Source organism: Sorex fumeus, unplaced genomic scaffold (assembly GCF_029834395.1).
Source record: "Sorex fumeus unplaced genomic scaffold, SorFum_2.1 ptg000002l, whole genome shotgun sequence".
NCBI lineage: Eukaryota > Metazoa > Chordata > Mammalia > Eulipotyphla > Soricidae > Sorex > Sorex fumeus.
The window spans coordinates 21,337,968-21,482,146 of NW_026606059.1; the positions used below are offsets into that span (position 1 = coordinate 21,337,968).

Sequence of the window (144,179 nt, forward strand, 5' to 3'; positions counted from 1 at the left end):
ATTACATTTCTCTTAGATAGTTCTGGTGCAGATGAAAGTTATGGGGATTTTTATCAGAAAAGTAAAAACATGCTTCAGTTCTGACTTTGCAGTGCTGGAAACTATATAGTCAAAGGGAAAGAAAATGATCTCCTTGAGCCTTAGGTGGGTCATTTATAAAACTGTAAGCACACTCATTTCAGAGTCATTGTGAGCAATAGAAACCATATAATTAACCATCCCGTACACATTCAGAACTTAATAGTTATTATTGCCATGAGTGGGCTGGAGCGATAGCACAGCGGGTAGGGCTTGCAAGCGGCCAACATGGTGGACCAGAGTTCAATTCCTCCGCCCCTCTCGGAGAGCCCAGCAAGCTACCGAGAGTATCTTGCCCGCGTGGCAAAGCCTGGCAAGCTACCTGTGACGTATTCAATATGCCAAACACAGTAACGATTGTCACAATGGAGATGTTACTGGGCCCGCTCTAGCAAATCGATGAACAACGGGAGGACAGCGACAGTGATTGCCATGAGAAAAAGGAACTGGAATCTTCTGCCTCCTTTGCCTGGTGCAGTATAAAAAGACCTTTTTTTCTATTGTCCTTGTACTGCACATTGTCAGGGAAGCAGACTGGCACCTTTGAGCACGAAGAAGTGCAGCACGGCATGAGTGGAAACGAGATAAAGGGCAGCAGCAGCGACTTGGCCAAGTCAGGTCCTGTCTGGGCGGCTTAGTGCGCATCTCTGCAGCGTCTCACTTCCCTGGACCATCTGACTCGCTCAACTGCTGGCTGCTTAACCTTGGAAAAAGTCTTCGGGTCTGCTTTCTGTTGAAAGCTCTCAGTCTACTTTCAAAACGCTAGCTATCACTTTCAAAATTCTCTTATTCAGTGAGACTTCCTGGCCTGGCCCTTCTCCCGAGGCCTTTATGTCTTTGTGTCTGGAATGTGTTTGATGCTCCTGCGTCCGCTTCCCTCTGTTCCTCTCCTGGGCGCAGTGGAGCCCGCAGCGGCCGTCGTCACCTTCTGCGGCTCCCAGATCCTTCTTCAAGGGGCTTTGATTTCTATTCCTTGACTGGCCCAGTGTCTCTCCTCAGATTTAACACATTCATGCTGTCTCCTAATTAACTTAAGAGTCTTCACAAAAAATGCTTGAATTCACATACCTCAAGTTTAAATCATTTTTCTATTTATAATCTTTCTTTGATGAAATAAGTATTCCGCCCCCCAAAAAAAAACCCCTCCAGTACACCATATCTCCAAGATATCTCCTTTCAATTGACATTCTTCCACCGTTTCTGCCCTCTGATTTACATAGAATACAGATTAGGGGATGTATTGCTTGTCATATCACGATCACGATCATCCTGTTGTTCATAGATTTCCTCGAGCAGGCACCAGTAAGGTCTCCTTCCTAGCCCTGAGATTTTAAAAGAGCCATTTAAATGTTCTTTTAGGATTAGGAGAATGAGACCCATCATTGTTTCTGGTATTTGGCATATTGAATACGACACGGGAAGTTTGCCGGACTCTGCCATGTGGGCAGGAAACTTTTGGTAGCCTGCCAGGTTCTCCAAAGGAAAAATAATAAGATGCACTTCCGGGAGCTGGGTTTTATAGTCTCTGCGTCTTGGCTGTTGATGGGACCAACCTGGCGCTGTTGGCAGCTCTTGAATGTGACGCCTATCTACTGGAAGATGGGGGGGGCGGGTCTTGGTGGAGAAGGCCCAGTCCTAATCCGAGATTTGGCTTGGAGACATCAGCCCCGGAACCCGTATGCCTGGGTTCCTCTGCCAGTTCTTTCATGCATGAGGCCTGTCCGGACGTATGGAGAGTGGTCCCAGCATGGCCGTGGCTGGCTTCGGAGGTCCTCAGCTGCTGGGGCTCTGTTCGTCATATATTGTAATATATATGTTTATATATATGTGTGTGTGTGTATAAGTAAACTTAAGGGTCTCATATGGCTCTGTATAGTGAAATTTTTTAAAAATCTTCACTGAAAGTCAGTGATAATTGAAAAACATTTCCTATGTCAATAAGAATATTAAGTTCAGGGGTTAGAGAGATAGGGCAGTACACAGAGTGCTTGCCTTGCACACGCGTGACCTGGGTTCATTATCCCTGGCACCATATATGATCCCTTTAGCATTCCAGGAGTAATCCCTGAGCACAGAGCCAGAATTTAGCTCTGAGCACAGGCAAGAGTGGTCAAAAAAAAAAATACAGACACACGTTAAAAAAAAGAATATATACTTCAAACTTAATCAAAACCCTAAAGGTTGACCTTATGTAAACTTGCTACCAAAACTACTATTAAAAAATAAAAATAGAAAAGAGCATTTAGTTTACAAAGTGTAAGCTTCTTCTGTTTATACAAATTCTAATTATTGACACCTCTTGTCAAAATCAGAATTTTTCTTTTAGAAAGTCCTTTCTTACTCATCCAACTCTCTTTCTAATGCTCCTGATTTTAAAAAAATGAACCTAAATATCATGATCATGATCATCCTGTTGATCATTGATTGCCTCGAGCAGGCACCAATAACGTCTCCTTCGTCCTAGCCATGAGATTTTAAAAAGTGCCTATTCAAGGCTCTCTCAGGGTTAGGAGAATGAGACCCATCATTGTTACTGGTATTTGGCATATTGGGTACACCACGGGGAGTTTGCCAGACTTTGCCATGTGGGCAAGTTATATTCGGTAGCCTGCCAGGTTGTCCAAAGTAAGAATGAGATAAGATGTCACGCGGCCGTGAATGTGGTCACATGCTTCCGGGAGCTGGGTTTTATATAATATATTAATTCTTAAAACTATTTTTTAAATTTCAACTAAGACCAGGTTTATTTCCAACAAAGAAATAACAGTGATATTGCTTCTCTGTGTAAAAAAATATTACTCTTGTTACTTTAACTTGTATCTAGATCTGTTTTCCTAACTCTTTGTTAGAAAAGCCTGAAATCAGCTGAGCATAAAGTGAATTCTAAGCAGATAGTGGAACTGAAGAGGAATTCCTTATTGAAAGGACCTTAGAAATGAGGGGAAAGGATAGTGATTATGATCAAAACAAACAAAAACCACTTTGGTCCCTATATTGTTTTTCAGCTTTCTCTCTTTTTGGTTCCTATTGATAAGAGTTTTGTGGGGATTTGTTTATTTGTTTGTGTTAGACTACACTTGTGGGCTCAGGGATTACTCATAGTTCTGTGCTTGGGGATTTCTCCCGGCAGTGCTCAGTGGACCATTTGGTACTGGAGATAGAACCAGATCTCCTGTCAGCAAAACATGTGTTGGACTATTTCCCTGATCCCCATAAATAAATTTGATGATTACTAAATTTTATTTAGGATCAACGGAGAAGTCAGTTTCCATTTCTTACTAGCTCTAGCTACTTACAATGGATATTTTCCCCCACAAAGTTCACAGTATTACATTATTTTAAAGATTCCAAATAACACCTGTGGTATAAAAGAGTACTTTTAAATTCAAAAGAACAATAATAACAGTTTCACTAACTTACTCCAATGGATGTGTAAAATGAATCTTGGCAGTCAGAATGCAAGCATGCGTTCTGTTTGGAGTTACCTATATTATTACTTTGACTAATCTTAGTTTTTAGTTTCCTGTCACATTGCCACTGATCATTTTATTGGCATGATTTTTTTCTTGGTTTTTCAAAATTTTTAAAATAAGATCAATTTTTTTTAAAAAACATGATCCTTAGCCTCAATATTATTTTTTCCATTTGAAAAAATTAGTTCTTGCCACTTAAGTTCCTCACATTCTTTTCTGGATTCCTATTTCTTTAGGCAATTTGTATACTATAGTGAATATTTCTGGGCTGGAGCGATAGCACAGTGGGTAGGGTATTTGCCTTGCACTCACTCCACGCAGCCACAGTCTACAGGAGTTCGATTCCTTTGCCTCTTTCGAAGAGCTCGGCAAGCTACTGAGAGTATCTGGCCCGCACGGCAAAGGCTGGCAACTCCCCGTGATGTATTCAATATCCCAAACACAGCAACAACAAGTCTCACAATGGAGACATTAATGGGGCCCACTTGAGCAAATTAATGAACAACAGGAGGACAGTGCTACAGTGCTACAGTGAATATTTCTGACAGGCACATTTGCACAAATTCCGTTGTCCAAGACTTTAACAGTCTTCCAGAGCTCTTCCTTTCAGAGTTGTTACTGAGAACAAGATACTAAGCTCCTTCTTTTGGCTAATTTCATTTACAGCAATCTGCAGATACTATAGAATGCCAAAAAAGTACCTTTCTTAGAACTGCAATGTTATGAACAGCTAACCCCGATAACCTTTTTTTCCCCTTCTGATTTGCATTATTATGCAGCTTTTACGACTATACATAAATTGCTACAGGTTTTACACACATATATGTATATTATATACTGGATTTTTAGTACCTGGAAGTTGAATTTTAACATGCATTTGGGAAATCTACATTGCATTACCAATAGGTACAGAATGCATGATGGACTGGAGATGAGATTCATCAGGGCCCTTTTGGCGAGGTGACCGACAATGTTGAAGTGGGAGACGTCATGTGAAAAGTGGGATTCGGAAAAAAAGGAATAAGGATGAAATTCGAGGCAACTGCAGAGGTATTCTTTAGGTTATTCTCTACCTAACGAAGAGGTAGAGAAAGATGAGTTAGTCAAGGTAAGCGTTTGGCAGAGAGAGAAGAAGAGAGGTGAGAGAGGGGAGAGAGAGAGAGAGAGAGAGAGAGAGAGAGAGAGAGAGAGAGAGAGAGAGAGAGAAGAAGAGAAGAGAAGAGAAGAGAAGAGAAGAGAAGAGAAGAGAAGAGAAGAGAAGAGAAGAGAAGAAAGAATAAAGCCAATAAGCCAATTAGTCTTTCCCCACCGGGCTGTTGTGTGCTAGCTGAAAACAAGCTACATCCTTGCTTGTGACTGCAGCCTGTTTGTTGGATAAGCTGCTCGAAGGGACAGAGGAGACAAGTCCTTTGTGGCATATACTCATACCTTCTCTCATGCTGCCCCAGACTTAGGCTCCAAAAGGGAAGGGGAATACTTCAAAAGCTTTAGGTCACTGGCCACCAGTTATCATGCTCATCTGCATCAAAGTCTATATTGAAGCTAATGTGGTTAAGTCTCTAGGCCAGACCAAGTTCAAGTTCCCTGACTGCCTGAAATTCCACATCTTCAAGACTTTTAGGGTGAACGTGTCTGTGATAACACAGTGGTAGGGCGTTTGCCTTGCATGCAGCCAGCCCAGCCAAGCCAGGTTCGATTCTTCCACCTCTCTCGGAGAGCCCGGCAAGCTATCGAGAGTATCTCGCTCACTTGGAAAAGCTTTCAATATGCCAAACACAGTAACAACAAGTCACAAAATGGAGACATTACTGGGCCTGCTCAAGCAAATCAATGAACAATGGGAGGAATACAACAGTGTCTGAAGACATGGTGACTTAAAGGGGCTCACCCCCAATGGTCATAGGGTCAAATATTAACCAAATTCCGGATCTCTGGACAAATGGTAGTCACTGCATTCCTGAGAAATTTGGCTACCCCTTTCCACCTGACCTTAGTAAATCCTGCTTTATAGATTCACCCATCTCCTGCACCCTCACCTTCACCGCCACCACAACCCCCCCCCCAAAAAAGAACATGAAAAGAAAAAAGAAATCGGGTGGTAAAAAGGAACTCAAATGAAATTTATCAAAAAAGTTTCTGTGCTGAACGTAATTCAGCACACAGAGCAGAATAATAAAACATACCTAAACTATCTGTACCTTCAGTAATGAAGAATGATGTATTTGTTATAAGGCCTAATTCAGCGAATTGCTGTAGTCTTTGGCAGAGATAAGCCTATAGTTTTTGCTTCTATGTAAGTGCAGTTGGGAATAACTATTAATATCATTGGCAGTAATACTGGAGCATAATGGAACACAGAGCTCAAAAATATCACGCAAGGTAATCTTGCCCATCTCTGGGTGTCTGGACTTCAGGTTAGTGTCGATGTATATGTGGCAACAATTCCCTGTGAAAAAATGAGTGGTATGTGATCAAGGATGCAGCAAACAAAATTATGGGGAGATTGTGATCAAATATACATGATGAGAGGTGTGGAATTGGAGGAAAGAAATATTTTTGAGGAGATGAATTTTTATATATTCCATAAGGAGGCTTTGTTATGCAGTCATACCCTGTCAGAACAGTCCTCCCATTATTCATCGATTTGCTAGAGTGGGCCCAGTAATGTCTCCATTTTGAGACTTATTGTTACTGTGTTTGGCATATTGAATACGTTCTCCGTAGCTTGCTGGGCTCTCCAAAAGGGGCGGAGGAATCGAACCCGGTCGACCAGGCTGGCTGTGTACAAGGCAAACGCCCTACCGCTGTGCTATCCAATTTGACGTTTGAGTCCTTTGCAGCTTCATTTTAAATTTCCACAGCCTTTTGTAATAGTTACTAAGAGTCAAAGAGCAATTAAAGATCTCGTTGCTAAAAAATTGAACTGCTAGTCAAATTTCAAAATAAACTGAAACACAGAAAGGGAAGCAACTGAACAGGGACAATGGATTACTATTTGGGAAATATACAGAGTGCAGAAAGAGGGGAACTTGGGAACCTGAACAGATTTATAGGAAAGACAGTTCACAAGGAGAAAAGGTAACAGAAGTGCTGATAATGTCAGAAGAGAAAATCGTTTGAAATGTCAGAGGCAAGAATAGATTGTAGAGAGGAAGTGGGAAACTGTCTTCAGGGACATGAAAAAAGCAGGGCAATACATTTAAGCTGAGGCTGCAAACAATCATAAGCATTGTCACAAACTTTTTACAGTTATTCAGAAGCCAGTAGTGAGAAAGGAGATGGATTGATTTTGAATGGGCAGAGGTAGCATAAAGACAAACAAGGAAATGATGAACACAGAGGGGAGAAATTAACATTGGTTTCCAGACCAGTAGGAGAGTTTCTGAGGAAATATACATCTTTATATGGTTTCTTAGTTTTGAATCTACAAGGAAAGACAGACATCACCAGTCCTCACATCCTTAACTAAACAGATGCAAATATATATATATATACATATTATATGTATATATATATTTATATTTGAGACACTGGTCTATAACACAAACTTGTTTTACTGCCGTGTGCCTTATGCCAAATGCCCTGTGAACTGGATAATGATGAGTATCCTCTTTTGGATCTTTGGCTTAAATCTTCTGGGCTCTGGTCAAGTAATTGATGCCTACTTGATGCCTACTTTCTCCTGAATTCCATTTGGTTCTTAGCTTGCCTGTATGTGAAGAAAAATATGACATAAAGAGAGAGACACTAATAGGAACGAAGTTCAACTCTGCAAGATGTTATTCCTTATATAGTAAAATCTTGAGTGTGTCTGTGAGCCTTCTTTTTTGCTGTCGGTTCACTCTGAAGCATTTTTGATGAAGTGAACAAGGCGAGTACATTAGGGAATTGTGCACCACTTCTCCATCACTGGCTCTCAAGTTATAGAGGTGACACAGAGGAGAAAAAATGTACCAGGAGCTGCAGGAAAGTTTTCAAGGGGAAGAAATCATGTGAAAATGAATCTTCATTTGTGCAGAAAGCTGGGGGTGGGTTGGGGAGGGGTATGTGGTGTAAAAAGCCATTCAAATAAAACAAAATCGTAAAAAAAATAAAACAGCCTTTTTTCCTGATTGAAATCCACTACCCAGAGGCTGGAGCAATAGCACAGGGGGTAAGGCATTTGCCTTGCACACGACCAACCTGGGTTCGATTCCCAGCATCCCATATGGTCCTCTGAGCACTGCTAGGAGGAATTCCTGAGTGCAGAGCCAGAAGGAACCCTTGTGCATCGCCGAGTGTGACCCAAAAAGAAAACAAAAAGTAAACCACTACCCTGGGGTTTGGGTAGGTAAGAACCACAGGAATAATACAGGACTTTATAATTTCAGTTGGCTCAGTAGACGATAAGGCCAGGAAGCGAGACTTAGGTGGAATGGAGGTGAAAATTACTAAGCAAAGGTCAGAAAAAAATGAGGTTGGAACTCTGAATGTAGCTACCATAAGATGGAGGAGGCATTAGATTTCCTTTTTGCCACCACGGCACTTTCATCAGCAAAAAATTCATAGTGCGTATTCAATAAATACTCTTAGTAGACTGTGTATATTTCCGAAAAATGTATTACTTTTAATATCAATTATGTGAGCATGCAACACCGCTAAGTACAAAAATCATACAAGCTCACAAATGACTTCAGAGACTGCCACTCTCAAAGAACATTGGAGGGCCTAGGAGGACAACATTAATCACAGACCCCTTTCATGTTTTCATTTGATTTCTATACATTTCCTCTCTATTACTATAGTCTTCTTTCAGAAGCTATGCTGCCTGAAAATTACAATTTCAACCCCTTGTTTCTGCTCTGAAGAGAAAGAGTATTATTCATCTTCTAACATTGTGCATCTTCACTGTATCTGAGCAAGACTCAAGGACAGGACATTTACAGCACTGGAGCAACTGTCTAAAAACTGAAGACATCTATTAAAAAACAGTACCATGATTTTTTTTTTTTAAATCGCAGTACATTGGCAAACTACGTTTAGTTGATGAAAGGTAAAGTGAACAAGCTCATGCTTGTTGAAAACCCGAAACTGTTACATTGCTAATTATCAAATGAGTAGCATAGAAACTGAAAAATCTGAACCATGCTACGTTTACTGACTGCATGCTAGAAAAATTCTTTTGGAAAGTAAAACACAAAGAATAAGTTCAGATTGAATTTCTTTCTTTCTTTCTTTCTTTCTTTCTTTCTTTCTCTCTCTCTCTCTTTCTCTTTCTTTCTTTCTTTCTTTCTTTCTTTCTTTCTTTCTTTCTTTCTTTCTTTCTGTCTGTCTCTCTGTCTTTCTTTCTCTCTCTCTCTTTCTTTCTTTCTTTCTTTCTTTCTTTCCTTTCTTATATGAAGTACTCTTTCCAAGACCTATTCACATCTATGTCATTATCCAGATAGGAGACCTTGTGAAATAAAATCCCCTTCCTTCTATAACATAAGGAGGTCAACTCATCCATTTCTGAAAGTTTCCTTCACAGAGAAACATTATTTAGTTATATGACAGGTGCCATGGAACACTCCTTAGAGACAGACATAATTCAAATCTTAATTTCATTATTTATTGGGTTTTAACACATGGAGAAATTATATTTTATTGAGCTTTAATTTTCTATTCTGTGAAATAGGCTAGCATACGTGTGTATGTGTGTGTGTGTGTGTGTGTGTACAAGTGGGAGGGGCAGGAAAATTCCCAAACAAAATTCCAGAATCTTCACAAAAATGTGTAAGTCTACAACTGTACCTCAGGGTGTCTCACTAATAAAAATTAAAAAAAAAATTCCAGAATCTTGAGATCCAGTCTATACTCAGCCAATTGGGCCATGTGGTTCAGTGTTACAGTCCAATGAGGCAGCGCTGCTTGATCCCTGCCAAGCTACCTCTGTAAGCAAATTATTTGAGGACTAAATGAGAGACTATGCTGCAAAGAGGAGATTAGCATAAATTTGATTGTTTAATAAGCACTGAATGCATATTAAACCAATAGTTTGTGTTAGTGTTCTACCCTTTCTATCTTTATAAAGCCTTACAATTCCATTTATTTTATTGATTAGCAAGTAAAATCTGATTTTAAAGAAATTGTGAACTTTTGCTAAGCAACATTTGTGAGATGTGGGCATTTTTTAAAGATTTTTAATCTTCTAGTTAAGGAATGCCTCTGGGTTTAAATACAGCAGACGAAGTAGCAGTAAGAGGTCAAAAGAATTCAAAAGCTCCATATGACTTCACAGTTTTGTATTATTAAATATTCAGAGACAAGCATGACAGCACATGCATTAATAATAATATATCACAGAAGAATATACACCCTCCATATTTACTGTGCACTAATCCTACACTTCACAACACCATATTAAATTAGTTTTGAATTTCATAACTTTAAGGTTAAAGAGAACTTCAGATTTACAAGAAAAATTTTCAGAATTGTAAATGAGTGTATTGAAAACATAATTTTATATATTGGGTATTTTACTTTTAAATTTTTTAATTTTTTGGTTTGGGGGCCACAGCCAGCAATGCTCAGGGATTACTCGTGGCTCTGCACTTAGGAATCACTCCTGGTGGGCTTGGGGGACCATATGGGATGTCAGGGATTGAACTTGGGTCAGCCACATGTCTTTGTGCCCTACCCGCTGTACTACTTCTCCAGTCCCCTGGCTTCGATATATATAAAAAAAACTATTAGAGACTGTCTAAAATACCTCTGGGAACATATTTTTGCCCCACCAGTACGAAAAAAATTTCCCCTATTCATGGGTAGATTTGTTTGAATATTAACTTGGCATTTCAAATCTAAGAGTTAAATGAATGATGTGGCCAAATTTTAATCTTTTCTTTTTCTATGATCTGAAAGTCTCTGTTAGACTCTGAAAGACTCACTCCGAACATTTTCTTCAGTAATATTTGATGAAAGACTAAATAATGCCCATGTCCTTATTCTAGTCATTAGAAAAAATACTGTACAGAGAGTCAGGGCAGACTTACCTTTTTTCCTACATGAATCTACAAAAAGGCTAAGCTTTGGAGTGTCCATGTGGGTAGAATAATCCAGATATGTTTTGAGCTACTTAACATTGGACTGTATCTAAGACTCAAGGACAGTTTAGTAGAATCTTTATTGTAAAAGGTCTTCCTGTTGCCTCCTATTTTTCCAGTAATTAATGAGCCACTGGCATATTACTGGATGTTTATTTATTACCACTGATAAATGATTTCATAATACTGACCAGGGAGATTACACAACTCACAGAAACTTTCCATATAGGAACCATGATGTGAAAACACAGCAGAGGTGATCAACAGTATTAATAAGGATTTTGTTAGCTTCTAATTATGATTGTTGTATCAGAATGCAATTCACAACGATTAGTAAAAGTTTACAAACATTAAAAAGTATGTAATAACATTTGGATCTGATAGGACTGAAAAAGATATGAAAAACATAACACAAGGGCTTAGCTTTTGTGATTGGTGTCCACACGATTGCAGAAAGAACATTTTGTCCATATCTTGCAGTTTTGTGGAGATAATTATCTCCTAATTTATGTAGTGATATACAACTTTGTGAAAAATGTGATTCCATAAGAGCATATTTCTAGTCATTGGTATTATTTTAATAATAATAAAATAATTATTAAATTATTTCATTTAGCATCTTCCCTAGCGCCTAATAAAAACATTAGTTGTGAAAGTTGTCCAGTTGGGGAGAAGTTGTTTGCAGACTGAATTCTCTGATCTGTGCAGAGACCCCAGGTGAAACATGTGAATTCAGATTATATTCACATTAATGAATATTTAAACTAATGCAAGAGGATTGGTGAACCCGCTGGACTTAATTCATCAAGATACAGCGATCAGGGGAAAGATCAAATTTTTATCAAATTGTTTTTAAAAAGTGCATTCTATCCTGTGTACACCACCACACTATGAAGAAGGAAAAAATCCAGCCCTTTTAAAAATGAGTGGTATAAAAATTCACAGTAATGTACATATTTTTTGTTTCTCATAAGCAGTCGAAGGGGGCAGTGCTGAGTGTCTATATTGTACAATACAAAAACAGTGTAAAGAACACAGCAAGAACACACGGATACGTAATGCTGAAAACAGTGCTTTCTGGATGTTCTTTTACTGGGTGAATACTTAGGCCAGAGAGTTAAACTCTGCGGTTCAACCAACCCTTTGCAAGTAGACACAATTAAATCCTCTGACATTATGAGGGGCCAGACACTACAGGAAGAATCATCATCTAGGTCGATGCTACTCTCTATAAGCTTCTCATCATATGGTCAAGTGAAAGGAACCAGGCAAAAATGGCATCCAAACACAAACCACATGATTTCAACCATTGCTAATGACAGAGGTAGAGAAAAATCTGTCTGCAGCCATCGCCTCTGCCCCCATTTTTAACACGGTCATGAGCAGGTTCCTGCGATGCAGTACAGCCATTCTCTTTCTCCTCTTTTCCCTCTTGGAAACAAATGCCTTCCAGCCAGGTGTGGAGACTTCAGACATTGTCAGGTGCTGCTACAGGGCAAAGTGAAGTGTTAGCTTTCGGATTTTGCTGCTTCTCCCTGGGTTTCCCCACTTTGTTCTTTTGAATTTCGCTGTGCATCTTCTTCACCTTCTGTAAGAGATAAAGGGTAAAGGTTAAATAAGAATGTCGCTTACCGGTACCAGGTATTTTAGACAGACTTCAGAAGTGTTAAGTTCTCAAGGAGACAGGTGTGTTTGTTTACTTGGTACTCGCTTACGAGCTCAAATATTTCAGGGTCTGGTTAATTCTGATCCTGTGAACTTGGGTCATATGCTCCAAACAAGAATCATTAAAATTTCAGAGTAATTTGTGCTCATCTATGCTTCTGACAAATAGCAGGAAATCTCATAGTAATATAATGGCTCTCAAATACCATTAAGACAGATTTTAGAAACAGAAGAATCATTAGACTGAAATCAAAACTGGGAAGAATTTGTAACTGTTTTTCTCATGACTGCTAAGTATTGGATACTTAAAATTTTTATTTTATACTAACGGTACCGAGAGTATCCCGCCTGCAGAGCAGAGCCTGGCAAGCTCCCCCGTGGCGTATTCCATAAGCCAAAATCAGTAACAAGAAATCTCACAATGGAGATGTTAATGGTACCCGCTTGAGCAAATCGATGAAGAACGAGAGGACAGTGCTACAGTGCTACAGTTTCCTGATATGCAAAGTGATCAATGGAAAGTAAATGATCTAGCGTTTGTCCCTGAAAAACAGGCTTGAATGGTGGTGGGAAAATCTGAGCAAAATATAATGCCCAACCGAAATGCATCTGGACTGTGCATTTAGTTATGGTGCTATGCCACCCTAGGAGATGAAGGGTGTCTGTCCCTCCTTCTGCCCCCCCCCACCCCTTGCGGTGACGGCATGGTGGCCTGCATCTTTTAGAGCCTAATGAACAGCCAGGTATGAGACTGTATTGATGAGGCACGTGGGGCCTCGTGGGATGGGGGGGTGGAATTGGTCGTGCTCCCCACCATAACAATGCTCCGGGTTGCCACCCTCAAATGCCTCCTCCAGCTTCTGAACGACCATGATCCCAGAGGCACACAAACCAATCTCGAACGCAGGGGCTTTGGGCAGTAATCCCTCTAGGTTTATTACTAAAGTATCAGAAATCCAAATTTGCGTGGCTGCTATTGTGGCCACAGGACATCATATGCTCTTCAAAATCAGCAATAGAAAACAAATGATCTAATAATGTCTTTTTGGCAGGTCTGAATGTTGGGGAAAATTCCAAATAATAATGTTGGGTCTTTTGTCATAATATTTGATGTGATCAACGTAGAGAGATAGAGAGAGTAAACTGTAAATCTGCCACACAGGTGGGGTGGGTGGGAGGGGGGTATACCGGGGTTCTTGGTTCTTGGTGGTGGAAAATGTGCATTGGTGAAGGGACAGGTGTTTGATCATTGTATGACTGACCAAGATTTGAACTGAAAGGCTTTGTGACTATTCTCACCGTGATTCAATAAATTAAAAAAAAAATCCAACGACCTGATCAATTTTTTTTTCATTTTGAATCACACCTGGCGATCCTCAGGGGGTACTGCTGGCTTTGCATTCAGGAACTACTCCTGGGGGTGCTCAGGGAACCATATGGGATGGTGGAGATCAAACCAGGGATGGCTGTGTGCACGGCAAGTACCCAATCTGCTATACCATCGCTCTGGCCCCAAGAATTGTTTATCATTTCTATGCACTGCTTTCATTCTTAGTGCAGATGGTCCAAATATGACAAGAACAGTTGAGCATTCACTGAGAATTCAAGAGAACTAGTTTCAGTAATGAATGCAATGAAGTTAAATTAGGACAATCTAAGACAGTAGAATATTTGAGGATAAAAGTGGTTGCATAAATATGAGAAGAGAAAATGATTTCTAAGAGGTTAGAACTATCTAGGTACCTGAGGACAATTCTCAGTGCCGAGCATAATGCTGTGAATACAGAGTGTGACTCGGTTAGATAAATTCTTAGTAAGTCAAGAGTTAATATGGGCCACCAATATTGTTGAGTAGCACTGTAGCACTTTTGTCCCGTTGTTCATCCATTTGCGCAAGTGGGCACCAGTAACGTCTCCATTGTGAGATTTGTTGTTACTGTTTTTGGCATATAGAATATACCATGGGGAGCTTGCCAGGTTCTACTGTGGGCAGCAAGCAAAAATAATGAAAATATTCAGGCACACAAAGGAAATCTTGCAGAATTATCAGTGATATTTCATTCTATTTGTTAGTTTTTGTATTTTAGACTTTTATATTACACTGTTATTATTGGTTTCTTATACTTATAATGAGAAATTAATGCTGTATTTTGCCTAGATCTAGAATTTATGATTAAAAAAACCCAAATTTAAGGGTCTAGAACATTGCAACTAACATGTATAAATGTTTTTTTTAAAAAAAATTTAGATAGGGGCTGGAGAGATAGCACAGCAGGTAGGGCGTTTGCCTTGCATGCGGCCGACCCGGGTTCGATTCCCAGCATCCCATATGGTCCCCTGAGCACGGCCAGGAGTAACTCCTGAGTGCAGAGTCAGGAGTAACCCTTGTGCATTGCCAGGTATGACTTAATGCAGAACCCGGCAGCTTGGAGCAGAAAAGTGAAAGGACTATGCGTTAATCCAGGCCATCAGGTCTGTCCGGAGGGGAAAGGGTGTTGCCCCAGTCGCCTTCTCCTCTCTGGAAAGAAAGATGGTGGCCGCATGGGAGCCTTGTGGACAGCAGGTATGAGCCGGGGGTGTGGGGGCGACTAAAACCTCATGGGAAGGGGGGCGTTCCGGTCCGTCCTTCACGCCCTACCGAGGTCACCAGTTGCCCCCCGCGAGCGGCTCTCCAGCACGGCCACGGCCCCAGAAGCACAAGGACTTAATGCAGAACCCGGCAGCTTGGAGCAGAAAAGTGAATGGACTATGCGTTAATCCAGGCCATCAGGTCTGTCCGGAGGGGAAAGGGTGTTGCCCCAGTCGTCTTCTCCTCTCTGGAAAGAAAGATGGTGGCCGCATGGGAGCCTTGTGGACAGCAGGTATGAGCCGGGGGACTGGGGGAGACTAAAACCTCATGGGAAGGGGGGCGTTTCGGTCCGCCCTTCACGCCCTACCGAGGCCACCAGTTGCCCCCCACTAGCGGCTCTCTAGCACGGCCACGACTCCAGAGCACAGAAACCGATTTCTTAACTATCTGACTTTCAGTAGAAATACTTCCAGGGTCAATAAGTAAAATAGCAGAAATCCAAAACCAACATATAATTCTTGAACCCAGCTGTAGAAAGCAAATCACTTCACAATGCTTTGTCAGCATGTCTGATTTGGGGGGGGGGGTAAACTCTAAATAATAGTGGTGAATCTTTTATTGAAACAATGAATCTAATCAAAGCAGATAGAGTGTTAACTAGAATTCATCTGCCCCACAGGGACTGGGAGGGGCGGGAGGTGGGGTTTTATTGGGGTTCTTCATGGTAAAAAATAAGTTTTGGTAAAGGGAAATGTGTTTGATATTTGCATGACTGAGGCCTAAACCTGAAAGCTTTGTAACCTTTCCCATGGTGATTCAATAAATAAATAAATAAATAAATAATTGGGTAAACAGATATTTGAATTATTTTAATTATTTAATGACTAATTAACATAAATACAATTGCGTCATTATATTTTACTATAAAGTGCCTATTCATTATTTAAATCTATATAATAATTTAACATATTATCTTATAATAAGCAATATCTAGGGGCTAATAAGTCTTAATTTAAGTGTACATATGAAAATAAATAACAGTATAAAATGCACTAATATTAAGAGTTCCTAAAATCAATGCATATTATTTTGAATGGAATATTAATATACATTTTTTGGGGGTTTTGGGGACACACCCAGATGTACTCAGGGCTTTCTCTTGACTCTGCACTCGGGGATCACTCCTGGGGTGACACTTGGTGGCTCATATGGGCTGTTAGCAGCATGCAAGGCAACTAAGGCAACTACCTTAACCTATTTACTACCCCTCTGGCCCCTAAAATAAAAATTTTAGTAAACAAATTAGCAAATTTTTAATTCTTAAAAAAAGTATTTGCGAATCTGGGAACACTGGTGGAAGGGAAACATTGGTGGTGGGATTGGTGTTGAAAAAACTCTATTAGAAACAACTTTGTAAATCACAGAGTCTTAATAAAAATATAAATTAAAAAATGATTTGCTTGCCACAGATGCTCTGCCAAATTAGATTCATTCCCTAAAATCTTTATCAAAGCTGCTTTGTAAGTAACTCTTGGTAGTAATGATAGAGAATCAAGGATATCTAAAAGATGCAAAAGTCTCTCTATATAGACACACACACACACACACACACACACACACACACACACACACACACACATCTCCTCTAGCTCTATTTTCTACAACGGCAAGGCTATGCCATAAAAAAATCTCTTAGAGAAGTAATATTGAGGGCCCAAATGTCACTCACTATTAAGGGTGCCTGAGACCACAAATTTCATCATCGATACCATCAAACATGGCCAAACAAAATTCTGGAGCCACAGGTGTTCAACCTCCGGAGCACTGCAATTTACTGTCAACGTTAGCATTGCAAAGACAACAAAGGGTAGGGTGACTGAAGTTAATATTTAGTGGTCACCATGAGTCAAAGTCTCAAAGAATTTTTCCACGTATACAAAATGTGGTTTCTTAAGTTTGAATTCCTTTTACTTTAAAGGTTTTTACTTTCAGTCAAGTTTTCAACTGTGATACTTGGAACAGATACAAATAAAGAAACTAACAGAGGACTTAACTCAAATACTCAGAAATACTAACATATACTGAAATGTAAACCTCGTTTTCTCTTTACAATGGTTAATTAGACCCCAAAATATGACAAGGTCTAGAGTACAAAGATTTTTTTACAAACTTATTTAAACATAGAGGAAAACTTGAAGATCTCTTTACCTAAGAGTTTATTACACAAAGTTACTTTATTTCCATTCTTAATTTGTTCTATTTATTTTGAAATGGACCCATTTATTTTTAAATGGTCTTGGAATTGAGGTCTATCCGCTTACTTATGAAGCATGTTCAATACCTAAGTCAGTGATATGTTACAAACAGCCAATACTATCAGCAATATTAGTTCCAGCATTATTAAGTATCATACATAAGAAACTTAAGGGAATCCCACTTGTGCGACCTCATCTCATACCATGGAAGGCTTCGTGCCCTTTCCCTTCTTATATAAAATCTTTTTTCTGATTTGGTGTGTGTGTGGGGGGATCTCATATTGACAATAAAATTGAAAATAAAAGTTTTGATTACATTAATAAAATTAAAGTTAGAACTCTGTATTTGAATAGGAACCTCTGCAAAGAAAATCACTGAAAATAAATGGCAATGAGTAAGAAATTCATCCCTAACTTTTCATCTGTTTTAGACTATTTATAATATTTAACTGGGGAATTTTTAGATATTAATCTTAATGACGTGCAACAATCATTTCAATTTCATAGATTTATTCCCCCAACTGGGCTAGAGCGATAGCACAGCGATAGGGCGTTTGCCTTGCATGCAGCTGGCCCAACTGAGTCGGGCTTGATTCCTCTGCCCTTCTTGGAGAGCCCGGCAAGCTACCAAGAGTATCTCGACCCCATGACAAGCTTGGCAAGCTGCCTATGACGTATTCAATATGCCAAACACAGTAACACCAAGTCTTACGATGGAGACGTTACTGGGCCTGCTCGAGCAAATCGATCAACAACGGGAGGACAGTGCTATTCCCCCAACTCACCTGTCTTGTTGATATCAAGACCTGCTAATTTCAATGCTAATTCATTGCTGTTGCCACTTGCCGAGGAAACCAGGATATCATGTATTGCATTTCTTCTACCTGTTCTTCCTGAAGCAATAAAATCTGCATATGTAGTTTCCACATCAGTCATTGCTAACAAATATCCACATAGCAGGGGCTACAGAGGGAGAGAAAAGAGAGAAACATAATATCCATTAATGGTAAGCAAATTAAATATTTAATAAACACTTGTTACTGGCATACAATATGAATATGAAATGGTGATTTTGCTTACAGATTCACAAAGCAAGTGATGCGTGATATCTTTTTTAAATCAGTGATCTAAAAATTTAGATTAAGAATCAGGGGGAGCAAAAGGAGAGAGAGAACACAGGGGATTGCCCTGCCACAGAGACAGGGGGGATGGGGGGATGGGGGTGGGAGGGATATTATCCATGGTGGTGGAAAATGGGCACTGGTGGAGGGATGGGTATCTGATCATTGTATAATTGAAACCAAAGCACAAAAAACTGTAAATCTACAACTTTAAAAAAATAAAATAAAATAAAGGGGGAAAAAAAAAGAATCAGGGGGAGTTAGTTTTCTGTTAAGGTCCTGGCATACTGAAATATTTTAGGATATGCAGATTGTATGCTACTTATCCCAACTTCAAATCTGTCATTGTAGTTCAAAAGCAGTCAAAGACAATATGTAAAAAATTACAATAAACATATTTTATTTATGTAAGTAACCATAGGGGAACAGATCTAGCATGCATTTCATGGTTTGTGGACTGGTTTAGAGATGAGATTCTCTGTTTTAACATTATTTTAGTTAATATTCATCTCCAGAGAGAAGAATTGGGATTGGTAGCAACCCAAGGTGGAGAGTAACACAGAAGTGGTTCAGCCTACGTGTCAGCAGTGTATTACTTGTAAAATCTAAGAACGGTGACGCTGTCAAGTGGTCTGCTTTGAATCAGCTCTATCAATGTTAAATGGTGAAAGTGATCAACTATGTCTCCCAGTCTAGGGATAAAGGTATTCTGTGAGCCCCTTGTAAGTTACGGATTGACATCAATAACAATGATTCTTCCTGAATCTTAAAATTAATCATTTCAATTCACAAAGGAGTCACTGGAAGTAAGGTTTCCCAAACAAAGTTGGTGATATAAATACCTACAAAAAATGAAGAAATTTCCAAGGCAAAATATGAGATCTAAATATTAGCCGGATATCACTAAATGGAAATACTTAATTTCTTGGGAAGAGAGATAGTACAGAAGTTAAGGCAATTGCCTTGCAAGTGCCCAATCCTGTCTCATTTTCTTGTACATATGAGTCAAACCCCAGCACCACTGGGAGCACCCACTGAGCACAGAGGCAGGAATAACTCCCAAGTACTGCCAGGAATGGCCCAAACTCTCACCAAAAATGAAATAAACATTTATTTTTTTCTTTACTTAAATTTATGTCCTAACTTGTTATTTAAATTTATGTCCAAAGAGATATGAATACTAAGACGTAAAATAATGATTAATGTTTTTAATTTACTGACTTGAACAGAACATTAGAATAACATACATTACATTTGTTATAGTCAAGTAGACAGGGAAAGACTCCTGGTGTTAAATTTTTAGGGAATAAATAATGCCCAGGTGTGATGTAAAGTTTTTCACCAACTCTGAAATTGCCCAAAGGTATGAAGGCTCCACTCAGAATGAAAAACTAAAGTACCACCGAAAGGGGTGGATCTGCTCAGTAAAAGGACTAAATGGTCCCAAGAAAAGCTAAAGGCATCCTCAAAGATGAAGCATCACTGACCAAGCAAGTAGAAGCAAAGATAAACAAATGGGACTACATTAAGCTTAATAAGCTTCTGCACATCAAAAGAAACAGTGATCAAAATGCAGAGACAGTCCATGTAATAGAATAAAATATTTACCCAATACCTATCTGATAAGTGATTAATGTGAAAGATATATAAGGCACAGGTAGAACTTGACAAGGAAAAAACATCCGATTCCATCAAAAAGTGTGGAAAAGAAACGAACACAAATTTCCTCAAAGAAGAAACGTACATGGCCAAAAGGCATGTGAAAAAAAATTGCTCTACAATACTAATCATCAGGGTGATGCAAATAAAGACAATAATGAGATATCATCTTAAGCCACAGAGACTGGCACACATCAAAAAGAACAAGAATAACAAGTGCTGGTATGGCTGCGGGGAGGAAGGAACTCTTCATTGTTGGTGGGAATGCTGACTGGTCCAGCCCTTTTGGAAAACAATATGGGCATTCCTCAAAAAACTAGAAATCGAGCTTCCATATGACCCAGCAATATGACTTCTGGGAATATACCCCAAGGACCCGAAAAAACACACAACAGATAAGCCATCTGCACATCTATGTTCATTGCAGCATTATTCACAATAGCCAGAATGTGGAAACTGTATGAGTGCCCGAGAACAAGTGACTGGATAAAGAAGCTACGGTACATCTACACAATAGAATGCAATGCAGTTACCAGAAAAAATAAAATCATGAAATGTGCTTATCAATGGATGGGCATAGAGAGTATCATGCTGAATGAAATGAGTCAGAAGGAGAGGGAACAGACAAAGAATGATTGTACTCAGTTGTAGGGTATAAATAATCATAGTAGGAGACTAAAAGCCAAGGGCAGTAGAAACAGAGGCCAATAGGATGGGACCAGAGTTGGAAACTTGCTACATGCAGTGGAGAGGGAAGGGCAGTTAGGATAGAGAAGTCCATTATGACAGTAATAGCTGGAAGTGATCACTCTGGACAAGAACTGAGTGCTGAAAGGTGATAAAGGGATAAACCTCATAACCTTTCAGTACTTATATTGCAAACCATAATGCCCAAAAGGTAAGAGAGAGAAAGAGAGTGGGAGTGAGAGAGAAGAAAAGTGCCTACCAGAGAGATAGGCTGGCTGGGGGTGGGGTGAGTGGGTGTTGAGGGTGGCAGGAGGGAAACTGGGGACATTCATGGTCCTCCAGTTATTCATCAATTTGCTAGAGTGGGCCCAGTAACGTCTTCATTGTGAGACTTGTTACTGTGTTTGGCATATTAAAAATGCCATGGGTAGCTGGCCAGGCTTTGCCGTGAGATACTCTTTGCGGGTGAGATACTCTCAGCAGCTTGCCGGGCTCTCCGAGAGGGGTGGAGAAATCGAACCTGGCTCGGCCAGGCCAGCTGCGCGCAAGGCAAATACCCTACCGCTGTGCTATCGCTCAAGCCCACTGGGGACATTGGTGGTGGGAAATGTGTAATAACATTGGTGGTGTAGGGAAGGGTGTTGGAACATTGCAAATATTATGGGAAAGACCATTAAGAATGCAACACTCTTTCCACAGGCCACATCCTGGCAAGCAACAAAGCACCAGTCTGGGCAGTTTGAAGAAATTTCTACTACAAAATCACTTTTGTAAAGCAAGTGGTGCATTCTCTCTTGGAAATTTGTCTCCTTTGGAATCTGAGATGTGCACGACTCTCTGGCCTTGTCCCTCTGCTGAAGTCAGGGTTTGTAACCACCCCCCCTCAACACACACACACGTGGTCCACACTCCCCCCCCCCAACACCCATATTTCTCTAGAGAAACCAACTTGTCTTCATTATTCATAATCTACAGAAAGTCTTTTCTATTAGGGAAGACTCTGAAAATCCCAGTAAAAGGATCAAACTGACTTTCCTTTCCTGCAAAGAGCAATTTCCTCATTTCAGCCTGAGTCTATGCTTCCCTGAGAACTTGAGGACCAGTTTCTGTGCAGTTGAGGTTAAGGGGGACTTCAGGTACAACCAAGAATCAGGTGACCTGCAACATAATTGCGAATCTGCCCAAAGGAAGAACTACAGCTTGATTTGTGAGGCACCTCTGAGACCCTCTTCTTTGGGAGAGTCACTTCCCCCACTGCCGCATCTTCAGGACCTAAACATTAAGATAACATTTTACCAAAATGTGTCAATATCAATAGAACAGTCTATTCAAGACCTAATAATGATGCTGATTTATCTGGAGATAATATAGTAGGCAAGGCACGTGCCTTGCATGCATACTACCTCTGTGAACATTGCCAGGAGTGATCCCTTAGACAGATTCCAGGAGTAAACTCTGAGTACCACCAGGAATGCCACCTCCCAACACAGAACAAAAGAATTCCCCCAAATAAACTTGAGTTTTAAAACTTTCTTTTGGATTAGAGTGCATACAGCATTTGCTTTGCACACAGCCAACTTGGGTTCCATCTGTGCCAACTCATCCATCCTCAAAGCTCCACCAGGAGTAATTCCTGCGTATAAAGCCAGGAGTAACCCCTGAGCATCACAGGAGTGGCCCCATAAAAACCCATGGAAAAAATTCTCTTCTTTATCTCCACTGGACTTTTCTTTTTCTTTCTCTCTTATTATTAATGAGTCTGTTCATCAGACCAAATGCATCTGAATTTTCCAAACACTTTTTATCTTATCTTAGTTTTCTTCATTTTTTCTTAGTCTTTTATCTTAGTTTTTTCAGTACCATCCTCGATTAATCACACCATTTCATGTATGGTGTAAAATCCCCTTGAGAGGCCTGAGAGAACGCTCACCAGGCTAAATAAAATGCATGCTTTGCACACTGGTTCAATATATCACCCTTGGACTCCTGAGCACTCTCAGGAATGACCTGAGCAAAGAGCAGAGAACGGGTAGGGGACTTTAACCACAGCCAAATGTGCCTGAAAAACGAAATGAAAATTGAACTATTTGTCACCTTGGCTTTCCTAAGCCTTACGCCAAAAAATAACACGTGGGGCCTTTCTCTCTGATTGCATCACATGGTGGCCTGAGTGTTAGCAGTAAAACTCATAAAATTGTGTCAATTGGCTCCACTAGAAATTTTTAATCCATTATTGGAATAGACTGAGTGGTTCATGCCAACTAATGTCCACTTCTAGTTGATTCTTTCTTATACGCCCCTCTCACTGCCCCCCCCCCAAACACTCTGGGAAGTGTTACAAACCCTTTCTATTCCACTCAATCATACACCATCGTTTAAGAGATGACTCCATCTTCATTTTCTGAGAAAATAAAGCACATCTGCTTCAAATTGTCTGAGATTTCTTTCTGAAGTCTATTTACAGTAAACAACTTTTTTCTAGATTAACTAGCTTTTTCCGATCATTTTCTAGGAAATCTTGTTTTATCCATTTGTTTTCTCCTCAGTAATTTGAGTCTTCTCCTTTGAACTTATCCTTCAAGTTTGGTGAACACATTCAAATCTTCTATTACTAAAATAAATGAATCAACTCCATTTAACTATCCTTTCCTCATACTTTAGATATTTTTTGCATTGACATATTCCTTCCATTATAGTTCTCAAAAATGTTCAGAAATTAATTTTCTTAATTTCTTTGAACAAACTTCAGAATTTTTGTGTTTCATTGATTTTTATATTTCATGGGGATTACTCTCATATATATATTATTAAAATGATATATACCATGAACTTTATGCTGAAGCCTTTTGGCAGTATGCCCTATCTTACTTTTGTACAATTTATGTTACTGTCAGCTATATGTACTGAAACTCCTCTAGTACCAATAGTAAATTATAGAACGAGGATTATTGGCAAAAGAATCAGACACAACTGTATTTTTCTAGATCTTCCCCATTTACTTTCTATATTCAGTCTAATCTCTCCATACTCAATCCTTCATCATTAAATTGTAATAAAGATATATAGATTTCAAGGTGTCCATAAAATAATTTGAATTATGTTTGTTTAATTTTGGGGAACATACAGCAGTGCTTAGGACTTACTCCTGGCTCTGTGCTCAAGAATCATTCCTGGAAACCATATGCAAAGGAATCCTTAATCACCGTACCATTTCTCTGACTCCTATTTGAATTTTGTAGTTAAAGTGTCTAACATAATGTCCTGCATATGGAGGTTGGTGCTGATTAAAAACACAAAACAGGGGCTGGAGCGATAGCTAGCACAGCAGCGGGTAGGGAGTTTGCCTTGCACACAGCCAACCTGGGTTTGATTCCCAGCATCCGGATGGTCCCCCCGAGCACCATCTGGAGTAGTTTCTGAGTACATAAGCCAGGAGTAACCCCTGTGGGGTGTGACCCAAAAAGAAAAGAAAAAAAACCAAACTGGTGCTGGATCGATAGTACAGTGGGCAGGGCTCTTGCTTTGAGCTTGGTTCCCCCAGTTTAATACCAGGCACCCCTCATGATCCTCTGAGCCTGCCAGGAGTGATCCTTGGGGGCAGAGGCAGGAGTAAGTCCTGAGCACCACTAAGGACTCAAAACAAAAACAAAATAAAGGGGCTGGAGAGATAGCACTGCGGGTAGGGCGTCTGCCTTGCATGCGGCCGACCCGGGTTCGATTCTCAGCATCCCATATGGTCCCCTGAGCACCGCCAGGAGTAACTCCTGAGTGCAGAGCCAGGAGTAACCCTGTGCATCGCCGGGTGTGACCCAAAATGCAAAATAACATAAAATAAAAAACAAAAACAAAAGTAGAACCAATAAGAACCCTCTCCCCAGTAAAAAGTATACTACTTTCTTAGCATCCATTAAATATTTTGATTTCATCCCATATCTCATTTGTATTAACAGATTTCATTTCCTAAGAAGAAACTGTTGAGGGGCTGGAGTGATAGCACAGTGGGTAGGATATTTGCCTTGCACGCAGCTAACCAGGGTTCGATTCCTAGCATCCCATATGGTCCCCCGAGCACCACCAGGAGTAATTCCTGAGTGCAAAGCCAGGAGTAAGCCCTGTGCATCGCTGGGTGTGACCCAAAAAGGAAAGAAAAAAAATTGTTGAAACAAGGGCAAGGTTTCTAGGAATTTAGAATCATCCCTCAACCTTTTTTTACTTTCTGACTTGAATAACACGTCTAATTTCACAACTTCTAATTCCTTAGCATAAACAGTATGAAAGTACACATGTCTTGTCTAGACTGTTCTTCCAAGCACCCACATATAAGGATACATATAAATATCTTCCTACTGAAAGGATATTTTTACTTTTTTCATAATAAGTTCAAATTTATAACAGAAGACAGCAAGAAAACACGCAGATAAAAGTAGATTCATCATAGTACTAGAGAGACATAACAGAAGTGAAGGTAACTTGTCTGAACATACATGAGCATTGCAGTGTGACCAAAATACCGAAAATCAAACCCAAACCACCACCAACAACGACAACAAAACTTCCCACTACCACCAAAAAACAAGTTTCAACAAAATGCCATGATATATTCCTAATTATTTCTTCCCTTAATATCCATGTCTAATCTTGACTAGTCATGTCGATTTTTATTTGCTATAACCAGTCTTTACAGGGGTAAAACAAAGGAATAGTTTTAACCAGATTTATTCCTAAATTTTTCTACTGCCAGGAAGAAAATGACTTTTGTTGCTTTAACTTCAGTCACTCACTTTCATACCTGATCATTTGCAGAAGAAGCCACAGGATGTTTCTAAAATTTTCCTGCGCCCACATTTGCTTGAGTCTCCTATTACACCCAGAATACCCTCCCCTTAAAAGTTCGCTTGTTGACCAAAGTTCGGCCTTCACAGTTCAGCCAAATTTCATCTTCTCTTTGACTTCTTTCCACCCTCTCTTCAGTTAGTAGTCCACCAGGCCTGATTTGTAACTGTTCAGGACACTACATACTATCTAGCATTATTAAAGAGGTTAGAACTCTTATTATGACATCTTATTATCTCATTCCTACTTTGGACAAACTGGCAGGTTACCGAATGTAGCCTGCCCACAGGGCAGAGTCTGGCAAACTCCCCTTGGCGTACCCAATATGCCAAATACCAGTAACAATGATGGGTCTCATTCTCCTAAAGAGCCTTGAATATAATCTCAGGGCTAGGATGAAGGAGACGTTACTGGGGCCTGCTCCAGGCAATCGACGAATAACAGGATGATTTGTGATTGTGATTGTGAGAACTCCTGCAGACACATCATAATGCTGGCAAGACAGAAACTGCCATTTATTAATGCTTTCATTGCATACTACTCTAATCAACTCCCTTGCATAAATTCAGTGCTAAATAAAAGTATGTTATGTAAGGCTGGAGTGATAGTAAAGCAGAAAAGGAATATGCCGTGCACTGGGACAATCCCTCTTTGATCCCTGGCAACCCATATGGTTCTCTGAGCACTGCCAGGAGTGATCCCTGAGTGCAGAGTCAGGAGTAAGCCCCGATTATTGCCAGGTGTGACCCCCAAACAAAACAAATATATTAATTATAACTGAACAAAGGAGAAAAAATATACTAATGACCTTTCATCGGTACCCACAGAGAATTTCCTTATTCCCTGATTATATTAACACCTAATCTTAAAAAAAAATCTCAAGTTTCCTGAGTTAGAGTGATAGTTCAAAGGCTAGGTACTGAGGAGCGATCCCTGAGTACAGAGCTGAAAGTAAGCCTTGAGCACTGCCAGGCGTGGCCCCAAGAAACAAAAGCAAGAAAAATCTTGAGGTTTCTACAGAAGAAGTGTCTGAGCTTTAGTGATTTGTGTTTCTTCGACATTGTTAACTATATTATGTGCTTGGATGGAATTTAGGACTTGCAAAACCCCAATCCATTATTTTTTTTCCTACTTAACTTGGCTGCTTAATTATGTTATAATTATGAATAAAGTTCATAATTGACCTTGAAGTAATTTGGTGCTGTGAGTTATATTTTCATTATCTGCTCTATACTATTAGAGAACAAGGTACATAGTTTCTCTGTTACTTTAAAGTCTTAGAGCTGAACATACATCTACCTAAGGGAAAGCTTGCAAAAAGAAAAAGACTGCAAAGAAATTGTAGTTAGAGAAATAATTTAGTGGTCTCAAAATCATGGCTACTGTCTTTTACTTTTAGTATATATCACTTTATTTAAAATACTGTGTATTTTTGTTTTCTTTTTTGTTTTCGGGTCATACCCAGCAGTGTACAGCACGTACGTACTTCTGGCTCTGCACTCAGGATCACTCCTGGCTGGACTAAAGGTTTTATTTTAAAAACACAACTGTTGTTACTCCTCATCTGATACCACTGATATGAGGCAAAAATATACTTATTTTCAGATGAAAAAACTCTTAATTATTACCACATTTCTAAATAATACAAAAAACTGTGACTTAAATTCATGCCTTTGCATTTTACATCTAGAGCATTATTTTTGGAATAAAAGTCCTTTTTTAAAAAAAACCATCATTTTTTATGTAGTGGGCCATAATAACAGACACCATAGGGGTATTCATCTATGCCACTTCACTGATAATTTTTTAAAAGATCTGAAGTACTAAGAATGAGACAAAAAGATAGTGACAATTTCCATTAGAATTAGGAAATTAAACGGCATAGTATTATGACTTGACTAACTAATCCCAGTGTCAATTCTAATTGGGAGGGGAGCCAACAGTTTAATTTGAATTTTTTTGTGTGTACTCCTAACTATTAGGCACATGAAATAGAATCACAAGAGATAAAATTGTGTTATGAAAGATGCAAATGTACGTAATTTTATCTGAAAATGCTTAAGTCTTAAAAGTTGTATAGAATAGTAACAATAATGATAACCATGGATCAACCATGGATAAAACAAATTCCTGCAAAATTTTCTTCCACTTAAGCATTTTAAAATGTAATTGCTAAGGAACGATGAAATTATGTAATCTGCCTCAACCTGATTGGAACTGGAAGATATCATGTTGAGTGAAGAAAGCCAGAAGAAAGAAAAATACAGGATGATCTCACTTATCTGTAGTATATAGAATACTGGATGAAAAAATGTATATAGTAAAATGTGGATGTCTAGATAACCCATGACTCCTGTGTTTAGAGAAAGAAAAGGAGGGAGGAGGGAGATGAAAAAGAAAACAGGAAGTAATGGGGGGACTGGGATCAGGGCTTCAGTTATACTGGTGATATGGATACAGCCATATATCCACAGACTCAAGAACACTGAAAACATGAGATCTAATCTGCAACCCTAGAACTGTGTAATATGCCTGTCCAGTTGACAGGCAGGGGGTGAGGAGAGGTTGGGGGGAAGGAAATATGGAAACACTGGTGGAGGGAAGTTGACACTGGTGGTGGGATTGATGTTGAAATATATATGCCTAAAATTCAACTATCAATAACTTTGTAAATCACAGTTCTTTAATTTAGTTCAAAGATTTTTTAAAAATGTAATTGCTAGATTCATGTGCACCTGATTTTTAACCTCTTAAGCAACACAAAAACGAAGTATCAAGAACTGTTATGTTATACAAGCCATTATAGTAAATTATTTTAATCATCATAATTATTATATATTTGTCATTTAATTTATTACTTTACCAGATTGTCTTTATTTTTCAATTGTGCCACACCCATGATATTCAAGACTTACTCCGGGTTCTGTGCTCGTGAATATCTCCTGGCAGTGCTTGGGGGACTCATGTGGTACGAGGGATCAAACTGGGGTCAGCCTTGGAGAAGGCAAGCACCAAAGCGTCTGCACACTTTCTCTAGCCCAGGTTTGTCAGATTGTTTTTTCAGTAAAATGAACTGTAGCTGACAAACAAGTACAAATATCATAAATGAAGGATTACGTATTTCAAACAAATATGAAAATCTTGACTTGTACAGTGGTTTTGCACCTTTTCTCATGATGATAGTTCTTTTAGTCAATTTCCCTAAGAAAGGAAAAATGATTACTCTTACATGCACAGTAGCTGTTATGTTTTAATTTCAGTGAAACCTTTAAATATAGGTCTTCTTTATAGTGATATGGCTATTAGAGATATAGTTCTATCTTTTTCACCACATATTCATTGAAATTGAATGAAATTGCATTGAAATTTTGGGAAAATTGCCATCAATTACATCTGACAGATATTCAGCAAATTATTTTTTTTCAGTGAAATAAAGTCTGATAAATATTTGCAATTGGTAAAGGCTTAATAGACTAGTAGTTAGCACACATTCTAGTCTTACAAGAATAGTCATACAAATTTCTAACACCCATCTCCTCATCAGTCTATACTTCCCACCATCAATGACTGAATGTATGACTGAAACCCAATCACGAACAACTTTGTAGCTGTGCATCTCACAGTGATTCACTCAAAAAGGGGAGAAAAGTTGAAAAAAAAACCCTTATAGGTTAAAAATAAAATAAAAATAGTAAGAATGAAACTTGGAACATTTACTAAAAATGGGCTTTGATTCTTTACTACTTTCCTGTTTGAGATGTTATAATTAGAATTTTTAAGACATGCCAAAATAGTAATATTGGTTATAGGCAAGATAATAGGGTGTGGATTTTTTGTTGTTGTTGTTGTTGCATTTATACGAAAGACTCAATCACTAAAATTCAGAGTCTGATTAGAGAAGGAAAAAATACTACCACTCTCCTATTTAAAGTTAAACTTAAAGGATGAATCTCTATCTAATCTAAATATTTGATCAAATTCATGATATTTTCTTTTGATTTCTCTACAGTTAAAAAGGCCTCATTTTCTATTCTTTAGCCAAAGAACAGTATTCTGGCTTCCTAAAATTCCTTCCTTTCTAAAACAATTTCCAAACAGAAATTTCTGATTCATGTTGGTCTTTTCCTTGTTTGTCTTTTACGTTTTCTAACAGCGTACCTATGAAATTGGTTAAAGAACAACACATTTACATGAGTAGAATGTCCAGATTTAGAGAGATGATAAGAAGGTAGAAAAAAAGTATTTACTTACGTCTCCTGTTTTAAACAAACTGGAGTGTTCCACATAGGTTTATCCTAGAAGAAGTTGGGCTATGAAGTTGCTAAAATGATTTTTATAGTGACATTGAGTCATGAGCCAAATGGTGACTGGATAACATGCTAATTTTACTCCTGTAAATGGGGACACATGAAATGAGACTCACAGGGTTGGAAGAAAGAATGGAGAGCATTGCCATTGGCTCCACTGAAAAAGTCTCTCTGATACTTATTGCATGATTTCTTTTACATTTCACAGAGAAGGATGGTTCTCTTGTGGATTGTTACACAACTTTTCAATTCTTTTGGAAATCAAATGAAGTATAGTAAAAGCCTTTGGAAAACTTACGATGTGCTTAGGGTTAAGGCGCCACAGTTTTTCTGAACCATTTGGTCTAAGATATCCACTGCTCCTCAAAAATTAAAGTGAACCCCATAAAACTTTTGTTTACGTAGGTTTTATCTGTGAACATTTACTATATGATAAGTTACAATTGCTATTTAAAAATCATTTTTATATGTAAAATACAAATTATAAACCCACTAGTGTCTATATATAATGTTTTCATACATGTTCTTATAAAATGGAATATATCGGGACAGAGATAGGAACAGTGAGTAATCTGGATTTGATCTGCACCACTGTGTGTATTCCTCCAAGCATTGCAGGGAGTGATTCCTGAGCACAGAGCCAGGGTAAGTCCTGAGCACCACTGGGTGTGACCTACCCTCCCAAAACAAAATAATAAATAAAACAAAATCTATTTTCATTGCAAAAGAATGACAAGAGCATTGTTTTACATTCTTCAGTTCTCTGGGTTAATGAAGTAACTGTTGGATAAATCAGAAAATCTGCTTTTTCATATCTGTTTCTGTATCTATCTACATAATATGCTGTTTTAGTTGAAATATATGAAGAAAAATGATCTCACTAATTTTTGTACTTAGAAATCTGAAGAGAATTTTGGTAGCATTTCTGGGTAACTGTCAATTAAAAAATTAACTGTGATGTTGAATCTATAACCATATCATAATCTATTGGATTTTTAAAGTAAACTTAAGCTGATCTTTTACACATGCACTTATTTCTTAATATAAGCAGCTGACATTTGGAATTTATTGGTTAACTAAGTTTGGCAAAATTACCAAAGGGCACCATATTTTATTGTGTAGCATGACAATTGTTAGTAACACCACCTGTCTCATTAGGGGGGAAAAACATTTTTTAAGAACCAAGAAACATACAAGTTAAAATTTGTAAACATGTTTTCCAAAATTGCAATATTTGAAAGTTCAAAGTTTTATCAATGATAGCAGCCATGATTGGTTTTGCTTCCCTTTATTCACCTTCAACAAAATCTTTGCCAAATATTCACATTTTGAAAAACCGCAGTTTGTGTATAAGTTCAAACAAAAAATGGTAGAGAATGAATAAAACAGCTATTCCACCTTTCAATCATTATTTACATGAGACAACCAGGCAACATGGCAGAAGTTCTTTATGCAACTTCCCATTTTATTACAGAGAATATAAAAAGAAACCTGCTATCAAGATTTAACAAAATGAATATCACTGCTGCATCAAGTGCACTCTCTGATAACTCTTGTATATTTGAAATATTAAATTTGTGTGTGAAGTGGTACAGAATTAAGGGGTCACTACTAGAGTTTGGTGCCATTGACATGACAGGTAGGACGGTGTTAGAAGTTTTCCCAACCATGCATGGCTTTAGTGTGCAAATCTCAGCCAGTCATAAAAGGCAGATAATGTTAGTATCATTAAGAAAATAATGTTGGGGTCAGAAAGCAGTACAAGTCTCCCCTAAATTATTTTGAGCTTGAGAAATAACTGAAAGTATCACAATGACTGATTGTAAGTTTTGAGAATATACAGAAGGAGTTTATGGATCAAATTACTGTAAAATGTTGATTTGCAAATAAAATAAGGGCAACTAATTTGATAAATAGTAAGGATTACATAGGTAAAGTTTTTGTAACAAATTTAACTAAGTAAGTTTGTACTCCTAAAATACTTTTTGAAGGCGCTTGGACCCTTGGGGTATATTCCCAGGAGTGAAATTTTCTGGTTACATGGAATCTCAGTTCATAGTTTTTTGAGGAATGTCTCTATTGTCTACCAAGAAGGCTGGGCCAGTTAGCACTCCCACCAGCAGGAATGAGGGTCCCTACTTCCCTGCCTCCTTACTAACACTGATTGTTGTTCCTTTTTGATGAGTGCTGTAGGATGACATTGGTTTGTCCTTTCTCCCGTGCCACAGGAGCTTAGGTTTATCAGGTTACACCCATCACAGTGCTCCCGAGTCATTCCCATTCCTTCGTTTATCTGTAACCACTTCTCTGTGCTCTCCTCCCCAATCAGCTTTTCCCCCTAATCAGACTCTGTTAATTTGTAAGGTCAGATCCTCCTAGGACACTGAACTTGTATCATAAACTAATATTGCCTTTTTCCTCTCCTTATGTCTTATGAATAGTTTACTTTGAAGCAATATCCTTTTTGTATAGATACAGGAAGACAGTTAATATCATACTTTTGTAACTTAGGATTTAATTGGCTTTGAATTTTTTTCACTCCCGGGCATCTACTGTCTCGACTTAAGCTTCAGTTGCCCTTAGTTCCTAGCACCCCAAAAGCAGGGTCCCAACGAGGGACTGACTGGACCCAGGGCAAGCTGTGAGCTACCCTGGCATGGAAATGGACCAGGCCAAAGTGCTACGATTCTTAACTATAAGTTAAGAGCTTGATCATAGACAAATGTTGTCATAATCCAAAAGTATCGATGAGACTAGGACCCTGCTAGGGAGAGGAAAGATATCTGGCACGAGCACTATAGTCTGAGATTGAGATTGCCCCAGGAGAGCAATTCTATAATTAATTTATTTCTTACTGTGTCCATACAAAATGATTAATATTATGAATGCTTATATGTTTGCTGGACAAGGAGAGGAGAAATACACCCATGGGATTCCGCTCTAGGGTGGATCGTTCTGCTGAGAGGGTATCTGTCCTAGAAGAAGTACCCCTTGAGGGAAAGAACTCTACCCCTATTGTGACCACACCTATGCGTAATTGTTACCCCAACCCCTCATGCTGGGGGATTTAACTAGACTGTAAGAGTGGGCTGGGGGATCCGAATCCAGACTCCAGAAGGAGAAGGAGAAAGGGGATCCAGATCCAGATTCCAGAGCCAGAAGGAGAATGAAGAGGGATCGAGGAGGAGAATGAAGTACCAGGGGGGAGGAAGAAGCAGGAGCAGAATCAGAGGAGAATGGAGATGGAAATGGAATAAACTGCAACTGACACCAACCAGCCTGGCCCTCTTTTCCTTCCTTCGCCTGCCCATCTCCATGGACCTCCCCAGGGTGGAGGAACCAGCATGAGACTACTGAACGCGGGCGGCGGGAGAGATAGACTGCTGCTGTCTTTCTGGGTTTACACAATATTTGTATAAAGTGAATTGCAGTACTATTCACAATAGCCCAGATACAGAAATAATGCAAGAATCCATCAACAGATGGCCAGATAAAGAAACTATGGTACAATGATAGAATTAATTATCCAAATCACAAAGTCAATGATACTAAAATCATGTGGCCTCAAGTTAAACAAACATAAACAGGTGTGTGTTGAGAAGACAGGTTAGGGTGAGGTGGGGATGGGCGAGGGGGCCTGGGGTCACGACTCTGGTGGCTGCATTGATGATGGAGCACTGTATGTCTAAAACCCAACTATGAGTAACTGTCAATGATGGTGCTATCACAAAATGAAATGAAGGGAAAAAGCAAAGGCAAAAAGAAAAAAAGGAAAGAATAACTATGGTACATATAGGTACCATATTACTGTACTTCAAAACATGTACGGTGAACACTGAAACAAATTTGAGAGCTCAGAAGTAAAATCACACCTATTGTTGTTGTAATTAACAACAATTAATTTACAACAAAGTCGAAGAGCAAGGAAAATATCTTAAAACAATGTCTGTGAAAACTGGAGCCACGTGAAAAAAGGAACTATTCCATTACCTAAAATCTACACATAAATTAATTCCAAATGACTTAAAATCTTAGATGTAAGACCCGAAGTCACGGAATATAGAATAAAACTGGTGATATAGTCCTTGACATCAGCTTAGGAGCTATTTGGCATCTGATCTCCAATAGCAAAACAGAAGCAAAAACAAATAAAATGGACTATATTGAATTAGAAAATTTTGCACAGAAAAAAATACATAGAAATGCAAAGTCATTCTTGTATATGAAATAATTATTTTCAAATCATAGATCAAGCAAGATATTAAAACCCAAATTATACAAAAAAGTCATAAAATTTAATAATAAATAGGTCACTGTCACTGTACTCCCGTTGTTCATCGATTTGCTCGAGCGGGCCCAGTAATGTCTCCATCGTGAGACTTGTTACTGTGTTTGGCATATCGAATACGTCACGGGGAGCTTGCCAGGCTTTGCCATGTAGGCGAGAGACTCTCGGTAACTTGCCGGGCTCTCCGACAGGGGTGGAGGAATTGAATCTGGGTTGGCCAGGTTGGCAGCATGCAAGGCAAACGCCTTACCACTGTGCTATTGCTCCAGCCCTATTCAATGGGCCAATACACATAAAGCACTAGGAACTGTGCCTGGGACACTGTGAAGACCAAATAAATGTGAGCTGTTCTTATTACTGTGAAGAAACTGTTAGTGGGCCTTTCACCTAGAGCTCCAAGGTTCTAACTATTGGACTCAATGCATTTCAAAGGTAAAAAAATGTCAGGGAGCCAGGAGCCAGTGAAATTCACCTATGTTTTCCCTGGGGCTGGTCACCAAACTCCTATACCGAACACACAGCTCATTACCCCACACACCCTGCTGTCTCCAAAGCAATTAGCAGAAGCACACACCCTTTCTCTAGAGCTTTCCAGCCCAATCTTACCTACTCTTCAACTGACAGCAAAAATCAACAGCTTCAGACTTCCTGGCATACGGAGTTATCTCTCAGAACCAGGCATGCTATCAGCTGCTTGATACATACTGCCATCCAAAATTAGGGCCTCTAGGTTTAAGAGTATACACCTATCTGGCCACAGCCCCACTTCCCATTTCAATGCCTAGGTCAGAAGCGTCTTCTCTCTCTCCCGCTCCGGTCCTGTATTTAACAAGTCATTAGAAGATCTAAATGATACTTTCCCAAAAAAGACACACAGGGGCTGGAGCGATAGCACAGCGGATAGGGTGTTTGCCTTGCACACAGCCGACTCGGGTTCGATTCCCAGCATCCAATATGGTTCCCTGAGCACCGCCAGGAGTAATTCTTGAGTGAAGAGCCAGGAGTAACCCCTGTGCATTGTCAGGTGTGACCCAAAAAGCAAAAACAACAACAACAACAACAAAAAACAAAAAACAAGGACACAGATGATCAATAAACGCATGTTGTGCTATTAGTGATCTCAGGTGATTAGAAGAATACAAATTGAAATAACAATGAGCTACCACCTCAAATTTATGAGAATAGCTATTAGTCAAAATTTAAAAAAAAATGAATGTTGGTGATGATGTGGAATGAAGAAAATCCTATACATATTTCTGGGGATGCAAATTATGCAGCTGTTATGGAAATCAGTATGAAAAATAATCAAGTTTTTAAAAATGGAAAATCCACACAATCCCCAAGTGCAGTTGGATACAGCAAAAAACTAAACCAAAAATGCACCAAATTTTACACAGAAAGACATCAGCAAGGTCAAGACAAACTCTTTTCGGACCAAAGCAGTCGTACAGAAGTGGGGAACTTGTCTTACTGCTGACCAGTATTCAATCCCTGGCACCCTCTATGGTACCCCCAACACCACCAGGAGTAATGCCTGAGCACAGAGCCACGAGTAAGCCCTGATGAGCAGGGCCAGTGTACTTCCCAAACAAAACAAAACAAAACATTACAGGACAAATTTCCTCTATATTCTTTTTATTTGCTTATTTTGGGGGGACCATACTCTCTGACTCTCTGGCGATGCTGAGAAGTTAGTCCTATGCTGCACTCAGGAATTACTCCTAACAAGGCTCAGGGGACCATATGGGATGCCAGGGATTGAACTCACGTTGGCCACATGCAAGACAAACAATTGCCCTATTGACTGTACTATCGCTCCATACCCTGTATTCTAAATCCAAGTATTGCTCCTTTTTGTTCAGAAATCCTTGCTAGAATAATTTTGCCTATTATGAGAAAAAATGTCTTTTGAGGATTTTCCAATCAAGTTTTAGACAAACACTGTTAGAAATACTACCCCGCCTAGTTCAAATGGGGGAAATTATTCTCTTTCCTGAGTTACAGTGTCTATTAACATTCTGCCATACAAAAAATTACTTCAGTATTTGAAACTAGTTCTCATCTCTAAGCTTTTATTTATCAATCTTCTGATCCCCACTGATGGGATAATTATGACTCACATGTTCAAGATTTTTTAAGATATGCCTGTTGGATGCCTATATATAATTAATGATTATCTCTCTATATTTTCCTCTTTTTTTTTGATCTGGTCATACCTTTTGATCTCTTCTGTTCCTTATTTTGCTTCATTTTGGGGTCACACTCAGCGGTGCTCAGGGCTTACTTCTGGCTCTGTGCTCAGGATACACTCCTGGTAGTCAAACCAAGTTTTAACTTCATGCAATGTAGGTGCCTTACCTGTTGTACTATATCATTAATGCCATAAATTAATTTCTTTTTATAAAAATTTCCTGAAAATTTCACTGGCCAACATTAAATTGTATTTTTGCTTTCTGTAATACTAAACCAAGCTTTATAATGAGATGTCTAAGACTAATAAGGTCAAAATCAGAAGCACAGTTTATCTTTCTTAGGAAATATTGTCAATGTGTGATTTGACCAATGAGTTCCAAGAATTTCATAAATTTCTTTGATCACTTCCAGTTGACCTCTTCATCATACTTAGAAACAGCAATCTTTTTCTATTCATTGGTTCTTCTTAATCTTACTTATATTTCATTTCTCTACTTTCCACAGAAAGTTTTCCTAGTGACTTTATGGAGAAGACTAAGGTAATTCTACAAATATTTCCATCAATCTACATACTCCCTCCCATTTCTTCCCCCAACAACATCCTAGCCTATGGTGCTGTCAAGACAGATGCATGAGGTGGCAGTGTCATGGGGATCAAATTGAAGTCTCTTGGTTGTCTTGGGTACTTTAAGTCATCTTCTGGATCCTTCTTGATGGGGATCCCAAACAACAGTGATGTGAAGGTCACCTAGGTGTATGTGTCTGAGGTACAGAGGTTTCAATTCATGGCTTCAACACACCAGGCAGAGACACTCTGTATCAATGAACCATCTTCTTTCCTTATTTTTTTTGTTCTCAGCATTAAATATGTCAATTTCTTTATTCACTATTTTTCCCAATATCAATTCCTGAATGGAGCCTGTGATTTTATTTACCCTCCCATTGGTTTCCCAGCCCCCCCACCCCCTCCACACACACACAATTTGTCTTGTGCTTCTGGAGTTTCTTCTTCAGTTCTCTAACATCCACAAAAGTGCTTCTGTAAATTCTTTCAACCCCACCCTTGGACCCAGTGGGACCAAGGTTTGATCTCATTCTTTCCCTTCACCCTTCAATTATCACTTGCTTAACTATTACGACTATAGACGACACTTATACAAACCTATTATTTGCCATTTCACCGTTTGTTCTATCACCAGAATGAATGAAGTTTATAAAACATAAATAGTACTAAATAATCTTCAGTGGGACTCACAAAACAAAGTTCACTTTTTCCCAAGATCTTCTAGAATAGGAAGTAAATATACTCATCTCATTTTCTTTATCTTTGCCTCATCTTCCTTATTCGTGACTATGAGTCACAATACATTCTTGCACTACCTCGGCTGTTACTGTATTTTCCCACCCTGCTTCTTGATAAGAGTATTGCCTTTCTCACCCAACTTCCACAGTGTTCTCCTCAGATGTTCATAGGCTGGTAGTCACAGCTTCCTCCCATTTCTAGTTAAAAGGAATGACTTATTACAGTGCGTAATTTAGCATTATATGAGACATTTTCATATTGTTCTCTCTATATTTACTTGACATTTATCAAGTCTTTCATGTTTCAGGCTCTCACTGTTTGGCAGAAGATTTTTTTTTCTTTTTGGGTTACGCTCGGCAATGCTCAGGGATTACTCCAGGCTCTGCACTCAGGAATTACTCCTAGCTGTGCTCAGGGGACCATCTGGGAATCGAACCTGGGTCTGCCAAGTGCAAGGCAAACGCCCGACCCACTGTGCTATCGTTCCAGCACCTGGCACAAGATTGTTAAAGTTGTTTTTAAAACTACATCTGTATCTTGAAGATTTTTTTTAAATCATTTTAATTGTGATCTGTATTGGCTACGTTACCAAGGTTATACTATAGTAAAAGTAGGCTGAGAAAACATATTTTGTAGGATGACATTTCTTTGTCCTTTCTCCCTTTCTCCGCAAGGAGCTTAGGTTTATCAGGTTACACTCATCACAGTGCTCCCAAGTCACTCCCATTCCTTTGTTTATCTGTAACCACTTCTCTATGCTCTCTTCCCCAACCAGTTAATCAGCTTTCCCCTCCTAATCAGTATCTGTTCATTTGTAAGGTCAGATCCTTCTAGGACACTGAAATTGTATTGTAAGTTAATATTGCCTTTCTCCTCTCCTTATGTCTTATGAACAGTCTACTTTAAAGCAATGTCCTTTTTGTATAGATACAGGAAGACCGTTAACAATATGCTTTGTAACTTAGGATTTAATTGGCTTTGAATATTATTCACTCCCAGGCTTCTGCTTTCTCGACTTAAGCCTCAGTTGCCCTTAGTTCCTAACACCCCAAAAGCAAGGTCCCGATGAGGAACTGAATGGAACCAGGGCAAGCTGTGAGCTACCCTGGCATCGAAATGGGCCAGGCCAAAGTGCCACGATTCTTAACTAAGTTAAGAGCTTGATCATAGACAAATGTTGTCATGATCCAAAAGTGACAGCAAGAGTAGGACCCTGCTAGGGGTAGGAAAGACTATCTGGCCTGAGCACTGTAGTCTGAGATCGAGATGGCCCTAGGCGGGCAATTCTATAAGTTTAAGGTATTTCTTACTGTATCCATACAAAATGATTTATATTATATATGCTTATATGTTTGTTGGACAAGGAGAAGAGAAACACACTGATGGGATTCCGCTCTAGGGTGGGTCATCCTGCTGAGAGAGTATCTGTCCTAGAAGAGGGAGGCTTTCCCCAAGGGAAAGAATTCTACCCCTATTGATTGTGACCACACCTATGTGTAATTGTTACCCCAAACCCTCAAGATTTGGAATTTAACAGTACTGTAAGAGTGGGCTGTGGAATCAGGATCAGAATCAAGACTCCAGAGAAGGAAGATGAAGGGAGATCTAGGAGGATAATGAAGTAGCATGGGGTAGGAAGAAGCAAGAGGGGAGGCAGAGGAGAGAGACAGGAGTGGATGGAGAGAGGATTGGAATAAACTGCAACTGATATCAACCAGCCTGGCCCTCTTTCCTTCCTTTGCCTGCCCATTGCCATGTACCTCCCGCGGCAGGGGAACTGGCATGAGACTACAGAATGCGGGCGGCGGGAGAGATAGAGCCACCGCCACTGCTGTCTTTTTTGAGTTTACACAATACTTTCATATTATTATTCAATCTATTTTTCAGTCTTGTAAGATTTTTCATCAATTTAAGGAGATGAACTGTAAGCATTTCCTCTAAAATGCTTTTTCTTCTGTAAATTCGCTAATACAACGTCCTCTTTCTTTTTTTCTCCTTCTTATTTTTTAAAATTAGTGGACTTTCTAAAGCAAAAGTAACAGAAAGCATTCAATAATTCCTTACAACTTTTATTTTCACTTTTTAAAGGTCTGATTACGACTTGTGTAGTTGTTTTAAAAAATAAAATATGGATGACTAACGCAGAAAATGAATGCATGAAATGATTTGTCTGTCTTCTACTTAGAGCTTTTTGCATCATTTAATATTTCAAAGAGTTTATAAATCATTTATTAGCTAATCTTTGCAACACCCGGGCTGAGATAGTCAATTAACCAAAAATGTATTGCTGGTTGGCAAGGACATCTGATTGTACTTGAATACTAGAGATGAAGGGGTTAACCAACTAGACCATGCCCCCCTCAGACAGTGGCAGTACTTAAGTCAGAATAGGGACCAGGGCTATTCTCATAAGTATCACAGAAGCACTGGAACTGGAGCTGTTCTTTGTTAATGCATTCTAAATCTTTTGTCTTACCTCCTTTTCTGTAATAGTTAGAAGACAAAAGATACTTTTAAAATCTATATCACCTTCTCATTGAACCTAGACTATTCTTTCTATGTCAATAAGTAGTTTCAAAATGTTTTGACACTGACACATTTCTTCTCAAATAACTCACTGTTAACATTTCCACTTTCTAAATAATAAAAAAGGGTCAAATCAAGATTAGTACCATTTTTAAGTTTACTCCAAGGTATAGCAATGACCATTTCAGTAAACATAATACTGAAACAAATGTGTTTACTGCAGAGTCACTTATACTAGCAACAGCAAAAATATTAATTTGTGTCAGGGTATATGACACTTAAAATTAATGTTCATTATACAATTTTTATTTATCAACAAATTTTATCAAATAGGAATACATTATCTTAAAGATGAAATAACAAATGTTTAGAGGCATTCATTTAACTATGTGATTAAATGTGGTTAATCACATTTAATCTGTGGTTTAAACTATGTGATTTAACCACTTATATAATGAATTTCTAAAAGGAGATCTGAGACATACTAGTCATATTTCATCTTCTGTTGGTGGTTTACTCAATATTTCTTTTTAATTAAGTAGGCAGTTCAGATTCTGTTATGAGACATTGCTCTATGATATTTTATTGACACCCTACAGAATCAGATTTTAAATATTATCATCAGGCACACGTAATAGTAACACAATTATTTGTTGATTTCAATATTTGTTCTATAAAAACTGTGTATTCTAACTCCTACATATCTGATCTAATATCAGCCAGGAGATATCTATCATCTTCAAACTCCTCACTGTTCATTCTTGTGATATTAAAAGCAAACTTGCAGGGACTAAATATTTTAGAACTCAAACAAAAATATTAGTCACCTTAAAAATGGTTCCAAATTATGGGAACCATTTTTGGAGCCCATGAACATGGGTTCCCACAATTTGGAAATATAGTTGCCATTATTTGGAATTTCATATTTTAATATTTTAAATTTAATATTTTAAACTTAATATTATTATGAAACCAATATTTTAATATATTTAACTTAATATAATTCCTTAATATTTTAATATTAATATTAATACTTACTATCTTTCATGAAACACAGTTTTCCTATAATTATCTATTAATTATTTTGGATATCAGATTTGGGTATATTCTAATGAATTTGATCCAAGGTTGTGTGGAGCATCTTAAGGTACAATTGCCTAATCCTGAGAGAGGTCAGAAAATAGTGCTGTTCAAAAGGCACCGGAAGCATCTTCAGTAGATGAACATCGATAAACTAGGCACACATTAGGGACAATTGTTCTAGGGGAGCAGGAAAGGTGTCAGTAACTGAGAATGGGGAACATGGATTCCGGCAGGAGACCTTTAGGTAAGAATCCTGAGATTGCCTCTGGGTGTCTAAGCAGAAACTGTGCAAATCCCAGAATGATACTCTTTGATCACGGTAAGTGGAGAAGCAAACAGCTGAAGTCTAAAAATGGCACTTAAACATACCATGACATTACATTTAAGGTAAGTTTGCATTGTTTCCCATGCTGAATGAGAGAAATTAAGTAGTCAAAAACACATATTCACACACACTTTGAATACATTCACTTACTCAAATCAGTATTTTGTTTTTTTTTCCTTTTTTCCTTTGGCTTTTGCTAAAGATATTCAGGGGTTCCTCATGGCTCTGGTGCTCAGGCCATAGGTAGTGTTGGTGATGGAATCTAGGGCAAAGTTGCAAGCAAGAGCCTTAAGCTCTGTCTTCTCTCTCTGGCTCCTAAGCCAGCGTTTTAGCATAGTTTTGAAATGTTTATTCCACTTGAAATGGAGACTAAGTAATGCACAGTGCCTCTTAGCCATAAAAGGAAAACACATGCTATAAAACTATTCCTACAGGGGGCTGGAGCAATAGCACAGTGGGTAGGGTGATTGCCTTGCATGCGGCTGACCTGGGTTCAATTCCCAGCATCCCATATGGTCCCCCAAGAACCACTGGAGTAATTCCTGAGTGCAGAGCCAGAAGTGACCCCTGAGCATCGCTGTTGAGACCAAAAAAGAAAAAAAAACCCCCCAAAAAATTACTTCATAGAAATACTTATGTACATATATAATTATTTTCAATTCAACTGACTTGTAGAAGTTAGTTTTCTATATAGTATTAAATGTCTTCTTTTACTGAAAAAATTATGTAATTTTTCATTTTCTGTCTGCCTGAATATTGGATTTATTAATTAATTTGTTTATTAATTGAATAATCTTCAGCACAAATTTAACACTCTATCATGAATTCACTTTAAATGGGACACAAGACTTTTAGGTATTTCAGGAATAAAAATAGTAGAATAAACTCAAAGACAAAAGGAATTTCTGTAAAACACTAATATGGATTAAATAAATCTACATGTATTCAGGGCATATTAACCTTACAGAGGAAATATATTGAAAATAAATATTTAAATTTTGTAATATCATAGATTACAGAAATAGTTGAGAGAGCCACCAAAAAATTATTCTAAAGTTTGTAAAGTAAAATCACTATTGAAAATAAGAAAAATATTTACAAGAAGACAAATAATCGCTGCATGTATTTTGGTCAGGAGACAAGTTGTTCTCAGGAACCTCATGGCATTTTATAGATTAACAAAACCACAATAATATCAATATTGATATTTCTATTACTGACTCTATTATCGTCATTGGTAATCATCATTGTGATTCATTTTATTACCAGAACCATTTCAGAAACTAAAATGCTGAACCTTGGTTTTGACAAATGTCACTGTCACTGTCCTTCCGTTGTTCATACATTTGCTTGAGCGGGTCCAGTCACGTCTCCATTTTGAGACTTGTTGTTACTTTGTTTGGCATATTGAATACATCACAGGGAGCTTGCCAGGCTTTGCCTTGCAGGCAAGATACTCTTGGTAGCTTGCCAGGCTCTCCGAGAGGGGCAGAGGAATTGAACCTGGGTTGGTTGGGTAGGTTGTGTGCAAGGCAAACGCCCTACCACTATGCTCTCGCTCCAGCCCAATAAATTTAGAAATCTTAAAGCAGGTATATTTCATTGACTTCAGTGAGATATACCTGACTGTAGGGCTTTTTTTTTGATACTCCTGAAATTTCAAAATAGGTTTGACTGCACAGTGCAAGAAAAATTATAATTAAAAATTTTAAATTCATTATGTAGCATAAGACAGATTTTTTTGTACGAACAAAATGAGGTTTTTTTTTTTATCTTGACATTATTAATCAGTAATGTCTCCTCCTAATTCCCCTAATATCTATTCTCACCAAATTTTCTTGTTTGTTTTTGGACCATACCTGGCAGCACTCAGGGATTACTCCTGGCTCTGTGCTCAGGGATCACTTCTGGTGGGACATGGGGAACCACATAGGATGCTGGGGTGGAACCTGGGTTAGTGGGATGCAAGGCAAGTACCTTATCTACTGTACTAACTCTCTGGCCCCAGAGAAATTTATCTGAGTGATGATTAGACAAACTCAGTCTAATCCAAACATCAGACTTTTCAGTTTTACCTATCACTTCATTTTTTTCACGACTACAAAAATCGATAGAACAAGCTCTTGCCAAAGAACTCCCCAAATAAGTGTCAGATAGAAAATCAGAGCCAGGCTTGATATGATATTTCCATCTAAATTCTTTTAAAGAGAAGCTTTCAATCCTGCTTCACAGATAAATTACCTAGGATAATTTGATTTACCAATGGTTGGCCACACTATCAAGTATGAGTTTTGTTTTGGTGATAATTGATTAGTAAGCTTATAATATTAGCTAGAAAGGTGACAGACAAGCTGACAGCAAATATGTACTCATGGCACAAAAACACCTTCTTCAGAGATTTTTAAAATTGTGGGGTAGGGTCAATCTTAGGTCACTGTCACTGTCCTACTGTTGTTCATGGATTTGCTCGAGTGGGTACCAGTAACGTCGCCATTATGACACTTGTTATTGTGTTTGGCATATCAAATACGTCATGGGTAGTTTGCCAGGTTTTGCCGTGCAGGCAAGATACTCTGGGTAGCTTGCTGGGCTCTCTGAGAGGGGCAGAGGAATTGAACCCGGGTCAGTTGGGTCGGCCGTGTGCAAGGTAAACTCTCTACCGCTGTGCTATTGCTCAAATAAGTTTAAATCCCATTATCAACTTTTTAAAGTACAAGAGTCAGAGAAACAAAAGACTAGTCTTTTTGTTATTTATTCCAAGAACTCATATAATTCTTTGAGAATTTAATATGAAATACAATCTGTTTACTCTCTAAGCTGCCACAGTGCAAACAGAATTTAACCTGAAATTTAAAGTAGGGAAGGCTAGATGTATTACAGACAAGCAAAGATTTTCTAATTTCTTGCCATTAGTTTGTTTTTAAATAAAATCAAATTTCTGTTCTAGTCACTCTTTCCCCTTTGAAGTATGATGTCAACTCTATCTCTACCTTGTCACCCTCATCTCTTCACTCTTCCGCAAGACTGTGTTTCTGTGTTTATACAAAAGTTCAGAAGTAAAAGATCATAAATGCAGTCAATGACACTTCAGGATGAAAAGGAAATGTTCTCAGACATCTTTCGAACAAAAATAACATTTCAAAAAAAAATCAGAAATGAGTTACAAAACAGCTCAACTTAAAAAATGCAGTCGAAGGGGCCTGAGAGAGTCCATAGGTAGGGTGCTTGCCTTGCAAGGGGAACAGACGTAGATCTCTGGTAACCCCATATGACCTCCGGACCCCCCAGGAGTGATTTCTGAGTGCAAGGTCAGGAGTAGTTCCTGAGCACTTCCAGGTGTGGCCCCAAAACCAGGAAAAAAAAACTAATCACAGCTGAGACTAATAGAATTTGTAATCATCCCTCTGAAAGAACCCAAAGAAAAAAGCATATAAGGAATGTGATTGAGGTTAATTACTATGCCATGTTCAATGGGTTGAGGTGGCAGAGTGCCACTTTATGCTGGATAAAAATATTTCATTGCATTTGGTTTCAGTTATTATGCCTCTAAACTGTAGATTCTCAGACCAAGGAAAGAGTTTGGATATTTGTAGGCCTAAAAGTCAGTAGAGGTTAGTGAATGTGTCCCATTAATGGAGGCCAAGTTTTCACAAAAGATAGCATTCTTTTAAAAGCCTTAAGAGAAAGGAAATGCTATATATAGAATGCCCATTCAGTTTCCAGGGGGTGTTCTGAAGTCTTAGTGCTATTTATAACCAGGTGTAGGCCAGTAGGACAACAGATTTGCCTTAACCAATAAATTTCCAGGTTTCTGGGAAAAAAATAAGATTTTCATTATTCTAAGTAAAAAATTGTTGTAAGCAAGAATTTGAGTTTACTTAATTGCTCAGTTGTTCCATGTCCTGACATAGAAAGTGATTTTGGTTGCATTTCTTTTTGGATGTCTAATGATAATACTGTGGTTTTCTTAGACTCCTTATAAGCTAAGCAGCTTCAATTATTTTTAAGTTCCTGAATGTGAGTGATTCTTATAGCTTGTTTTTCTTGTGAATTTCATGCTAATTAGAATTTGTTCCAATTAGAATGCTGCTAGGAATTAAAACATTTATTCAATAATTTCCCTCCATTGTTACACATCTTGTTGATTAAATTTAATACAGAGAACATTACCATCTTATTAGACATTTGACAGAATGAAAAAAAACAAAAGAAAATAAGAGAATCATTAGGGAAGTAAACTCAAACACCTTCAAAATGTGTTTGAGATGCTGCCACAATAAAACTATTAATAAGAGAAATTAGTGCACATAGATGAAGAAGCTGACAATCATAAGAAACTAAAGCTTTATCTACTCTACTTATCCGGAGGAGGGTTATCCGACTAAGGGATCTTTTCTATTTCATCATGAATTTTTACATCACAAAACTTACAGGAACACAAAATTTTACAGAACAGTTTGAACTTGGTTCTCAAGCATTTAAAAATTAGTTGCCAATCAAGTGCACTGTCAAGCCTCCCCCATACTTTTACATTTGGTACAAACATAAATGCAAATTTAAACATGAAAATCCCAGGAAATAACCTTACTACAATGGCACATTACTATAGCGTTATCTAATCCTCAAACCATGTCAAGTGTGGTCAATTTTTTGTTTTTGCTTTTTTTTTGGGGGGGGGTCACACCCGTGATACACAGGAGTTACTCCTGGTTCATGCACTCAGAAATCTCTCCTGGCAGAGCTCGGGGGACCATATGGGATGCTGGGAATCGAACCTGGGTCTGCCACGTGCAAGGCAAACACCCTACCCGCTGTGCTATTGCTCCAGCCCCAAGTGTGGTCAATTTTAACATTCTATTTTTTATGTTGAAAGGATTAGTCGGAAATTTTACACTGCACTTAATTGTCCATTATCTCTATTTCTTTAATCTGGAAAGCTGTCATGTATTTCCTTTCAGTTTCATGACCTTGAAACTTACGTTTTATTTGTCTGTTTCTGTCTTGGGGCCACACTTGGCTGTATTTAGGAATCTCTCCCGGAAATGCTCAGGGAGTTATATATTGGCAGCACATCAAACCAGGGTCTCAGGTAGGGTGTGTGAAGCAAGCACTTAACTCACTATACTATTCATCTCTCTGGACAAAGACCTTGAAAATTGAAAAGTCAGTTGTTTTGTAGGTTTTAATTTTTTGTATTAATCTCGTTAGATTTAGGGCATGTGTACTGGCAGGAGTATCACAGTAGAAATAAAGGTTATTTGATTTCTCAATGCATCTTATCAATCAATTTAGAAAATTTTCAATTTCTACCCTTATTAAGATATCAGTTTTACCAATTTGATTAAACAATTTCACCCAATTTTATCGACTGTAACTTATTTCAACATTAGTGAGCATTATGGTGAAACACTTTATAATTGCACAAATATCTTTTTTTCATCAAATTTATGATTAGTTTAACAATACTTATCAATATAAGCTCCTAGATACCTACTTTATTCTATGTACTTAATTCTGCTTCCATTTTTAACTTTTAGTTTTGGGGTCATACCTAGTGCTACTCACGGACTGTTCCTGGCTCTGCGTTTAGGACTGATTCCCTTGGGATTGTGCTAAGGGAACCTAAGAGGTGCCAGGGATTTGAACTAAGTTTGCAAAACAAGCACCTTAACCCCTGTACTATCTTACTGGTTATTCCCATAATTGTTTTTAGAATTAGATCGTCCAGAATTTTCCCAGTAAATTTATCCCATAATTTGACTTATAACTTAATTAAATCCTCAGAAATTTCTTCATAAGTCTTTGATATTTAAGGTGTATAGTTTTTCAGGCAAAGCCAGAAGGAGGGCTAAATTTAAGTGTCTACTGTGAAAAATGGAGGTATTTGGTGGGAAATTAGAATTAGGAGTTTGAAACTTCAGTGAGTGGTTAATGATTATGATTTTGAGAGTAACAGCCATTTGCCCATTAAAATGAGGGGCAGGGATTGAAACTTTGAGTATTGAGTAGGAAGCAGAGTGAGTTGGCCAATGAAGAGTTGAAGGTGAGACATCATCAGAGTAGAAAGGAAACAATGGCAAGAGAGAAATCGAAGAAGGCATAAAATTCAGAGAAACAAAATTTTTAACAAAAATTTAAAAGCAATAAATCACAGAAGTTCATTTTCCAAAGTTTTCTATGAGAATGATAAATTAAAACCTGAAATTCTAAAAGATGTTTTAGTGAACAGAAATGAACATAATTTTCTTAGATTGGTGAATAGGATGGGCAATGAAAAACATTGGAGAAGAGAAGCAAGAATGTGGGGAAGCCCCCTGGGCAGCAAGATGGCGACCTCCTCAGAGCTTTTGGTAAAGCCAGGTATGAGCGGGCGGTGATGGGATGGGGCAATTGCAACCTCATGGGAAGGGGGGCATTCCTGGCTCCTCCTTCACGCCCTACTGAGGTCATGAGTTACCCCCCATGAGCAGCTCTCTGGCACGACCATGGCTCCAGAGCCACAGAAACCAATCTCGTAATTATCTGGCTCTTGGCAGAAATACCTCCAGGCTTAATAAGTAAAATATCAGAAATCCAAAATCGCGCGGCTGCTATTGAGGCCGCACAACATCATATGGTTCTCATAACCAGCTGTAGAAAACAAATTATTTCACAATGCCTATTCAGGAGTTCTGATTGTTGTGTGTAAACTCTAAACAATAACGGTGCATCTTTTGTCAAAATAATGAATGTAATCAAAGTAGATAGAGTGTTAAATAGAATTCATCTGCCTCACAGGCATTGGGAGGGGAGGGAGGGGGTATATTGGGGTTCTTGGTGGTGAAAAATAAGTACTGGTGAAGGGAGAGGTGTTTGATCATTGCATGACCGAGACTTAAACCTGAAAGCTTTGTAACTTTTCCCACATTGATTCAATTTTTTTTAAAAAAAAAAAGAATGTGGGGAAGGCGCAACTTCAAAATTTTTGTCCATTTGGGAACTGGTACACAATATTTTAAATATTATATTTTGTCTTTGTGTCAACTCAACCACCGGATGCTTTAAAGAACGGATAACTGGGGCTGGAAAGATGCCTCACAACCAGTGACCCTGGTTTGACCCCAAGCACCAGATACGGTCCCCAAAGCCAGGAGGAAGCCCTGAGCACTGACAGGAGTGGCCAATATAAAAAAAAAGGATAAAAAAATCTGATCACATCCTACTCAAAGAATACGTAAACATTAAGTGAATTTTGAAATATAGTCAAGATCAGAATAATTTGTTCAGAGAAAGCAGGGTGATGGGATCAAGCTAGAACACAAATGGAATTAAAAGCAAGTTTGAGTCAAGCTCTTAACTCTGGTGGTGTCTGCTGAGTGATGTTTAATTATCACACAAAATACTGATATTTTAATATATCTTTCATAATGTTGATTATTTATTTATTTATTTGCTTTTTGGGTCACACCCAGCGATGCTCAGGGGTTACTCCTGGCTCATGCACTTAGGAATTACCCCTGGCGGTTTCCAGGGGACCATATGGGATGCTGGGAATTGAATTCGTGTCGGACGCGTGCAAGGCAAACGCCCTACCTGCTGTGCTATCACTCCAGCCCCCATAATATCGATTATAAAATAAGATTGAAAAGATCTAAATCCCCTGGATAGGAAAGGTAACTTCACATTCGTTAAGAAGCTCCTGGGGCTGGAGAGGGAGGTCAGCAGAATGCCTTGCACGTGGTTGACCTGGACTCGATTCCCAGTATTCTCGTGCCTTCCCCAGCACTACCAGGAGTGATCCCTGAATGAAGAGTCAGGAATAAGCCCTAAAAAGAGCTGGAAGTAGCCTCAGAACAAAACAAAAGCAATAGCCAAAACAGAAACTCTAATTTGAACTTCCATACTTGTGTACATAAATTTTGTAGCAGAAACCTTTCATCTGTGAAATTGTTTGCCTTTCATATGAAGACTCAGTGGTCTGGGTGAAGCTTCCTTCTTTGCAACAATTTGTCATCTTTATTTAAGTGAGCCTATTCATCTGACTACCTAGAAGTTGTAAAAAAACAAAACAAAACAAAACAAAAAAACCTCAACGTTGAACTGCATTCCCTAAGAGAATAGAACAAGACAAAGAAGGGAGTGAAGGAGGCACTCTCTCACAGTATTAAAAAGGTTGAAAGTGGTAGAGACAAGAGCTAGGAGGACTGCTCCACAGTTGGAAGCCAGCCTCAAGTGCTGGGGGAGAAGGCAGTTGGGATGGAGAAAGGACCACTAAGTTATGATGGTTGGAGGGATCTCTAGGGATGGGAAAAGTGTGCTGAAAGTAGACAACGAACCAAACAGAATGTACTGTATCTGCATTGCAAACCGTGACGCCCGAAAGGAGAGAGAAAGTAAAAAGGAAAATGCCTGCCATAGAGGCAGGAGGTAAGGTGGGGTGAATGGGTGGGGGTTAGGGATTCTGGGGAAAACGTACACTGGTGGAGGGATGTGACTTTGATCACTATACAACTGAAACTCAATCATGAAAGCTTTGCAACAGTATCTCATAGTGATTCAATAAAAAAAAAATAAATACATAAAAGTGATACATAGGTATTTATCGAGTAACTCAGAATGCCATTAAAATACAACTGAGGGGCTGGAGAGATAGCACAGCGGGTAGGGCATTTGCCTTGTGCGCAGCCGACCCAGGTTCGAGTTCCAGCATCCCATATGGTCCCCTGAGCACTGCCAGGAGTAACTCCTGAGTGCAGAGCCAGGAGTAACCCCTGCACATTGCCGTGACCCAAAAAGCAAAAATATATAAATAAATAAATAAATAAAAAATACAACTGAATATCACACAGTAATTAAAAAATTAAATATGAGTGGTGTCTCTCTTAATTTGCAGAGTTCCAGGTGCTATTTTAATTATTAATCTAATCAGAGAGAATGTATGTTGTGTGTGTGTGCGCACGTGTGTGTGTGTGTGTGTGTGTGTGAGAGGGGGGCTGTGTATGTGCTATTTATTTTATTTTCAAAAAATTACGCATCTTTCTTTAGTGAAATAGCTTCTATTATCCCTCGGGAAAGCAAAAGATAGAGCAGATTACAGCAAAATAGTTGTGATGGTGCTATGGTGGTACTACCTAGGTGAGGTAAAGGATAACTAGCAACCCTAGGAGCTATATATCCAGAAATTTTGCATAACTTTGTCATTCTAAGTGAAAACCCTCCAAAACAGGGGCCTGGAAGACAGTTGAAAGAGCAGGAGCAGATGTTTGTAAATGCCTGTGTCTGCTCACGCACAGCAGGGCGCCAGCGCTCCTGGGAAAGGCCCCTGAGCATGCACAACATTGAAAGGAAAATCAAATCCAAACAGAGAAAAATCAGCAAACAAACATACACAAAGCTCCAAAGTGCTATCTTGCAAAAATGGTAAGGCCCAAAAATTTTTCAAGGAAATTTTATACCCATATTTAAGTCATTTAATAATATGTCTAATGTAGTACTATGCATGGAAAATGATGGTATGAAAAGGATAAAAAATTAGAAGAATTCTATGTTAATTACACTATTGTTCTGTGATTCAGGCTTTCCTCTGATGGCTGCTTCTGCTAGCATCCTTAGCAAATACGGAGTCTGTGGCTGATCTTATAATTATTAGAAACCTCAGAAGCAAAAAAGCTCTCTCTCCCTTTATTCTTTGCACAGATATCACTGCTTACATTGGGTGTATGAACTACACATATAGTCAGAATATAGAAAACAATGCACAAGAAAATGCAAGGCACAAAACAGTTTTTTTTTACCATTAACATTTTCCAGATATTACATATATCTTCACACAGAATACCAGGTCAAGTACTGTACTAACTATTGAGTGTGCAACTTAAAATCAGAACTCTGATTTTGATGTCACTGATATTTTACTTCTTGCTAAGTAATGGGATGACTTCATGACTACCTTTGCCTTGTATAATTTTTAATTGTTAAGAAAAATAAAATTGTTAGTTGGTATCTGATATGAATCAGTCAATAAAAATAGAGGCCCTCTTTCACCTCCTTCCCCCCCCCAAACTCTTTATATTTGTGGGGCCAGAGCGATAGTATAGCGGAAAGGGTCTTGCATGTGGCCGACCCAGGTTCAATCCCTGGTATCCCATATGGTCCCCCAATCACTGCCAGGAGTAATTCTTGAGTGCGAAGCCAGGAGTAACCTCTGAGCATCGCTGGGTAGTAACCAAAAAGCAAAAACAAACAAACAAGCAAACAAACACAAATTTCTTATATTTATGAATTCACTTTGATTGTGCCAAGACTATTATGCATTATGCCCAAATAATAACCAAGACTATTGCCTCACACCATCCACCAACTTGGACTAGTCAACACTTTGAAGACTTGTTGCCACAGTGGCCTTTAATTTTGATGAGCATCTAGAGATTTTGGGAACAACCTCAGAGAAAATGATTAGTCTTAGGAAAAAATGTCCAAAGGGTTAATCTAGCAATTCACATGCCTACCCCCTGGGATTCAATCACAGGCACCAAAATCATTAAGTGTGCTTGGCAACAGTGAGCTAAAAATGGAAAAAAAAATTAGACTGTTATTGTATTCATTTTCCTCCAAGGTTCTCTCCGACAAACACCACAACCTTCAAGGGAATTGTGAGCAACTTGCAGGGTAGGTTATGTATCCACCGTTTTGGAAGCATCATATCATAACCAGCTATCAGCAGATTTATTTAGACTAGGTGGTTGAATGTATAACATTTGATGTTCCTACCTGATTGGAAACCTTCTTGTCCTTAATTCATTGGCTATGTTGGATGCTTTTTTAAAAAAAAATTCAGAACTTCAATCTATTGCAAAAAGTTGTTCCTTGAAAAAAAATCAGGACTTTTCAGAAATGTAGAAACTGAAATAGAGCAAAAGAAAGGAGAATTATTTGTACATATCAATTTAACTTTTTGAAAAGGTATATGTAAATATTTATACATATGTATACATATTCTGAGGCAATAGGTAAATATTCTATAATAAATTATACCATAATAAATTACAGAGAATTCACAGACAGTTGGTTCGAATACTCACAAAGTGCACACAGTAGGACACAATTACATGTTGCCTTTGTGAGCTCAGTCAAGCAAAGACATCAAAATGTCCAGTTAGTTATCCTTTGCTCATTAAGACAGAAGTGAGACCAAATGGCATGTTTTCTATGTCATATGTTAAAAAATCTATTTCCTTTCTTCAGTTTTTATCTAGATATTTGAGAAATTATAAATTTTATGAAATTGTTAGTAGCAGTTTCCTACGTAGCTAAGGGAAGTTTTCTGTTCTAACATAGTTATTTTCAATACAAGTTTAAGATAAACAAACCCTAAAGAAAGCAATACAAACAAATGGTTCTGTTTTTAAATGCAACAGTTGTTCTTAGTCTGGCCGTAAACAAAAGTCAACCATTTTTCATGAACGTTCTTTTCCCCATCTATTCTACGGTATCAAATTTTCTCAGCTTCATGGAGGGGCAGCTACATGTAAGGTGAGCACCTCATTCACTGTCCTGTCTCTCTGCACTCACCAATTTCTTTTAAAGAGATCAAGTCAAATACAGTGCAAAGAGCTTTTCCAATGTAAGATGTTGTAATGTATCATTTTGACTTTGCGATAATCTAGAACATCATGTTGCATTTCTTTGAATTTTCTGATAGCTATTGAAGTTACTAGCACTGTAGTAATGTCCACCTGTTGTTCATCGATTTGTTCGAGCAGGCAACAGTAACGTCTCACAAGAAATTGTGAGACTTGTTACTGTGTTTGGCATATCGAATACATCACGGGTAGCTTGCCAGGCTTTGCCGTGAGGGTGAGATACTCTCAGTAGCTTGCCAGGCCCTCCAACAGGGACAGATGAATGGAACCTGTGTTGGCCGCACGCAAGGCAAACGCCTTACCCGCTGTGCTATTAAACAAGAGATACACTGGAAATCAAGAGATGCTCAGTGTTTTGTGGTGCATCTGTGCTCCATGACAGTTGTTCTATTGAGGTTAATAATTGATCTAAACATAGTTTTTTTTAAATAATTGTCTTTACACTTTCTGCCTTTAAATTGCTAGATAGCAGGGGAAAAAATCATGTGACAGATAAAATTGGTATTCTAGTAAATGAATGATTAAAAACTTCAAATCAGTTTTCAAGTCTGGAACCATTTCTCTGACTCATTAGCACATTCTTTCTAATACTTAGGGCCTTTTTTTAAAAAAAACATATCTTCCTTCATTTTAAGATTTTGTGTCCCTTCTACCATGCTCTCTCAACAGATGAACTGCCTCATATTTCTTCAAGAAAACAGAAATCTGTTAATAGCCCACAGTCAACCACTAGCATTTCAATCAACTTTCATTTTAAGTTAAATTTAAAAGGCCATTTTCAATAGACAAAGCTGGAATGCAGTTTATTTATTATTATTTTTGTTTTATTTTTTCATTGAATCACTGAGATCGATCGCTCCAAAGCTGTTCATGATTGGGTTTCAGTCACAGAGTAATTCCAACACCCATCCCCACACCACTGTACATTTCCCAGCACCAGTGTCCCCAGGTGGAGCCCATTTTTAAAACTTCTGTCTTCAGGACTTCAATAGCACTGCATATTGTAAAACCCATCTACTTTTAATTCATCATTATTAAACTAATCCAACTTAAAAAGTTAAAAAGTGCACATGCAATAGTAAAACCTCCTTTGACCCTTACATACTTTCTCTATCCAACAACTGAGTTCTAATTTTATTTGTTCAATGAATGAATTTTTAAAAATTATCTCTACAGGCAAAAAAGTATACTATACTATAAAAGTATACTATACTTTTTGTGACATATGCACTTGTTTGTTCATTGCAGCACTCTTTACAATAGCCAGAATCTGGAAAAAACCTGAGTACCCAAGAACAGATGACTGGTTAAAGAAACTTTGGTACATTTACACAATGGAGTATTATGTAGCTGTTAGAAAAGATGAAGTCATGAAATTTACGTACAAGTGGTATTACATGGAAAGTATCATGTTAAGCAAAATGACTCAGAAAGAAAGGGGTAGACATAGAAAGATTGCACTCATCTGGGGAACATAGAGTAACAAAATATGAGACTAACACCCAAGAATGGCCGAGATTAGTACCAGGAATTTTGCTCCATGGCTTGGAGGCCAGCCACACATGCTAGGGGAAAAGGGGGCTCAGATAGAGAAGGGAGCACCAAATAAAGGGTGTTGGGAGGATCCTCCCAGGATGGGAGAAGCATGCTGAAAGTGGACTATAGACCAAACATAATTGCCATCCATTGCCTCTTTTGCAAACCACAATGCCCAATAGGAGAGAGAGAACAAAAGGGAATGCCCTGCCACAGAGGCAGGGTGGGATGGGGAGATGGGGGGTGGGAGGGATACTGGGATCTGTGGTGGTGGAAAACGGGCACTGGTGGAGGGATGGGTACTTGATCATTGTATAACTGAAACCCAAGCACAAAAATTTGTGAATCTATAACTATACTTTATGGTGTCTCACTAATAAAAATTAAAAAAAATAAAAAATATTTTAATAAAACAATTATCTCTACATGTTATTTCCACTGCCTTATATCCTATTAACTGTGCAATCTACTTCCATATGACTTCTCTCATTCAAATTCCTTTGCCTTAAACCTGCAATTTTACTTTTGAAGCTTTCCAGTAATATCCATGTCAACTGATGCTTTAGTCTGCATTTGCTAGGTACTTTTTCTCTCAAGAGAAGAATGAACAACACAATTTTTGATTCTGTATTTTTACACCATCATAACCTATCTGGTGTATTTTACAGGTTTCATTCTTTGACTTGTTTCATACATTCTATTTGCTTCTTTTATCTTCAGTAGAATATGTAGCTATATGAAGGATAGTTCTCTGCAATCAAATAATATAACAACATTACTAATAACATCATGCAATAGTTCTTAACACTATTCTAAGAGTTACTGCATACATATATAGTGAATATCCTCCTCATAAACTTATTAAATGAGTCATATTATTTGTATTTACAAATAAGAAAATTGAGACATCAATACTGATATATTCACAGTCACGGTCCTCCCGTTGTTCATCGATTTGTTCGAGCGGGCCCAGTAACATCTCCATTGGAGACTTTGTTGTTACTGTGTCTGGCATATCAAATACTCACGGAGAGCTTGCCAGGCTCTGCCGTGCAGGCGAGATACTCTCGGTAGCTTGCCGGGCTCTCCGAGAGGGGCGGAGGAATCGAACTGGGGTCGGCCATGTTGGCCGCTTGTAAGGCAAACACCCTACTGCTGAGCTATCGCTCCAGCCAAGATATTAGCGATGTATTTGATATGCCAAACACAGTAACAACAAGTCTCACAATTTGTTGAGACTTTACTGATATATTAAGCATGAATTATTCAAGGTCACATGATCAATATTTGCAGAAGCCCTAGACTGAATTTATGCTAAAACTTTTCCTGGATTTATTTTATTTTATCATCTCCTATACAGTGCCCAGGAGGCCCAGGAACCCTTCCAGCTATTCTTGGTCAGTTCCTTGGTTCACTGCAAAAGAGGTGCAAGGTTGCATTGTTGCTTGAACAATGGATTGAACTGGGGTAGTTCACACACAAGGCATGCATCTGAAACCCAGTAATATCTTTCCGGCCCATAATGCTGAAACATTAGACAAGGCGAGTTAAATAATGTCTCACAGATTAATTTTAATGTGAGCATAAGGTACAGATTTGTAAAATATCAAAGGGCAAGGGAACATTTTGTACTGAATTCAAAACTACTAAAGCATGTTCATAATTATGTATAATTGTTATTGAATGGAACAATTTCCCAGTATTTTTTGAAAAAATAATCATGTCATAATTTTTCAGATTTTTAAAATGCATTCCCATTTCCTCATTTATTGAACATAATTCCAGAATAATTTCAATATTATTGAAACTGGAGCAATAGCACAGCAGGTCGGGAGCAATAGCACAGCAGGTCGGGCATTTGCCTTGAATGCGGCTGACCTGGGTTCGATTCCTCCATCCTCTCGGAGAGCCCAGCAAGCTGCCGAGAATATCTCGCCCACACAGCAGAGCCTGGAAAGCTATCTGTGGCATATACAACATGCCAAAAACAGTAACAACAAGTCTCACAATGGAGACGTTACCGGTGCTCGCTAGAGCAAATCGATGAACAACAGGATGACAGTGCTAATAGTGAACAAGAAACACATACTCCTTACTTTCAAGCATATTCCCTAAGGATGTGTGTTTGCGGGGTTGTGTGGGGGAGATTGGTAGGACAAACAAATTTTATGTAGTGAAAGAAAGGCAGCAGCATTGGCACTGCAAGTAACAAACAGTAGGGAACTGGTCTAGCAGAAGGATCAGCAAATGCAAGCCTGCTCCCTCTGAGCACGCAAAAGACAGCCCGGAACCCAGTGAAAGGCAGGGAACCAGTACAAGCATCTTCGAGTCTGGCTGAATTGTTTCATTACAGTCTCCGTGTGACATAAGGCCACTAGAGGTTAGGAGCAGGTCACTATTGTCACCTGATTGTTGCTTTTTATGATTACATTGACTGTTGCTCTACTAAAGTAAAACTGTGTGCCTGTATGAAGTCTAGATTAAATACAGATAAATTTAAAACAGTTCAACAGGCTCATAACCAATAAGTTCCAAATTGTAATCAGTAGTCTCGATTAAATTGCATTAACATAAGCCTCATGTCCGTGAGATTCCCCAGACTTACGAGGTCAGGGAACTCTAACTCTTTTCAAATAGTGTACATTTTAATAATTCAGAACTTGCTGGGGTTTAGGAATATTATTTTATTCCGTGGGCCAGATGAGAGGTTCTAAGAGAAATAAAAGGAGATCTAGCTAGCTTCTCTCTTTTCCCTCTTTAGGGACCCTGATTGCATTCCAGGCATGTGATGTGGCTCCCGCAAGCACTGCCCGGAGTGATAAAACACGGCACCGAGTCTAAAACATTATGAAAGGCAGGGGAATTTACCCATGAACTTAGGAAAACTTCATAGAGTTTTTGTCTTTGTGACAGAGACATTTATTTCACTTTAGAAAGAAAACTGGCTGTCACTTCTCTACGTTTCCAAAACGAACTTGGAGAAATGAATAGTCCCCAGTTTATTTTATCTTTGCAACCCCAGAAAGTGACTTCCCTTTTTTGTCTAACCAATGTGGTTTCAAAAGAATAAATAACAAGACAAACAAATGAACTAAATGAAACAAACCTAAATTTTAGACTACAGGATCAAATCAAATCAAAGGTTACCAGAAGGAAATTTACTAGAACTGGGGTTTGGGTGGAAGTGTAAATTAGGTAATTTGTGTCAATTTTATGGTGAAGAACTGAAACTTTTAAAAATTTAATTTTATTCTATAAATTTTGGGAAGCCTCCAAGTAGCTCTGATTCAAATACTGTCTTATTGGCCCCAGAATCAGACTTTCAGTGGTGAATTTTTAGTAGTATAACCTCTATTGATTTATCATGATGCATATTTGAAACATGTAATATTTTAAAGTAGTTATACCAATAGGGCATTAAAAAATAAGAATTCTAAAATTTGCATATGTATATTAGTAAGAACTCTAAAATCTTAACATGTATATTAGTACCATACTGACAAGACCATTACACTGTTTATAAGGAATAAACTCTCCAAGTAACTGACAACAAAGTAATACATCCTTGAGCTCTTTATCTTTTTCTTTTTCATTTCCTTCCCTTCCCTGAATTCTTGGTTTTTGGACTTCTTTTTTTCATGACCCACAATGCTGAAGTCACTGTAATATCTTTACTCAGATATCTCATATAGCTTCTGGCATACTAAAGAATGCCTAACATATTATTTATGTAAAAAGAGCCTTTATTGCTTAATTTTGATAACTAACTTATAAAGATATATAACTACTGGATCTTCCAATACTACTACCTGTTTGTTATGCTTGGGCACAACATATATTATATTTATATTACATATATATGCAATATATATTACATTTCTGGAAAGTTATCTGAGAAATATCATTTTATGTCCTATAGTACAACTTTCCAAACTAAGGTACTATGGTACATGTGTATAATTTCTCTGTTTTAATACACACAAAACAGTTTCCAATTTTTCACTTTGCTAATGTTTTTGTATTTATTTTTGCCCTTTTTTTCTCTTATTGTAGCGAGTGTCATTTTTGGAATATGAGAAAGAGTGGCGAGGATCAAAGAATGAGTAGCGGAATATGTTCACATGAAGCCCTTTCAGTAACAAAACGAGTGATGGTAGAGTTAATTAGCAATCAGAAAAATTTTGTTGTGTATTGTGTATTGCCATTAATTGGCAACTTGAGTAATTAGGTTCAACAGAAAGCAAAGAGTAGAAAAAATCTGTAGTTGCTGCCAGCTCTTCTGCTTATTATCAGAACAATTCTCTCCTAGTTTGTGAAACAACAACCATTTAGTGTGAAAATTTAAATGTCCCCAATATTCTATGTCAATGGATGGAAGTATGTGGTTAAAAATCATCATAAATTCCATATTCTCCAATTAGCATCAGAGTTTCCAAAGTAAAAATGATTAGGAGAAATATAAAATTCATGTGAATGTAATTCCTTTTTAAAACACCAAAACACTAAAAGGGTTTTTTGCTATTTGCCACAATCTTATTTATATTACCTTATTTATACTAGCAGCATTTGCTTTATTAAGAACTATTATGTGAGTAGAAAGCTTCTACTCGTAGTAGGCAATTGACCTGGAGCTGAATTGCTTGAATCAGTAAATGCTTTGCCCATCTTCTTAATGAAGAACTGAAAATCCAATAAGAAAAATAAAATGCTACTTTTCGAATAACCATGAATGAAGAAAAACTATAAATGTTTTACTTTCTATGAATAGGCATCAATTATTTACTCCAAACTATAGACTATAACTAACTGCTAAACACAGACTTATTTAAATTATATGGGCTTTTCTTTCTCTGTTTCTAAATAAGAAATGCATACATATTCAGGAATCAAAGCAGATGTTTTGCTGCTAAATAAAAAACTTACTAAGCAGTAAGTTCAGTTTGTTTTAATTTCCATAACTGATAAAATTTTAAGAAATAAAACGGGATTTTCCCCCTACTCTGTAATTTTAACTTTATATGTGAGACAAAGAAAACTGCTGTATCAGATTTTATTTTTAGCTCAACTACTGCCAAAATTCTTGACAGATTGCATTACTTGTTTGTGCATCAGAAATTTAAAAGTCCTTGCATACCAGCGTAATTAAAAAAAAAATCAGTAGCCTTGGGAGACCCTTCAGGAAGTTACTGCCATTGACTTTTCCCTCAAATGTGTCCCACGTTAGCAATAAAATGATGTTCAAGTTTATAGCTTCTTCTATAAAGTTACAATCATAACTTTAAGGAGGCTTAAAGGTCTTCTAGGTGATAGAAATGGTTCCTACACACACACACACACACACACACACACACACACACACACCCCAACTTCACATCCACACTTTAATTCTATTCTGAAATTTCCCTGCCATTCTCTAATCACTGTTCTCATCTTTTTTTCCCGTTGGTTAGTTTGGGCTTATGAAACAGATCAACTTTAGCATTCTTGTTAGCAAACTCACACCCTGTTTATGAACAGGAGACAATAACTTTGATTTTTGTTTTCTGGTGTCTTGAGTCTTCCAAATAACTGCTTCTTTACAACTATAGATCTTGTAGGAATCGTCTTATGACTGGAAATGCAGATAACAGATGAGACCTAAAACTGTCTTCCCACCTATTACCTGATGCTTGTCAGTTGATTCTCATCACTTTCTCTATTTACCTCCTTTCTTCAACTTAAATCTTTCTTTCTCGTTGAACTTTGAATATTCATCATACTTTATGATCTTAGTCATTTTTACCTCCGCCTGATGTTTTTTGATGATGTGGAGGAGGAAGAAGAACTTGAATCCATCAGGTTTAGAAGAAGGTGTTAGGTAACAGCGGATACAGTAATAAATAGACTGAGGGGAAAGCTATTCAGAAAGTGCGACTTGATGGATGTGCAAAGACCACGGTTTTGTCTGATGCTTATTCTAATTCTCTGGAAAAGAACATTCAGAGGTGGGACATGGCAAAATGATTTGCAGGTGTGAGGCCACAAGTTTGATCTTTGGCACTGCCTCACATATGAAGTTTAATCTTGATTTGTGATTTCTGGTATAACAAAATAAATAATCTCTGATGTACAACCACAGACTGTGTGTCCCCCATTCAATAAAGGTCAGTGAAGGTGGTCTTCCAATTCAAAATATTGGGGGCCACAGCGAGAGTATAGCAGTAGGACATTTGACCTGCAGGCGTCTGACCCAGCTTGGATCCTTGGCATCCCATGTGGTCCCCAGCCGCCCCCAGCACCAGGAGTTGATTAGTGAATGTAAAGCCAGGACTAAGCCCTGAGCATTGCTCAGTATGCCACCAAATCAAAACAAACAAAATTCGTCTGTAAAGAGTATACCATATAAAAGACCGGTGCTCCCACAAATTGCAGAATGTATGGTCTAGTTAGGAGAATGTAAGTCCGAACAAGCAGATTCCTACAGGTCTGAAGCATGCCCCATTTTGTAGCCCGCTCAATTTATGCATCAGTATCTGAACTGGAGAAATCTGCTTCAGTTTTAGTCTTCTAATTTTTCAGATTTGAAACAATTGTGTGTGTGTGTGTGTGTGTGTGTGTGTGTACACGCAAGTGTGTGAATTTGGGGCCATAATAGGTAGTTCTCAAAAGTTCTTACTCCCAGCTCTGTGCTGGTGGGTATCTTCTCACTGTGTCAGAAGTAGAGGAATGAGATGTCAGGGATCAAACCTGGGCCTCTTACGTACAAAGCAAGCATTCTGCCCACTGAGTCGTCTCTGCAGCCCAAATTAAAGACAATGTTTATTGAAAAATTAGGCTCTTTATTCATTGTGTGTGGGGGGAGGATGAGGGAGGTGCCTGGAACGAACTGCAACTGCTCAGGGATCACTCTGGGAGGTGCTGGAAGGAAAACATGCAGTGCCAAGAACCAAACCTAGGTCAAGCATGCACAAGGCGAACAATTCTGAATCATTTCTCTGGCCTCCAAATTAGAATTTTTTGAAGGCGCACATACACAAAAACCCTATTTAGTCATTGAAATGACTTATTACTATTACACACTATGTATAACTTATTGTCTATTTATGTATTCCCTAATCTCAGTATGTCTCTGGCAAATCATGAACTTTCTTACAAAGTTGGTAAAATGCTTTCTTACAAATTATTCTCTGCCTTATAGGACTGTATGGTTTACATCAGCAGGTTACTTATCATTATGAAAACTAGTAGGTCATTTTATTGAATCATGCTTAAAATTAAATTGTGCTGGCCCTTGTTTCTACTGTCCTTGGTTGTTATGTCTCATACTGTGTTTTTTTAAATATTCCACAAATGAATGCAGTTATTCTATATCTGTCCCTCTCCTTCTGACTTATTTCACTCAGCATGATGTTCTCCATGTCCATCCGTTTATAAGTAAATTTCATGACTTCATTTTTTCCAACAGCTGCATAGTAAACCATAGTTCCTTTAACCAGTCGCCTGTTCTCGGGCACTTGGGTTGTTTCCCGATTCTGGCTATTGTGAACAGTGTTGCTGGGAAGAGGGCTGGATAGAAGGGAACATTATGACAATGACGGTTGGAAGGGATCACTTTGGATGAGAGATGTGTGCTAAAAGTGGGTAACAGGACCAAACATGAGTCTACAACTGTACCTCATGATGTCTCATTAATAAAAATTTTTAAAAAATCTGTATTGCAAATGATAATGCCCAAAGTGGAGGAGGAGAGAGAGAGAGAGAGAAAGAGAGAGAGACAGAGAGAGAGATAGCAGAGACAGAGACAGAGAGATAGAGAAAGACAGAGACAGAGACAGAGACACGGAGAGAAGAATAGTGCCTGATGGCCTCTCAGCATCTGAATTGCAAACCACAATGCCGAGAGCAAGAGAGAGAGAGATGGACAGAGAGAGAGACAGAGACAGAGAGACAGAAAGACAGTCAGAGAGAGAGAATAGTGCCTGATGGCCTCTCAGTATCTGAATTACAAACCATAATGCTGAGAGAGAGAGAGACAGACAGACAGACAGACACAGAGAGAAGAAAAATGCCTGACATAGAGGCAGGCTGGGGAGGAAGAGATGGGATGGTAGGAGAGATATGAGGGATACTGGTGGTGGGATGGGTGTATGGCTGAAACCCGAGGAAAGCTCTGTAACTATCTCATGGTGATTCAATAAAAAATTAAATCATGTAAGTTTTCTGTTTTTTTTTCCCATAATATACATTCTTTTTGTAGAATGGGTCTTCCGAGTGGTGCTCAGGAGGTTTAGGAACTCCTACACCCCTTGCAGTTCTTGATCAATCGGGCCTGTAGTTCAATACCTGGGTGCAGGTGTGCAGTGTGACTGCTGCTCTGTGGCCTGTGAAGCCAGAGATTACTCAGCGCATGCTCAGGGCCCTGCAGGGCTCCACCCAGTGATGCTCAGCAGACCATGTGGTGCCAGGGAATGAACCGAGGTTAGTCACATGCAAGACATGCACCTTATCCCAGGCACTATCCAGTTCCTTTTCATAATATTAAACATTGCAACTCAGAATGCAAAGACTTCCTGTAGTTCGCTCCCCTGCATTTTTGCATATGTCAGTATTACACTTTTTGACTTTCAATAGCTATGGCACCCCTCTAAGCTCTCTCAATGAAAGGTTTTGTCTTGATTTGAATCATTAGAAGTGGTAGTTTTGTCTTAGGAAATGGACATCTTCTTTTCTTCTTTTTTGTGATAGAATGTCAGTTTAATTAGTCTTTTTTTTTAAAATTTTTATTAATGAAACACCATGAGGTACAGTTGTAGACTTACACATTTTTGTGCTTGAGTTTCAATTATACAATGATCAAGTACCCATCCCTCCACGAGTGCCCATTTTCCACCTCCACGGATCCCAGTATCCCTCCCACCCCCTATCCCCCCCATCCCACCCTGCCTCTGTGGCAGGGCATTCCCTTTTGTGCTCTCTCTCCTTTTGGGTGCTGTGGTTTGCAAAAGAGGCATTGAGTGGCAATCAGGTTCGGTCTATAGTCTACTTTCAGCATGTTTCTCCCATCCTGGAAGGATCTTCCCAGCACCCTTTATTTGGTGCTCCCTTCTCTATCTGAGCTGCCTTTTCCCCTAGCATGTGTGGATGGCCTCCAAGCCATGGAGCAAATCTCCTGGTTCTTATCTCGGCTATTCTTGGGTGTTAGTCTCCTATTTTGTTACCTTATGTTCCCCAGATGAATGCAATCTTTCTATGTCAGTCCCTCTCTTTCTGACTCATTTCACTTAGCATGATTTTTTCCATGTAGTACCACTTGTATGTAAACTTCATGACTTCATCTTTTCTAACAGCTACGTAGTACTCCATTGTGTAGATGTACCAAAGTTTCTTTAACCAGTCATCTGTTCTCAGGCTCTCAGGTTCTTTTCCAGATTCCAGCTATTGTAAACAGTGCTGCAAAGACGTCTTCTTTGTAACAATGGTGAGCTTAATTCTCACTTGACCAACAAAATATGGCCTGGTACTTACAGTGGATTCAGAACTATGTTTCCACTTTATTGCAATAAAAATAATCACACCCACTTCTTTCTGTGTTAAAAATGACACGTAGAACTCAGAAAGGGTATAGTCCAAGATTCTGTTTTACTGGCTCTTAATTTAGAATATCTGCTTCCAATGTGGTGTGTGTGTGTGTGTGTGTGTGTGTGTGTGTGTGTGTGTGTGTGTGTGTGTTTGGACCACACCTAGCAGTATTCAGGGCTTATTTCTGGCTCGTATTCAAGGATCACTTCTGGCAAAACTTGAGTGACCCTATGTGGAGCTTCAAAGCAAACCCAGTAGCCACATGCAAGGCAAGCACCCTATCCCTGCATTATCTCATCTGTCCTGCTACAATTTTTTAATAAATGCATGTTTTGCCAATTCTTGGGCACTATACTTGTTTCTCAACGGGATGCATCTCTTGAAAACTATTTCTTTGCTGTGTCTCTAAAGTACGTCTTTCTCCATCTTTCTCCCTGGCATTCCTGCTATTTATTTAAATTTAACATCTATAAACAGCCCCCGGGGTTTCTTTGTGATATATTGGTTGTTTCCCAAGATTTGTTGTTGATATTGTGTAAGTATTTCAAGATGACCTTTTGGTAAAGTTATAAAACAAGAAAAAGAAAACAGATGTGCTTTGCTAATCCTTTTCCAAATAATGTGCAAAAAATCCAGTTGTGACTTGAAATATAAATCATACGCAGCACACTGCATCTGCACCTGCATGTTTTCAGCTGCCAGAAACTAAAATTCAACACTGCAACATATAATCAGACACAAAGAAAAGCCACAAAGAAGTCAATAATGATTTTCTTTCTGCCTGTTACTTGAACAATATTGGTGACTATGCCTCCTACTTCTAATATTCACATAAAAGCAGTAGCTTAAGAAACATTTCAACAAAACAATGTTTTCAGGAGAGAAATGGCAATTTCATGTGTAGCTGAGGACACAGTGTTTGAGAGAGAATCATGAAAGCCTCCTGGTATAGATGACTCAAAGGACGACTGGAATGGTTAAATGGTTTATTGAGAACAGAGATCTGACTTGCTTTGGACGTGGGGTTTTCTACATCCTTATCCAGAGTCTTGTAATTATTATTTTTTAAAATTTTGTTTCGTTTTTGGCCACACCCCAAAACAAAAGTGCTCAGGTCTCACCACTTGCTGTGGTCAGGGGACCATACGGGCGCCAGGGATCAAACCAGGGTTGACTTCCTGCAACCTACTTACCTGCTGTACTATTGACCCCAATTCTCTAAGTTTATTGGGTGTTTGTTTACAAATCAAGAGAACCCATAAGTATGGGATTTGTTTGCTATGTTATTAATTGAAGGCAGTGCTTTCATAGAGATTGTAATGCACTATCAGTACCTTTAGTCAAGCTAGTCAAAAAATCGCCATCCTATTTCCAAAAAGAGAGGACTTTTAGTTTCATTTCTAACCTGAAATGGGATTTAGATATATAATATATGTTGGCATCAATATGTGTGCTTGTGTATATATGCACATACATCTATGCACAACATTATGCATAATGTTCAAATGTCAAAGATATAAATACATTTAGCACAGCGGGTAGGGCGTTCGCCTTACAAGCGGCCAACATGGCCGACCCGAGTTCGATTCCTCTGCCCCTCTCGGAGAGCCCGGCAAGCTACCGAGAGTATTCGATATGCCAGACACAGTAACAACAAAGTCTCCAATGGAGACGTTACTGGGCCCGCTCGAGCAAATCGACGATCAACGGGAGGGCCTTTACCTTTACCTTTACCTGTGGTTTTGATTATGTGAAGTAAAACTAAAGTAATTGTACGCAATCAAATAAAATTTTTATATTTACTACATTAAGTACCTTCTTTAAGTAGAACTGTCTAGTCCAATTTATGGAAATCATCTTATATTTAGGTATTAAAAAAAGGCAACAGTCTCAGAAAACAATTCCTAGGCTAAAACGCTCATTCTCATCATGATGTACTGTCTTCCCATATGAAATTTAGTTCAAATATCAGTCTTTAAAATATTTTAATCACTTTTCATAATTTTTCCTATGTATGTTTGTCTTAGGATGCAGATTTCAGGTTGCTAAGCAACCCAACAGTATTGCTGGGGCTTGATGATGAAGGGATAATTATACGAAATATGCCTGCTAGGAAAGGATCACCTTAAAAAACAATCTGATACTCAAGTTTAAAAGATTTTTGTCTAAGAGGGTACTTAAGGGGTTCTTCATTTCAACTCCAAGGTCCACAGGAATATATGGTGATAGAATAATGTTTGATAGAAGAGGTAGAAAAATGCCAAGATGCATTGGGAAAGCACTGTTTTGCCACCTTCCATGCTTTCTTTTTTTCTGGGAAAGGGCAGAACCAGTTGGATGACTAAATCAAGGAATACATCCAGGGATTTCAAAGAAGGTCAAAGAAAATGTACTGATTATATTTACTTGATGTCAAGTACTTTGGTCAATCAAGTGGCAGTCAGGGTATTCTGGGCCACTGCCACTTAGACTAGGCCAATTAGGTTAACGGTTCCTTTGTGAGCTTGAGGATGATGCGAGGGCTCTTCAGTGTTTGAAGCCTCCAAGGATACCATCAGAGATGCTGAAGAGATGGAGTACATGATGAGAAGGATCAAACAGGGGTGGTACACATACAAGACATGTGTCCTAATCACTACCCTATTTTTCCCTGGGCCCTTATCACGAAGTCTTAAAAAGCACTGTTAAGCGACTTCCTTTTTCTTGTTGGTGATGCTGGGACTCGAACTCATGCAAGGCCAGTGCTCTACCCAAAATGCAACCAGAGCTCAAGCCTCTGACTTTTGAAAAATAAATTCTTAGAAATATTTCAGTGAAAGCGAGCTTCCTTGTCAAGCTTTGCTGTTAACTGCATTCTCTCTGCTCTTCTCTGCTTGCTCTTGTTTCAAACATCCCATCTCAGTTCAGTAAAATCCTTTTTTGAACATTTTGTTTAACCAGGCGGGACCAGCAGAGTAACCTATTCTGATACAAGGTGGGGTAAAAGGGACATGGCATCCCCTTCCAGCATGTGGTGATGGTTAACAAGTAGCATTCCTGATGCATAACTGAAAAAAGGGGAGAAGGGTTTATTTTAATAAAATAGTCTTTTTCAATGGAAAAGGGATAGAGAACCAAGGTATTTCATTTCAAAAGTCACAGAGAATGGACTATTTACAGGAGTCTTACTGATGTCTTTTTCTTGTTTATACAGAAAAAAAAAAAACCCAAAGCCCACTACAACCAAAGCTGAATCTCCTCTCCATGATTCCATTTATAAAAGTGAAATCTTCAAAAAATCTTCTAAAAATACCTGTTTTCCTTATGGCTTTTTTTTTTGTCTATAATATTTAAAGAGAAATATAATACTGAATCGATTCCCTTCACATTTTGAAGGTAATTTCTCTTAGGGTATCATCTAATATGCATAGTTAAAATGTTTTGTAATTAATTTCATCTTCTAAAACCTAAACCACTACAATTTAAATTTGAGGCAATCAAGTTTATTAGTCTCATGAATTGGGACTATCAAGCTGAGGGTTTTAATCTTGGTTCATTTATCACTATACGGTCATACCAGAAGTCAAAGGCCTCACTTGTATAATGACATTTGCAAAGCTTTTCTTGCATATAAGGCATTACATTTGAAAATTAGCCTGAAGTCTAATATATAACGTACATTAATGGTAAGTCCTTCTCTTATATTCACTGACCATGGCTTTTAGTTTTCTAGCATTTACAAGAAAAGTTCGCCTCCTCGTGAGAGATAGAGAAGCAAAGACAGTGCCATGACAGGCTCATAAAGAAGCCAGAAGAAGCTAGGTCTAGGTTTGGGTTCCAGAATTCCTGGAATTGAGCACAGATACCTGGAATTGAGTCATGCTTTCCCTGAAGTGAGATAGCCATGGTGAGGTCAACTAAGGGTTACCAATCAGATGCAGGTAGGGAGGCCCTCTATGTATATGTAACGCTTATGCAACCCTTATGTAACTCCAATTTATAACCAATGAGCTAAGTACAAGTAGTGGAAAGCCCCTCAGACGGCAGCCAAACGGATGGTCGTAGAAAGTCCCTGTTACATAATGCGATGGTATAAAAGTTCCTCACTTTTGAGACTCAGAGCCTCTAGTTCCAAGAAGGCTGCCACTGTGCTGGTGAGTCAGACCAGGGCCCGAGCTCAAGCTAGCCAATAAAGACCCTTTGCTTATTGCATCACAACTTGTCTTCGAGTGATTCCTCTGGGGAGATTTCAGCCTGGTTCAACACTAGGATACTTCTAATCATATTCCCTTACAACTTACATTTAAGCAAATTAATGACAATTCTTTTGTGATTTCTACATTTTTTTGTCTCCAATTTCAGCTGCATTTCTACAGCTTTTATATTTTAAAACAAAGTTTCTTTTACTGGCATTCAGTGGTGTTTTAAACATTGAGACATTATGAGGTATAGGGCACCGTAGTAGGTCCGGAGGTTACAAATATAAATAGGATTATTTCCTGTCTCCTGAAGCTTAGACTCTAATGTCAAGTAGTAAACAAAGTCTTGCAATAGAACCTGACTCATAGCAATATGAGGTTTAGAATATACTTTATTACCTCAATTATGTTTTTAATTATACATTTGTTGGTGGCATTTTTATCATCTTAGGACCCCACAGCCAGAGTTGCTCAGAACTTACTTCTGGGATCAATCCTACCAATTCTCAGGGGACCACATGTAGTGTAGGTGACTGAGGAAATGGTCAGTGGTGTACAAAGCACGCACCTTAACCTCTGTCCTTTATACTCTTTCTCTGGCCTGATACCTTTTATGTTTTTATTTTTAATCATATACTAAACATGAAGTTTTTAACTAGAAACAATACCCTTTGTTAAAGTAATATTGTTACTGGAAAATGCCATGCTCTTTTAACATACACTTTAACATGCAGTGACTATGACAGCTTTTCAGTCAAAGAAGTGGGCAGTATATGTGCTTCTGTTGGTAGAAAAGTCTCCCAATAATTACCCAGTCTTTATAGATACTGTTACAGTTCAGTGCACTTAAGGCCATATTTCTTTGCTCTATAATTTTTCTTCACACAAAATTCTGGGTAAATATGCATTAGTCAGCTAGTCATGCAATGATCACATATATCAAAGTCTCTTTCCTAGACACTTAACCAGTGAATCCAATAATCTTCCAGACTTTTAAAAAAATAAACTTAAGACCTAAATGTAAAAAAAAAAATCCTATAACACACTTGATTTCAATGAGCAATAATTTTTATTAACTTCGTATCACTTTGCAAACTTGGGTTGGGATGTGACTTTTTTTTTTTTTTTTTTGCTTTTTGGGTCACACCCAGGGATGCTCGAGGGTTACTCCTGGCTCTGCACTCAGAAATTGCTTCTGGAATTTCTCAGGGGACCATACGGGACACCAGGGATCAAACCCAGTTCAGCTGCATGCAAGGCAAACACTCTACCCGCTGTACTATCACTTCGGCCCTCAGGTTGGGTCTTTATCTTGTTTTTTGAATTGAAAAAAGTGAGTAGTTTTTAGATGCAACTTAAACAAATCTGTGAAAGAAAATATAGTAATGTAGACAGAACAAAAAAAAAAGAAAGAAAAAAAAGAAAACCACTTACATATGCTCTGATTGCTTCATAATAAGGAGAAAATCCTAACTCCATAATGATGCTATTAATGTATTACGTATTCTGGGTAAACTCTGACTTTTTGAGGATATTTAAAAATATGTCTTGCAGTTTAATTTTTAAGACTTGCTTTTAGAAATAATACTTTGTCACTATACTATTTTGAGAAACATATGTCATAGCTATTTGTCTCAATGTCCAATATAAAATAAATTGAAGGCACCTTAATTAGAATTTCAGGAAAACGCATTAGTAATTTATCCTTACAATTGTAGAAAATAAATAGACCAAGAAAGTTATTTTTTCTCGTTCAATCTGTGCAGATAAAAATTCTGTAATTAAGCAAACTGGACAAAATATATCCCTGTGCAATAGGGTAAAGACACAGTGGAGTAAAGAAAATAAAGGTAGGAAAGTACCATTTATTTATCATATTTTAAATCCATATTGTTAACCTGAAAAGCTCTATAGGAGGTTTACTAAGATTTGTGGATATATTTTATTATCTGGCTGATTTTTTAAAAATGAAAAGGCAGAACTGTAGAGAGAGATCAAACACCCTGCCCAGTCTACCTCAGTTACTTGCTAGTTAAATTTCAAGGTTATTAATTACTCAACTTATCTTATGACTTTAAATATAGAAGGCCTCAATTTAGCAACACGATTTGTATGAGTAAAAGCAGAAGGGGTTTTACAGAATACATTTGGTTAATAAACATTTTATTTAATTGAAACATAGATGGTTATGGTATGCATTAATCAATTATAGAGAAATAATACATTTTAAAGAGAAAAGTTTCCTTTCTGTGCCCCCTATTTTTGTGAAAAATTTAACTTCAAAAATTTTCACTGATTCAATCTTTAGTGTAAGAGAAAATTTGTTCTGACTAATTAAGAACAAACTTCCCCAACATTTTTAAACTTATTAGAATGTTTTTTTGTATAAAGTAACAAAACAGAAAACAGTAAGTATTGTATGAATAAGTGGACAAATTACATTCATTCATACCATGATTCATTATGAATCCTTAGAGAATCTGATATTTAATTTTGTGGTAAAATGCTTACAAATAGAAAAAGAAGTCAATACTACAATTTGATTTATAACATTACCACTGTTACTGGTTTCAAAGGTTTGTTTTATCAAAATAAAGGACACATGCTAAATATAAGAACTACATATTTAGTATATATAATTAACTTGAGAATTGAGTGAAACTCAAATTATTAAAACTGTTTTCTTCTAAATCATATGCCCTATAACTAGATGACTTAGTTTTTTATTAATAAGATACCAAAATTGACCTCACTGGCGTTTTCTATCATAGAATAAATATTTCTCAAGTGAGATAAAAAAAATTCATGATTTTATCATGACTGTAGTTAGAGTAGAAGTTTTAGTGCATTAGGTGCTTATTAAAATCTCGAACTTCATTTAGCAATCAGGAAACTTTCACTGTGTAAAGAGAACCACCATGTGGCCAGTAGACTGGGAAGCATTTGAAAATGAAGCAAACACAGATTTACTAAATAATCTAAGCTGCACTTAGATCGTCCTTTTGATTTTATAGAACCAAACAGGACAGGATTCAATACATAAAGTCTTACAGAAAGCGTGAACATTGAAAAGATGTATAACTTAACCTGGGAATTCAGATTAGCAAATGAAGGAATGAGACTGATAGAATATGGCTTTCCTAAGTAGTACACTACAGTGATTTGATCGATGCTACCAGTATTTCCATAGGCCTGTTTCCTGGTTACATATAGCGCATAGGAAAACACAAAAGACATAACTGAGTCTGTCAAGAATCAGAAAAAAATATATATTAAAGTTTCTTGGCAAGAAAAATTGAGCTCCTTTATGAGTTTATTACTATAGAATCATTACTAACAATAAATAATTTAAGCAGAGAGAAGACAGATTGGCATTATATGGATATTTTGAGAGTAGAAGCTAGTGACACACACAACATGCTAAGCTTCCACAGGGGATTCCGACTTCTTAAGGGCATCATTATTTTTATTTTGTCTGAAGCCACATCTGATGGTGCTTTGGGATTACCCGTGATTCTATGCTCAGAGATCATTCCTGGTGGTACTCAGGGGACCATATGTACTACCATGAATCAAGGCTAGGTTGGCCATGTACAAGGAAAAGTGCTTTTTCCCCTCTATTTTCTCTATGTTCCTAAAGGTGTTATGCCTGCTGGCTACTAACCCCATCTTTTCAGCAAAGCTCTTTGTTAAATTTACTGTATCTTATCCCTTACTGTATCACCTCTGTCTCAAAAGGTATCTTGTTTGCAATTCCATTAAGTAAAACTGTCTAAGCCATGACTTTTCTATGAAAATCTTTGGTAGTTGCTATGACACATTTTTAGCTGAGCTCACAATTCATAGTCTTCCGCTCTTACCCATAGTAATCTGGTTCTCACTTCTTCTAAGCTTCCAAAAGATAGTCCCAAAGGTTTCCTCGAAGAGTGGGTGGAAAATAATAATGCAACTGAATGCCAAATTTGAAAAAAAATAATAAGCATGTGAGCATCCAAATATAACAACTTTTGCAGGATCTCTTTTATATAAAAAATAAAGTTCCTATTTTGTTTATTCTTGGACCACATTTGGAAGGGTCCAGGGGTCACTCTTTGCTCAGGGATCACTTCCAGCGGTGCTCAAATGATCTCGTGTTGCTGGGGTTCAAACCTGGGTCTGCTGCATGCAAAACCTGAATTCAGTCCCTAGAGTTCTCTGTCTAATTCCAGGATTTATATTTTGAAATGGTTGCAGGTTGAGCACACAATTTTGCTCTTTTCTCTTCACCATTTTCAACAGTAAAATCATTTTCTATATATTAAGCTTTTATGTACATTAAGAATTTTCTACATAATTTAGCTTAATTCGTAGTGATTTAATATGAATATTATATTAAAGAATTTATGCCATTTAGTGGAGGTAGTTCGTATTTAATTTAGCAAACTTTCCAATACTAGTTATTTAATTCGTTTTTTTCTTCTTCTTCTAGGCCACACCCAGTGTTGCTCCGGGCTTACTCTTGGCTCTGTGCTCAGGGATCACTCCTGGCAGTGCTCAGGGGACCATATGTGGTGTCAGAAATAAAATCTAGGTTGGCTGTGTGAAAACAAGAAAAGACCTTACCCACTGCAGTTAGTATAAAATATACTAAATAATATAATATTTTTATATTCTGTAGCACTGCACTGTAGCACTATCATCCCGTTAATCATCAATTTGCTCGAGCGGGCGCCAGTAGTGTCTCCATTTGTCCCATCCCTGAGATTTTAGCATCGTAAACTTTATGCCCTCTCTCTACAGATGTGGCACACCAGCTGGATGTCCTTGGGCATAATGGTGACGCGCTTGGCATGGATGGTGCAAAAGTTGGTACCTGGAAGAGCCCCACCAGGTAGGCCCTGCATGCTTCCTGCATCCTGAAGGAGTCTCTTATATTCTGTATAAATTAACATGCAACACCATATTTTATTCCATACAAATTAATATGCAGCACCATTAGGAGTGTTTATTTTTTCTTCTAGGGATTTTTTTCTTTGTACATATTTAATAAAAATGGACTGATACCTTGGGAGGATCCTCCCAGGATGGGAGAAGCATGCTGAAAGTAGACTATAGACCAAACATGATTGCCACTCATTGCCTCTTTTGCAAACCACAACACCCAAAAGGAGAGAGAGAACAAAAGGGAATGCCCTGCCACAGAGGCAGGGTGGAATGGGGGGATGGGGGATGGGAGGGATACTGGGATCAGTGATGGTGGGAAATGGGCACTGGTGGAGGGATGGGTACTTGATCATTATATAATTGAAACCCAAGCACAAAAATTTCTAAGTCTACAACTCATGGTGTTTCACTAATAAAAATTAAAAAAAAAAACACAAGCAGACAAAATAAAATAAAATAAAATGAACTGGTACCATGGTACATAGGCAGTACATATACCTTGAATGTGTGACCATGGACTCAATTCCTGACTGCACAGAGAAACAAACAAACAAAAAAAGGTGTTATAGTGTGTTTGGTCAGTATTCGTAGAATTTGTAAACGTGCCAAGGTGACGCACGTGTATTAACTTGTACTCTCCGTCGTGTCTCGTAGGTCACACTGCAAATTTGCAATACTCGCCTGATCACTAGAAATATTTGACTTCTTCAGTGACTAGATCATAGTTTTAAAGATTTTAAAGATTTTTAATAAACCATTTCACTTAACTCATCAAATCAACTATCCATTGGAGGCCAGGGCAGAGCATGAAAAAGCACCTGTGTCACAAACTTGAGGCCAGTTAGGCTGCATGACCAGTCCCCAGAGCCCCACACTGCCCAAAGGAGACACGACTTCTATGCTGTTTTCATTACTTGGTGCCGTGACCAAGTGTGATGGCCAGCACTCACACAAGCAGAGCAAGCTGAGTGCGACTTCTGCTGAGCTTCAAAATGAAAAATATTCACAAGCACCATGAATAAAAAGGGGGAGAACAGACTTATGGATAAAGAAACTATGGTACATCGACACAGTGGAATACTACACAGCTGTTAGGAAAAAGTGAAGTCATGTAACTTGCCTGTAAATGGATAGACTTAGAGAGTATCATGCTGAGTGAAATGAGTAAGGAGAGGGACAGATACAGAATGACTGTATTCATTTGTGGTATATATATATCTATATATATATCTATATATATATCTATATATATATATCTATATATATAAAACAGTAGGAAAACGGGCCAGGAGGACTGGTCAATCATTGGTCAATGATGGGGGGGGGGATGGTAGTTAAGATAGAGAAGACTCTATTATGACAATACTCGTTGGAAATGATCACTCAGGACAAGGAACTGAGTGTTGAAAGCAGGTAAAGGGATATACATGACAAATTTTCAGCATCTATATCACAAACCATAATGCTTAAAGTGAGAGAGACAGAGAGAGAGAGAGAGGTGCATAGAGGCAGGCTGGGGTAGGGGGTGGGGTGGGAGGGAAATTGAGGACACTGGTGGTAGGAAATTACACTGGGTGAAGGGATGGGTGTTGGAACATTGTAGGACTAAAATGTAATCATGAACAATTTTGTAATGCTCTATCTCACAGTGATTCAATTGAAAAAAAAGTGTGAGCCTATGTGAGCACCATAAACAGGTATATGAAAACTATAACCAAATACATGCAATGAGTGGTTATTATGACAAGGCAAAAGGAAGAGGAATTCGTCAAAAAATAGACCACACCCAGATATATTTCAATACTATCAACTTACACTTATTTGGTTTCTTTAGATACTAGGTTCTCTACATGCATTGGAGACACAATGAAATAAGAAAGTGATTAATGACAGTGCAGTGTGATGTTATAGGGACTTACAATAAAGCCATCAGAGGAAACTGTGAGAAAGAAAAATACTGTCTTCCTCAAAACAAGGAAAAGGATGTCAGTCAGGCAGGTGAAGTATGGAAGAGAAATACAGGCTAAGATAGTACTATCAAGAATGCTCATACTGCTTCAACTCATAATCACCTCATCCAAGTTTTTTTTACTTTGATTATTATTGCAGTTGCATCTGGGTATTTGAATTTGGAGGTATAGATTAAAATGAGACCACGCACAGATGAACTCAGTGATTTTAACTAAAGGAGGAAGGGAATTATAGCTGAGATGCCAATGATATATGTACACACACATATATACACACATCTATTCACATTTTACATGTATAATGTAATGAATATGAAAATTTCCCTTTTTCCTTCAAATTTAAAGCCTCCAGGTAATAAACATATTTGTCTCCATGAACTATGAAAGTCTCTATCACATGCTATTCTTTTTTTTGTTAACCTTTTTAAAAATGTACTATCCTGGAGCTAGAGAGATCCTTATGGGGTAAGGCTGACATAGGTCACAGGATCAATACCTGGCACAACATAGGGTGTCCCTGAGTGATCCCTGAGCATAGAGAGAGGAGACAGGTATGGCCCCAAACAAAATACAATTAAAATGCAATAACCATTGTGTAACCAAACACTGGTGTTTGATGATTTTATATTCAGAAACAGGTGAGAGGCTAGTACCTGGTGAGAATATATTTGAAGTTTTCATGAACTCTAAGGAACGAGAGTAAATTCAGTTAAAAAGTTCATTAAATTAACCACATACTCTTTCCAACTGGTTCATTCCTTGGTTTTTCTTTTATTTATTATTATTATTATTATTATTATTATTATTATTATTTGGTTCTATACAGCTGTGGACTGGAATGATAGCACAGCGGGTAGGGCGTTTGCCTTGCATGCAGCCGGCCCAAGTTCGATTCCTCATCCCCTCTCGGAGAGCCCGGCAAGCTACTGAGAGTATTCTGCCGACCCAGCAGAACCTGGCAAGTTACCCGTGACATATTTGATATGCCAAAAAAGCAGTAACCAGTCTCACAATTTGTTGTGAGATGTTACTGGTGCCCACTCGAGCAAATCGATGAACAACGGGAGGACAGTGCTACAGTGCTACATATAGCTGTAATTTTGTTTTCATTTCTTCCTTACATTAGGACAGAATTCTCATTTTCAACTTTCATCAAGCCATCTGATAAAAGAGAACCATTTATTGATTTTTTTTCTCAACATCTTATTGTGTGATGGTTTATTTTTTGAAAAAAAATATTGGGGGAGGGGTTTCTTTGGGCTTCTAATTTGATCTCATCAATATTTTCAAAATCACAATCAAGTTCATTTCCAGAAATAGAAAATAGTAACTCATCTTAATTCTTTACGCTGTTGGTCTGTTCATTTTACATTAGACTTCCAATATTAAAATTCTTCTTGGAATATCATGTATTCTTCCCTTACATATATAGGACAAACAGTTAAACTTTTCTGCAGTGGACAAATCCTCTCATTTACAGTGCTCAGTTATGCATTTTTCTCAATGCTGTGTAAGATCTCTTTGTTGGACCTGGGTCATTATCATTTTTAAATTGCAAGGACAAACTTTTTTCACACTGGAAAAGCCTGTTTTCTCTTGGACTTGTATCGCTTTCTCTCTGACACTTCTCACTAAGAAAATTAAAACTAGCTTCACTAAAAAAAAAAAAAAAAAAGAAAAGAAAAGTCAAAATAAACAGCAAATGGGACTGGAGAGATAGTACAGCGGGTAAGGTGCTTGCTTTACATATGACCAACCAGAGTTCCATTTCCTGCACCCCATATAGTCCTTTGACAGATTTCCAGCAGTGATTTCTCATTGCAGAGCCTGGAGGAACCCTTCAGCATTATTAAAACCAAAATAAGTTAATTAGTTAAACAGCAAGAGCAAGTCACATATATCTCTCTACCCTCTATAAATTCTTTCTGTCTCCCAAGTGATACACTCTAGAACAAGCTTTCATTCTTAAGCATGAACTGTGGGTGAGTGTTTGTATCCCCCAAATGAGTTTGTTGAAATCCTAATGCCTGATGTAATTGTCTTAGAGCCTTTGGCAGCGGTTGCTTAAGTGAGAAGGGTGGAATTCTAAGTGTCTTAGAGAAAGGCTCAGGAGAGATCCCCATACCCCGCCTACCATGTGAAGACATAAGGAGATAATGTGTGATATGAATGAGGCAGAGAGCCCTTTTTAGCCTATGGTACAGTGAGAAACAGTTGTACCAGTTATAAGTTAGCACAGCATGACGGTTTCCTAGGGAAAACGTTTCTGAACTAATCACATAGTAAAATACTGCTCATGTAAAATGACATAGTATAAAATGAATGTATCTCAGCATTACATGAAGTGCTGCAGATGAGGCAAAGAAACAGAAGAGGCTTTCTTCAGAGTTTTAACATAATCTACCACAATAGTTCTGGGAAACGCTACTTCCAACCTTTTACCATTAGCGACCCCATAGATGGTGGTTTTCTCGTTGGGTGTGTGGACACCAGTGTCATTGCTGGCTCACACCTCCAGGTGACCTCTTCCAAATCCTTACCTTCTATTCCTTGTTTAAAAATTATTAAAGTCAGTGTGAGACTTAATTAATGGTCACATTGGTCACTGTCCTAAGTGCTCGAGCTCTTGACTTTCAAGAATTCTTCTTTTTATCACATACTCTGAGGCAATTTTAAGGTTTAGAGCACTGTAGCACTGTCCTCCCATTGTTCATTGATTTGCTCAAGCGGGCACCAGTAACATCTCCATTGTGAGACTTGTTGTCACTGTTTTTGGCATATTAAACACGCCACGGGAGCTTTCCAGGCTCTACTGTGAGGGCGGGGTACTCTCGGTAGCTTGCTGGGCTCTCTTAGAGGGACGGAGGCATCGAACCTCGGTCTGCCGCATGCAAGGCAAATCCCTACCCGCTGTGCTATCAGTCCAGCCCAAGGTTTAGAGCAATGAGAATAATTTTAGAGAGGAGGAAATAAGTAAGGTGAATTTTTGTTCATTTAGTCAACATTTACAGGTAGTTGTTGCATGCCAGCATTATAAGCATTGTTTTTGTTGTCACAAATAGTAAAAAGCACCTGTCCTCATAGAATATCTAATAAAGCTGGGATGAGTTCCATCTAACTAGACTTGTTTAGAATAATGCATTAAAGGCTAGGATAGGGTGCAAAAGTGAATAGTAGACACAGAGAACAGATAAGTTTATTAAAAATCATTTTCATAAAATTAAGAGTTAACACTCTAGTTTTTGAACTATACAACTAATAGAAAAAGGCAAAGTATTATTTAAAGCAAGGAGATATACAGGGCTTAAGGCACTTGCCTGCATGCAGTCCACCCTGGTTTGATCCCTAGCACTGCCTTTGCTTTCCCAAAGCACTGCCAGGAATCACCCTTGTGTGCAGAGCCAGAAATAGTCTCTGAGCACCGTCGGGTATGACACCCCAGATACCAAATAAATAAACAAATATATCAAGGAGGCGTAAGGAACAATTGTGGTTGTGAGAACTGCTATTATGAGTGGAGTATAACATCGATACCCCCCTCTCTTTTTTACTGAATCACTGTGAGTTACAGTTACAAATCTTTCATGATTGAGGTTCAGTCATAAAATGATTGAACACCCTTCCTTCCACCAGTGCGTATTTTCTGCCACCAATGTCCCCAGTATCCCTCCTGCAACCCCCACCTCACCCCCTTGCCCCTATGGCACTTTCCTTCTTACTCTCTCTTTCCTTTTGGCCGTCATACAGGTACTGAGAGGCCATCATATCTGGTCCTTTTCTCTATTCAGCACACATTTCCCATCCTGAGCCATCCTCCAACTATCACTGACTGAGTTGTTTCCAGCTTCTGGCTATTGTAAACAGTGCTGCAATGAACATACAGGTGCAAATGTTATTTCATACTGTGCTTTTTTGCACCTCCTGGCTATATTCTCAGAAGTGGTACTGCTGGGTCATATGGAAGCTTAATTTCTAGTTTTTTGAGGAATGCTCATAGTGTTTTCCAAAATGCATGAACAAGTCGGCATTCCCACCAACAATATAACATTCGTTTTTAACAAGTAGCACAAAAGATGCTAAAATTTGCAGTAGGTTATCTTTTGTAATGTGATCTTTCTCTTTAATTCACTTTTTCCAGATAAGTTTACAAGTGGTTCTTACGTGCCAATTATTGTATAGATTTTGCAATTGAAAGAAAAAAAGCAAACTAAGAATGGAATTTGTATTCTACCTAAGGAGACAGAAAATAAACTGCTATAGAGATAAAAGTATGGTGGGAGCAGGAGCTGTATCATTGATGAGTTAGAGAAAGTGTGTGTGTATGTGTGTGTGTGTGTGTGTGTGTGTGTGTGTGTGTGTGTGTGTGTAAATGGGGGCATTGGATGTGCATGGTTCATCATGGTGAATCTTTTTTTTCAATGTAGTGTTCCCCTTCCCTTGTTGCTGTTGTTGCCATGATGACAGGAGTGGCCCACTTGAGGTGTCCCCCGCGAGAAACACATCTGTCTGTGCTGCTTGCACCCACAGTTGCAGTGGTTAACGGAAGTTGCACACGTTAGGTGTGGGACTGGAATATACTTTGTCGCAGTGCTCACACACCTGGCTCTGTGCAGAAAGTGCTCAATCTGTTGTGGTCCCCGACAGAGGAGGAGCTGTTGGGTATTACTGGGGAGAAGACTCAGTCCATGATTGCAAGATGGATCCTTTAGCCACCGAGTCACCCTAGGCCCTCAACAGACATGTTTTCAGGGATGATCAAGGAAGGCCTTACTGAGGGAGCATCATTTTATCACAGACCCCAAGGTAATAATATCCTATTTTACGATTCATCAGAACAGTCCATTTGTAAGCACCTGATTTGCTTTTCTAGTTCCATCAGATGAAAATATAAATTAAAAAAAAGGGTTTCTGAGAGGGAGAACGCTGAATGTGTTGAAAGTATATGTTTTGTTTTGTCTTATTTTTGCAGTCACAGAGACTGCGCTATTTTGAAGCTGTGAGAGCGGTTATATGGCTCATTAACTGTTGAACATACAAAAGTCAAAAGCACAGCAAGGAAAGTGGTGCTCCTGATATAGAAAGACCTAGAAATAAGTGGGAAATGTGGAGAGCTGCTGGAGGGAGTGGAGTCGTGGTGGTGCTGGGAGAGGGGGCAGTTGCAGATAAATTAGAGCTTTTCGGAGCATCTCTGGAAGTACTTGTGTCCTAAGGCTTCTGACTTTTTTTTTTTAATTTTATTGAATCACCATGAGATAGTTACAAGCTTTCATGTTTGGGTTATAATCACACAATGATCAAATACCCATCTCTCCACCAGTGCACATTCCTCACCACCAATATCCCCGGTATACACCCCCCCTTTCCTGCCCTCCCTCTGCCTCCATGGCAGACATGATTCCCCATAATCACTCTCTACTTTTGGGCATTATGGTTTGCAATACAGACCCTGAGAGGTCACCATGTTTGATCCTTTATCCGACTTCTTACAGCCAAGAAACTGTCTAGTCCCAAGCTATAGAGAACAGGTATTTGATATTTTTAGTTAAACAGTTAAGCTTAGAAGTCTCAATGCTACTGGATACTATTCTTTTAATATGTCTTCTTTATCACAGCAGAGAAATAGATAAATCCAAAGAATTTTTTCATGTAAGGAAAACACTATCTATGTATGCCATGGGGGGAAAAAAAGTTAAAGATTTAGGGAACTGGGTGGACAGAGTATTGGCTCAGAGATTAAAGAAAGGAAAAGGTCTATGACTCCTCGCTGACCAACCCCACCCTCTACCGGAAGTGCCTCCAAGCACTGTCTAGTTTATCCCACTTATCACTATAAAAGAGAAAGAAAGGTGAAGTTAGTGAATCAATTCTTAGAACCTTTCATGATCATGAACCAGTTATCATGGCTGGAAAAATCTGTGTGGTATGATATGGTGTGTTTACCAGCTACCGAGATGAGCAGATCATCTGATGATGAAAGTCATATTTTCCCTTTATTAGAGTTGTAATACGTAATATATTGAACTAGCAAGATATAACTGTTTCTGGCTAGATACATAAAATTTTTCATGTTTTTATTTGACCTTTTATGCTTATAAAAAATTTGAAAAAAATATAAGCATAGCTTTTTGAGGAAGAATAATTAAGTGGATAATGCTTTTCATAAAAGCTTCGTCTACTTCCTAGAATTTTTGTATTTGAGAATCCCATGCGGCTTCACATTATCCTCAGGCTACTAATTTGTGTATTTTTAGACCATGAATCATCTTGATAACCAAAGAGACTAACTAAAACTAGATTTTCCACTTGCATTCTTTTTCTGTTTTGGAGTTTGGAGCCATACCCGGTGGTGCTCAGGGCTGATTCCTGGTTCTGTGCCCAGAAAGCAATCCTGGAGGTGCTCACAACACCATACAGGATGGTGAGAGTGAATGCCAGTTAGCTGCATGCAAGGCAAGTGCCTTACCAGATGTGCTATCTTCTTTTTCTTTCAAAAACATTTATCTCCCCTTTGGCCAGAGAAAACAAACAGTTTTTCTGCCATTTTAATAAGCTTTGATTATTGATCATTGATTAGTTGATCTTAAGGTAGATATCTTCATTTCACTAAAGTTATTCTAAATGCTACGTTTGGTTGCTGTGCTTTTTTTTTCTTTATAATTAAATATTGACAAAGAAAACTCAGAGTTGGAAGACTTACTTATTATAAATTTGTAAAAAAATTTCCCAATTTCAAAAAATAGGGCATATTGTTTATGAATTGTAAAATGCCTCAATGATACTATCTTATCCATCTCTATTGAGTTCTGTTTGTGTGCATTTTGTTTAAAAGCAGAGAAGTTTAGGACCAGAGGTTGACTTCAGTTTTCATGTGAGCCAGCAGCAAAAATACTTCCAAAGAATTTGTTAGACATGAAAATTTCAAGAACCTCTTACTTCCAGATACACTCCCCACCACTGTTTTGACAACTTTCTGATTCACACTACAGCTTCAGGAGAGAGAGAGAGAGACAGACACAGAGACAGAGACAGACAGACAGGCAGACAGACAGAGAGAGCTCAGTAATGTACTCAGTAATGTAATTTTTCATGGTAAGTCCCAAGTGATTGGAGACAAACACAGTTTATGCACATGACTCTTCTCATGACAATTCTATATTGCAGATTTTGTTACTGTCCACTGTCCTCCCATTGTTCATTGATTTGCTCAAGTGGCCCCAGTAACGTCTCCATTTTGAGATTTCTTGTTACTGTGATTGGTATATTGAATATGTCACAGGGAGCTCACCAGGCTTTGCTGTGCAGACGAGATACTCTCAGTAGCTTGCTGAGCTCTCCGAGAGGGGTGGAGGAATCGAACTTGGGTCAGCCTTGTCGGCTGTGTGCAAGGCAAACTGCCCTACCACTGTGCTACCGCTCCAGGCCATTGCAGACTTTGAAGGATCATTTCTTCATAAGAATTCCAACAGTCTCAAAATGCAGCACATTAATTTTCTCGAACCCTAACTCAGTAAATAACTTACATGTGTGGTCCGTGCTATTTATTGGTGATTTATTGGCAGAGGAAGTTATAGCACCATGGCTACTACTGAACAAAGACAATGACTACAAGAGGAGACACTCATTTTGGTTTCCAGGGGACTATAGCTGATGAATTACTCACTGATTGATATTAATATAATTTAAAGTAATGACGCATATCAAGGAACATTATTGCTTTTGATTTATCTTTTTTTTTTTGAAAATCTGATCCACACTACATTTAATTGCAATTTAAGTGCCACAGCAAGAATAATAAGCAATGGATTGCTCTATTGGGATATCCTCAAGGGCCAGGAGCATGCTAAGGTCATCCTTCAGTCTCTAGGAGCATACTAAGGTCATCCTTCACTCCCCAGTGATGGGCCTCGTACCTGCAATATTTTAATATGGTCACTAACTTTTATTTTTTAATGGATGGTGCGTAACTAAGTCAAGATACTTTTAGAGTTGGAGGCAACATGGCATGATTCAGGAAGAGAAAAAAAATATTTCAAAAACTATTAAACTCACAGGACCTCTTGCTAAACTGGTAACAAATCGGTCATGTGTCTTCATTGCAATGATGTGATAACAATACACAAAGACTAATCAAAAACCATAACAAAACTCAAATTGATATATCTTTTCAAGAAGTGGACTCTTCTCCCCTATCGTTTGTAGTGATAAACAAGGAACCCTAGAATCAAGAGAGTACATACATACCATTTTGTCACTAAAAATTGGCAAGCTTCTATTCAGCTTTGTGGGCATGAGAGAAAAACTAATGGGTAGATTTCTATTTGTGAGTGAAAGACTAATTTCCCAAACACTGCTTTTTTGCAAAATATTCAAATGATCAAGTGGCATTAAGACCCCCTATGTCTGGTGCCAGAGAGATTGTCTGTGCTTAAGGCTCTTGTCTTGCTCGCAGCTGATACTGGTTCCATTCACGGCACTATATATGGTACCCACACATTGCCAGGACTAAGCCATGAGCACCACCAGGTTTGCCCCAAAACAAAGAAATAAAAATGCACCCTGTATTTTATTAAGGAAGAGACTGTCAAATTACATAACTACTGCCAATAATTTTTTGAAAGGCAGATTGCTTCATTGTTTTTGTTTGTTTTATGAGCCACATCTGACAATTCTCAGGACTTACTCTTGGCTCAGTGTTCAGGGGTCACTCCTGGCAGGGCTTGGAGACTATATACAGTGCCACGAATGAAGCCAGTACCAGCTGCATGCACAGAAAGAGCCTAAATGCTGTACTATCTCTTCAGTCCCACAAGTTGCTTGTTTTAAATAAAACACATTTTAACTGAGGTGACTATGGACCATTAATTTTGTAAAATGGCCTGTTATATTTTTCTGACACCAATGTGGCAACCATGTTTATTATAAAGATTTTTTTAGGTATCATTACTGTGTCCCTTTTCTGTTTGAAATTTAATGTAAAGGATCCTAGCACAACATGCTTGCTGAAAATTAGGTCAGTTGTAAAACCCCCATTTAAACTTTATTGCTCGTAGCTAGTGCTGGTAGATAATAGGCACATACTACGATTCCGGAGTTGTCTTGATTAAAATTCGTACTTACCCTAACCTGAAGATAGAAGTAGATTCAAATTGCATTAACAACACCTGCATGTCTAGAGTAGCTGTTAGTGATGATTACAAAATACCCGTTGATGAAAGATACAGCAAATGTCTGAGATTTGGAATGGCTTCCTGAAAACTCTTAGATCAAAAAGGTGCTCTGATCTAAGGTTTACCTGGAGCAATTTGCCATTTCCTAGCTGCACACTAAAAGAAATTGAGAAGGTAAGGTTTATAGAGCTCCAAGGGGGGGTGGGGGGGTGGGAGGTAGCTCACCTTCAGAGAAACAGCCAGTGAAAGACAGAACAGGATGCTTGCTTCTGCTGTACTGAGTTAATTAAAATGATGAACCGGGAAGGGTAGGAATGAGACTGAGAGTTAGCTTTCATCATTCCTTACTCCAGTTATGTGCTCTCTTGGCTCTAGGCAATAGGCAAGAAGGAAAGCTAGAATGCAATGTACCTTTATTTATTTATTTATTATTATTTTTTCTTTTTTTGGTCACACCCGGCAATGCAATGCACAAGGGTTACTCTTGGCTTTACACTCAGGAATTACTCCTGGCAGTGCTTGGGGGACCATATGGGATGCTGGGAATCGAACTGGGGTCGGCCGTGTGCAAAGCAAATGCCCTACCCGCTGTGCTATTGTTCCAGCCCTTGCTCTGTACCTTTAATCACCCAGTGTCCTGATGTAAGAGCGAAATGAGGCTCAGAGAATATTCAATTAGGCTGGACCAATCAAAAGAATTTTGTCTATCTCATGGAGTAGATTTGATGGAAATGCCTAGTGGGCGTGGCTGGGTATAAAAACTTCAAGTCTTAGAAAAATGTATTAGGAGCCTGGAGCAAAATAAGGTGCTTGCCTTGCACACGACTGACCCAGGTTTAATCCCTAGCATCACTATGGTTTCCCACGTGAATGTCTTTCACTGGCTGTTTCTATGAAGGTGAGCTACCTCCCACCCCCCTCCAGGAGTGAATCCTGAGCACAGAGCCAGGAGAAACTTCAGAACACTGTCAGGTGTGGACTTCAAAACCAAACCAAAACAAAATGTATTGTGGTTTGTTCATTTGTTTTTATTGTGACCATTCTCAGCTGTGTTCAGAAAACTACTCCTGAGATCCTCAGACCAAGATGTGAGCCTGACAGGGCAGTACTAGGGGAACTGGGGTCCAGGGCAATACCTGGTGGTGTTCAGAGGCCTATAGTGCCAGGGACCACAGGGACCAAACTCTGGGCCTTGAACATAACAGGCATGTGCTCCATCCCTTAGAGTCCTATGCTGTCTTCTTAGGAAGGGTTTTTTTTCTTTTCTTTTCTTTTTTTTAATTTATTGAATCACTGTGAGAACAGTCATAAAGCCTTTCAGTTCAAGTTTCGGTCAGTTATACAATGATCAAACACCTGTCCCTTCACCAGTGCACATTTTCTACCACCAAGAACCCCAGTATACCTCCTCTCCCACCCACCCCCCGCCTGTGTGGCAGATCTCCACTTTAGTCTCTCTCTCTACATTGATCACATTCAATATTACAACAAAAGACCCTACACTATTATTTGGAATTTCCCCCAACATTCAGACCTGCCACAAAGACATCATTAGAAAATTTGTTTTCTATTGCTGATTATGAAGAGGATATGATGTTGTGTGGCCACAACAGCAGCCACATGAATTTGGATTTCTGATATTTTAATAATAAACCTGAAGGGATTACTGCCAGAAGCCCCTGGGTTCTGAGAGTGGTATGTGTGCCTCTGGGTTCATGGTCGGTCAGAAGCCAGAGGAGGTGTTTGAGGATGGCAACCCGTAGCATTGCCATTGCGGGAAGCAGGGCCAATTCCACCCCCCATCCCATGAAGCCCCACATGCCTCGTCAATGCAGTCTCATACATGGCTGTTCATTAGGCTCTAAAAGACGCAGGCCACCATGCCACAGCCGCAAGGGGTACAGGCGGAGGGACAGACACCCAGGAAGGGTTTTCTTGTTGATCTTACTTTGAGGCCACACCCAGGTGGCTCTCAGGACTTACTGCTACTTTTGTGCTCAGTGATCACTCCTGGAGGTGCTATGCAATGCTGGGTCTTGAAACTGGATTGGTTGGGCACAACGTGAATGCCCGAACAACTGTACTATCTGTCTGGCTATTTAGTTTTTAAAATTGTGGCTACTGAACATAAATAAGCAACGTTTTAAGAATAGCCAAAAGATCTGATAATGATTTTAAGAAAACATGTAACTTTTACTATGAAAATATCAGAACGGTCTTTTTTTTCTAAATGTGAGACTTCTGATTATGACTAAATTATAAATCAATAGAAATTTGCTTGTCTCCATTTTAGATTTTACCAGACTTCCTTTCTTTCTTTCTCCTTTACCTAACTGTGCACTGGCTTTACTCCTGGCTCTGTGCTTAGGGATTATTCTTGTAATTACAATATGCTGTACCAGGCTTTCAGACAGGGATTACCATATGCAAAGCAAGGGACTTTAATCCCTGTACTCTCTCTCCAGCCCCTATTTATTTATCTGTGCTTAAATCTCCATAATCCTTAAACTGAATTTTGCTATACATTATAGCTCATAGTATCAACAAGCTGGCAGAATTTAGATATCTCTCCTCCATATCTCTATTCCTCCTCCTACTCTCTTTCCTTTCTATTTCTCTTTTCTTTCTCACTACCACTTTTCCTCCACTTCTCCCATTTTTATCTACATAACAGGTAAAGGGACATATAACAAGGAGCATGGAAATTAACCCTGCTCTCCAGTAAAGGGGTTGGAAGCGCAGACAACCTGGTTATAAACTCTGCTTCTATGGCTTATTGGCTGTGTGATCATTGGAAATTTGCTTAATTACTTTGTGCTTCAATTTGTTAATTTGTGAAATAGGTTGTTACTCTGCCTCCACCTTAGGGTATCTGAAAGGAGATTCACTTGATTTTAGAAGAACCAGGTATCAAACCAGGGTTCGTCTCATGCAAAGCAAGGGCTTTAATCCCTGTACTCTCTTTCGAGCCCCTATTGATTTTTTTAAATGTTTAAGACATAAACGTATTTTTAGTGGTAGTTTTAATATTAGTACTTTGGGTTTGGGGCACACTTGCAATGCTCAGGGGATACTCCTGACTCAGTGCTCAGGGAATCATAGGTGGTTCAAAACCAGGGTCAGCTGCATGCAAATCAAGTGACTTTACCCCTACTAGCTCTGTGGCTACCAAGATATATACTGTGGCCAACCCACAATTACTTAGGGCCTCAGGGGCCACTACTATCCCTATGTTGAAGGCCTGATGGTTTGGTGGTTCCTCAATAGGCAATAATGTGGGACCCTACTCCAATGATGCCTGGAACTGCACTCAGTACTGTTGGGGTTCACAGGGTATTAGGGATGGAACTCATGGCCTCATGTATGCAAGGTATGAAATGCATCTCTTTGAGCTATACCCTGTTTCTATTAGTATTTTTATCTTAATGTTTTAAAATTTTAAGTATTATGACTTATAATACTGTAACTGGTAGTTTTTTATTTCCATAGATATGTAAACATTCATGTTTGGGTCTACTGTCTCAAAATCTAGCATTAACTGGCACGACTAGCTGACTAATAAATTTGCCAAATGGAATTATCTAAATGAAGAAAAGAATTGGTAAAGCAGATGGTGGATTTTGCACAGTGCTGGGGTGCTTGTCTTGCAAACATAAGTCTCTGAGTTCGAGTTCAGCACCATTTAAAAGAAAAGCTATCATAATTCTTAATTTTCCTTTTAACTGAAAACCAGAACCTGTCATTATCTGTCATTGATTGGCATACCAAAACCACAATATTTTTGAGAAGGCACTGAATATTTGATATGAAGGGAACTAAGGAATAATAGGTAAAGACTTTGTGACTTTACTTATTCCAAGTGAAAGTTGAAATTAATGGTGGCAGAACTGAAAATCTTAAAGAAGAGTCGACAGAAAGAACCTCAAGCACTTAAAGTATATTTGAAATTCAAATGACAGAAAATGACTAATTCTTAAGAAGTCTTCACTAACATTAAAAATATAAATGCTTTCTTTTTCTCACTTTCTTGTAGGAGGCAAAAGAGTACTCGGTAGGTGTCAGACCATTTAAAAAAGCAGGTTATAGTGGTGATATTTCAGAAGTATAAAAATGTTAAGGCAGACCCCGGAAATTATCTGTTTAAATTTGTACTTTCCTTATAAAGTATAGAATATTATAGTATATTAAATTGTACACTACAGTTAAAGGAGAAAATTTTCTATACATTTTAATTTCTATCTTTAAGAATGATAGATCATACAAACTGCTTAACTGCTGAACTTTTATTTCCTCTGCAAAATGAGAATATTCTGTGACTTTCTTTTGAGTTGGGTTGGCCTAGTGAGATAATGGATATAAAAATGCTCTGGAAATTAACGACACTTAAAAACATAATTTAACACTGTAACCTTAGGATAACTGAAATCTTCCCCTTCTCTATTCAGTAATTTTTTAGCGGGGAGAGACCACACCTGGACGTGCTCAGGGCTTACTTATGACTGTGCTCATGGATCACTTGGGGTGACCCTGTGGCATGCCCGGGATTGACCTGTGCAAACCATAAGCAAGCAAACACTCTACCTGCTGTATTATTTCTCTGGCCCCAGAGTCAGTAAGTAGTGTTATGGCCAAGCTATATATTCTAAATATCTATATAAAAAGTCTAACACATAACCAACGTTCAACAATGCTTTGATGTTAAAAGAAAACGTAACATTTTCCCATTTCTTTTTAAACTAGAACTGCTGTAAAGTAAGATGCACAGTGAGAAACTATGGAAAGACAGAAAGAGAGCAAAGACCGCATGGCTCACCCTACACTAGGCTTGAGTTAACCACTGAAAACTGATTTGCAAATTCTCTTCGAGAGTAGTTTCTGGATATATGATATGATGTATGATACAAACTGTGAATTTTCTCCTTTTTTTTGACATTCTTCTTTGGTCAGTTTAACATTCACAGAAAGGAAATGCCACTTTATTGATTTCTATAATCCCTATACTAAACTCTCATAGTAAAGGTGACTGTTCATCTATTAGGTAATGAATAAAAATAAAATTTAGCACAGAAAACCCTAGAGAAGGCCTGGAAAAATAGTACAGGAGTCAAGTACCCTGTACCATGTATAGTCCTCAGTCTCCTTCAGGAGTTATACCTAAGCACAGAAATAGGAGTTAGCCCTGAGCATAGGTGGGTGTGACCCCCAGAACAAAAATAACAATTGAAAAAAAGAACCCCTCAATAACACACACTAGAACTGTGTATGGTTTGCATGCGTGCGTCCAGTAGACCCCAGGGACCAAGGGGCACATCTTGGCCCTCCTGCCCAAGGATGTGGTGGGATTGGGGATCACTTGGGTCACTTTGGGAGAACCACCATAGTGATGCTTGAGGGATCAAACCCAGCTCTGCCACAGGCATACGCTTTATCCCTACACTACCTCTCCCCAGAAATTAATATGTTCTAACCGTGTTTTGTTTATTTGATTATTTCAATTTCAGACTATACCATATTGATACTTAAAGACTGTGCAATTTTTTTTATTTTCAAATGAAAAATGCTGATGACAACCACTTGAAAGCTGACCTAAAAACTCTAGTAAACTTCCTTCTTAAATGAGAAGTAGGTGTAAAAAAAGCACACTCACATATACATGAACCTTGGGTTTCAATACAAATTTGAATGAATACTATCGATCTAATGCCTATTCAATGTCCTGTTAATAATTGGCAATTTGCATGTTATAAGTAAATTGAATAGGAGCAGTTATGTTGATTATTAAGATCATATATGAGTAGCATTTTCAAGAGAGAAAAATTTTCAAGATAATAAATTTTATTATCAGAGGCTGTCTGTTAGCTGGAAAATCAATGGCTGTGTTCTAAAATATATAATTTTATTTATGCAAGACTCACCTTAGACACACTAAGCCAAAGACATTTTTGACTTTGTAATGTCCTTGAGTTGGGTTGAGACAACAATTATTAGAAACCAGAAATGTAATACAATACCTTCACATAGTTTTGACCAGAAAGTTGTAGCCACTTACCAGAAGTAAAATTTACATGCTAAGTATTAAAATTAATGAATATTTCATATAAAATTTAGCACTTGCATTGTTTTAATAAATTAGTAATGAAATAAGTCACTGTCACTGTCGCCGATTTACTCAAGTGGGTCCAGTAACATCTCCATCATGAGACTTGTTACTGTGTTTGGCATACTGAATACATCACGGGTAGCTTGCCAGGCTCTGCCCTGCGGGTGAGATACTTTCAGAAGCTTGCCGGGCTCTCCGAGAGGCGCGGAGGAATCGAACCCAGCTCGGCTGGGCTGGCTTGTGTGCAAGGCAAATGCCCTACCACTGTACTATCGCTCCAGCCAAATGAAATAAGTAATGTCATAAATATTTGTGTTTTAGAAAGGAGTTAGTGAGAATTACTGGTGATAAAGTACATAATCACATTATTTTATTTATTTATAATGCACTAAAATATACACATACCTTTAATCTAAGGGTAAATGCTCTCTAGGACTAATTTTTAAATGTTTTTAGTGTGTTTATATTTTCTTACTTTCTAGTTGAGGGATCTGTCCTTTAAATACATTTGTGGTGGGGAGTGGGGAGGTTGACTCACACCTTATGGTGCTTAGCACCTGGATCTGTGCTCCGGGATACTTCTGGAGGGGTCGGGGACCATTTGGGGTGCTGGGGATTGAACCCAGAATAGCCACATGCAAGGCAAGTGCCTTACTCACCTACTATCTCTGAAGCACTTACGGCCTTTAAATACTTTTGAATTATTGAGTTAATCGGAGACAAAACAGAAAGAAATCAAACAGTCTTTCTTATGACACTTATCACTATAATGCTTGGTAAAAAAAGTGTTATGAAATTACGCTAAAAGCAGTAGTACCAAATACAGGAATAGTTACCAAATGTCAAAAAATACAGTGAATAGAGTATTATTTGGGTGTGGGTGATAAAAAAAAGGCTGCAATGCACATCAGAACAAGTTTGGATCCTTGAGAAAATTACAATATACCGGTTGGTACTCTAATTTTGAGCTGCGTAACTGCCACTCTCCTGATCCAATTTACTAGGAGAGCACATTGTATCAGGCAGAATAAATAAAAAGAGCTGGATTGTTCAACAGTACAAACCGTTCTTTTTCACTTTTCCTACTCATACTGCAACATAAAATGTACGCGGTACCTAATGAACAGATAGCATAATTCACAAGGGAAACGTTCTTTATTCTAAAAACTATTCAAATAGAAAATTCCAAATTACAACTTTCCAGTGCATTTCCAGTATGCACTGGAAAATTATTGAGCAGATATAGAAGGACATTTCATGGGGACCGTAGAATGTATTCTTTAAAGCAGAAGCTGAGGGAAAGGAAGGGACGTTGACAGATTAAAAAAAAAAGTGATCAAATGAAAGATCTGGTGATCTCTCAATACGAGACCTGAGTCCAACCCTGGCATTATTTCTGGTCCTGCCAAAATTATCCCTGGCACAAAAGGTGTCCAACCTCTGTGCTCTGTAATGCAGTGTTTACAGGCACCAAACCTAGGGCTGGCCCCAGACAGACAACACCACAACCAGCAACACAGGGAAGGGTCGGGGGGATTAAATTAAACAGGTGTTCTTAGGGCTGGACACACAGTAGAGCGAATAGGGCACTTGCCTTGCATGCAGCTAACCCGGGTTTGATCCCTGGCATCCCATATGGTCCCCCAAGCCTGCCATGAGTAATTCCTGAGTGCAGAGCTAGCAGTAACCCCTGAGCATCACTAGCTGTGACCCAAAAAGCAAAAACAAACAAACAAACAAAAAGAAAACCAAATTGTTTATAGAAAACTGCATACTACATACCCAGAGTTTATGTGATAAGTACTTTTGCTTGGCTTATAAAAAGCACAGAATTTCACTTTTTCCTCCTAGATGACTTTTTATTATGGAGATTGGCCATTTTGGTTTACTGAAACAAGTACAAAAAACTGTATATTAAAATGTTTTTCTTAGATTCTTTGAGCATAAATAAAATGAAAACATATCATGGTACCTCTCCAAAATAACCCAGAAAGTATCTGATGTACAACATAGTTACAGGCAAATTATCTCTTTTGGGCAAGTTTATAATATCAAGTAACAATTTTTCCCAATAGCTGCCTACTAAATATATCTATGTATGTATGTGTTATATATATCATCATATATGCACACACATATATAATACCCAAAATATATTATGTGATTATATAATATATACATTATCCAACTATATAAATACATGTATATTTGGAAAAAGAGAAATCATTAATTAGAGGGATCTTCAAAGTTTTTGTCTGTTTTTAATTTTATTTTTTTGAACCACTCAAAGCAATGTTCATGATTTATTGCTGGGTCTGTGCTCAGGGTACTGTATATATTTCGAGGGATCGAACCCAGGTCTGCCCCCTAAGAGGCAATCAATTACCTAGTGTACTATCTCACCAGCTCTCTTCAAGCGTTTTTATTAGAGGAAATAAATGTTAACAAGTAAGTCTTTATAAATTAAGTTTGCTCTCTTCCAAGAATGCCATCAGCAAGGCAGCAAAAACAAAACTAAAAAGTAGTCCAACTGTTGCTCTGAAGTGAGGGCATTTCCAGGTTATGTGACACTTCTGAAATCAACTCACTTATTCCCCACCCTTAAAACATTTCTCTGCTAGTAAATCAGTCTCATGATCAGACACATGGTATTATTCAGGAGGAGAATCAGATGCAGAGTTAACGCCAAATGACTTTCCCCAGGCCCGCCAATCAGCCAATCAACTTGTGGCAGAGCTGAAAATAGAAGCTCAGGCTAATTCTCACAACTGTTGCTGCAGAGGGCCTGACAACTTCCCATTGTGATGCGTTCAGGTTCTCCTCTTGCCTGCGTTTAGCTGCCCTGAGACAAAGTCCCCGGAGATTCTGAGCCTGTCAACGGTCCATGGACCAAACGTGAAGAGAGGTCTGAAAAATCGTTGATAAATATGTGAGGATAGTTGTGCATAATGAGGTGTGGTTATAAATTGTCCCTGAGAATAAAAAAAAAAAGATAAATAATGGAAGGCAATGATTAACCCTTACTAGGTTTCAGGTACAACACTAGGTTCTCTTTTTAATGCTCTTGTCTTTACTCTTCTCTGTAAGCTGTAGATGTTCCAGTTTTAAATATCAAGCAACAATTTACAGGGGTGAAAATTCACCCAGAGAGAAAATAGCTGAGGCGGGATGCAAACTATCTGGTAATTAATGTTCAAATTCATTTTCTGGCATGGACAGAAATTTAAAAATTAAAGAGGGCAGGAGTAAAGTGATTGCCTTGGCTTTGATGACGTCCACCTGAATTTGATCCCTGGCATCCCTTATGGTTCCCTGAGCCAGTCAGGAGTAATTCCTGAGTGCAGAGGCAGAAGTAACCCCTGAACACCTCCAGATGTGGCCCCCAAACCAAACAAAACAAGGAAAACAAACAAAATTAAACAGAGAACTGGATGGGAATTCCCAGCTAACAGTAGACTTCAGCTACTGAAACTGAAACTGCATTAAGATGTTTTGAGTTTTTTATTGAACTTGAAAATGAGCAGAAGACTAACAGGTCTCAGAAAAAAGGATTAAATTGATCCAAATATATCCAATTATAGTCAGACACTTTGAGATCTTCTACTGTGCTGTATGCTGTCTGTCATTCTAGTGCATTCTCCATTTTACTTGTTGAAGAGGAATAAAACATTTAAAATTTTTTTTACATTTAAATATTTTACAGGAACATTTTTTATTAAACAGTAAGCACAGTGCCAATATTTCTTCCTTCATTCAATGATCTGATTAGTACCAGTAATTTTAATGCCAGGTTTCATTTTTGTGGTGAAAAAGTGGGCAGGGGTGATAGTACAGTGGGTAGGTGCTTGCCTTGCATGTGGCCAACCTAGGTTCAATTCCCAGTCAGGAATGTTCCCTGAGAACAGCGAGGTGTGGTCCCCAAACAAAGCAAAACAAAACAAAAAGGTACAGTTCCACCAGGTCAAACCTATGCACAGAACTGGTTTTCTATTTATATCTTTCTTCCTTTCATACAAAAAACTGAGTCTGAGTCATACAAGGTGATCTGAGAATCACAGACAAGATTTTATTCCTGAAATCTTACATTTTGAATTTTCTACAAGCACAGATATTTGTAATTGAAGAAACAAGATTTTTAATTCATGTGTTTTTCTATCCTTGATCAGTGGACATTGGTTCAAAGTTTTGAACTGCTACCCAGATAAATGATATCAGTCAAACTTAAATAGATACATTACATCTACACCCCACCTTCCCAAATCTCAGAGGTAAAACAATATGGGTTAGCAAGAAACAAGGAAAAGCCTTGTTTCAGACAAATTATCAAACTAAACTTTGTTGATAATGGTGTATTACAAGTTGTCCCATAAATCATCAAAATAAATCACAGTGAACATGTGTAGAATATCAATTATTTTGCTATGGTAGGGTTGCTATCAATATTAAAGTGCTATTAATTCATTTTGTTGTTTTATAAACAGGTGGTAAACAGCTATAATAACGTTAAGCACCAAACTGACCATTGGAGTTGCAGACGTTTTTATTGTTCTTTTCTTATGATTTTTAAAATTACAGTTTACATTCACTGAGATATGTATTGAGATAGTGTATGACACCGAAAAGCTCCTTAAAAATGTAAATATTTGTGAAACATACCAAACACTTCTATCTTATGCCTTGCTTTGCCATTCTAGGTTATTTTCTAAAGTACATATGACAATGAAGAAAAGTAAAGAGCTTTCTGTTCAATAAGATCACCAGCCACGTTTCAACTAAATTTTACCCATGAAGATTATTACAGATATATATTGATTTGTTACAAAACATTTCTGTTCTGATCATTATGTGATTTAGTAAATTGGATGTGTCACGACAGTTAATGTCAGTCTCTTTTCCTTTCAGCTTGATGCACTGCAGGAAAACACAAGGTAGAGAAAAACAACTTGACCAAGAACAGCTCACTTCCTTCAGATGAAAGATTAACTTGGATAAACAATGATATGCCGCAATTTAAATTTGTGGATAATAGTTTAAAAAGTGTGAAAATGTTCACTGCTGAATATATCCTCTAAAACATGCATTATTCTGCAACTCATGGGTATATCTTTTCACTTAAAAATATGACAGACTTCAATTTTCCAAAGTTTTCACATATTACACATCATTTAAAAATATTTAAATTTAAAAAATAGGATGATCTTTAAACATAAGGATGGATTTAGTGAGTATGAGAGATTTATTCCTATTTGTTATGTTGGGTTCTTACCAATTTAGGTGCAGTATTATTTCTGGTAGGATTAAGTTTTTGAAGAGATAGATGGTATGAATTGAGTATCGATCGTAATTATGAGAGAATCTGAGTATTAGGGATCCTGGGGAAGAGTCTAAGAAGTGGCATGAACATTGTTACTGACTTGATTAGTGACTAATGATTAGTCCATCAAATTCTGCAGTATACAACAGAAGTGAAACAGGTTGTGTTGTTGCCCTGCAGCAATGAGTGGCAACAGTCATTTCCACTCTGCCTTATACTGTGTTCAATGTGAGCTCATTCAGACAAAGGACTGAACGCTTATTTGCTGATGTCTGATTTTAAAGACAGTTTAATCAGGCAGCAATAAAAGAAAGGTTAAATAAAAGTGGGAATGTTTATTAATAGACCTTTCCTTCCCAATCAAAGAAAATGCATGCTGTAAAATATTGCTGTGAAATAAATATCTTACGTATGTCTGTTTTTGCAACCTTCCGTTTAAGTAGCTTTTCAAAAATGTTATGAACATGTTACTTCATCCTGGCCCGCTTAGCATGTTAATGTCTAATTTGAGAAAAACATGATGTAATCCCCAGAAAGGTCGGTGGCACCTCCCTTGAACAATGCAAAGCAAGACTGTCCTCTTCAAGGGTAGTTAAAAGTCTTATTAATCCTGTTTACACTTCACATGTGCCCCAGCATTTTGTGGCTTATCTTAAATAAGCCATGCTCATCATTTGGTTTTAATCGTCCTATATAAAACACATTTTAATGGACACACTAAAGGGAAACTGAAAATGTTTGAAATAATATGGGTATCACGATCACGATCATCCTGTTGTTCGTCGATTGCCTCGAGCAGGCACCAGTAACGTCTTCTTCGTCCTAGCCCTGAGATTTTAAAGTGCCATATTCAAGGCTCTTTCAGGGTTAGGAGAATGAGACCCATCATTGTTACTGGGTTTTGGCATATTGGGGACGCCACGGGGAGTTTGCCAGACTCTGCCGTGTGGGCAGGTTACATTCGGTAGCCTGCCAGGTTGTCCAAAGTAAGAAAGAGATGATAAGATGGGCATATAGATTTGAATTAATTTTTTAAAATTAGGTTGGATAAAAATGAGCCACTGTGCAACTTATATAAAACTATAATAATGATAAAACTAGCTATAGGGTTTTCCATTCTCGACATTGTAAAAATCCTTGACTACCATCTATAATACATCCTGTCTTATTTGGGGGGAGGGCTCTGACGTAATAACCAGAGTCACAGGGACACTCCCGACAATACTTAGATAACTGGGACAAAGATATAGTGTTTGGAAAAGAAATTTGATCCAGAGCTCTGGAGAAGGTCACCCAAGATGCTCTGGGGTCTCCAAAGCTCTACCCAACAGAGCCGAGGGCAACCATGAGATGCCAGGGATCAAACTGGGGGCCTCACACATGCAATTGATGACCTCTCATTATTTCCTCCATCTCTACACTTTTTTAAAAAATATAGATTAATGTTCTTGACACACATTTCAATTTCAGCATCAACAGGAGCCAAACCATGTCTATTTCCTTCAGGATCAACTCCAAACTATAGAGGGTTGTTTGCTGGCACCTGGGTTAGAAAGGAGGAATGATAAACATAACTTGCGATCGCTTCCTTAAATTCAGAAAACCAAACAATATCACTGTCGACAACATGACCAGAAAGAAATTGTCACTCCGAGGTAGACACGTCATAGTTTATCCTAAAAAAATTAATAAATAAAAAAAATCAATAGGTATCAGAAGACACCACTCAACTGCTAATTAATATTCAGCATCTTTGGCAGTGTCTTACACTAAGTCTGAGAACTGTGTCTCTTTTTGTAAAAATTGTTTTGACTAGAAGGTCCTAACTCAATCTCTTGGTATACACTGTTAAAAGCTCATGCTGGAATTCCTTTCCCGTGAATGAAAGGTCACTGGATCTTTATTCTTTCTGACACTTGGCTTCATACTCATCTCAGCTAGTGAACAGCTCTCATTTCAGGCCCTGAATCAGAAAGAACAATAGAAGAAGAATCTCATTTGGAGTACCAGAAATGCCTGGATTAACAAAGGACGCGCACGCTGTCAAATGATCCCAGAGTTCACCAACCATTCGCTAAAGAGCTATTAAGTATGTCCTTAAACACTTGCAACTGTATTCAAAATTCTCTGTATAGATGTGTGTGCCTAGGCATGTGGAACTAGCTGCAGAATACTGAATTACTGAAGGGAATATTAAGACCCAAAAGTTTAAGAAGCAACTGAAAGACTAATCACAAACCAATTTTAAACTACTCTGATAACTATGACCTTACGCTTTATAATGCTTCCCTTCATTGTTTATTTCAAGGAGAAGCATGGTAATATAGAAAGAATTTTCTCATTAAGGAGACATCCCTGAGTTTCAGTTTCCAACCCCTTCATGTAAAATTAGCCTATAGTAGAATGTTTCAATAGCACACTGGTAGGGCATTTGCCTTGCGCGCAGCCAGCCCGGCTGAGCCGGGTTCGATTCCTCCGCCCCTCTCAGAGAGCCTGGCAAGCTACCGAGAGTATTCAATATGCCAAACACAGTGACAAGAAGTCGCACAATGGAGATGTTCCTGGGCCCGCTCGAGCAAATCGATGAACAATGGAAGGACAGTGACAATGACAGTAGAATGTTGAAATTAGCTTCCACAGCTGAAATTACCTAGCAGACCCTTGAAACAAGGTAAGTCCTTTCATGTGTAAATCAGTTTCCCCTACTTACCCATTTTTGATAGAATGCAAGAGTGTCAAAAGCAGGTACAAAGCCTTTACATTTTTTTCTTTGGCTGTGTTTACTATGCTTTATAACGTGATACATGCAGTGTGGAAGAGCATGTAAATTCATAATAAGCCGTTGAATAATTAATATTTGAATGTACTTTCACTATAGAACTGTCCTCCCGTTGTTCATCGATTTGCTTGAGCAGGCCCAGTAATGTCTCCATTTTGAGACTTGTTGTTACTGTGTTTGGCATACCGAATACGTCACGGATAGCTTGCCAGGCTTTGCCGTGCGGGTGAGATACTCTTGGTAGCTTGCTGGGCTCTCCAAGAGGGGTGGAGGAATTGAACCTGGCTCTGCCTGGCTGGCTGCAAGCCATGCAAACGCCCTACCGCTGTGCTATCGCTCATTACCTAAGAATTAAAAATAAACCTAATCAGTACATGCAAACATAATGAAAACCAAACTTAGGCAGTGAAAAGAAGTAGATACTACACCTGGGAAACAAAATATCATTTCTTATCAAGTTTTAGAGCCAGAGAGATAGGTCAAAAGGTTGCAGTGCATGTTTCACATTTATGAAGTGGACTACAGCCATAAGATAACTAAATTAATCAGAATAGAAAGCAAAATAGGGTTACCCGTGGCCCGTTCAGCTCTCATTTATATGTGAAGATTCAGAACAGATGAGGAGTCAGAATGGTCCAATGGAATAATCAAGTTCCTTAAACAAATATCACCCAATCTTGAGTGCTAGCTCTGCCCTTCACTATTTGCATGAATTTGGACCAAATAAAAGTCTTTATCAATTATGCGGTAAGCAATGCTCACTAAGATGTGAAGCCTAGGAGTGATGACATTCAATATACGAATAGAATACTGAGACTGGGTTTGATCCCTAGCACCACTCTACTCCTGAACACTGTGAGCACGGAGCTGAGACTAGCCCCTGAACACAGCTGGGTGCGACCTCAAAAACCAAACAAAGGTAAATTGTAAAGAATCGTACAAAAATTCAAATTATAGGAGTCAGAGAGACAGTGCAGTAAATAGTGTGTTTGCCTTGAATGCAGCTCACCCCAGATCAATCACTGGCCTGTCTTATTGTCTCTCAAATCCACCAGGAACGATCCATGAGCACAGAGCCAGGAGTAACCTCTGAGCACAGCTAAGTGTGACCCAATCCCGCACCCCCAAAAGGAAAATTTTTAATTATATTTTGAAGACAATAAATTAAAGAAAAAAATCTGGTCTCAAATTTGTATATAAAGTATGATATTAATATTTGTAAAATATGAAAATAGTTGGTGGTTATAAATATAATATTACAAATATAAACATTATAAATATGATTTCCTGGGCATATCTGAAAGGTACTGCTTCAAAAATTGATACAAATAAAAATATGGATGTTGTCTCGTGTAAAACAATTTTTTAAAAATCAATACATACATAATTTATATTTTCATAAGAGCAAACAAATATACATGCCATTGTGGTGGAATTTAAAAACTAATGATTTCTTTATGAAAATGAAACAACTGAATATCTATTATGCATTTAGAGAGTTAGGCACTATGTTCTGAACTTCAGGCAATAAAAAACTGTCCGTCACAACCCCTGCTGTCCAGGACTACTTTAGAAGGGCAAAACATCGTCACAGAAGAGAACAGACCAAGTGTGAAAGCGTTAGGCCCTGTGCAAGGGAGAGAGGGGATGGAAGGGTGGGGTGGAGGGGTCAGGCAGGCAGGAAGGTAGGTGCAGGGAAGTTTTCTGGAAAACTCAGTCTAGTGTGAGCAAGATTCTGACATGTATAGGCTTGAAGGAACAAAAGGCATGACACAGTGGGGCACATACTTGAAAAAAAAAAAAACACTTGCTTTAGATTGGTTTTGGAGTACTAAAAAAGGAGCAGAAAAAACCGAAATGAAAAGGTACAGACATACCTGGTACCAAGTATCTTATCAATAACTTTTAATTATAAGTAACGAAATAACAAAAAAAAAAAAACCTTAACAAATAAGATATAAAGAACAGAGAAACCTGGCCACAAAAGCAACACTTTTTTTCCTATTCACTTTCAGTGGATGGACACATTAGATAGAAATGACATTTAATGTTTCCTCGGATCTTAAAATTTCTAGGGTTTTTGTTTTATGTTTTTCAAAATCTTGGGGTATGGCCAGTTCAATTTGTGGCTAATGGCAGTGATGCAGCCATAGAAAATGGTTTGTGTTTGACTCTTAAATTTGTGCTTTCTAAATTACTTGTACACTGATAGTCCATGAGATTGAATTGCTTTTTATGTGACTGAAATTCATAAATGAAATTCAAGGCTATGTTGTCAAAGCTACAAAACTATGAGGCTCATTTGGCATCTAATGATGCCCTTCCTTCTACTTTTCATTTCTTCTCCATTTTTGAGCGCCAGGTAATTATTTTTTCTTTGCCCAAGAAGCACTACAAGGAAATGAAATAAAACCATAAATCAATCTTAGTGATAAAATCCTACCTAGATTCTCCCCACGCTCTGTAATACAGAAACTTACCCCAGACTGTGCTTAAACATAACAAATACAAATTCTGAAATCTTCAGCTTAAATTTCATTATTCTCATTATCTGCCCTCAAATAAAAAGTCAACCTTTCTAATTTGTTTTCTTTCTTCTAATAAAAAGAGACACAGAAGCTTCTCAGAATTTTACATGTAATTTGGTGGATTCATCTCATCTGTAAAAGCTCTAGGGACTATTGATGCTAATATAGGCAGATCCAGACCCCTGATGGTCACCATTTTTTTTTTTTGGCCAAAGAATTAAGTTTCTCCAGAAAACCAGATTACAAACCTTTAGGAATTCTAATCCTCATTAATACTCTTCTCTTCAATAGAAAAACATCTCAGATTATAGACATTTTATTGTACTTAAGATCAATTTCACAAATATGCCCTTTATGCATTTAGGGTTAATTTCTTCTCAAATGAATGATTATATTATTACTTCCCATCATTTTCTGCTCAGAAGACTTATTTAGTTAACTGTCTTAAGGCGAGGAAACAAAGGTAGTTCAATAAAGGGTGATGATGTTCTCCTTCTTTGTTCCCTCTTCTAGATGTGCCACAGTGAAAAATCGGGAATCTTACTTTAAAAAAAAAAAAATCTAATTCCACTGGCACTCAACATCTATTAGCAACAACAGTAACAAGTTCAAAATAAAATCAGCCCCAAGGGTTTCCTGACCCAGGGGACTGTCTGGTGTGGGTAAGGGTAGGGTGATGGAGGGGGGTGGGGGATTCTCACCCTCCATTCCCTCTTCTCCAGAAGGTGAAGACAAAGAAGCCAACTCAGATCTGCTTAAAGTGTCCAGAGAAAAAGAGAATATATTTCAAGAAAATACTGGCATAACAGAGTCAAATTGACTTTTCCACCCCCCCCCCGTATTGTCTAGAAACAATGTTTAAAGAGAGAGGTAAACAGAGGTCTTTTTTAAAATAAATAAACCTTGAGCTCTTCCTGATTGACTTGTTCTTTTTAAATTGCTCCCATAAAATGCGATGGCCCTTGAGACAGATTGACTCTGATTTCCAGTCTAAAGGTCCCCTTTTAAAGAGAATACTGGCACACCGACGACGCAGTCTGGCTGAAAGCAAGGATACCCTTGGTGAAGTGGCACGCCTGCGACCCCCATCACAGCCATCTTAACCGTTTCACAGCAAATTATTCAATTGTGCATCCCTAGGTGGCAACAGGAATACGCTCTGCAGCAATGGGCTTGTGTGGAAATGGAGCTCAAGGCGTGGGGAACTGACATGTTTGAGGGTGATCAACAGTTTGAGGCGTCCACTGGGCAGCTCCCTTGGCTTTCTGATGGCCTGGGGTGGGGGGGGGAAGTTGGGGGTTGGGTGCAAACTCTCTTAAGGTTATTGGGGGAAACCCTAGCACAAACTGCTTGCTCTTAGGGTCGGACTTGCCCCAATGCCTACCCAGCCAGGTGTCTCCCAAAAGCTTCATGAAAAAAAACTGAACAGACCCACATCCACGTCTAGACTTCCACCGCTACCTGTGCACAAGCGCAAAATATGTAGACGTCGCCCAGATTCTTCTCACACCCCAACAGATGCTACTGGAAGGTAAGGCAGTGACCAGGAAAGAAACGATTAGAAGGGAACCCTGCAGGAACTGAGATTTCTCATGCCAGGCCCTGGGAGAAGGAAGGACCCAAGTCACAGAGATAACACCCAGATTGGTGTTACCAGATTTGCCCTTTTTTTCTAGGTCCTTGATAAAAAAAAAAAAATCAGACGGGGAAGCAAACACAGGGAATGGGAGCTGACAAGAACTGTCTAATCAATGGGCGCGACGTGAGGGGGGAAATCAATGAAACGATCGGCAGGAAATAAAGAGAGAAGCAGGGCAGAGGGCTGTTCAACCCAAGCCCAACACCGGGAGACTCAGTGAAGATTCACCCCTCGCTAGAGACGCGAAGGAGCCCGAATACTCTCCGTGGAGTTAGGTTTTCTGACACAGAAACGCACACAGGCGCCGTGTGGGAACCCAGCAGACGGGAGGGTTTCTGCAGAACCAGGGGATCCGAGCACTGAGTCCCGCACCTGCAGCTCCCCAGCCTGAAAAATAACCGCGTAGACGGCCACAAAGTCCCTCCGTTACCGTTTGCAATGCCTTAAGGGGTTGCATGCACCGTCGAAACGTTTTTGTTCTGTTCTTTAAGACTCCGGGAGGCAGATCGCCGCCTTTGTCTGCGGGATAACGACGCTCCCCCCCACCGCCTCCCATCCCCTGCACCCGGAGGAAAAGCCTCCCCAGCCAGTGCTCCTTTTCCTAAAGCAGAAGGCGGCGAGGTCACTGTCCCCTCCTCAAAGCATCCAGGCACCCCCCCGCAGGAGCCCAGCAGGGCGCAAGGTGGCCCGGGCTGGCGACAGCCCCGCTGCTTACCTGCTCCCAGTCGGATCGGGGCTGCTTTGCCGCGTTGCAGCCCTAGGGCTCCGGTGCCGGGGCTCGGACAGTGCTCGCGGGCAGCTCCGGGGACCCCCCAGCCCACCTGCCGGCTGCAGCTGCCGCTCCAGCCGCCGCGCTCCGGCTGCATGAAGTCATCCCCCGCCCCGCCGGATCGCCGCATTCCGCGCCAGCCGCGGGGGGAGCACAACTTCTCCCGCGGGCGACTCAGGGCGCCTGGAAACTGCACTCGAACCCTCCTGTCTCCTTGCATGGGGGAGATTTTCTTTTCACCCCCTCCTTCATCTCCTTTTGTGCAGATGCAGTGAATCCAGACGGTGGAAGGAGGAAGAAGAGCCCAAAGCGTTTCTCTGCAGAGCGTTTTTTTTTTTTCCAGCACGCTCTCCCCCTGTCACTCCCGCGGTTTGGACAGCTCCATTCCACTGTGTGTGTGTTTCCCACCCTCTTCCTTAGCAGCATTGTTCATTTCGCTGAATTTGTGCTTGGGGACTGTCATTTAGGATAAACATGAAAACACACACACACACACACACACACACACACACACACACACACACACACACATCAACCTTTCTACAGTCTTTTGGTCCCCCCTGCCCCACTGCCTCCCGACGCAGACACAGCCAAAGCACACGGTGGAGAAAACTGGGACCTTTCCCTGTCGCCTACGTAAGGGAAGGGGAACTCCCAAAGGAATGACCCGGTCGGCTGAGTGAGAGAGCACTCAAGGAAAAGGAGGAACGGGGGCAGGGTTTTGTTGCTGTTTAATAATGCACTTGGTGGACAGATTTTCCCTCCAAACTCTCGCCTTTACCTCCTATCCGCACACCTTTGGGTAACTGCTCTGGTGACAGCAGTAGCATTTGGAACCAAGAAGCATGATCCAAGTTAACAGATGGCAGGATCTTTCTCCCGAAACATTGATCAGAAGTGTTCCTAAGTATAACCTAACTGTAAGCTAATGATCTCTCTCTGTCTCTGTCTCTGTCTCTGTCTCTGTCTCTCTGTGTCTCTGCCTCTCTCTCTCTCTCTGTCTCTCTGTCTCTCTGTCTCTCTCTCTCTCTCTCTGTCTCTCTCTCTCTCTCTCTCTCCCACACACACACACTTCTCACCTAGGCAGAGGTCTGTAGTGTAGGGCTCTAGGGTGGGTGGAGTGGGCCCCTGGAAAGGACCAGGAATTTGCTCTTGGGTGCAAGTCTTTTTCCTCACTGATGAGCGATTCCCTGGTGGAACAGTGTCTTGACACAAGCCATTCTGTGTGACTGAAGTTGCCTCCTTGCTCTTGCCTTCGTTTTGGGATTCTTTATTACTAGATCTAGGTCAACTTTGCCATGTTGAATTTTATCCCACGACCTAAATTGTGTAATCCCAAAGAAGTGGGAAAGAACTTTGCTCGATAAAGTGCTCCCATTCTCACTCCACTGTTCAGTGCTTCTAAAAGTGGGTCGTAGTATAGTAAAAAGTTTTTTTTTTTTAAATCAAAACAGAGTAAGAATTCTTGGCCCTTGGAGCTGGAGTCGTAGTCCAGGGAGTAGGACATTTGCCTTGCAAGTGGCCAACCCAGGTTCCATCCCCCAGCATTCCATAAGGAACCCCCCCACCATGCACCCCCTCAGTGACTCCTGAGTGCAGAGCCAGGAGTAAGCCCTGAGCATCACGGATGTGCCTCCCCCTTACCCCCCTCAAAAATTTAGGTGATTAATCTCACCATACAGCAGTGGTTTCTTCTTTCTCCTTATTACCGCCTCTTTTTTTTTTCTAAACTAGATATTACAGGTGTGTAGGAACTGAATGGGAATATTACATCTTTAGTTTCAGAACTTCTAAGTGAAATTAGGTTTTATCATTTTTCTTTAAATGCAAACAGCACAGGGGTTAAAGTGCTGTATTTTGGTTCAATCCCACCCCAAATGTAAATATAGGCAAAAAAAATAGTAATATTAAAGATAGCTGTAACTATTTTTCCTATAGCAGTCTTGTCAATTTAAAGTACATTCAGTTTCCTGTTAGAGTTTTTACAGATATCTCAAAATACCGCCATTATATTTTTTTATTGTTTTAGATACACAAAAATATTAAGGTGACAGTGTAGACATCTCTTATGTACCATTCCCACTTCTATTCTTGATATTTTACTTCAGTACTTTTGTAGCAAATATTCGGCTACAATTGATGCATCACATTAATAAAAAAAATCTGTACTTTGTTCAAACTTCCTTTTGTTTTACATAATGTCCTTTATTCTATTCTTGGCTCCCACCAAGGCAGTTATGCATGAGAAGGGAGGGGCTAAGTAATTAAGACCTCTGATAAGTTGTCTATAGAACATCCATGATCCCATTGGTTATTTTACATATGCATTTACACAGGACATAGCCAAACAGTAGAAAGAGCTGAGGAACGGCTCTTTATATGTTATCTATATCAATGCAGGTCTCTGTAGGAGTGAGATAAGCAAGCACCCACACAGCGCAGACGCCACCGACACATTGGGAGTGGCAGACAGTGAGCAAATGGTTCCTGGTGAATGGAGACAGATGGCGAGGAGGGAGGTGAGAAGGACGTTCAGTGGTTGGGGTTGCTGTCTCAGATATGGAGGTTCCTGTTTCTGCAGGGACTGATGATTATATTGAAAAGTCAGCTTGCATGGTCCCGAGAGATAGCACAGCGGGTTAGAGGCTTGATTTGTAAGAGGCTGACCCGGGTTGCATGCCCAGAAGCCCATATGGTCCCCTGAGCGTCATCAGGAGTAATTACTAAGTGCAGAGCCAGGAGTAAACCCAGAGAATCACCAGGTGCGCCTCCCACCCCCACCTCCAAAGAAAAGGAAGAAAGAAAAGTCAGCCAGAGAGTTAGACCTACATATGCATTAGAGACTTGTAAAATAAAAGAGCGGTTACACGGAAGACATCTGCTAGTCGGCAGGCTAATATTATATGCCATGCTAGTCACAAGAACACAGAGCTAGTCAGAATTCACTGTCCCAAACAACACAGTTACGTTTAGTTGACATCACCCCTGGTCTCCTCTGGTCTGTGACAAGTTCTCAGCCTTTTCTTATTTTTGATGACCATGGATGTCACGGAGATCTAAGCTGTAGTTCAGTATTTTGTCCAGTGCCTCTCTAATGCAATATCGTGGATCCTTTTGAATTGGTGAAGTTGGAGCTGTGCTCCAGATCATACCAAGTGCAAGATACTATCAGCATTTATCATGGTTGATGTTAACCTGATCATCTGGCAGTTTCTCTGATACCTGTGCTATAGTTACCACCCTTCTGTTCTGTCTTCGCTGGCAGGAGAGAGTCACTATATAAAATCTTTAAGAAACAGACACTTAAGTTCCACACCTTGAATACAGAGTATATTTTCAGTTTTTCTCAGGAGATTTGTCTTTTCCCCCAAATTTTTATTTAAAATTTTTACATGTTTGAATTTTCTATTTAATTTTTTGTACTTCGGGTAATAATTCAATGTTATGTGAATTCCTGATCAAGTTATGCCAGGTTTTGGTGAAGGGGGAAGTTTCTGTTGGCTCTTGTGCTCTTTTGGTATATTCACTGTGATCTTTGGGACGTGTGTGTGTGTGTGTGTGTGTGTGTGTGTGTGTGTATTTTAACGTTTCTTTATTTTCTGGTACATTTTTCTATAGTTTCTGCCCAACTATTGAATCAACCATCACTCTAAGGAGCTTTATTGGAAAATGTAGCACTGTCCACTGTAGCACTGTCCTTCCGTTGTTCATTGATTTGCTCGAGTGGGCCCAGTAATGTCTCTGTTGTGAGACTTGTTACTGTGTTTGGCATATTGAATACATCACAGGTAGCTTGCCAGGCTTTGCCGTGCTGGGGAGAGATACTCTCGGTAGCTTGCCGGGCTCTCCAAGAGGGGCGGAGGAATCGAACTCAGGTCGGCCAAGTTGACCACGTGCAAGGCAAACACCCTACTGCTGTGCTATTGGAAAATGGCGATAGTAATTAAGATCTGACTGCTGGTTATCTGAAAGATATCATTTCGTTTAGGTCTCTTAACTGAGAATGAAAAAAAAAAAGTATATACCAAGAAGGGAAATTCACAAAACTGAGTATACAGAAATCTACAGGGATTTGGGGTCATCCTTGGAAAAGAATAAAATAAAAAATACGTATATGTTTTGTTGATTTGAGAAGCTCTACAGATTTACTGCTTATCTACATTTTGGTCATGTCATGTTTGAATGGTTGCATGCAAAGACTCATAGAAAAGCTGTAAAGAGTCAAAAGACTACTTAAACACGTATTTTAGAATTCTTTTTTGTGCTCTTAAACTGCAGTTCTTCATCCCTCAGACGGTTTCTGCCTCAGAGTACAAGGTAGGATATTCTTGTTTCAGCCCAGATGTTAGAAATTCTCATATGCCCTTGAGGTAGATGCTTTTTTTCTGCTTCTGCCTTTCCTCCTCCTCCCCTGACACCTCTTTCTCCTCCTCCATCTTTATCCTCCTGCATCACAACTGTTAGGCAATTAAGCACTCTAGGACTGAGCTACATCTCTGACCCTTTAGATACAACAAAAGTTTTTCTTCCATTTAGAATGGCCTATAGCAACGGTAAAAAATGAAATTGATACTAGGGAACAAGAGGAAGCAACTAATTACAACTCTCTGGATGAACTTGCGCTTCTCTCCGGCACTCAACCTTAACTCTGATGGTACCTTTTATTTTTTCCTTCCATACAGTGATGATTTTTTTTAAAGTCAATGATACCAATCAATTTACATAATCATATCTATAAATATTTTCTATATGTAATCATCTATACCTACCGTGAGCTAAATATGAGTGCGTGCTGATGAACCCAACTCTATTTCATTAACAAATAAATCATAATTTTCTCCCCTTGGTTATATGTAAATGTCTAGAGTGATAAATGTAGTCTCACCATCTACCATCCATTTACTTAACTGTTCAGTTGCATGTGTAGCAATATCAAAACTGCAAATTCGTTGCCCTTATGTCATTATTTTTAAAGTGTAATAATAAAAAAAAAAAACCTCAACCTTAACTGCCTTAGCAAAACTTCCTAAAAAGATGCTTCACTCTGTGGGGCAGAGAAATAACCTCATATGTACCATGACAGGCTGACTTCAGCAAAACAAGCAGCAGGCCTAAATTTCTGTTCCACCACAAAGAATTTCCTAATGCTGTCCTGGGCCAAAGCTGGAAATCCCCTAGATGCCTCCAGCCAGTCGTATGATAAGTAAGATATCTCTGGGCACAGCAGGTGGGCATGACCAATTAGCTCACAGACTTGTGACTGCTTCATCTCCAATTCTTGGGAGAACTGCCAACTTTCTTTATGTAACGATATGCGATATAATATTCCCTGAAACCAGGCTGGAGTCCTTGTCAAGACTCCACTACGTAGGATGAGGCTTGGACCCTAGCTCAAGGTAGCAGAAAAGGTTCCTTTGCTTTTGCATTCTCACTTGCGGAACTGGTCTCTCTGTGAATGGGAGACCCAGAACCCGGGTACAACAGCTCCAGTCCCCATTTCAAAGGCCTGGCACGCTGAGACCTTCCTTGGTATGGAATCAGCTGTGCCTGGGGGGCTCTGAGGACCCACCATCATCTCTCCATTCTGCCAGTTCCTAGGACAGGCCTAGGTACCCCTGGTTCTCAGTCTGGTCGACAAGACAGACATTCTATGCCCTTGACCCTGAAGTTCTTAGAATTGACCGTACTACTCCTTTTCCAGGATGAACTAAAATTATTTGATTATCTTTAAAGGATTGACTCAGAACATTTCATAGTTGATCCAAATTATTATATTCATTTATTATCCTTTTTGAACTGCAGTGATAGCACAGCCGGTAGGGCGTCTGCCTTGCACGTGGCCGACCCGGGTTTGATTCCTCCATCCCTCTTGGAGATCCCAGCAAGCTACCAAGAGTATCCCGCCCACACAGCAGAGCCTGGCAAGCTCCCCATGGTGTATTCGATATGCCAAAAACAGTAACAAGTCTCACTATGGAGACGTTACTGGTGCCGGGCAGATCGGCTTGGGGGACCCTTTGTGATGCCTGGAATTAAACGTCAGTTGGCCGCATGCAAAGGACTCTATCTGCTCTCCTACTGCTCTGGGCCCTGTATACAATTTATTTTTCCCCCATTTGGGTACAGATTAATCTCTAGAAAACAGGAGTTTCACCCCCGAAGCAGCCCAGATAAAAATGTGTCCCCTAAGAACGCTAGACGCTTCACTCTCTTTTTCAGCGTGACCAGTGGACTTTCTTTTAATAAACTGACTTCGCTCTGCCTAAACCTTATTGCTCCTGGTAAATTCTTTTACCACTCAAAGGCTTGACCCCAGTGGGACCTGGTTTGGAGCACTTTCTCTGAACCCTTCATTAACCTTCCTAAAGAAATCTGCACTCTGCAGTTACATTGGAAGCACCCCTCAGGGTGTTTGCCTCTGAATGAAGTAATATGACCCTGAGACCCATCAGTCTGTAACCCACCCTTCCTAATTTATTTTTCTATAAACTGCTTCTTGTTACCATGCAGAAAAGATGATTTTTGATACACGAGTCCACTGTCTTTTCAGGTTGCGAACCCCAGAATATACCTGTTTTCTGTTTCTCACATGGACTCTTGTCTCTTGAATATTGGTCTTTAAGCTGGAATCTGATGAAGTCAGGACTAGTAGCAAAAAGTCTTGAACGTGGATCCTCTCATTCATAGCCTGACCTGATTTCACTTTGGAAATTAGGAGAACCGAAACTAATACATAGACTTGTTCTTAAGAATGCAAGTAGAACTCACTTGTGGGTTATGAAAAAACACAGTATGAGACTATTCATCTAGGACAGTAGAAATGAGGACTAGGAGGACACAGAAGCATACCATAGGTCTGGGGGAGAGGACAGTTAGGAGACAGAAGGGGTTGCCGTGACAATGATAGTTGGAAATGATCACTGGACAAGAATTGAGTGCTGAAAGTAGGTAAAGGGATAAACATGATGATCTTTCAGTCCTGTACTGCAAACCATAATGACCAAAAGGAGAAAGAGAGAGAGGGAAAGAGAGAGAGAGACAGAGACACAGAGACACACAGAGACACACAGAGAGACACACAGAGAGACACAAAGAGAAGAGACTCAGAGAGAGACAGAGACACAGAGATTAAAAGGCCTTTCACAGAGGGAAACTGGGGACATTGGTGGTGGGAAATGTACACTGGTGAAGGGCCAGGTGTTGCTGAAATCCAATCATAAATGACTTTGTAATTGTGTATCTCATGGTGATTTAATAAGAAAGAAAAAGAAAGAAAGAAAGAAAGAAAGAAAGAAAGAAAGAAAGAAAGAAAGAAAGGGAGAGCAAGGAAGGAAGGAAGGACAGAAGGAAGAAAGGGAGGGAGGGAGGGAGGGTTGAAAGGAAGGAGGGAGGGAGGGAGGGAGGGAGGGAGGAGGAGGGAGGGAGGGAGGGAGGGAGGAGGAGGGAGGGAGGGAGGGAGGAGGAGGGAAGGAGGAGGGAGGGAGGAAGGAAGGAAGGAATAAAGAAAAAGAAAGAAAAAGCAAAAGCAAAACAATTCAAGATGGTGGTGAAGGCAATAGGAGCAGGGGGCAAGGTCAGGGTAGATATTAGAGGGAAAAGAAACTTCCCAGCGTAGAGGGCGAATGAACTTTTAATGCCTGATAATCACCCATAGTGATATCCGTGTTAAACATTCTGCCTGCCTCTGCTTTGACATCCTGCTTGCCTCAGCCTTAATAAAATGATGTAAGTGTTCCTTCTCCCTGGCTACAGTTATAGAAAGTGGGAAAAATCAAACCTCGTTGGATTACCTCTCTTGGTACCCCTCCTAAATTGTAGGAGTCTCTGGCCTTCTTCCTTTCTTTTATGTTCGAATAAAATCTGCTTGGGTCTTACCATTTTCTTCTCATCTCTTGCTTCTAACATTCAGTGACCAGAAACAAGAATCTTTTCTCGGTGACATTGACTAGGAAGCATCAGGCAGGGGTTGCTCCAGGTGCGGGGTAGGAGGAGTAGATGGAACTGCGGCCTCGCGCGCATTCAGCCTTTCACTTCTCCTCTCCAATGAACTGGATGAAGCTCTTCACGCACCAGCCTCTGAGCTATGATATTTCCCCACTTTTCCTAGTTCATCCTTGCTTCTGCAGGCCTCAGTCCCTCTCTGTTACTCTATGTGGATTTCTGAAATCTTTGGGATTAAGGTGGTGGGTGACTCCTAAGAGAGAATTTGGGATATACCTGAGCATCTGTGATGGTCTGTTGGGAGCATCTCTGGGAAGAACCATAGTCCACAGGGTGGGGATTTGTTAGACCGGAGTCTGTTTGCAGTAACTATAGCTCAAAATGCTGAGTGTCTCCAAACAAAACAAATACTGGAGTGCATGCTTTGAGTTCAAGAAATCCCAGGAGCACTGAGCCAGGAGTAGCTTCTGAACACAACCAGCTGGGCCTCCCAAACGAAAATATATCAAAATAATACTCAAAGTAGATATTTGAACTTTTCCTTTTATTTGTCAGAGCAGAAGGAAGTAAGTTTGATCACTTGGAAGCATCCAAGAGCATATTTTATTATTCTTCCTTGCATAGTTTCCATTCTGTAAAGCCAGAATCATTGTAAATATAGTCTGTTTGACTAATTGAGTCTGTTTAATTGAGTACAGTCAGGATAAGTTAGGCTCCTTTATCTATCAAAATACTCTTGCAATGTGGTTTTTATTCAAAGATAATCTCTTGATTTTATAGAGAAACGAAAAAATTAAAGATAATTTATTGGGAGAATGAACAATTTTAGAAAGTATAATGTGGTGAGAAGCATAAAACTAGAAGAAAAATATGTCTAATGTCAAAATGTACGGTTTAAATCTGGCTTCTTGAAACTTGACATATATAAGCATGCAGAAAATTTAATGTGTAAAGGTGAGTGAGGTGAAAGAACTGATCTTCTCCTTCCCTCCCTCCCTCCCTCCCTCCCTCCCTCCCTCCCTCCCTCCTTCCCTCTCTTCTTCCCTTCCTTTCTTCCTCTTCACATCCTGCTGTACTTAGAGGGATTCCTCCTGGTTCTCTCAGGGATCACTCCTAGTGGGGCTCAAGAGAGCCCATATGGGGTGATGGGCATCCAACCCCATTTGACTGTGTGCAAGGCAATTTCCTTACCCACTGGACTAAAACTGTGGTTCTGAAAGACCATTTTCGACTCTAACTTTTAACTGCACCATTATGACCCCAAAGCACTAATCTTTGGGTCATGACCTTGAGGTCTTCAATCGTTTTCTCAAATATTCTGGGATTATTGATGAAATGGCCTAAAGGTGGCATGGCCTTCAGCAAGGGACCATGGGAAATCAAAGCCCAGGGCCTCATCTGCCCAGAGCTATGGCAGCAGAACGGCTTCTTTGTGTTTGGAAGCCTTTCCAGAGGAGCTCATTTAAACGTCATCAGGAGGGGTAACTGAGCATCTAGAATCTTATTAGCTGCCATAAACAATTTAACAGAGATTAGCTTCTCAAATTTATTGTGAAGATGAGGTGATTTGGTCTCTGCATCTGTCACTGAATGACTGCCAGTTTTCTTGTCCTCAACATTACATAGATGTCTGAATAAAGATGAGAATTTGGTCTACCAGGAAAGAAAGGGGCACTTGTAAACAATGATCAATACTGTTCTACATAATTCTAATTTATAAGGAAGGGTAGGAAAATAATTTCTATAATATTTGTAGTTTGGCGGAGGAGATCTCTAGTAGGCTTAGAAAAATGGTTCATGTGCTATGGAAATATATTTTTATGACAAAGTGTTTATTCTTTCAAAGAGGTCAGAAAGTATTTTATATAAAATCTGTACAAATACACTTCAAGAATAATACAGTTAGAACAAAATAATCGAGTTCAGATAATTATAGATAAAATAAGAATTGCCTACTTTAGGCTTGCTCTTCAAGCTCATGTTCGGCCTTGTATACATCATGCTTGCTTGTCTCTATCTCTTTGCTTTTTCCACTCTGGAGTACACTTGTTTTCTCTTCAATATGTGCTTTCTCTCTTTCTCTCCCCTCAGATCTTCCTATGTAGGTTTCAATAAAAACTATATTGTTTCACAAAAAAAAACTTTCCCTTTTAATATTAAAGCACTGATACATAAGTATAAGAGAAATCACACAGCGATTAGCATTTAGATATTAAATAATATCAGCAGAAAGAGCAGAAATAGGAAAATAGAAAGAAGGAGGAGTAACTGCAAGAAGAACACAATCTTTCTTCAGATCAGAGCTTTTTAAATTCTTTCTGTCCCTTGCTCCCTTTTGACCAAGAAATGCATCAGGGGTGAGCGCTGCCTGAATATCTCAGGGTCACTGAGTTGTTGTTTTTGAATTAATCTTTGGTCATTGCAAGTTCAGAATATTTTGCACCACCCCTTTCAATGGTACAAAACCATATAGGGCTGCAACTCACAGTTTCACAAGGTAGGCCTTAGTGTTGGAAAGCCATCTCGTTTTTAATGGCAATGAGTTGGTAGATAATACCAGATATAACAACTATATTACTATAATTGGAACTTTGTATGGAGTTGGGAAATGTGTATTTGCCCAATTGGAATGCCTTGATGGAGTTTTTTCTGTTAATAATGAGGACACTGATAATGCAGCAGTTGGTGGGGATGATAAACATTTAAAATATTAATACTAAGCTCCCACAGAGCCAGGATCCAGAGACACACAAATGAACCTCAGACCTGAACAACTAGCTGCAGAAATAGCCCTGGACTTTGTAATTGGCCATTTCCACTGGGCTGCTCCAGACTCGGGCAGGTGCTGTCCCTCCACCTGCCATCTAGGAGCCCCGGCACCCGCCATTTTCTAGAAGTCAGTGAAAAGCTCCAGGTACAAGTGTTGGTGGCACCAAACGCCAGGCCTCATGGGACAGGGGAGGAGTGGGCCCTTCTCCTTCCCCCTGCCTCAATGGGACTCCAAGATGATGCCACACCCAGCCACCGTTTAATTAAGCTCCCACACGGCCATGATCCAGAGACACACAAACAAACCTTGGACCCAAGCAACTTGCTGCAGCAATCTCTTCAAACCCTAATTTTTACAATTTTAGAATTCCTAGAGCATGTGTCCTCTCTTGTGGCCGAGCAAGTTTATATTATATCCATAACAAGCAATACAAAACACATAGTCTAGCATTGCATGGCAGGTATAGTCTAGCATTGCATTTTTGGCAGGTATAGTCTAGCATTGCATTTTTGGCATTTTTGGTCTCGAAATAACGAAGATAACTAAAGTAGAGAAAGGGAGTATTGTGCAAATTGTCTGCCACACAGGCAGGGGAAGGTCTGGAATGGGGGAGGTTATTGGGGATGTTGGTAGTGGAAAATGTGCAACGGTTAAAGGATGGGTTTTTGATAACTGTGTGATCGAAACTCAAACATGAAAGCTTTGTTACTGTAACTCATGGTGAATCAATAAAAAAAAAGAGACAACACAAAACATCAAAAAAAAAAAAACCAAAACAAAACCTCCTCATGTACTTGAATTTCCAAGTGAAAAAGTTTGTTAATAATTTTAAATAAACTATTTCTTTACTGCAAAAAATAAATACAATGCTAATATTCTGTGAATGCATTGGATTTAAGAGAATCAACATTTCAAGAATATAAAAAAATAAGTAAAGGGAAGAATAGAAAGAGTAAACATTAAGAAGAGCTATATTAAAAAATAACTTTGCAATTAAAGTTACATGGCAACCAGGTCAAATGAGAATGGATTGTGGGAATATGGAAAGTTTTTACTTTTCATAGAAAATTTACAAGTTGCAAGTGTCATATCTCTGCAACATAACAGAGAGCAAATAGCTGATGATGTAGTGAAGTGAAAATACCCTTAAAGAGAAACCCTTGATTATGAAAAGAGATCTCCAAGCCTACTCGGATTTGGGCCGAGCATCCTCCACCCAGATCCTCCAAATTCCAGTAGGCGGGGTCACACCCACCAACTGGCCCCCTGGCGCCGTGTAATCCCATCAGCGGCCAAGACTCAGAGAATATAAAAACCAGCTCCCGGACATCCTATTATGACATCTTATTATCTCATTCCTACTTTGGACAAACTGGCAGGCTACCGAATGTAGCCTGCCCACATGGCAGAGTCTGGCATACTCCCCGTGGCGTACCCAATATGCCAAATACCAGTAACAATGATGGGTCTCATTCTCCTAAAGAGCCTTGAATATAATCTTAGGGCTAGGATGAAGGAGACGTTACTGGGGCCTGCTCGAGGCAATCGACGATTAACAGGATGATTTGTGATTTGTGATTTGTGATGAAAAGAAAGATATTTGTGTACAATATAGGTTTGGGCTTTAGATCAAGGATCAGTATTTCTTCTACTAAAGTAGAAGAGAAAGAAAAGCATATGATTTTGGACACACCAGATAGCTTAGTGGACTTAATCTTTGTGAGTTCGTGGAGTTCGGGTTCTACTTGTGTTCTCAGTGAAATGAGGAGCAGCTGGGAGTTTGGTGAGAAAAGCCATTGCCATGTAAAGAAAGTAAAAAGGGGAAGAATTGATCAAATCATCACTTTCTCAAGTAGCAACAGTTCACATAGGTTTCATAATTCTGCATTTAAATGAGGAACAAGTACAAGGCCTGACTTTTTTTTTTTTGCCACCATTAGTTGCTTGACATAGGTGACAAACTGTAAAGGCTCTAGTTCACTAGGGTTGAAATTAACATTGTTAATCCATGGCTGAGAGGACCGGGTATCTAAGAGAGTACTTAGCAGAGTCTAGAAAGTGAAAGATTCTTTAAAAATATTTTTAAATTGAATCACTGTGAGATAGAACATTATAAAACTGTTCATGATTGCGTTTCAGTCATACAATGTTCTAACAGCCGTCCCTCCACCAGTGTCATTTTCCAGCACCAGTGTCCCAAATTTCCCTCCTACCCCTCCAAGCCACTCCAGCCTGCCTCTATGGCAGATACCTCTCTTCTCTTACTCTCTCTTTACATAAATATTTTGGAGATGAAGCTTTATGTATATAAATGTCACTGTCCTCCCATTGTTCATCCATATTCTCGAGCGGGCTCAGTAATGTCTCCATCGTGAGACTTTGTTGTTACTGTGTTTGGCATATTGAATACATCACAGGTAGCTTCCAGGCTTTACCGTGAGGGCGAGAAGTATCTTGGTAGCTTGCTGGCTGGCCTCTGAACTATATATATATATATATATATAAAATAAGTAAAGTAAGTAAAGGCCCTCCCGTTGATCTTCAATTTGCTCGAGCGGGTCCAGTAACGTCTCCATTGGAGACTTTGTTGTTACTGTGTTTGGCATATCGAATACCTCACGGGGAGCTTTCCAGGCTCTGCTGTGCGGGCGAGATACTCTCGGTAGCTTGCTGGGCTCTCTGAGAGGGGCGGAGGAATCGAACTCGGGTCGGCCATGTTGGCTGAGTGCAAGGCAAATGCCCTACCGCTGTGCTATTGCTCCAGCCCATACTTATATATATAATATAAACTAAATATATATATATTTCTTTTGATATTTTGACTCCTTTATCTCCCAGTACTTTCCAAACACCTGTTTTGCAGAATATGTATTTTCTAGATTGACTATATTTCTTGCTAATTTTATTATTATTATTTAATTTTTAATAGTGAAACACCATGAGGTACAGTTGTAGACTTACAAATTTTTGTACTTGAGTTTCAGTTATACAATGACCGAGTACCCACCCCTCCACCAATGCCCATTTTCCACCACCACGGGTCCAAGTATCCCACCCACCTCCCATTCCCCTATCCCACCCTTCCTCTGTGGCAGGGCATTCCCTTTTGTTCTCTCTCTCGTTTTGGGTGTTGTGGTTTGCAAAAAGAGGCATTGAGTGGCAATCATGTCGGTCTATAGTCTACTTTCAGCATGCTTCTCCCGTCCTGGGAGGATCCTCCCCAAACGCTTTATTTGGTGCTCCCTTCTCTATCTGAGCTGCCTTTTTCCCTTGCATGTGTGGCTCGCCTCTAAACCATGGAGTGAACCTCCTGGTACTTATCTCGGCTATTCTTGGGAGATGAAGCTTTGTTTATCTTCAAAGCAATATTTGTGTGATACTCCTGATTATAACTTTCTATGATAATTGAAATTCTATTTGGAGGGAAACAGGTTGGACCACATTTGACAATGGTCAGGGGCTACTCCTGTACCTAGGGTTCACCATTGGTGGTACTGAGATTATATGTAGCACTGGGAATTAAACTGGGGTTGGTCATGCACAGGGTACCTTAATCCCTTATTATCCCTAGTGTCCTGTGGACATTCTATTTTGTTTCTAATAGTGTTGTTGGGAATGTAGCTCAGTTGATGTATGAGATCCTGGGATTAATCCTGGCACTAATAAATAAATAAATAAAGGTGAGGGGAGAAAAATAAATTAAACATAAAGAAAATGCATATTATGTTCAATATATTATGATTAGTTTCTTAGAATTTGGGTTAAATCTTGCTATTGATACAATTTCCTTTTTTCTCTTCCTCATCACTAGTATTCTGCCAATATTCCTAAACAGCGTATATGATGCACGTTTGCCCCCTTGTGGAATATTATGGAACTGTCATGATGATTTGTTACTTGTTTTTAATAAGGGAAAAGGCATATATTGCTAGGCAAGGGTTATAATTTTTGAAAGAAGCTTTGAGAGTAACCCAAAGAAATTAAAGTAGAAGAACGTTTATTATACTTTTAGTAGTTTAAGACTCGTAATTATGACAAAATCTCTTTAACCTCGTTGGGAAGAAGATGGGAATCAGTAAAAATATGATGTGTGTGTGTGTGTGTGTGTGTGTGTGTGTGTGTGTGTAGTGGAAGAGTGTCTGAACACATCTAGTGTCTTGGGGTCAACACTAGGACATACCTAGAGGATCATCAGTGCTGGGATTGAATCTGGGTAGGTTTCATGCAATGTAAGTTACTTACTTCCTAGACTCTATCTCCAACCCATGATATTCTTTTTAAATATACAAACACAGAATTATGAAAAAGGTATAGTTTCACCTTGTTTAAATTTTGAAAGGCTTACTATTTGCACCTTAAGTGAAAAGAACGAGATGACTTTTCTAAAATTATTTTAAGATTAGGTTAATATGAATATAAGTATAATTATATAGAACAAAAGGGAATGCCCTGCCACAGAGGAAGGGTGGGATAGGGGAATGGGGGGTGGGAGGGATACTTGGACCCGTGGTGGTGGAAAATGGGCACTGGTGGAGGGGTGGGTACTCGGTCATTGTATAACTGAAACTTAATTTATGCCTTGGATTTATCTTGCTACATAGTTAGACAAATAATGAAAAACCCATTCTTGAGAGTATGTGAATATTAATGAGTCTAACCTTTTATTATAATTTTCTATAACATACTAGAAAAATGTTTTCAAAGTGTTCAGGTAGTTATGACTTGTCTTCTAGCAAGCAGAGAGTGTCTCCTAACAATCATATTATTATGTTCACATCTTCAGTAATTGGAAAAAGAATTATTGAGCACTTACTATGTACTTGGAGCTAATTTAGATTTTGGGAATAAGACCAATTTTATTTTATTTTATTTTATTTTTTTCCTTAAATTTTTATTAGTGAAACACCATGAGGTACAGTTGTAGACCTACAATTTTTTGTGCTTGGGTTTCAGTTATACAATGATCAATTACCCATCCCTCCACCAGTGCTCATTCTCCACAATCACTGATCTCAGTATCCCTCCAACCCCCCACACCCCCCATCCCACCCTACCTCTGTGGTAGGGCATTCCCTTTTGTTATCTATCTCCTTTTGAGTGCTGTTGTTTGCAAAAGAGACATTGAGTAGCAATCATGTTCGAGACCGATTTTATTTTTTAAAAGACTAATATAGAGAACAAAATTACAATAAGAGTTATACATTTTATTACAGATATTTGGATGTGACAGAAATGTCACTGTCACTGTCCTCCCATTGTTCATCGATTTGCTTGAGCGGGTCCAGTAACATTGTGAGACTTGTCACTGTGTTTGGCATATAGAATATATATGCTGTGTTTGGCATATAGAATACGTCACGGGAAGCTTGCCAGGCTTTGCTGTGTGAGATACTCTTGGTAACTTGCTGGGCTCTCCAAGAGGGGCGGAGGAATCGAACTTGGATTAGCCGTGTGGGTCGCGTGCAAGGCAAACGCCCTACCCACTGTGCTATCGCTCCAGCCCAACAGAAATGTAAGCAACTTATTTTAAGTTCATTCTAGAGGATTAGTTCAGAAGGAACAGACCTCAACTGTCTCATAGATCCTTAACAATTAAGCGAGAACTAGAGTGGAATTAAAACACTATATAGCCTTGTAAAGCAAATATACATAGACATGATCTTTTGTCTGGTTCACTCATTCTTCAGGGATAATAAAGTTAGTTTCGGTAGTTTGATCATCATCTTCATCATAATAATATTTCTCATCATGCAGTCAAATGAAATGTTTAGATGTAGTGCTAAGTATTTTATATAATCTACTTAGAGTTAATATAATTTTAATTTTATGCAGATGAAAGTTTAGAGACATTCAGTTGTTTATTCAAATGTAGGTCTGTTATTGTTCTTTTGCTTTGTTTTGTTTTGTTCTCTTTGGGGGCCACACCCAGTGACACTCATGGCTTATTCTAGGCTCTATATTCAGGGACCATTTCAAGAGGGCGCAGAGAGATAATACAGGGGTTAAGGCTCTTGACTTGCATGTGATCAGCTCCAGTTACATCTTTGTCCCAGTATGTCTCTCTGAGCACCACTGGGAATGAGCTGAGAGCCAGAACTAGCCCCTAAGCCACTGGATTTGGCCCCAAGAACAAAACAAACAAAATGAAACATTTGCCTGTTAGTTGCTGAATATAAATCTGAAATTTGAGGCATTGAATTATTAGGTATTGGAAATGTTATGTCTGTCTTTTTAACATAAAATAGTAAAGAAGCCCTTACAGTTTTAAGATCCTACACTTCACACATACTATGCTAGAGTGTGGCCAGGGAAGTGAAATGACTGGAATCTGAAATGCATGCCATAGATGAAGGAACTAGGGTTACTCAGGAAAGAAGACGAGAAGGCATCTCAGCACTGGCTCTAAATCATTTTAGGAATTTTCTATTTATAAAATGGGTCAAACGTTTCATAGGAAAGATTCCAGATCCATTAACAAAGATTTTAGATCAACTAATAAAGGTTATGGTCAAAACAACAAACATTTTAGCAAGTAAAATCACTTGACAATAAGATAAACTACTTTTTAAAATCAAGCCACAGAAGAGTTTTAGCAGATGTTGAAGTTAAGAATTTGGAAAAGTAATCACAAAGGGACTTTGTAGTGAGAGAATTTTTTAATTTCATGGCTTTCCAAGTCCTCATAGATTTTTGTATAGCTCATGCATTCCATTCATTGTGATATTGAATTATGTCTTTATATAAGCATTCAAAATTAGTTTTTTCCCCCACTGATTTCATAATTTTTGTAAACCAAAAAGATTTCCTTCACAAGGAAATGAAAAAGAGTTTTAGAAATAATGTACTAAAAAGACTCATCAAATAGCATCTTGGGGTGTTCAGTGGTGACGTTTTGCTTTACTTGAACATTCATGCTTAAACCTTGGCACCGTCCCACATGCCGAGTGTAATCCAGGAGATACTACCCTGGAAATATCAGGGCCATAACACATAATTCACAAACACGTGAAAAAATACCCAAGGCCCCACCTGTGTCACCTCACACCAGCAGGAATAATCCATATGAAAAATATGGGAAACAATAAATGTTGGTGAAGAGTACTGCACCACATGTGATGCGGTTCAAATAGTAGAATATCCAATCGCAGAGGAAAAAAAATATATGCATATGTATTTACATATATAATATGAAAGTTCACAAGGCTCAATCAACCTTTAACAACATGTTAGTGATATCTTATAAAAGGTCTTAATAGCCCCTGCCAAAATAGAACAATCTTCACACTCTTTCCTTTATGGATACTTTTTTGTAGCATTTTCAGCAGTTTTATATAACAAACAATACAAAATATGTTATTTCTGTTCTGCTTTGGGATAGGGATTGGGGTTTGGGATGAAAACATCCCAAATATAGGGGTGGGGAGGTGTAATGGTGATGGGATTCATGTTTGAATATTAAATGTAATCAAAGATTGTGAGCTACCACTCTTTACAATAGCCAGAATCTGGAAAAAGCCTGAGTGCCCAAGAACAGATAACTGGTTAAAGAAACTTTGGTACATTTACACAATGGAGTACTATGTAGCTATTAGAAAAGATGAAGTTATGAAATTTACATACAAGTGGTACTACATGGAAAGTATCATGTTAAGTGAAATGAGTCAGAAAGAGCGGGATAGACACAGAAAGATTGCATTCATCTGGGGAACATAAAGCAACAAAATGGGAGACTAACACCCAAGAATGGCTGAGATTAGTACCAGGAATCTTGCTCCATGACTTGGAGGCCAGCCACACGTGCTAGGGGAAAAGGAAGCTCAGATAGAGAAGAGAGCACCAAATAAAGGGTGTTGTGAGGACCCTCCCAGGGTGGGAGAAGCATGCTGAAAGTAGACTATAGACCAAACCTGATTGCCACTCAATGCCTCTCTTGCAAAACACAGTACCCAAAAGAAGAGAGAGAGAGAACAAGGGGGAATGCCCTGCCACAGAGGCAGGGTGGGATGGGGGGGGTTGGGGGTGGGAGGGATGCTGGGACCCGTGGTGGTGGAGAATGGGCACTGGTGAAAGGATGGGTACTTGATCATTGTATAACTGAAATCCAAGCGTGAAAATTTATAAGTCTATAACTGTACCTCATGGTGTTTCACTAATAAAAAAAATAAATTTTTTAAAAAAAGATTGTGAGCTACCTTATAAAATAAAAAAAAATTTAAAAATTGAAAAAAGACTTCAATAAAATAAATAAATGAGTAAAAATAAATAAAAAAATAAAAATGAAAAAAATAAATGTTGGTGAGTAAGTAGAGGAAAGGAAACATTATTGGAGGCAACATGATTTTTGTTTGTTGTTTGTTTATTTCGGGACCACACCTGGCTGTATTCAGGGCTTACTCCTGACTCTACTCTAAGGGATCACTCCTGGTGGTCCTTGGGGACCATCTGGAAAGCCAGGGATGGAAGCTGGGCGGTAGCATGCGAGACAAACACCTTACCTGCTGTACTATTTCTCAGGTCCCCAGCCGAGGACTTAAATGTCCCATCTGTAGAAATCACTATGGAGAATTCTTTAAAAAATGGAAATTCCACATGACCCAGTGATGCTAATTTTCAGCATTAATCTGAATAATATGAAAACACTGGTTTGAAAAACAAAATATCTGCACAGGGCAGGAGAGAGATAGTTCAGAGGGGAGGACACTTGCCGGGTACCCCATATGGTTCCCATACTGTGTCAGAAATGATTCTGGAGAGCAGAGACAGGAGTCAACCCTGAGCACAGGAGTGACACAGAATACACACACACACACACACACACACACACACACACACACACATTCACACACCTATTTATAATGGCAGCATTACTCACAATAGCCAAAAACATGGAATCCAATGTAATATCCTTCAACAGAAGTCTGGCTAAAAAACTGTGGAATATATATATATATATATATATATATATATATATATATTCAATGGAATATTAGTCTGCTGTACTAAACTGGCGAAAAACCTGTCACTTGGGACAAGTTGAATAGAAAACGAGGTTATTCTGCTGGGTGAACTAAGTGAAAGACAAATACTTATGGTTTCCTATATGGTTTCAATCATATAGGAAATAAAATGAACTAATGGAAACAAGCTGTAAAGAACCCCAAAACCTAACTCCAAGAGTTTACTGGAAGGAAAGTGGGGTGTCTGGGTGGCATAGGAGGAGGATTGTTTTTGGTGGCGGGGTGGAAGTAGAAGCTTACTAATGGGTACAGTAAATTGTATACACAAATGAAGGTTTTAAGCTAGATCCCTAAAATTTAGAGATTGAATAGGGCTTGCTTTGTGTGCAAAGAAAATGCATTAAAACCTATAGTATCTCTCCAAAACTTTTTGTTTGTTCCCTTTCATTGAATCTTAAGAAACTTTTTAATGGAGAGAGGGGTCAACATTTTATTTATTTATTAATATTATTTGTTTTGGGACCACATGAGGCTATATTCAGGGCTTCCTCCTGGTTCTGCTCTCAGAGTTCACTCTTGGATGTGCTCAGGGGACCACGTGGGTTGCCAGGGATAGAACTGGGATGGGCCATGGGGAAGGTAAATGTCCTTCCCCCCATAGCATCGCTCTGGCCTCAAACATTTGATGCAATTTCAGAACCAATGACATAGCTACTCTAATTTTAGAATCAAAGATTAGCTGTTTTAATTGATATCCTAATGAACAATTTTTGAATGGCTTGGAATGAGACAAATGATTCTTTATCGCTAAAAAGAGATAAAGAAACTTAATGCTGCTAGAGAGAGAGGAAGATAAAGAACACAGCAAACAGGAGTATTTGTCTTTCTGGAGAGGGATCAGATACAAGAGCTGTGCTTAGGGAAACTAAAACACACCTTCTTTTTTCTAATTTGAAAAGAAAAGATGCCCTACATTTAAATGTCTGGAGTATATCTTTCACTTCAGAATGAACCTCACTAATTATCTCAAGAGAAAGAGAATTAAAGTGACCTGAAATCAAGTCCTTTCATGGTTTTAAGTTAAACTAATTATGTGACTAAGAGGTACCTAATGGGTTCAAGAGTTATCCCGAAAAACTGGTCTTTTCATAAAAAGAATAGACTTCTAGTGAGATTTTGGCAGTAGTAGTACAGCTCTTGTGAAAAGTGCCATAACTTTTCGAGTGCTTTTCTAATTCTTTGGCACTTATGCCAAGAAAAGGTCCCTATCACACTCATAAATCAGGGGAAGTGGGGTGATGCTCAGATAGCAGAAAAAATTTTTTTTTCAAGTGATGAATTTCTTTTTTTTTTTTTAATTTTTTTCCCTTTATTTTATTTTATTTTTTTTAAAGTTGTAGATTTACAATTTTTTGTGCTTTGGTTTCAATTATACAATGATCAGATACCCATCCCTCCACCAGTGCCCATTTTCCACCACCATGGATAATATCCCTCCCACCCCCATCCCCCCATCCCCCCTGTCTCTGTGGCAGGGCAATCCCCTGTGTTCTCTTTCTCCTTTTGGGTGTTGTGGTCTGCAAAAGAGGCATTGAGTGGCAAACATGTTCAGTCCATAGTCTACTTTCGACATGCATCTCCCCTCCTGGGAGGATCCTCCAAACATCCTTTATTTGGTGCTCCCTTCTCTATCTAAACTGCCCTTTCCTCTAGGATACCCGGCTGGCCTCTAAGTTATGGAGTAATCCTCCTGGTGCTGATCTCAGCTATTCTTGGGTATTAATCTCATACTTTGTTACTTTATATCCCCCAGATGAATGCAATCTTTCTATGTCTATCCCTCTCTTTCTGACTCATTTTGCTTAGCATGATACTTTCCATATTGTACCACTTGTATGTAAATTTCATGACTTCATCTTTTCTAAGAGCTACATAGTACTCCATTGTGTAGATGTACCAAAGTTTCTTTAACCAGTCATCTGTTCTTGGGCATTCAGGTTTCTTCCAGTTTCTGGCTATTGTAAAGAGTGCTGCAATGAACAAACAAGTGCAGATGTCACTTCGACTATACTTTTTTGCCTCTCTGGGATATATTCCCAGGAGTGGTATTGCTGGGTCAAATGGGAGCTCAATTTCTAATTTTTTGAGAATCGTCCATACTGTTTTCCAGAAGGGCTGAACCAGTGGACATTCCCACCAACAGTGAAGGAGTGTCCCTTTCTCGCCACATCCACGCCAGCATCGGTTGCTTTTGTTCTTTTGAATGTGGGCCAGTCTCTGAGGTGTGAGATGGTATCTCATTGTGGTTTTGATCTGCATCTCCCTGATGATTAATGATGTGGAGCATTTTCTCATGTGCTTTTTTGCCATTCGGATTTCTTCTTTGAGAAAGTTTCTGTTCATTTCATTGCCCCATTTTTGGATGGGGTTGGATGTTTTCTTCTTGTGGAGTTTAACCAGTATTTTGTATATCCTGGATATCAACCCCTTGTCAGATGTGTATTCGGTGAATATCCTTTCCCATTCTGTAGACTGTCTTTGTATTTTGGTCACTGTTTCTTTGGAGGTGCAGAAGCTTCTTAGTTTAAGATAATCCCATTTATCTATCTCTTTTTTCACTTGCTCGGCCAGTGGTGTGGCATCTTTGAAGATACCATTAGCTTCAGTGTCATGGAGTGTTTTGCCAACTTTATCTTCAATGTACCTTATGGTTTCTGGTCTGATGTTGAGGTCTTTAATCCATTTTGATCTTACTTTTGTACATGAGGAAATGGAAAGATATCCCCTGCTCATGGGTCGGGAGACTTAACATTGTCAAAATGGCAATACTACCAAAAGCATTGTATAAATTCAATGCAATCCCTATAAGGATACCCATGACATTCTTCAAAGAAATGGAGCAAACACTCCTGAAATTTATATGGAACAATAAGCCCCCACGAATAGCCAAAGCAATTCTTGGGAAAAAGAAACTGGGAGGAATCAACCTCCCGAACTTCAAACTGTACTACAAAGCAGTAATAATTAAAACAGCATGGTACTGGAACAAAGGCAGAACTGCAGACCAATGGAACAGGGTTGAATACACTGACATCTCCCCTCAATCATATGCTCATCTAATCTTTGATAAAGGTGCAAGTAATGTGAAGTGGAGTAAGGAAAGCCTCTTTAATAAATTGTGTTGGCATCACTGGACGGCTACATGCAAAAAAATAGGCTCAGAACTCTGCCTAACACCATGTACGATAGCAGAAAATTTAAGCCAGTGGTTGAATGGCTTATCTATGTTCCCATGCTCCTGAAAAATTTGAGATTCATTTCATGAGATTCTTTATAAAAACCTCCCATAAAATTAATCATCCCCCATAGTGTCCCCATTAAAACAATTTCTTTTCCTACTCAGTCTCCAGTAGTTCATGTCAACTCCTTGTCAACTGTTTCCATAGAAACTACGAGTACATATGAAAATTCTTGGATTCTGTGTTGGGATAAAGACTTAGGGTAAAACACTATCCAAAATCATATTCTGAGGGAAGATTCCAGAGTTCTGCATCAAGGCAGAGTGGAAGGAATAATAAACTGTGGTAAGTAGGTAACATACCAGAGCCTTAAAATTGAACAATTGACTAGATGAGAAATGACTTTACTAACTGACAAGTGGAGATGACTAGAAAAAAATATCAACACCATTGAATTTTTGATGGCTTAGACTTAAAAAAGAAATCCACAAGCCTGATTTCACAGAATGTTTGGCTCCTAAACTCACACCAGCAGGAAATGAACTCTACAAGTTTCTAAGAATAATACCGCTCATTAAGCTAATGTTTAATATGACTATAGAGACTAATGGATAAGCAACTCCTTAAGGAAATAGGATTAACAGTTGCCAGGTTGGATAATAAAGGAAGTGATTTTATTTACAGATGAGAGTATGTTTGCTTTTTTTTGCACAGCAGGATATAAAAATTGCTATGGAACTTCCAAAATATGAGCTCATAACAGTATATTATGTATTTTAGAGGGCGACAACTTTAAGTGATAAATGACTGACCATAAATAGAATGTTTGTACCTCTGGAAAGAAGTGAGTTACTAAGGGATCCTGAATTATTTTATCTTTTATTTATTTATTTATTTTTGCTGGATGTAAATGTTACAAGGCTTGATGCTTGTATCTTTTAGGGAGAAAAAGAAAATGCTCTTTTTGCAGAAATAAGAATGCTTATTATATGATTGGTTAGAGATATATATATTTTTGGAAACTTTAGAATCTTTAGAATTGAAGACTGAATTCTAACTGAATTGAAGATTCACTGCTTTAATTGATACGCTCATGAACAATTTTTGAATGAATTTCTTCTCACATGTTTTCCATATGCTTTCTCACAATGTCTAGGTTAAAGATGTTTCATTTTGCTATGTTTATTTGGATGTGGACACATAACTATGTTCTTAGCTTTGCATAAACAGAAGTGATTTGCACAAGTTCTGGAATGTGTCCTTAAAGTGAGGATAATGCTTCTTCTTTTCTCTTTCACATTCAGTCCTGGTGCATTTGGTTTATGTTGGAATATGGAACATCATCTTTGATTATGAACATTAGAACTTCTTTTCCGATGTGTGTAAATAAAAGCTGAAATGGTTTATATCCTGCGTGATACCAGAGATTCTGTGCGAGATTTTTTGAATCTAAATAAATAATTAATAGATAAGAAAAATTTCTATCTTTGGAGACTATTGTTTTGGGTCTCTTATGTACAGTCCAATTTTCAGTAAAAATCTTGGACAATATTGTTCAGTGTGAAATGAGTTATCAGATTTTGGAAGACAAAGTTGTAAAGAGACATATTTTTCTAGCTTTTCCTTTTTCTCTCCTTTCTTTCTTTATTGTTTCTCTGTTAAATTACTAGACCAGCAAAATAAACACAAAAGGTAAAAACAGAAAACAAATAATTAATTTTTTGTCATACTTCTTCTGATGCTGTTTGATTATAGTTTTAGCATTATTTAAATATTTCTTGATTACTGACTCCTTTTTGAATTGTTGTAAACTTTTATTGCCTGTTAAAAAATAAGTTCTTTATTTTTATTTTTTCTTCAAAATAAACTTTATTTAAAAAATCTGAATTATGTTTATTTCACCCAGTTTTTATTTTTAATGAATTATTCATTTTTAAACAGAATAAAAATAGTATTATTTTATAAGTACAGGGCTGCTACACCTTGCCTATTACCAGAGTCCCTGGATCCCGACCACCATTATCCCCAAATCCTCATAGCCCCCCACTTCCGAATCCCTAGATCACAGTTTTATTGCCAAAATCTCAGGGTTGTTTTCTGAGACTGGGAATAATCTTAAGCCTTGCTTTGTTTCCTCAAATGAGAGAGCATCTAGTGTTTATTTCTTTCTGATTTTTACTTTACTAAATTGCTTCCTCCAATTCCATGTGAGATGCACTAACCTGCATTGCCCTTGGGTTTACCTTTCATTAGAAGGCATTTGAGTCAAGGGTTTCCTCCAAATCCTTAGTTTGCTACAATGCAATCTTCATGTTCAATTCAATTGGTCAATCATCAATCCCTGAGTTTACTGAGTTTCATCATCACTATTACTGTCATCCTGTTGTTCATTAATTTACTCGAGTGGGAGCCAGTAACGTCTCCATTCATCCCTGCCCTGAGATTTTAGCAGCCTCTCCTCACTCGTCTTTCCCCATGTTGCTGTATTGGAGGCGCTTTCAGGGTCAAGGGAATGAGACCCGTTATTGTTACTGTTTTTGGCATATCGAATATGCCACAGGGAGCTTACCAGGCTTGCCCATTACTGAATTTAAATTCAATATTTGATACAATAGATTTATGGTGTTAATGCCATGCATAGTCAATTTCAACTATAAATGCAATAAAACATAACTGCTAAAGTTTTATTTTTGTTGATTCTAAAGTTAATTATTGTTGAGGGGGGTTGGAATTTGAACTATTGCTGCATATTCTGAGAATGCACAAAGGGTTGTCTAAAATGCATCAAAGGAATAGGAGAAAGAATAAGGATAAACGAGGCTTGGTGGTTTTCTTTATTTTTCTTTTTAGCTCATACCCGGCGATGCACAGGGATTACTCCTGGCTCTGCACTCAGGAATTACACCTGGCGGTGCTCAGGAGACCACATGGGATGCTGGGAATCGAACCCGGGTTGGTCGTGTGCAAGGCAAACACTCTACCCACTGTGCTATCACTCCAGCCCTGAGGCTTGGTGGTTTTAGTATGGAAACAGGAAGTCAGCAAAGAAAGTGGGATAAATAATGCTGTTTTATAAGTAAGTGAAAATGTACTGAAATAGTTTAATAAATATTTATAAAACATTTACAAATCTAGAAGAAAGTAATAGAGTCTTTGGCATGGAGGCAAACACAAAACGAATCAAACATAACTGACTGGTTATAATAGTGGGAAACAGTTTTTTCTGATCACCACGTCTGTTTTCAGCTTTCAGAAATAGAACTATTGAGCACTGGGCTGAGAGGCATGATGGCGGACAAAGACATGTTGCTGGACTCTTCACATTTCACAAAAATGATTAAGAAGAAGTCAACCAAAGACCCTACAAAGGATGAGTGTGTAAAGGAGAACTGCCCTCACAGGGAGAGGGGCAGAAGACTTTGATAGAGCATGACTAATTCTGAAGAACATCTCTCAGGGTGCCTGTTGGGTGCTATGGCTGTGAGAGGGGTGTGCCCGGAAGCATGGTCTGGCATAGAATGGTGGTTTTATTCTAGAGAGGCTGGTGAGCAGAACTCCAGGGCCGAGTGATGGGGGAGTGAACAGAGATGTAGGGACAGTGACATCACATCTCTCTCTTTGTCCATGGTTCCCAGGTTCTTCAATAATTTTGAGAATGACAAGATAGAAGAATATAGATGCTCAGATTCAGATTTGGAAATAAAAGAGTTCGTTGCAAAATAGTAAAGAAAGAAACTCCAAAAGAGGAACAATATAGGATAAAGTATAGAGAGTCTGGCAGGCTATGGAGAGTATCTCGCCTGCACGGCAAAACCTGGCAAGCTACCCGTGATGTATTCGATATGCCAAACACAGTTACAAGAAGTCTCATGTTGGAGTCATTAGTGGGCCTGCTCGAGCAAATTGATGAACAATGGGAGGACAGTGACAGTGACAGTGAAAGTATAGTTCTTTGTGTGTGCGTGAGTGTGTGTGTGTTTAAACAGGAAAACTAGATATTTGTGTTACTTACCAAATAATTCGTTTGTTACTAACAATGCCAGGATTCCCATTTGGCTACTCCCTTGTTAGGGCCTTTTACCTAATCTACCTGACCATTCCCTAGCTATTACCTGTTATCTTAGTCTCCTGTGAGCCCAAGGTCTGGTGGAGAATTTATGGTCCTGGGGAAATCCTTTATATGATCTGAAGGAGCAATAGCACAGCGGTGGGGCATTTGCCTTGAGTGCAGCCGGCCTGGCCGAGCTGGGTTCGATTCCTTTGCCCCTCTCGAAGATCCCAGCAAGCTACCGAGAGTATCTCGCCCACAGGGCAAAGCCTGGCAAGCTACCCGTGATGTATTCAATACGCCAAACACAGTAACAACAAGTCTCACAATGGAGATGTTACTGGGCCCGCTCGAGCAAATCGATGAACAACAGGAGGACAGTGTTTGTTTGCTTTGTTTTGTGGGGAAATTGTTAACTTAAACAAAATATAGTCTGGGGATAGTTAAAATGAAACTGCTTCGAAAAGGGAATGCCCTGCCAAAAAGGCGGGGTGGTGGTGTAGAGGGGATGGGGTGGGGGTGGTAGGAAGGATGCTGGGACCATTGTTGGTAGACAATGGGCACTGGTGGAGGGATGGGTGCTCATCATTGTATGACTGAAACGCAAGCACGAAAGTTTGAAAGTCTGTAACTACACGGTGATGCACTAATAAAAATTTTCACTGTCACTGTCCTCCCGTTGTTCATAGATTTGCTCGAGCGGACCCAGTAACGTCTCCATTGTGAGACTTGTTGTTACTGTGTTTAGCATATCGAATACGTCACGGGGAGCTTGCCAGGCTCTGCCATGCGGGCGAGATACTCTCGGTAGCTTGCCAGGCTCTCTGAGAGGGTCGGAGGAATCGAACTCGAGTCGGCCATGTTGGCTGTGTGCAAGGCAAACGCCCTACCGCTGTGCTAAAAAATTTTAAAAAATAATAATAAAAAAACAGAAAAGAAATTGAAGGCAACATCAGATCCCGCGGCAACAAAGCTGAAGGGATCCGGGAACTCTCTCGTCACTCAACCAGAATAGTAACAGTGAAGGTGAAGGACTAAAGCACACTGGTCACAATGGTAAAGCAACGCAAAAGCCCACCAAACTTTCTTATTGAAGAGGCAAGCCCAGAAGACACCAACAGTATTGTAGTATTAGACAACCTCTCTGACAAGGAATTCAGAAGGGAGCTAGTTAGGATGCTTAGGGAACTAAAAGAAAAAATGGAAAGCAATGCCAATAAAAGACAAGAGGATTTGAAGGCAGAAATGAGAAAAATGCAATCGGAAATGTCGGACCTGAAAACCCTGGTAGGCGAATTGAAAACCTCAGTGGAAGGCCTCAGAAGCAGAGTAACAGCTGCTGAGAACAGAATCAGTGAGCTTGAAGATGAAGTTCAGAGACTTGCCAGAAAAGAGCAGAAAATGGAAAAGAGACTCACAGTTCGGGAACAGATGGCAAGAGAAGATCGTGATGAAGCCAAAAGGGGTAACATAAAAATTATTGGAGTCCCAGAGGGACAGGAAGAAAACCCTGATGAAGAAGAAACTGTCAAAGACATCATTGCTACAACATTTCCAGAGCTGAAGAAAACTTGTGACCACATTCAGGAGGCCCGAAGGGTACCAGCTAGAAGAAATCCGAACAAAAATACCCCAAGACACATCCTGATCAAAATGACCAAAACTTTAGACAGAGACAAAATTCTGAAAGCAGCAAGATCGAAAAAAGAAATCTCTTACAAAGGAGCATCCTTAAAATTCACAGCTGATTTTTCTGATGAAACCCTCAGGGCCCGAAAACAGTGGTGGGACATAGTGAGAAAACTCAATGCAATAAATGCCTCTCCAAAAATACTTTACCCAGCGAGACTCTCATTCATAATAGAAGGAACAACACACAGTTTCACAGACAAACAACAGCTCAGGAACTTCATAGACTCAAGACCATGGTTACAAGTACAACTAAATGGGCTACTTTAAGACAGGACAGGCCCCTCAAATACACCTAATTTCAACAGAACAATGGGACAAAATCCCATAACAGTAATCTCTCTCAATGTCAATGGGCCAAACGCACCAATTAAAAGACACAGAGTGGCTGGATGGATTAGAAAATTGAACCCAACATTCTGCTGCCTGCAAGAAACACACCTTAATAGTCAAAGCAAACACAGACTCAGAGTCAAAGGCTGGAAAACAATCCTACAGGCAAACAGCTCCCATAAAAAAGCTGGGGTAGCCACCTTAATATCAGACCACATCGATTTCAGAGTGAAGAAGGTCATAAGAGACAGTGAAGGCCATTTCTTAGTGATCAAAGGTTCTGTACAACAGGAAGAACTTACAATAATAAATGTATATGCACCTAATGAGAGACCAGCAAAGTACTTAAAACAACTACTCATAGTTTTGGAAAAAGACATCAATAGCAACACAATACTAGTGGGAGACTTCAACACCGCTTTGTCACCTCTGGATAGATCAACCAGACTCAAACTTAGCAAGGACATACTTAATCTGAGGGAAATAATGGAAGAAAGGGACTTAGTAGATATATACAGGACACTTCATCCTCAAAAGGCTGAATACACATTCTTCTCAAGCGTACATGGAACATTCTCCAAGATAGACCACATGCTGAGCAACAAAACATATCTCCATAAAATTAAGAAGATAGAGATTGTATCAACAATCTTCTCAGACCACAATGCACTTAAATTAGAAGTAAATCACACACAAAAACAGAAAACTAAATCAAACACCTGGAAATTAAACAGTGCGCTATTAAACGAGTGACTTAGAATGGAAATCAAAGAGGAAATCAAAAGATTCCTAGAAACAAATGAAAATGAGGACACGAGTTACCAAAACTTATGGGACACAGCAAAAGCTGTCTTAAGAGGAAAGTTTATAGCTCTACAAGCATTCCTCAGAAAGGAGGAGCGAGCCCACATAAATAAACTAACCTCACAGCTTAAGAGCTTGGAGAAGGACCAACAAAAGGAGCACAACCCGAACAGGAGGAAGGAAATAATAAAACTCAGAGCAGAGATTAACGAGATGGAAACCCAAAAAACAATCCGAAAGATCAATGAAACCAAGAGCTGGTTCTTTGAGAAAATTAACAAGATCGATAAGCCTCTAGCAAAACTCACAAAGAAGGGGAGAGAGAAAACCCTAATAAACCGAATCAGAAATGAAAAGGGGGTTATCACAACAGAAACTACAGAAATTCAAAGGATCCTCAGGGAGTACTTTGAGAAGCTTTATGCCACGGAACATCAAAACCTCGAGGAAATGGATAAATTCCTAGACTCCTACAGACTCCCAAGGCTGAACCAAGAAGACCTGGAATACCTGAACAGACCTATCACCATCAAGGAAATTGAAATGGTAATAAAACGTCTCCCCAAGCACAAAAGCCCTGGCCCGGATGGATTCACTAGTGAATTCTTCCAAATCTTTAAAGAAGACTTACTCCCAATCCTCTTTAAGCTTTTCCACGAAATTGAAATATCAAAAACACTTCCGAATAGTTTCTACGAAGCGAATATCACACTGATACCAAAAGCAGACAGAGATACCACAAAGAAAGAGAATTACAGGCCGATATCCCTGATGAACACAGATGCAAAGATCCTCAACAAACTACTAGCAAATAGAATCCAACTACTCATCAAAAAGATCATACACCATGACCAAGTAGGATTCATCCCAGGGATGCAAGGATGGTTCAACATTCGGAAATTAATCAACATAATCCACCATATCAACAAAAGAAAAGATAAAAAGCATATGATCATATCAATAGATGCAGAGAAAGCATTTGACAACGTCCAGCACCCCTTTATGATGAAAACCCTAGCCAAAATGGGTATAGAGGGGACTTTCCTCAACATAGTTAAAGCCATCTACCACAAGCCTACAGCAAGCATCATCCTCAATGGGGAAAAACTGAGAGCCTTCCCTCTAAGATCAGGGACGAGACAAGGATGCCCACTCTCTCCACTGCTGTTCAATATAGTACTGGAAGTACTTGCAATAGCGATTAGGCAAGAAAAAGATATTAAGGGCATTCAGGTAGGAAAGGAAGAAATCAAGCTCTCACTATTCGCAGATGATATGTTACTATACTTAGAGAACCCAATAACCTCCACCAAAAAACTCCTAGAAACAATAGACTTGTATAGTAAAGTTGCAGGCTCTAAAATCAATACCCAAAAGTCCATGGCTTTCCTATACGCAAACAGTGAGAGAGAAGAAAGCAACATGAAAAAAACAATCCCGTTCACAATTGTGCCCCAGAAAATCAAGTACCTAGAAATCAGCTTAACTAAGGAAGTAAAGGACCTGTACAAAGAAAACTACAAAACGCTACTTCAGGAAATAAAAGAGGACATGAGGAAATGGAAAGATATCCCCTGCTCATGGGTCGGGAGACTTAACATTGTCAAAATGGCAATACTACCGAAAGCATTGTATAAATTCAATGCAATCCCTATAAGGATACCCATGACATTCTTCAAAGAAATGGAGCAAACACTCCTGAAATTTATATGGAACAATAAGCCCCCACGAATAGCTAAAGCAATTCTTGGGAAAAAGAAAATGGGAGGAATCAACCTCCCTAACTTCAAACTCTACTACAAAGCAGTAATAATTAAAACAGCGTGGTACTGGAACAAAAGCAGAACTGCAGACCAATGGAACAGGGTTGAATACACTGACATCTCCCCTCAATCATATGATCATCTAATCTTTGATAAAGGTGCAAGAAATGTGAAGTGTAGTATGGAAAGCCTCTTTAACAAATTGTGCTGGCATCACTGGACGGCTACATGCAAAAAATGGGCTCAGAACTCTGCCTAACACCATGTACAAAAATAAGATCAAAATGGATTAAAGACCTCAATATCAGACCAGACACCATAAGGTACATTGAAGACAAAGTTGGCAAAACCCTCCATGACATTGAGGCTAATGGTACTTTCAAAGATGCCACACCACTGGCCAAGCAAGTAAAAACAGAGATAGATAAATGGGACTATCTTAAACTAAGAAGCTTCTGCACCTCCAAAGAAACAGTGACCAAAATACAAAGACAGTCTACAGAATGGGAAAGGATATTCACCGAATACACATCTGACAAGGGGTTGATATCCAGGATATACAAAATACTGGTGGAACTCCGCAAGAAGAAAACATCCAACCCCATCAAAAAATGGGGCAATGAAATGAACAGAAACTTTCTCAAAGAAGAAATCCGAATGGTAAAAAAGCACATGAGAAAATGCTCCACATCATTAATCATCAGGGAGATGCAGATCAAAACCACAACGAGATACCATCTCACACCTCAGAGACTGGCCCACATTCAAAAGAACAAAAGCAACCGATGCTGGCGCGGATGTGGCGAGAAAGGGACACTCCTTCACTGTTGGTGGGAATGTCGACTAGTTCAGCCCTTTTGGAAAACAGTATGGACGTTTCTCAAAAAATTAGAAATTGAGCTCCCATTTGACCCAGCGATACCACTCCTGGGAATATACCCCAGAGAGGCAAAAATGTGTAGTCGAAGTGACATCTGCACTTGTTTGTTCATTGCAGCACTCTTTACAATAGCCAGAAACTGGAAGAAACCTGAGTGCCCAAGAACAGATGACTGGTTAAAGAAACTCTGGTACATCTACACAATGGAGTACTATGTAGCTGTTAGAAAAGATGAAGTCATGAAATTTACATACAAGTGGTACAATATGGAAATTATCATGCTAAGCGAAATGAGTCAGAAAGAGAGGGATAGACATAGAAAAATTGCATTCATCTGGGGGATATAAAGCAACAAAATATGAGATCAATACCTAAGAATAGCTGAGATCAACACCAGGAGGATTACTCCATAACTTAGAGGCCAGCCGGATATTCTAGGGGAATGGGCAGTTCAGATAGAGAAGGGAACACCAAATGAAAGGTGTTTGGAGGATCCTCCCAGGAGGGGAAATGTATGTTGAAAGTAGACTATGGACTGAACATGATTGCCACTCAATGCCTCTTTTGCAGACCACAACACCCAAAAGGAGAGAGAGAACAAAGGGGAATGCCCTGCCACAGAGGCAGGGTGGGAGGAGGGGTGGGGGAAATGGGCACTGGTGGAGGGATGGGTATTTGATCATTGTATGACCGAAACTCAGGCACAAAGATTTGTAAATCTACAACTGTGCCTCATGGTGCTTCACTAATAAAAAAAAAAAGAAATTTAAGCTGCTCCAGCAGCTGGCAAGGGGAAATGAAGGCTTCCTCTTTCATGAGAAATTTCTAACAGGAAACAAACATATAAGTGCCAGAATTGAAGAGGGGAATAAGCATCTTTCTTCTGGAGGTGTCTGGTATAGTAAGATGGGTTCAGTGATGCTGACACGCCTCTGGTGTAGGGTGGGGAGTGACTTTGATCTGTGGTACAGGCAGAAAGCTTTCAAAGGAGGGGTGAGTTGTGGCTCTCCTCCTTTATGCATCTAGCCTTAGGCTATGGAGAATATCTCTTCTGCCCAAGGTGCCACCACTGGAATTGTATTCACAAGAAGCTGATTTGCTTTCAACAACAACATTGCAAACCATATTCCTTAAAGGAAAAATAAAACGAAAAAGGGGACTGCCCTTTGTGATTTGGTAATTTGTGATTACTCAAGAAATTAAAAAAAATCCTAGATTCAATAAATTAAAAAAAAAGAGCTTATTTAAGTGGTTTTCTACTCCTGGTCTAAGGACCAATACTGGTCAACAAGAGTCAAAAGGTTGAAACTATTTACCCAGTCACCTGAATTGGATAGCTTCTGAATGAGATATTTTTTAAATGATCATTTTAATGTATTAGAGTTAAAATTTTAATTTTGAAAATTATTTTAACCTATTACAGTTTTTATTATTTGAATGTACTATATTTTAATGTATTATGGTACTTACAGTGGTGTTGACATTTCTGGTCTTGATGTGTTTAGTTACTTCATCCCAGCACCAGCAAAGAGCCCAGTCCATGAGTGCCCTTGTCCCTCAGTACAAAGTTTTTTGAATGGTGAATTTAAAAATACCTTCGAGTTTTTCCCCACTTTAGTTTTAGTGACAATAACTTCTGTAATAACATTTAAAAATGTATGTGATTTTATTTATTTTTTTATTGAGTCACAGTTACATAGCTGTTCATGATTGGGCTTCATTCATACAATGATCCAATACCCATCCCTCCACTAGTATCCATTTCCCACCCTAGTTTCTCTCCTGACACCTTCTCATTCTGCCTCTATGGCAGGCACCTCTCTGTCTCTGTCTCTCTGTCTCTCTGTCTCTCTGTCTCTCTGCCTCTCTCTCTCTCTCTCTCTCTGTCTCCCCTCTCCCTCTCCTTTTGGTATTCAAGGTTTGCAATACAGATACTGAGGGGTTATTACATGTTTTCCTTTACCTGCTTTCAGCACACAGTTCTTTTTCAGAGTGATCATTTCCAGCTATCTTTGGTTTAGTGGTTCCTTCTCTATCCCAACTGCCTTTTCCCCTAGCACCTGAAGCTGGCTTCTAACAGTGGACCAATCCTTCTGGTCCCTGTTCCTACTGTCATTGGATATTATACTCATATTATATCTTAAATACCAATTTTGATTTATTATTTCCTGAGGGACTGGAGCGATAGCACAGCCTTGCACGCAGCCAGCCCAGACGACTCAGGTTCGATTCCTCTGCTCCTCTCGGAGAGCCCGGCAAGCTACCCAGAGTATCTCGCTCATACAGCAAAGCCTGGCAAGCTACCCATGACATACTCAATATGCCAAACACAGTAACAACAAGTCTCAAAATGGAGACATTACTGGGCCTGCTCGAGCAAATCAATGAACAATGGGAGGACGGTGTTTGTTTTTTGTTTTTATTTCCTGAGAACTCATTGTTGGCATCCTTGATCCTCTCTACCCATATAATATGCCTGCTTTATTTTAAATGCTATCTATTTGAATTCAATAATTAAAACACATAGAGTATTAGAATAGATAAATAAGCCTAGTCCTGAAAAAAGGATATAACTAGTGGTAGAGCAAATGACTATTATATAAGAAGCTTTGGGTTCCATTCCAGAAACAACAACAACAAAAACAAAAAACTCAAACACACCATAAAGAGAAAAAAAAACCAAAGTCCCAACATTTTTATGCCTGCAGGAAGTACACCTTAATTTTCAAAGTAAATGAAAACTCAAAATAAATGGTAAACAATTTCATAAGTAAATAATGTATTTTAAAAAAGGCATATTTAACTATACTGTTTTGGATAACATTGATTTATAGCTAGAAAATAAAATAAGGAAAGGGAGAAACATTATATGATTAAGTTCTGAATACAAGATTTTATAATTGTCAGCATATATATACAAAATAATGGAGCACCAAAACATACTAAGTAATTATTCATGGAATTGATTTTTAACAGTGATAGAATGAAAATAGGTGATTTTTAATACTTTACTGACAACTATGCAATTTACTTAAATAGATAACAGTATCAAAAGATGAACTAGAAAAAAAGTTTTAGATGCTTTTAAAAAAATTATTTATTTTATTTTATTTTTGAATTCTTTTTATTATTCTATTTTATTATTTTAAAAAAAATTTGTAAAACACCAGGAGGTACAGTTGTAGACTTACAGATTTTTGTGCTTGGGTTTCAACTGTACAATGATCAAACACCCATCCCTCCACCAGTGTCCATTTTCCACCACCACGGATCCCAGTATCCCTCCCATCCCCCATCCTCCCATCCCACTCTGCCTCTGTGCCAGGGTATTCCCTTTTGTTCTCTCTCTCATTTTGGGTTTTGTGGTTTGCAAGAGAGGCATTGAGTGGCAATCATGTTTGGTCTATAGTCTACTTTCAGCATGCTTCTCTTATCCTGGGAGAATCCTCCCAGCACCCTTTATTTGGTGCTCCCTTCTTTATCTGAGCTCCCTTTTCCCCTAGCATGTGTGGCTGACCTCCAAGCCATGGGGAAAACTCCTGGCACTAATCTCTGCCACTCTTGGGTGCTAGTCTCCTATTTTGTTACTTTCTGTTCCCCAGATGAATGCAATCTTTCTGTGTCTATCCCGCTCTTTCTGACTCATTTCGCTTAACATGATACTTTTCATGTAGTACCACTTGTATGTAAATTTCATGGCTTCATCTTTTCTAACAACTACATAGTACTCCATTGTGTAGATGTGCCAAAGTTTCTTTAACCAGTCATGTGTTCTCGGGCACTCAGGTTTTTTCCAGTTTCTGCCTATTGTAAAGAGTGCTGCAATGAACAAACAAGTGCAGATGTCATTTCGACTATACATTTTTGCCTCTCTGGGATATATTCCCAAGAGTGGTATTTCTGGGTCAAATGGGAGTTCGATTTCTAATCTTTTGAGAATAGTCCATAATGTTTTCCAGAAGGTCTGAACCAGTCGGCATTCCCACCAGCAGTGAAGTAGGGTCCCTTTCTCACCACATTCGTGCAAAGTACAGATTGCTTTTGTTCTTTTGGATGTGAGCCAGTCTCTGTGGTTTGAAATGATATCTCATAGTTGTTTTGATCTGCATCTCCCTGATGATTAATGATGTAGAGCATTTTCTCATGTGTCTTTTAGCCATTCGGATTTCTTCTTTGAGAAAGTTTCTGTTTATTTCGTCACCCCATTTTTTATGGAGTTGGATGTTTCCTTATTATGGAGGTCAACCAGTACTTTGTATATCCTTGATATCAACCCCTTGTCAGATGTGTATTTGGCGAATATCCTTTCCCATTCTGTAGACTGCCTTTGTATTTTAGTCACTTTTTTTTTGAGGTGCAGAAGCTTCTTAGTTTAAATAGTCCCATTTATCTATCTCTGTTTTCACTTGCTTGGCCAGTGGCGTGACCTCTTTTAAGATACCATTAGCTTCAATATCATGGAGGGTTTTGCCAACTTTGTCTTCAATGTAGCTTATGGATTCTGGTCAGATGTTGAGGTCTTTAATCCATTTTGATCTTACTTTGTACATGGCGTTAGGCAGAGATCTGAGCCCACTTTTTTGCATGTAGCCATCCAGTTTGCCAGCACAATTTGTTAAAGAGGCTTTCCCTGCTCCACTTCACTTTTTTTGCCCCCTTATCGAAGATTAGATGATCATATGCTTGAGGGGAGATGTCAGTATGTTCAACTCTGTTCCATTGGTCTACAGCTCCGCCTTTATTCCAGTACCATGCTTTTTTAAATTATTACTGCTTTGTAGTAGAGATTGAAGTTAGGGAGGTTGATTCCTCCCATTTTCTTTTTCCCAAGGATTGCTTTAGCTATTCATTGGGACTTATTGTTCCATATAAATTTCAGGAGTGTTTGCTCCATTTCTTTGAAGAATGTCATGGGTATCCTTATAGGGATTGCATTGAATTTGTACAGTGCCTTTGGAAGTATTGTCATTTTGACAATGTTAATTTTCCCTATCTGTGAACTGGGGATATTTTCCCGTTTCCTCGTGTCCTCTTTTATTTCCTGAAGTAGCATTTTGTAGTTTTCTTTGTACAGGTTCTTACTTCCTTGGTTAAGTTGATTCCTAGGTACTTGATTTTCTGGGGCACAATTGTGAATGGGATTGTTTTCTTCATGTCACTTTCTTCTCTTTCACTATTTGCGTATAAGAAAGTCATGGACTTTTGGGTATTGATTTTATAGCCTGAAACTTTGCTATACAAGTCTATTGTTTCTAGGAGTTTCTTGGTAGAGGTTTTAGAGTTCTCTAAGTATAGTATCATATCATTTGCAAATAGTGAGAGTTTAATTTCTTCCTTTCCTACCTGGACGCCCTTAATATCTTTTTCTTGCCTAATCGCTATTGCACGTACTTCCAGTACTATATTGAACAGTAGTGGAGAGAGTGGGCATCCTTGTCTCATTCCTGTTATTAGGGGGAAGGCTCTCAGTTCTTCCCCATTGAGGATGATGCTTGCTGTAGGCTTGTGGTAGATAGCTTTAACTATATTGAGGAAAGTTCCCTCTATACCTATTTTGGCGAGGGTTTTCATCATAAATGGGTGCTGGATCTTGTCAAATGCTTTCTCTGCATCTATTGATATGATTATATAATTTTTATCTTTTCATTTGCTTATGTGATGGATTATGTTGATTGATTTCTGAATGTTAAACCATCCCTGCATCCCTGGGATGAATCCCACTTGATCATGTGTATGATCTTTTTGATGAGTTGTCGAATTCTATTTGCTAGTGTTTTGTTGAGAATCTTCACATCCATGTTCATCAGGGACATCGGCCTGTAGTTTTCTTTTCTTTTGGTCTCTTTGTTTTCTTTTGGTATTAGGGAAATATGGGCTTCATAGAAACTGTTTGGGAGAGTTTCTGTTTTATCAATATCCTGGAAAAGCTTGAGAAGAACTGGCAATAGGTCCTCTTTAAATATTTGGAGAAATTTGCTAGTAAATCCCATCTGGAGCTGGGCTTTTGTTTTGTGGAAGACTTTTGATTACAGTTTCAATTTCCTTGATGTCAATAGGTCTATTCAGGTACTCAATATCTTCTTGATTCAGCTTTGGGAGATTATAGGAATTCAGGAATTTGTCCATTTCTTCTAGGTTCTCTTGTTTTGTGGCCTACAGACTTTCAAAGTAGTCTCTGATGATCTTTTGAATTTCTTTGGTTTTTGTTGTGATATCCCCATTCTTATTTCCGATTTGATTTATTAGGGTTCCCACTCTCTGTTTCTTTGTGAGTGTTGCTAGTGGTTTATCTATCCTGTTTATTTTCTCAAAGAAACAGCTCTTGATTTCATTGATCTTTCGGATTGTTTCTTTGGTTTCCATGTCGTTGATTTCTGCTCTAAGTTTTATGATCTCTTTCCTTCTGCCTGATTTGGGCTCCTTCTGTTCATCCTTTTCTAAGATCTTGAGCTGTGAAGTCAAGTTGTTTATGTGCATCCTTTCTTCCGTCCTAAGATATGCTTGCAAAGCTATAAATTTTCCCCTTAATAAGGCTTTCGTTGCATCCCATAAGTTCTGATAGCTTGTGTCTTCATTCTCATTTGTTTCCAAGTATCTTTTGATTTTGTCCTTGACTTCCTTCCTGACCCACTCTTCGTTAAGCATTGAGTTGTTTAATTTCCAGGTGTTTGATTTGGTTCTCCGTTTCTGTGTGTGATTCACTTCTATTCTCAGTGCATCATGGTCTGAAAAAATTGTTGATACTATTTCTATCTTTCTGAATCTATTGAGGTATGTTTTGTGGCCTAGCACGTGGTCTATTTTGGAAAATGTTCCGTGCGCACTGGAGAAGAATGTGTATACTTTCTTTTTGGGGTGTAAAGCCCTGTATAGGTCTGTAAGCTCTTTCTCTTCTATTTCTTCTTTCAAAGCCAATGTTTCCTTGCTGAGTTTTGTTCTCATTGATCTATCCAGAGGTGATAAGGTGATGTTGAAATCTCCAGCTACTACTGTTGCTAGCAATGTCCTCCTTAAAATCTGTTAGCAGTTGTTTTAAGTATTTAGCTGTTCCTTCATTAGGTGCGTATATATTTAAGAGTGTGATTTCTTCCTGTTGTACATATCCCTTGATGAAGAGAAAATGGCCTTCGCTGTCCCTTCTAATCTTTTTCAACATGAAATTAATATTGTCCGATACTAGTTTGGACACCCCAGCTTTTTTGAGGGAGCTGTTTGCTTGCAGGATTGTTTTCCATCCTTTGACTTTGAGTCTGTGTTTGCTCTGACTGTTGAGATGAGTTTCTTGTAGGCAGCAGAATGTTGGGTTCTGTCTCTGAATCCATTTTGCCACTCTGTGTCTTTTAATTGGTGATTTTAGACCATTGATGTTGAGAGAGATTATTGTTACGGGGTTTTGTGTCATCTTTCTGTAAGGGTGTGTTATGGTTGTAGGGTTTGTCTTGTCTTATGGTAGCCCCTTTAGGCCTTGTTTTAGGTTTGGTTTTGAGTCTATGAAGTTTCTGAGCTGCTGTTTATCTAGAAAATAGTGTATTGTTCCTTTGAGTTTGAGAGAAAATTTAGCCAGATAGAGTATTCTTGGTGAAGCATTCATTTCAGTGAGTTTTTTCACTATATCCTGCCATTGCCTTTGGGCTTGGAGGGTTTCCTCTGCTAGGTTGGCTGTGAATGGAAGGGATGCTCCTTTGTATGTGATTTCCTTCTTTGACCTTGCTGCTTGAGGTATTGTATCTCTATCAGCAACATCGATCATTCTAACTATTATATGTCTTGAAGGGTTTTTGTTAGGGTCTCTTTTAGCTGGCACCCTTCAGACTCCTTGAATCTGAATGGCTGCATTGTTGAGCTCTGGGAATTTTTCAGCAATGATTTGTTTAATCATGGTTTTTTTCCTTGGGGTTGTTTCCCTGACCTTCTGGTAGTCCAATGATTCTAATGTTGTTCCTCTTGGAATCATCTCCTAGGACTCTGATTCTCTGTAGAGCTATTTTGAGGTCCCTTGCCACTGTTTGTTGTTGCCTGTTGGCTTGGTGCAGCTGATCTTCCAGCTCACTGATTCTCTCTTCAGCTGTGATCATTCTACTGTTGAGGGCAGAGACTGAGTTTTTCATTTCATCTACAGAATCTTTTATTCGTGACGTTTCAGCTCTCATTTTTTCTCATAATTTGTCGATTTTTTCTGTCATGTTACTGGATATCTGTCTGACTGTTTCATTGAGTTGATTGAACATCTTCTTGACTTCATAGCTG

The 144,179-nt window shown here is 38.9% G+C and overlaps 1 protein-coding gene and 1 pseudogene across 1 annotated transcript; one reads left to right on the top strand and one right to left on the bottom strand.

The window, feature by feature from the left end:
* Positions 1-4,827: 4,827 nt before the first annotated feature.
* On the top strand, positions 4,828-4,957 carry LOC130023178 (uncharacterized; annotated as a pseudogene).
* Positions 4,958-10,673: 5,716 nt separating this feature from the next.
* Positions 10,674-52,286, bottom strand: PKIA (cAMP-dependent protein kinase inhibitor alpha). The gene is made up of 3 exons (XM_056110593.1): positions 52,176-52,286; positions 17,887-18,064; positions 10,674-12,200 (listed from the first exon to the last, which is right to left on the bottom strand). The coding sequence occupies exons 2-3, from the start codon at positions 18,035-18,037 to the stop codon at positions 12,121-12,123; spliced, it is 231 nt and encodes a 76-aa protein (XP_055966568.1). The 5' UTR covers positions 18,038-18,064; positions 52,176-52,286; the 3' UTR covers positions 10,674-12,120.
* Between the last annotated feature and the right edge of the window lie 91,893 nt (positions 52,287-144,179).

Excerpts from the sequence above, each read along its gene's own strand:
- PKIA (XM_056110593.1), bottom strand. The coding sequence starts at position 18,037 with ATGACTGATGTGGAAACTACATATGCAGATTTTATTGCTTCAGGAAGA. Across the intron at positions 12,201-17,886 it reads TCTTGATATCAACAAGACAG|AAGGTGAAGAAGATGCACAG; the intron begins GTGAGTTGGGGG and ends TATCTCTTACAG.